The sequence below is a fragment of the Cryptomeria japonica genome, chromosome 3, assembly GCF_030272615.1.
Source record: "Cryptomeria japonica chromosome 3, Sugi_1.0, whole genome shotgun sequence".
NCBI lineage: Eukaryota > Viridiplantae > Streptophyta > Pinopsida > Cupressales > Cupressaceae > Cryptomeria > Cryptomeria japonica.
Genome location: NC_081407.1, coordinates 201,812,278 through 201,956,456, shown reverse-complemented (window position 1 = coordinate 201,956,456; position 144,179 = coordinate 201,812,278). Strand labels below are relative to the sequence as shown.

Here is a 144,179-nt window from a genome sequence, read left to right as displayed (position 1 = left end):
TGAGGCTTTAATGTAAATCCAAATACAATAGAAATGTTCTAGGATGTACAGAATCCCACGGCATGAAAAAGTAACTTTTACTGAAACAATGTAAAGACAATTTGAGGTTAAGAAGCAAATTATTTAGAGAAGTACAAGTACTCATACCATCTTAACCAACTCTAAGTTTAACTTGATCTGGGTTGCCTTGTGAGGCCCCTTTTAAGTTGAGTTTCATGAACCCTTGAGGGGGCTTAATATAGTCTCTCTTCTCATGGTGAGTTATTGCCATTGCCCATATATACGTATTTATGTTTTCATACAACTTTGAGTCTAATACAAATAAATCACTATGTTCCACCACACAATTTGGGGACAAAACTTATATAAATTCAATATAAGTACAATTTTTGAAGACCCCTTGATATGGATCCGAGTTGTCATTATATTAATCAATTCTAATGAATAAGTAGAAATGAATTAAAACAACAATGAAAGCAAAATTAAAATTCAATTATAAAAACCTAAAATGTCCATGGCAACTCCGAGAATGGTGGAAGGACGATGCAATGGATGAAGGACATGGTAATTGGCACGATTTAGAGGTGGTTTTAATGTCGAACCGTGTGGGCAAAATGGAAGGAAAAGCTCAGACAAAGTATTTATGGAAGAAAATTGATGATTCCGGCTTGTGGTGGCGGTATAAGATGTTGGTGTTGGGTGTAGTGTATAGTATTGATTGTTTTATTGATTTTTGGTGGCTCTGCTTTTTCATTTTGACATTCGGTTTCTTTGAGAGAGATCTGTAGAGAGTGGAGAATACATTCTCAGAGGTGATGGCACTGTAGTAGGAAGAACATGGAGGCCAATTTCACCTTCAAAACTGTGAAGAAATTAGTGCCGTTTGTGGGTAAAGTATCAGACAGGTGCATACAGAGAGCCTTTTACTCTACAAGGATGAGCGACTCTAGGAGGCGGTTAAACTAATGCTAGGGGAAGATATTGTGTACATTAGTCACATATACAAGACTAATATGGAGGTCTACTCTTTAATTGCTGCTTGGGGCTTAGAATTCGAAGATGCCGCGGACAAGGTAAAACGATTGCTGTAAGGAGTTAATTGCAGAAGATTTTTGGGGAGACATGGACCCAATTTTTGAATGGGCTGTCCCAGGCGTTGGCATAGATATTTCAGAAGGAATGGAGGAGCCTAAGGACCCCATTCCCTTTGTTCGCTGGCAGGAGGATGACGTAAAAGCAAGGTGCAGAGCTTCGGCATGGTGCGGTTGGGAGGCATTTAAGACATTTGCAGAGCTAATGTGGGTTGAAGAGGCTCTTAGAGAAGCGCATGAAGTGGTGCGAGTGGAGATGGGTCGTGAATTGAGACCAAGAGCGCGCATAGAAGAGGCGATGAGAGTCCTGGCCAGGTTCAATGAGGAGCATGGAAATGCTAGTTAGTAGTTTAGTTTTTTATAACCCGTGTCTATGTTAGTAGTTTATAGATTTTGTTTGTATTGCTTTTAGATCACTATTGGGCTGATAATGTGCCTATTACACCGTTTCGTTTTGTACACTCAGTTTTTGTAGTGGTTACTGGGTTGCTACAAGGGTCTTATTATGTTTAGTTCTGGTAGATGGATTGTTATGCAGACATTTGGGATGGAGGCTTTTTTTATTATGTACTTTTTTGATAAATTATATCAATAAAAACTTTATTACCGACCAAAAAAAAATCTTAAATTTGCTTATCAGACATGGATTACAATAGCAGTGATGAAAATATCCGCTGAATCGTGATTTTTCGTGAGTAAAAAACGTAAATGATTAAATCTGTCAAAAAATCGTCAAAGATTTAATGCAAAAAATCGTTGGGTTTTTTTTATAAAAATTGCAACTAAAGCACTAAATCTCGACATTAAAAAAGTATATTTCGTTTTAAGTGAAAATGGAAACTTAAATTTTTTTCCAGTATAGATGGTGGTTATTGGTCATTGCCGCATTGGAGAAGGGCACGTGGATGGTGACAGAGGAAAAAATGAGGGTTCCGGTAGACGGTGCTGTGGTAGGTTTTCTGTTTTTGTTTATCATTTGTTCCTATTCTTCACAAGCGTGTGACAGTTTGCAATGCTCTCTTAAGCCATCTTTGGCCGGTGGTTGTATTTGTTTTGTGGTTTAGATTCTATGATATGTAATTGACTCAAATTTGTTCAAAGATTGCACTTGTTTTTTGGCATATGATATGTATTTAGCTAAAACTTTGATTTATATATGATCGAAACCAGTAATATGTTATTATGTTCTATAAATTTAGTGTATATGTGTGTTTTTTAAGAATATTTTAAGAAATTATATATCTTCAAATGTTCAATAAATTTGCTGATTTATTGCCGGTTTTTTCCCAATTTTTCAAAAATTTTGGGCCAAAAGAGTTATTGCCAAGTAAGAGTTTTTCAACCTTGTACAATAGGATTAAAACTATGTGATGGCAAATTCAGCAATAAGAGATAAATCAATTAACCAAGAGTATCTCATTCCATTTACCTTATAAATTGCTCCCTTAACTTTCAACCTCATGAGCAAGCTTAAAAACAAACCTACTCTTTCCAGCTTAACGTCACCTAAAGCACAGTTAGCCTTTACACTATTGAACAATGCCTTGAAGTGTTCTTAGGATAGGGCTGATTGTTGATTACTATCTTCTTTATAACTAGGAGTATATACATAAAACACTTCAATCAATTGCCCTTGGAGAAGGAAGGCTGGTGAAAGAGGATAAGGGTTGGTTTCTGTTGTGACTTTTTCACACATCGCTCCATTGCAAATGGGGACTCCAAAGTTTTTGCTTTTTAGGGTTGTGTATTAGCATCTTAGGTTTTTGTTTCCAATTTCTCGCTTCTGCAAATGAGTCAAGTTTGTCAAAATTTGGAGGAGTCTTCGCAATCAATGAGGAGGAAAAGTGGTCAAATCAACGTTTTGATGCTATAGATGGGCTCAGATAGGTCGGAGGAGTAAAATCGCAATTTCTCGAGGTCAATTTTGACAACTTCTTAGTTTTAGGATTTTTTCTTTTTTTTTTCTAAATTTAGACAGTTTTGTTTTTGGCATTTTGGGGCCAATCCGAGAACTTGCCTTTTCGGCTTGCTTTTTTCTAAAAATAGAAAGTTGTTTTTTTTTTCTTCTGAAAGTTGCTTTTTGCTTTTTTGATCATGGATGGTTTTTAAGGTTCAGAAGAAGTGTCAGATTGGAAAAATTCATCCAGAACGAACCAATTGTGAGATGGCTTTCGAATCCAGAAGATAGATTCCTAAAAAGCCAAGTTGAAGATCTGGAAGAAATGGCTAAGTCTGAAACCAAAATCAAGAAATTCCTTGTTCAAATTATGGAGGTCGCCTAGAAGGAAAATTTTCAATCGAAGATCATGGCATATGAAACATTGCATGGCACTGTGCAAAGTCCGCCCATGGTAAGTGGTATCATATGTGTGCACATAGCAAGTCCGCCTTAGCATGATCAAAACTTACATGGCTATGTGTAAAGTTCGCCCAAGAAGGGGTAATAAAGGTAATTAAGTATAGGTGCTTGGAAGAGGAAAGGTCAAAAATTTTTGTTATGAAAAATTCCTAATTCAACCTCAAGACCGCCCTAGCAAGCATGAACTCCGCCCTTGGCATGATAGAATTTTCAATCTAAGTGTGAAGTCCGCCCAAGGAGTAAACATGAAGAGTGATTGAGTGTTGGGAAAGGGATAAGAATTTTTGTTTAAGTGTGGCAAACATGGAAATATTCCCTAGGTGCTTGCAAAGTCAGCCGAACACACAGTGAATCATACTTGCACACTTGCAAAGTCCCGCCCTAGGAGAAAAGGTATTGGCAATGAGAATAGGTGAATAAAGCAAGAAAAACAATTCGCTTAGTATGAAGAGAAAATTTGAAAAAAGAGTTTGAAATTTTGGATTAAAACACAAAAGCTTAAAGCAAAAAGGAAATCCGCCTAAGGGAAAGAGTTTGTGTTTGGCAAAGTATTGGAAAAAGGAAAAAACAATTAAAACAAGGAAAATAATTCGCCTAAGCATGGAAATAAAGTGAATAAAGCAAAGTTCGCTCAAAGAGAAATGGTTTCTAGAAGGAAGCAAGAGAGAAATTGCCATTAAGTTTTAAAACAAAAAACAAAAAGAAACTCAAGAGAGGTTCAACTTGGAGAGCAAAATTGGACTACATTCATCAAAAACAAAAAAAACAAAGCCAAGCAAGTTCGAATTTCCTATAAACATAGGCATTGGCAAATTCATTATGCACACCTTGCTTCTCATTCTTAGACTTCAAACTCTTCCAAGAAAATTTTCCAGGTTGTGAAGTTGATTTTCAGAGTGAAATTGCAGGTGCAAGATAATTTCAAGAAAGAAATCAGACAAAGTTGAAGGATTGCTTCAATATTTTTCAGGTCTAGAAGTATTCTTAAAGCAGATTTTCGAAATTAGTCCTTCAAAATTGTTTTCTCAATCTGAATTTCTGATTCTCAGACCGGCACATAGATTTTCTTAGCAAATTTTTCGAATTTTATCAGGGAAAGCATATTGCTTCTTTGTGCTTTTTCAAAATTTGAAGAAAGAAAGTTTAAAAATCAGACTTAACTCCATCATTTCAAGAGTTTTTCCAAGTCTGATTTCAAATTTCAGAATGTAAGTAAGTCTGATTTCAATTTCCAAAGTTTGCAATCAGACATTAATTCCAAGTTTCCCTAATTCTGATTTTCAGATTTTACTCATTCTGATTTTGAGAATTCAATCAGAAAATCAGAGTTATCTTTCGAAATTTGTTATGTTAACATCATGTCTATTTCCCCAACTTAAGAACTTTTTGTATTTTCAGGTAGTAGATGTCAGTCCATGAAAAGATTTTTAGAACGGTAAGATGAAACAAGGGAATCTGTTGGGAAAGATGATTCGACAGTGCATGGAAGGACAACATTCACGCTTCAAGGTGGAATCCAAGGATGAAAGGAACAAAGAAGGACTACACTTCATATAGACATTCAAGAAGATTAAGTCATCCAAGGATGAAAGGCTCTACATCTACCTTGGATTTCTTTGGAAAATCCAAAACACAAAAGATTCCACATCACAAAGCGATAGATTGAAGACGCAATGAGAATGAAGAAAATATTCTAATCATCTTGAATTTCCTTTGGAAATCCAAGAGTAACGTATTAACACTTCTTCATGACGAGGAATGAAATCCGCAAGGCAAGCTGAGGTGACATCCCAACCATCAATCAACCAATCCTAAAGTTTCAAGTTAGGCATGTCCAGGTGCAATGAACCAGACTCAACAAGTGGAACCTATTTTCTCATTGGTTAGCCAAAGTGTTGTAATTTTCCCATTGGTTGAAAGGAGTTTTTTTGCAAGTAACTCTAATTAGGGTTTTATCTGTTAATCGTGGCCATTGCTCTTGGATCAATTCCGGCCATTGCTTTGTAATGCGGTGCCTATATAAACCCCCCTCCTCTCATTTGTAAAGGGGGAGATTTCTGAGAAATTGTTGTAATAATACTTCTTATTGTTCAATTGTTGGTGAATTTTGTCTACTTTTGCAAGTTAGCATGGTTTCTTGTCTCTCAATAGAATAGATTTCATTTTCAAGTTGTAGGATTTGACAGATTTGCTTAATGTGGAATGTATGTGTTCATACTTTTGATAATTGGATGATTTTCAATTAATGTTCGAAGTTAGCCTGAACCAGTAGTAGAAATTTAACTTCTATTGCTTTATTCATTCTTCAAAATGTTGGTGAATATGAGTGATGTGAAAATCTTTTAAATTCCTTAGAATATAACACTGTTCTTGTGTAGTTGTTGAATTTGGCGAAGCAAGAATTGGTTTTAATTCCACTTTTGCAATTTCCGTCTTCGGAGTTCATAGGATTATAACTATCTTCCTAAACCCTCATCCTTTTGCCTTTTATTTCAAGTTCTAGAAGTAGAACTTATTTCAAAATTATTTCTAAAAAGAGAAAGTTACAAGTGTTGACAATCTTCAGAATCCTTTGATTGATTCACTCCTCGAACAATTGTGTAAGTCCCCCTTTAGATTACCAACATATCACAACGAACCATCTGAGACTATCCACATGAATCTAGAACCTTGGACTCGTCTTTGTGATCACATAGTCCGTCTGTTTAGCACGTAGAAGATTTTGATCAAGAGAGAATAGGATATCTTTGGTTATTTTATTCTGAGTTGCGTGTGCATAAAAAATACACCAACAGTTTCTTTCCTATAACATGCTGTTTTTTTATGTCATAGAAATTGAAGAAGTTTCATTTTTTCTTGAATAGATTAGGTATGAGAAGAGGTGTCTTCCTTGATGTTTGGCTCCTTGTGATAGAATGAAACTGGTTTTAACTTATCATGTGTTATGTGAAACATTGAACTTCTTAGAGGGAATGATAGGCTGTCTCAAGTTGTAGGATATGTTTTTATTTGTCATTAATTGGTGTGAAATCGTGTTGGTTATTGAGTCTAAAAGTTTAAATGAATTGATTGATCCTTTTAGGCAGTGTTATTGGATCTGTTAGTATGCAGCCAAATCGAGTGCCAATTCATACCAAATTCATATTTCGCTTTGGTTCTATTTAAGTTATGCATCTTACCCCTTTGAGTTATTGTAGCATTTCATTGATGAGAAATGTTTCCCTAGTGGAAAAGACCAAATGCTGCATTTCAAATCAGTGAGTGGGAGCCTAATGCTATGTATACTTGCTTTCTTGTGAAGGTACCAACATATTCCATTTGCAACTAACTATATGCAATAGCTTTTGCCCATTGATGGTAAAAGGAATAGATCAGGGTAAAAACCCCTGTTTATTAAGTCAAAGCCGCAACTACTTGCCTTGAGCTTGATTCCATTATGTGTTCTTTGGGCCAATATTAAAAACTAATGTTGACTTTAATATTTTACAAGTTTAATAGAGTTTTTATACTATATTTAAATTTTAATAATTTTAATTTAATTAAATATGTTTAAAATTTAATATTAACCCAAAATATTCCCAACCACAATTTTTTTTTTACCGGATCCACAAGCTAAATCCATGAACCTAAACTAGGATCTGAACCAAAATTGGCAACATAGGTTTTGGATTTTGTTTGGGTTGATGCTTAATTCTTTGACAGGGATTGATATTAAGGGACACTATATGCAAGGGAAAGTACATCTTGCTACCTCAAATTTTCATCTTCTCAAGGTTGGGTTAAGATAGTGGAAATTTAAACAAAATTCGACGTCATGGCCTGTGCGATGAGCTGATCCAACTCCCTTAGTTCCACCACCATCTTAAGTGCATCCCAGCCATGCCTTGCTTCCTCTTTGTGATGAAATTTGCACATACCCCTCGCTCATCGAAGAAATGGGTAGAGGCCTGCATTACCACTGTTTACGTCTGCCTCCAATCCCTCCTATGCATCAAAACCCACACCCAGCTCTGCCCATTCTAGAAGGGAGTCCATCACTACCAGAAAGTCTTCATGCACTATTGTCTGCATTGCTCTTCTCACCGTTGCCGTGGTTTCTCCCAACTCCAAGCCCCACGCCATGATGAGCGGGAAAATATCCATCTTTGTTTTGTACCTGGACTTGAGCAGATTCAAAGCACCTTCCACCACAATTGCAGCACTCTGAGCCAATAATTCATCTGAGAATTTAAACATTTTCTGCAGTTGTCCCATGGTGATCTCCTCGTAAAAAGATGAAAAATTGGCTTCCATCCTCGTTGCTCATGACCTTGCACCACTTCTCAATTTTGTTTCAGGATGCTTCCAAGAAACCCTACAATGTTTTCGGTTTCCTTCTCAATGAAGCCTCAAGCGAAATAAGGACAATGTTAAATGCAAACTTGAGTTATTTAAGAGCCATCATTAATGGCCTTCCTTCCTCGCATAACACTATCGTCGCCCCTTATTAACACTCCTCTGTCAGCCATACAGAAACAACTGTAGTGTCATTAATGCCCACTTCCCATGTTGTCTTCAAAAAACATATTTCAGAAATCCCCCATTCTAAATTCGCCAACTGCTGCAAATGTAAGAGCCCATTTAGAAAGTATATCAGCCTCAACATTCCCTGAACGCTTCACATGACTTAATTGAAAATCCTCAAAAGATTTTAGTTCTTCAATGATATTATAAATCCAACCTTGCAGATGCCATGCCTCAATCGCCTCCATCATTAATGCCTGAATAATAATTAAAGAATCGCCCTCTAAATGCAGTTTTTAGCACCTAACTGTTTACATATCCGAACTGCTAGCAAAGCCACTGAAGCTTCAGCCAAGTTCCAATTTCTGAGCTCCTAACACTAGAACCTCACCTTTCCAATCCCTCACTATGACTCCTGCAATGCTTGCCCCTTAAGTCCAACTTGTCAAGACTCTTGCGTCTTCTTGTTCTTGCTTGTTTTCAGTTGGAGCACCGCTTATTCCAGAGGTATTGTTTGATTGTCAAACATGAAGGTCTTCAATGAGGATAGTACTTGCTCTCTTTCTTCCTCATCTAGCATTGATGGATCATACAAGTGTAAGAATTCGCACATCTGAAATTATTTCTAAGTTGGAAAATGGGCCTTATCTTAGAGGTTTTGTCTTCTTGACTTACCCTTGTAATCTTGATTTGCCTAAGGGCAGCCATACTTTATCTCCTACCTTGATTATATGCTCACTTGGGTGCTGATCATGCCTGCATCCATATTTTGTTTGAGACTTCTCAAGTTGCTCTTCCCCATGATACGGATTTGCCGGATCAGCTTAATGAACTTAGTTGCCTTTGTCACCTCCAAAATCTCGTATTTGGTTCGCCCTTTTTTTGTAGTGTAACATCTGGTGCATGTGGAGGTAGATTACCCAAGCAAGCATTGAAAGTTGAGTGATTTGTTGGTTATTTTATTTCTTTATTATAGGAGTGGCTGGTTATAGGGCAAAGATTCAGTTTAGGCATTGGGATGCTTGCAGATTTAACTTTGAATGGGCTGTACCAAGGTCTTGTTGACTACTCTTGTTTGTCTATTTGTTTTTGGATGGAGGGATGGATTCTTTTGGTGTTTGGAATCCATCTTATTCCATAAAGTTTTTTAAATTTTTTCAAGGAACGTGGTTTCTCTATTTGAAACAATGGACTTGGGAAGCCCAAAGTGTGCCCACATGGTAGCAAAAATATTAGGTTCTTCCTTTGCTTGAATTGTTTTTTTTTGCATGAATCAGTTCATATAATTTCGTAAATCTATCCACAGCCACAAAAAGTTACATATGCCTATGGTTGATTGTAGGTATTTCCTTTTACAAAATTCATAGAAATGCATTCCCATGGTCTTGTTGGTAATGAAGAGGCAAACACAATCCTTCTTTTCTTATCTTAGATTGCAGTAAAGCTTTCAAACTCTAATAAATCTAGCAATTTTTTGCAACATTTTGGGTCAATAGACATAACTTCTTGAATGAGCCATAGTCTTTGCAACTTCAAAATGACTGACACTTTGGAAGTATACGCTGTTGACTTGGTGGTCAGCACCTCCTTGGGGACTCATGACATGGCTTAATTGCCTCTCGTGGGTTGGGTTAAATCTGGCATTTGTATCGGACATTGATAGTTCGAGCTTTTGGCGCAACAACAAATGATTCCAACAATTGGTATCAAAGCCTTGGGTCATGGGTTCGAGTCTCCCTTCAGTGGGTGTTGAAGGCTTAGTTGGTGTTGAGGGGGAGATTGTTGACTTGGTGGTCAACACCTCCTTGGAGACTCATGACATGGCTTAACCGCCCCTTGTGGGTCGGGTTAAATTTGGCGTTTGTATCAGATGTTGATAGTTCGAGCTTTTGGCGCAACAGCAAACGATTCCAACATATGCTTCCTTCATGAATAAAAGTAGGTGTTTCTTGGCACACACAACATTCCCAACTTGTAGATAAGCTTGTCTTTGAGGTGGAAGTTTTTTCATTTCAGCATCATTTCTTGTTTGTATTTGTTTGAACTTCTCCTTAAATTCTGGATCTTGGGCATATTCCTTCATATTATAGCTCAAGTTGGACTTATTCTTTGCAATTGTTGAAAATATCAAGTTGTGTTAACATGGCAAAATTTGTAGCTAAGCTATACTAGGGTTGCTTACAACATGCAAATCTTGAAATCTTACAATGAAATTGACGGGGAATCAAAATGTGTATCCAATTATTTAATTTAAATATTATAGCAATTTCTAATGCTTCATGTGTTAATGCATGATAGCTTCGGTAAGAAAAATGATTGAATGAGAGATAAATGAAGTCTCTCATTCAATCATTTATCCTATCGATAAACTATTAGGAACAACTTCAAGCTATTGTTCTTTCATTTGATGATCACTCTTCATTTGTATATGTTCAATCTACTTAGTTCGATCAATGTTCAAACTATCGATAATCATATCATAGCATAGTATAATGATTAACATCGGTTTGCATTATAACTGTGATCACCGATTATTATCGGGCTAACCAAGTATCCCGATTTATATCGGTTGATTTATTGACAATAAACTAATGATGGTTATCGGGATTAACCGATTGTATCGGGTGGCAAAGCATACACCGCTTGGTATCACTTAAGCGATCACCAATTGGTACCGGTTAACAAGTTACGTAGACACCGATTGGTGTTAATTAACAAGTTACGTAGACCCCGATTTGTATCGGGCTGTTGATTAATGTATACACCGATTGGTAATTATAAAGTCAAAGGGTGCGATCAAGTAGTGTCTTGATCGGTCATGTCTAAAAGACATGACCGGTCAAGGCATTGCTTGATCCTCCCCTCTTGCATATATATATCAATCGATATTTGTGAGAAGGACATCGAAATCAATAAATGCTCCTCTCACCTGCCATACAAAAGAAGATAATCAGATTTATCATATAAATAGATGATACATAGATCAAGAAAATATAAACTAGAATATATCTTGCATATTGAATTGAGAATTGAACATCATTTACAACATGTAAGGCTTAGAAAATTCTACAATTGTCATAGTAGTCTTAATTCAAAATGAAACTTGTAAAATCAAAATCCTAGAGATAATACCATTGGAAATGAAGTATAACTAGGCTACCACAGCTCAAAAGATGAAGATGAAAGCTAAGAACAAGAATATGTGTACAAGGGAAATAACAATACAATGAAATACATCTGTGCGATGGAAAAGCAATTGAAACAGATCAAACATACTTAAGAGATGCTTAAAGGTTTAAAGCACAGGATAGGCAAGCTGAATATGTTTGAGATGTAAAGAGTCACACTAGACCAGCTAAAATGAAAGTAAATCTCTCAAGGATGGCCTCAAAATTAGTGTTAATTAAAAGGACGAGATAGATAGGGATGGAAGGGTAGTTAATAAGGCTAAAGCTGTATAGAAGAGATGATAAGGATTGAAAACATGTGGATAAATAAAGAAACTTGCAAATGTTGCAAAAGCTGTCAAAAATGTCGAGGCATACAAGAATAGCCCCTAATAGATATGAAAATTGCCAAACAACAAATAGAAGAGAGGAGGCTGTGTTGAGACATGGACCAGCTAGGACTCAAACCTAGGACCTTGGACCTTCCATATGCTGTTGGAGTGCTCTACCACTGAGCTACTGGCCCCTCTTGGACCAGTCCATCGTCGGTCCGGGTGTGGCTTATTTCCAACACCAACACCCCCCCTTAAGCCACACCTCTCGTGTGCTTGGGGCTCCTAGCCTGGACCTGGCTTTGATACCATGTTATCAAAATATGAAGAAATGGACATCTGCAGACCTATTTTGGGCACCAAAAAAGCGGAATGAAATGGAAAAAAAACCAAAAAAATGCCCCTTTTAGCCGTTTGGGCATTTCCCGCGGGCTCTGATACCATGTTGAGACATGGAGCAGCTAGGACTTGAACCTAGGACCTTCCATATGCTGCTGGAGTGCTCTACCACTGAGCTACTGGCCCCTCTTGGACCAGTCCATCGTCGGTCCGGGTGTGGCTTATTTCCAACACCAACATCATACAATTTTGTGCAACAATATTGTAGTGAAGATATTGAATGGGTGTTGGTTTAGAGTGAGGAGGTTGCAGAAGGAGGTGAAGATGATGAAGATAAGGAGGACATTAGGTTGTTGATATCTAGTTATATGTGTGTGGGAGCATATGATCTACCACCACATCCAAGAAGATTTGCAAATCTAATGATTTGGTGGCATTCAGGGGCTCTTTGAGAAGAGAAACAAATCTCTTTCCATGCCTCTGGTCCTCTTGCCCAGTCTTGTGAGAGTGGTTGGTTTGAATGTAGAAGTGTCTGGCCTTGTGGTTTCCGTGGATTCTCAGTCCACCATGGTTGAGGACCTTTGACTTTTGGAAGCAGTTCTTGGAGCTGGCCTATCGAAGGAAGTTTTGGGGTTGGATGGTTTTGGTGGGATTCATGTTGGGCACTCAGATGTTGCCTAGTTTCCTCCCTTATTTGACTGCCAAGGGGTTCATGTTGGCATTTTTTGTTGTTCTATGCCGGCCTGGGGCTTATGACAAGTGGTTCCCCCCTCATTCTCTCTCACTCCTTCCCCCCTTGAAGTCTTGGGTTATCAAAGTGAACAATTCTTTTTTTGCCTAGCACTGCTCTTCTTTCTCCTAGTATTGCTCTTCTTTTTATTCCCATGGTTTTCAAATAGTAGGATAGCTTAGAATTCTTGACTATGTTATTGACAGATTGGCATCCAAGTTGGTGGATGATCTCATGGGAAGTTTTTGGAGGCGAGGATAAAGGTGAACGAGTTTAGAATTTGGGCTAGGAGGAAATGGAAAACCAGGAGATTGCTGTCTTGTCAAATGGGTTTTTCTTCATCTCTCACTCTTCACAAATATTGTTTTCAAACTTTGAAGGGGGGACCATGGTTTCTTGGCAAATCCTGCCTCTTCCACAAGAAATGGGAATCAGGTTTGAATCTTAACAAAGTTGGCATTGAAAAAGTGCTTGTGTGGGTCAAACTCATTAGCTTATTATTAGAGTATTGGGACAAGGAAGTGTGCTTCGCCCTAGTGTGCTCTTTGGGGGATCTCATTGTGATAGATGACTTGATTAGATCCAAGAAGTGCTTCTTCTTTGCTAGATTTTGTGTTAACATCATTGTTGACAAGCTACTCCCTTCCTTAATCACTTTATCTTTGAAGCTTGGAGATTGGGTATAGCAGATTGAAGTGGTCCCTTGTGATGTGCCTCAACAGCCACAAGCTGGGACATGTTTCTGCTCTGTGTGTTGCTTCTCAAGGGTTGACCATGCACATGATAAGGATATGCAAGATTCTCACCCTGGCCCCCTCCTCCCCACCCAAAAAAAAGGAATCGTGGAGTAGATTGTCTTTGGTTTATGTGTAATCTCCCCACTTTGAAATAAATTTTTATGATAATATTAAAAATTAAATTAAAAAATTAAAGAATATAATTATATATAATTAAAATTTAATTAAGTTAATGAATGGTCAAAAGACATAAAGTGACGAGTTGCGACCCTCAAACATTAGATATAAAAGGGAGAGAGAACCTAATTTGAGGGGGGATAATTTGGGAATCAGAAGTGCAGATCTGATTGTGAAATGTTGTGCCCTTTCAAAGGGCAGAAATAATAAAGAGTTGCACTCTTTCAAAGGATGCTAATGGTGAAAGGGTGTGTCTCCTGCCAAAGGCCATACATCATGAAGAGGTGTGACCTCTCCCTCACATTGAGAGGTGTAAAGGAAAGGAATCAAAAGCCTCTAGTGACATCACCATTGATCAGATCAGATCAGAACTGTTATTAAGTTACAGGCAGTAACATCCCTGTTCTCGGTGGTATGCATGGGGATGTGCTTAATTCGTATGCTTAATATATGACACCTGATAATGCTCTTATGCAGAATTTAATAATAATATTAATATAGACTGCAATATGTATGACGGTGTAATAATGCCTTCCTATCACTAACTGTTCATATGACGATTCAGTAAATTATATGATGGAGTCTGTAATACCTTTTAATCTCACCATCCAATTATGGAGGGAGATTACAAGGAAGCAAGAGCACTAGCCTCCAGCAGGTAAGCCAGCCCCAAGTGTGGGCCAAGAGGCCAAGTTGACGAGGTCCTTGGTGCTCTTGGGCTTGTTGGAGAGGGATAGACTCAAGGCGCCTTGTGTGATTCTCCTTGAGCTCCATAATGGGGACAGGTGTAGGTGGAGATAGGGTTGTTGAATCCTTAACATAAATTGGGCAATATATAAATAATGTTGAATATATGATCTATCTTAACAAAATGGAAATGTTGACTAACCTGTTGTGTGGGTTCCAGTTAAGCTTTAATTGACAATAGTGTACCTCTCTTGTATTTACTATGCACTAAAATTGTGATTCTAGGTCAGAATATAAGAGGGTCCCATTAGGGGACATTACATCATGATGAACTCAAAGAATGACATCTCTTTGATGGTGATATGGAATTGGCCGCGGTTTATGATTCTCTTCATGGTCCTTTTCCCGAAAACAAGGAAAATCGATAGTCATCTTTTATGAATTCAGGTGACCCTCCAATATCTGATTTTCAGCATGTAAATTCCAATTAGAAGGGGCCTGATCAAAATAAGCATTATAATGCTAGATCAAAACAAAGCTCTCTAATTTATTTTGAGTTCAAACCACCTTAAGAGGCAGTATTGTTCTTTTGTGGCATTTTGCCATATGTTTTGTTTGCCCCTTGTGTGGGGTATCATGGTTTGTTATTTTGTGTCTTGTCCCTTGGTGCTCCTTGCTCATCTTGGTAATCTTTGGTTGTTATTTTCGCTGCTTTGTAAGTGGTTTGGCCCCTCCAGTCAAAAGAATTTACCATGATAAAAACAATTAAAAGAGAGGAATTAGATGTGATATGAATGGAAACAAGAAGATATTTTATGGAAAAGAGTAAGAGTGATGGAAGAACTAAGCTTTTGACTGGAAAGAAAAAGAAGTCATAATATAGCTTTGTGATCAAGAGAAAGGATATAAGAAGTTGACAAGTAGGCAAAACAATTGTGAACAATACTTTTAAGTAATCAACACAATGTTTTTGCTTCACCATGGAACCAATGTGATGTAGGTAAGGCCTTATAAGTTGTAGATGTGGATGATGACAAACACTCTCTAGATGTCAAGAAGCAAGTTTGGGACAGTGAAGAAGTGATGATATTTGGAAGGACAAGTGATTTGTAAGCAAGGTGAATGTTCCACACCATGCATCACCAACATGAATCTTATCAATTACAATCTGGTCTTGACTGTCATACTTGCTGTTTTATGTAGGAAGTGTTTTTGAAACACGGTCCTAAAAAGCCTTAGCTTATGAATTGTATAGTTTTGCCTTTCGGTAAAGGAAAGTAAACAAATAAACTTTGAGAGAAACCATATTATGACATGCCAGAATTTCACAAGAAATGACTTGGCAAAACCCATTGTGGGTGAAAACACTAAATGTTGGAGGTTTCCCCCCTCTTTTTAACCATCTTCTTGTTGATTTATAGGTTTACTACCTATGAGAGGTCTTTGTGCACATCTACAATGTTCTCCCTGTACCTCCCAATTTCACTTTTAGACCATCGAAAATCACTTGATTGTAAAATTTGCACAATCACTAACACAATCAACTGAAAGGAATTCACAAAACATGTTTACAAGAGAGACATATATATGCTTATGAGATACAAGAGTGCTCAACAAGTTGTGCTCATTCCATTTGTCCTGATCTTTTCTGACAATGTTTGGACGTTGAGACGTGCCTAGAACAACTGCATCAAGACATCGGTACTAAAAAATCGTCAACATATGCTGCTTCCAGGGGTTGTAGTTGCGGCCATTGAACTTCTGGCTACTTTCGAGCATAATGTTCGTCAGCGATGCCATCACGTACCCCAAGGTCGAACTGGTGAAGGCACAAATGCACGAATACCAGAGAGGTTTTAGAAACAAATTCTGCAAGTCGGATTCAGAGGCAAAAATTGAAACCCTGGCATGGTTTTCGAGGCATACATTTTTCAGAAGACCTGGAAAAATTTGATAACCCAGTTCAGATCTCAAAAAACCCACAAATATTCTTCAAATAATTTTTTTTTCTAACTTGAAATGAAGGAGAATCTCAAAACCCTAGCACAGTTTTCGAGGTAAAATTTTCGACTGACCTAGAAAAATCTGACGAAGACCCAGAAAGAATTTGCAATCAGAATAATTTTTCTAAAAATGAAGGGTCAAATCCGTAGGCTCAAAAAATGAGGCACGAATAACGATGCAGCCAGAAAAATCTGACGACAAACCAGTTGAGCTCTTGAAAAACTTACAACAATTTTGCAATCAGAAAAAAATTTCACCTTGAAACAGAGGGTTTAAACCCTAGGCGAAAAAATTCTGTAGACCCCAAAATATCTGATGGTGACCTAGTTGAGGTTTCGAAGAACCCACCAAGAATCTACAAATAGAATAAAATTTCGACTTGAACTGAAGGGTCAAAACACTAGTCAAAGGTGCAGATTTTTTGAGAAAAACAGGTTCCGCGCCCTAGCTTTGATACCATGTGAAAATCAGATTCACTGGTAAAATATCTTGTTCATATTAACTGGTAAAATATCTTGTTCATATTAACTGGTAAAGATTACATTTTATAGAAATACAAAACACTGTAGAAATTAATGATATTACCTACCTCTATCTACCTAATACTGTAGATACATTAATGAAATCTAACAACTTATGTTGACCATTAACAATATAAGAAATTATTATTCTAACAAAGCCAAAATATTTCAGATCTTGAAAAGATGAAGAGGGAACCTTTGAACATCTCTTGTGGAACACAGTCCCCAGTATTCTGTCTCATATATGACAGGGTTGACTGCGTTTGAACACATTGCTTGTGTCTGTTTATTCTGTGACAAGTGACTGTGGCCAAACCTACTGCAGTGAGCCATTTAAAAAAATCATGAAGTTCACTAGGTGTCCGAATCATGCAAGATTCTTTTGAACTAGTTTTTCAGATTGTCAGGAAGTGTCTGAGTGGTATATCAGCCTTGCTGATTGATGTTGACATATCTAGTTTTGGGATTAAAGAAACTATGAATGGTGTGCAACAAGAAAAGTGGAATAATAAGCTATCCCAATTCAAACAAGTGAAATATATAAAGAACAAATTGGGGAACTAAAAGAAAATGTTTAGGAGCAATGTAATAATACCAAAGAAATGAAGCAACCAACCAAAAAATAATCGTGAAAAGTAAAGTTAAAAGTGATTTTTTGATGGTAATTGTGATTTGAAGCAATCACTATAGAGGAATGAAGCCCAAGCATGGAGCAATCTAATCAAACTGAAGAAAGGAAGCAACAACCAAACAATTATCGTGAAAAGGAAATTTGGAGCGATTGTTTGATGTTAATTGAGATTTGAAGTGATTTCTGTAGGAAAATGAAGCCTTGATATCTCAACAAATATGTTTTGACTCAATGGAATTTGATGTAGTAGAATTGAAGTGTATTAATTGTAAAAGATCAATAATTCTAATGAATTTCATTTCAAGTAACGTCTCCCTCCTAATTCAAACTTATGAAGCATCTCTAAAAGGAAAGAAACCATGATATAGGGTTGTGTAATATGAGGGAGAGAGCGATGAGACACTCTTGCAATTATTGGACCCCTTGAGACATCCAAATTTTATGTGCGAAGATGCAAAGAATTTTTTTTTTAGCTTGCTAGGGAAAAGTGGACAGCTCTGGTGAGGGAATTGAAGTTCCAAAGGCTCATTGAAATCTTCACCGTCCATTTTGGTCCTATAGTTTTCCTCCAAAAATAAAATCTGTGACATTGCCTACTATGATGGGGTGAACCACCACTGCAACTGTCATGGGAGTTCTCTTTGTGATATGGCAGTTTGCACAACTCCAATGGTGGTTTCACCACTTTTTGAAACAAGGAAATGAAGAAAACTAAAATGAGAGGAAGTATATGAGTACAAATAATTGTGTTGGTTTAGATACAACAATGGTAGTTTCTTTAAAGATTAGAGGTTGATAAGTCATCAGTGGATGCAAATTTGGCACCTTGAAATTCTAAAGTTAACTACAAACACCCTTTGGGTGGTCTGGACCTGACATTTTTCTTAGTAGGAGAAGATATTTAGGGGCTAAATTTGAATTTTAGTCATTGTTGGATGGTGCTTCTTGAATCCATTAGCCAAGGCTCTAGGTGCATATCTAGGTTACTGGTGCTTATGAGTTACGACCATGAAATGAGCCTTGTGACAGTCTTTAGAGTATGTAGGAGGGGCTTTGAGGTTCCAAAAGTCATTCTTTTAGCCAATGTCTTGCCATCTTTTCATTGTTGTGTTTGATTGTAGTTGGGTTCTTTTCTTTGTTATGTTTGGGAGTTTGAGGTCTTACAGTTGTGCCTTTGTGCTTAATCTTTTTTCAGGCAATGTCTAACAAGGCATTTCTTTCCTATGCCAAAAGTTTTCATTGGTTATGTTTGCTATGGTAAAGGTTTTTTTGTTTTAGGCAAGGATTGAGAATGATTTATACCAACTCATGCTCGTTGGTGAATTCTCAGGATTGCAAAAACTTCTTGTCTAGACATATAGTCACACCACTCTATCTGACTTTTGACCTGCTTATCTCAAATATGGTCCAAATGCAACTCATTGTATAATAGATTTGTATTGACATTTGGGGTGGATTTTGAAAACCTGAACCTGCAGTTCATACACTTGGCATAAATGAACTAGGCTTCATGCTCTAATGTCCAATAAATTGAATTAGTTTTATTCATTTTTGCATATGCAACCTTTTTCTATTTGATTAATATTTAGCTGAAGCCTTAAAGTAATCTTGAATTATGTAATTATAGAGCATTACATTGTTCCCTGCACTTATGCAGAACTGCTATTTGGTTATGGTGTTCAAAATATAAAATTTGTAGTACATTAAGCACATACTTATCCCTTGTGTTTTACTTTTGCCCAAAGAAGCATTAATCGTTTGGGGAATTAATCGGCAAAACAAAAGTATATGATTTAAAGAAAAAAAATCGGATTTACAAAAAAAAAGTAAAAAATTGCAGAAAACAATCAAAAACTACTTTTTTAATATTTAAGGGCATTTCCATAGCATAGAGATATTGTAGGCAAATAAAATAGACACTTCAACACATGAATTGTAGAAAATAGATTTTCGTTGTTTATATTTATATTGCTAATTACATTGCACAAAAACATACCACAACATAAATAATATCTAGATGGTGATAGATGTCAAAATGTCGATTACAATATACTTTGTGACTTTGTACAAAGTCAACCTGTAAACTTAAGTACAAAATTCCAAAAAATCATCTGTAGACAATGACATGCTAGAGGGCAACAGGCTCTGATGATGAAGCTCCTGGGTGAGAGCCTCTCTTAGCTCGTTCAATCATTCACGATCCCAGTTGGCTTCCCTCATGAGATCAAAATCTTCAGACTCAAGCGGAGTATCATCATCATCATCATCATCATCATTGTCATCAACAACAATCAACTCACACTCAAGATCTATCTCATTGAGGTCAATTGGCGAGTCTTCCTCAATAGTTCTTGATTTTTCCCATGTATAAATTAGTCTTTGGCTTACAAGTGAAAAACACAATGACTAGTGAATACAATTTCAATTACTGCAACTATATATTAATATTCCCACCTTGAGCTTTCTTTATCTTCAAGCAGAGTTTGTGGTGAGGGAATACCAAGTCATTCATCCATTGTTGTGATAGGCGGTTGTGTTTTTTGGAATGTACGTGTTAAAAAACACTCCAATTACTTCCAATTACGTTCACAAGCTGATGAGCTGCATGGTTGGCTCAAAATGCGCATTGCCATCCACCTTAAATTTGGTATTTCGTCTCCAAAAGAAGCCCACCATGCAGCTGAAACACACATTATATGGAGATGATATTGTAAAACTAAGAATATCTTATAATTTTAACAAACTTAATGAGCATGTTGGCAAAATAAAGAGATTGTCAAAAGTTTATAGAGTCTACCTGGTTGGATGGTCTTTCTGCTTTGCACAGCAGCTCTAGAGAGAGAAAACCCTTAGCCTGCTTGTACACTTCCAACTCTATTGTAGCTGCATCAAATTTTTCCATGTTAGGAAACATTTTTTCCATGCACTTGAAAAAACCTTGTTTGATCTTAGCTTCAATATCCATGAATGAAATCTTATAGAATAACAAAAGATTGAGCAAGTATCCCACATCATGGAGATAACCCATCTCCTATCAATTATGTCCCACAATGGCATATACCTATCCCTGTTATTTCTTAGATTACTCCTTATCACCTGCTTCGCCCTATCCATGGCCTCATACACATATCCCATGGGGGCCTTTTCCCCATCCACTAGTCTCAAGGCTTTTACTAAAGGCTCTGAAAATTCTACAATTTGTTCAATCGATTCCATTACATGTACTTTGCTACTGCTATGCCATTTGCTTGAGTTGTGAAGCCAAACTCCATCCACTCGGTTGAAACAAACAATCGCCTCAAATTACCTTTTTGTTCACATATATTGTGTAATGCAAGGAAATATGTTGCAAATCTTGTCACCCCTTGTTGAACTAGCTCCTTGCCTCCTGTGAAAGAGCGCATTATTGATAAAATCCTCGTGTGATAATAAGCAATTATGGTAACCTTGTGAGCCTTTTGAAATGCATCCTTAACCCATTCAATTTTTCCAATGTCCTCTAGGGTTAGATCAAGGCAATGTGTTGCACATGGCGTAAAAAACATAGAAGGGTATTTATCTGTCAGAAGTCTCCCTGCAACAACACAAAAACAACATTGTCTGTGATAAATTGAACCACATTTTGTGGCCCTACATCCCTAACTACCACGTCATACATATTAAACAATGCATTTGTGGATTTCATTATAATAGATGCATCCACAAATTTCAAAAAAATAGTGCCAATTTCATAAGTGACAAGGAAGTTAATGAGAGTTCGGTTCCTTCTATTTGTCCAACCATTTGACATGATGCTGCAACTAGTAATAGACCACTGTAACCGATGCTCTTTAACAACATCTTGAGCATCCTCTATTGCATCTTTTAGCATACCAACCCTCAATGACTCATAAGGTGGGGCTTGAAACCCAAGACCTATAGCTGCAATAGCATCTACCATGGGTTTGACAATATGGATTTTTGGAAGCATGGAATGCCGTGTGAGAGGAGTACCAATAATTAACAATTGCCTTCTTTGCTTGTTTAGTGACATTTTTCCTTGATCTTGTACATTCCAAAGTGGTTTGTGATCCCGATGTAGTACGAGGTTGGAAGAAAGTATTAATGTTTCTTCCACCCGTGTTTGGTCCATGTGCTATATAATTATGTGTTGACCCAGATTCCCTAAAATCCCCATCTTCACCATCCTCACCCAAATGGTTCATCCTAGGATTTGTAGAACTAGAACCTAGTTCAACCCCCATTCTTTTTAGAATAATAATTCCTTATATTGTTAATGGTCAACTTAGGTTGTTAGACTTCATTAATGTCTACAGTTGTAGGTAGTAGGTGACATTAAATACCTATAGTATTTTTTAAACTTGTATATATATTGTATTTTTTCTTCAGTTAATGAATGAAGTATTTTACCAGTGAATCTGATTTTCACATGGTATCAGAGCGTGGCGACTAAAAATTTGGTCTTCTAAAATTTCGAAAAGAATTTTTAAAGCTTTTGAAGATCATTTTTTTATGCCCTAAAAATTGCGAATTTTTTTCTAAGGAAAAACTGAGGGTTTTTGTTTTCTAATTTTCGTGAGTCTCTCATGAAAAAACGAAACCCTTCTTTGCAAAATCGCGATTTTCTAACGCGTTTTTTTTCAAATGCGATTTTTCGTGCCTTTGTGTGTCTGCGTGCGACAGGTTTTGTGTTCTCAAAAAACTATCACTTGAGTTTTTCGTAAGCTTTTTTGGGTACCTGTCCGTTTTTTTCTGCACTTAGGGTTATTGCATTTTTGGCTAGGGTTTTGACCCTTTGTTTGAAGTCAATTTTTTTTCAGTTGCTGAATCTTTGTGGGTTTTTTGAAATTTGAATTGGGTTGTCGTCGGATTTTCTGGGTGCATCGTTTTTGGTGCCTTGGTTTTTGAGCCCACGTATTTGACCCTTCAGTCGAAAAGTATTCTAATTACAAATTCCTTGTGGGTTTTTTGAGAGCTCTTTTGGGTCGTCCAATTTTCTTGGGTTCTTTTTTTGTAACTAGGGTTTCTGCAACTTCGCCTAAGGTTTTGACCCTTTGTTTCATGGTGAATTTTTTTTCAATCGTAGATTCTTGGGTTTTTCAAAACCTCAACTGGGTCTTCGTCAGATTTTTTTGGGTCTTCTGAATTTTTTTTGCCTCAAAAATTGTTAGGGTTTCAGTTTCTGCCTTCGTATCCGACTTGCAAAATTAAAAAAAACCCTCTATTCTCATCTATTGGTTTTCGTGCATTGTAATTTGTGCCTTCACCAGTTTGACCTCAGGGTATGTGATGGTATCTTTGACGAATATAATGCTCGAAAGCAGCCAAAAGTTCAACGATTGCAACTACAACACTTGGAAGCAACGCATGCTTACGGTTTTTGAGCACCGATGTCTTGATGCAGTTGTTTTGGGCACGTCTCAACGTCCAACCACTATCGGCAAACATTAGGACAAATGGGATGGGCGCAACCGCGAAGCTGTCATGCTCATTAAACTCTCTCTCACTGATGAGCAGCTACCTCAGGTACCATCCGGAAAAACTGCAAAGGAGATATGGGACCATTTGAAGAGTCTCCATGAAACTTGTGATAAGAGCAGAGCATTCTTTCTGAAGAGCATGCTCTTTTTCGATTATGATGGACGAAAGGACACCTACATGATCACTTGACCAAGATCAAGGACATCCGTGACTAACTTGAGGTGCTTGGTCGCACAATGGAGGAAGAGGACATGGTCGTCATCACACTGAAGAGTTTGCCCAAATCTTATGAGCATTTCATTGAAACGTTGAATATCACTTCCATTGATGTCGATTTGAAGTTTCCCGATCTTTGTAACAAGCTTTTACAACAAGATTGGTGGCGTTAGTAGTTTGGAAACATTACCAGTTCCACCTCCACTGAGCAAGCATTCTCTGCCAAACTTTTGCTAAGAAGAAAGGGAAGGTTCAATCTTCTTAGTTGAAAGGCTTTGGTTCTTCTTAGGACAGCAAGAAGAAGAAGAATGTTTAGTGCAATTATTGTCATAAGTTTGGTCACATAAAGGCCGAGTGTTGAATTCGATTGGCTTCTTAACAAAAGAAGCAGGGAGGGTCTTAACAAAAGGCAAATGTCGCAGAGCACTCAGAGCAGAAAGAATCTGCATTTTATGCTTTTATGGCCAAGAGAATAGCAGATCCAGTACACTCTTATGGTTGGTATATTGATTCAAGTGCTTCGGGGCATTTTACTCATCGTCGAGATTGGTTCAGGAAATTTGAACCATTCTCGGACTCAATAATCTTCGGAGGAGGAGAAGAGTACACAGTTGCTGGTAAGGGCATTGTCCAGATTCACTCAAGAGGTAGAAATTCAATTTTTCTTGATGTCTACTATGTTCTAGGCATGGAACATAATTTCCTCTCCATCAGTCAGATCATGAGGCATTCTCCTAAATTAGATGTTTTCTTCAATTCATCCATCTGTAGCATTGTTGATAGGGAGACTCGTACTACAATTGCTATGGGACTTGAGGATCACGGTTTGTATAGACTTGCTAATTCCGGTGATTCTTAGGAGCAAGCTTTGGTTGCTAGGAGTACATCCATCAGAACACTTTGGCATCAACGTTATGGGCACTTAAACATGCACTATCTCTCTTAGTTATATCGAGAGGGTTTGGTTACTGGTCTACCTAAGATCCAACCTCAAAATCATGGAGTTTGTGGAGCCTGTCAAGTTGGGAAGAAGCATCGGACACCATTCTCGGATGGTGATTCTTGGTTAGCCTCCAAGGTCCTTCAATTGGTTCACGCTGATGTATGTGGGCCAATGAACACTCCATCTGTTACTGTTTGTAGGTACTTGTTATTTGTTGATGATTTCAGTTGTAAAATGTGGGTGTATTTTCTAAAAAATAAATCAGATGTGTTTAGTACATTTCAGGAGTTCAAGGTCTTAGTTGAGAAAGAATCTGGTTCTCAGATTGTCACTCTAAGGTCAAATAATTGTGGGGGGGGGGGGGTTTGTTCCAATGAGTTTTCTACATTTTGTGCTACACATGGCATTAAACGCCAATTCACCACACCATACACCCCTCAGTAGAATGATGTCATTGAACGTAGAAATCACACCATTATTGAAATGGTTCGTTCTATGATAGAGCATAGAAATGTTCCTAAGAAATATTGGGCTGAAGCAGTTTACACTGCAGTCTATCTCCTGAATTGGTCACCTACACATGCTGTTAAGAAGATGTCTCCTGAAGAAGCCTGTTTAGGACGCAAGCCTAAGTGGGCCATTTGAAAGTCTTCGGTTCTACAACTCATGTATGGATTCCAGATGCCAAACGTGCTTAAGCTGGATTCACAACGACAACCACAAGGCCTACAGGTTGTTTGATGTGGAGATAGATTGTCTCATTTTCAGTCATGATGTTGTGGTTGATGAGACTATTTGTCCATTCATGCCTTCTACTACTCCTAGTCCTACGCCTTAGTTTGTGAAGCCTTCTGATGTTAGTGTTCGTCTTCCTCTTGGTTCCCATGATGGGAGGGCTTCAGAGCATTCCGACTCTGAAGATGAGGAATCTACCAATCCAGTACCACGTGAGTTGTCACAAGATTTGCATCCAGATGACTTTGTTCTGGAAACTCCAGGGGATGTTGTTCCTCCAATGCTAGATGTTGGTACTTCTACCCTCAGGCCTAAATGGTGGGCCAAGACCATAGGAGATCTTCGTGATGATGAGCTTCTTCAGGATAGATCAGTTCGACACGAGAAAGCAGCAGAATACATTCAACTTTGCACTTATGGCCAACATCCACAACATCCATGAGCCCCAGACGTATTCAGAGGCTAAAGGCATTCCTAAGTGGGAAAACGCTATGGAGATAGAATATCATAGTCTTCTGAAGAATAACACTTGGGTTCTTTCTGATCTACCTCTTGGAAAGAAACTTATCAGCTGTAAATGGGTTTACAAAGTCAAGTATCATACATATGGTACTTTGGATAAGTACAAGGCCAGATTGGTTGCTTAGGGTTTTACACAACGGGAGGGCATTGATTACGAGGAGACTTTTGCTCCTACTGCCAAGATGAGCACAATTCGTCATCTTCTCGCCATTGCAGCTCAGTTTGGATGGAAACTTCACTAGATGGATGTTAAGAGTGCATTCCTCAACGGTGAGTTGCAAGAAGAAGTTTATATGACTCAACCTCTTGGCTTCAAGGTTTCTGGTAAGGAGCATCAGGTTTGTAGATTGATAAAAGCCCTATATGGCCTGAAGCAAGCCCCTTGGGCTTGATACTTTAAGATTGATTAGTATTTGGTTGAACATGGTTTTCAATGCAATCCCTCTGACACTAATCTGTATGTCAAACTCTCCCGTGATGATATCCTTTTTCTTGTTGTCTACGTGGATGACTTGATCATTACTAACAATTCAACACATTTGATTACAGCCATCAAACAAGACTTGTGCCAAGGTTTTGACATGACAGATTTGGGGCTTCGCCATTATTGCTTAGGTGTTGAAATGTGGCAGACAGGTGACAATATTTTTATTTCACAATCCAAGAATGCCCGCAGTTTGCTTGACAAGTTTCAAATGGAGGATTGTAAACCTGCTTCCACACCTATGGCGAAAGGTTTGAAGTTATCAGCCAAGTCTGATTCACTTTCAGCAGATGAAATCGAATTCAGGCAACTAGTAGGCAGCCTCATCTATCTCACTGCCATTAGACTTGACATTTGTTTTGCTGTCAGTTACATCTCTCGCTTCATGACAACGCCAAAAGCTGATTGTTGGATTGTAGCGAATCGAGTGCTGCGATATGCGAAAGGCACTTCAGACTATGGCATTCTGTATGGCAGGTGCAACGATCCAAAGCTGATTGGTTATACTGACTCAGATTAGGCAACATCAATGGATGATATAAAATCCACTTCTGGGTACATATTCAGTTTGGGTACTGGTGCCATCACTTGGAGCAATAGGATGCAATAGGCCGTGGCTCTTTCCTCGAACGACGCTGAATATCGAGGAACAGTCAAGGCCACATGTGAGGAAGTTTGGCTCCGAAGGATGCTTTTTGACATGCAGATGCCACAAGCAGGTCCTTCTCCCTTGTATATTGATAATCAAGGGGTGCTCAAACTGACCAAAAATCCAGTCTTCCATGAACGTAGCAAGCATGTTGAGCTTCATTGTCATTACATCCGCAAGCTGGTAGAAAACGGATCAGTTTAGTTGCAGTATGTTCCGACAGTGGATCAAACTGCGGATATTCTCACCAAGTCTCTGAGCCTTGTAAAATTCAGGGGGCAAAATGGTGTTTTTGATAGATTGACCATTAAGGGAGGGTGTTAGAATAATACTTCCTTATATTGTTAATGGTCAACTTAGGTTGTTAGAGTTCATTAATGTCTACAGTTGTAGGTAGTAGGTGACATTAAATACCTACAGTATTTCTGTAACTTATATATATATATTGTATTTTTTCTTCAGTTAATGAATGAAGTATTTTACCAGTGAATTTGATTTTCACAATTCTTGCCTTTTTGCCCTTACTCTCAGCAATCCCTTCAAGAGATTGCTTTGCTTGATACGAGACATCTGCAGGGCAATTTTTGCATATCTTGGTGTTGTTTCCTCGTTCTTTTGACAAATGCCATTTGAAATGATAAATTCCACCACTAATCTCATTAAGACACCAATTGCACTTGACCTTCGTGCTACCAGGAACTGCTGTGCAGTGTATCCACGCAAAGTCTCTTTGATGTGGCATTGTGATCAAGAATGAGATCTGCAAAAGCATTTTAGTTCAGTTTTTCAACATTTCAATGTTACAGTTGTATGTTCATAGGGATGCTAACCATTTCAATAGATATGCTTGAGGAATATAGATTTGGTAGCTTCTTTAGATGGACTAAAGATTACTATGTTTAGAAAACCTAATTAAATCAAAAATTATATTTCACATGTGAGGTTCTCTAAATCAGAAATTGTTCTAATCAGCATTATGTCAGACATGAGATGTTCTAATCAGAAATTATGTTTAATCAGAAATTATGTTCTAATTGAGTTTAAGTTTTTTTCACATGTGAGGTTCTCTAAATCAGAAATTATGTTTAATCAGAAACTATTTTCTAATCAGCATTATGTCAGCATTATGTTCTATAATTTCTGATTTGAACTGATTAGAACATAATTTCTGATTTAATTAGCTTGAAATTTTGGAATTGAAAATTGAGTTTATAAAATGCTCATGATTGTAAATGATAGTTTAGTATGATATCTAACATGCTTGACTTTTACTAGATATCTAACGTGCTTGACTCTTACTAGATATCTAACATGCTTGACAACCTCAAGCATGATATCTAACAATGTTCATTATAGTCAAGCATCATTTACAATCATGAGCATTTTCACCAATGCAAGATGCTGATTTGGATCACACTCAATGACACATGATCGGAATACAAGAAAACCAAAGGGAACAAAATTTATATTCATAAAATGACAAATGATCATTATCCAAATGCACTACTGCTTTAATAGTACATAATAAACATTGTAGTGGTATTATATTTCAATTTTGAGTAAATATGCTTGTAACCTGGATCAGCCATAAGAGAATGACATTCTTTGACTCACAAGTAATAGAAAACTTCAAGTTCCAGATCATAATAACAGAAAATTCTACTCTTAACAACAGTACATGAAGGAAAGTAATGCCATCTGAAAGCAAACAGAAGTCTTTGATCCAGATACAGATTCATTTTTCTTTCAAATATGTACCAGTCATTAGCTATTCTATTTCATAGGATGGATGGTCAAAGTGCCCCCAAAACTCAATAGACTACCTTGACAAGGTTATGTAAAAGCAACAGCTTAATTGTAATGATGTGCAACATGATTTAATACACATACTTTTTCAATGAAGCAGATACATAACCTCTTTAAAATTATTTAAGATCTACTTTAGCTTTTGTTGGCGTTACTGTGCTTTCTCTAGGAATCTAATACACTTACATTTAGTATTAAGGAACCCTACCATGGAAGTAGAATTGCTTGTGAAAGAATATAAAGCTCATGCATCCTCTAATGGAGCTGAAGAATGTTCACTATAGTCAAGCATAACAGTGAGTTGAGTGTGTAAACATGCAACCATACAAAAGATTAAGAACTCACTGTTATGCAACCGTAATGCAAAGGCAGAAAGGTAGAGATATAATATTAGACTTTTACTGATTTGCGTTATTTTTATTTCTACTGGCTATCATTCCTTATTTGTATTATAGAAATGAAACATTACAATGAGTGCAAGGCTGAATGAATGAAATGAAAGTTTTATTTCTACTGGTTATTTCTATACCAAAGAAGGCTGCGACAAATGCTAAAATAGTAAATACCTCAGAAATAGAAGTCGCCGGTAATGGCTGGTGAATCCTCTGTCGTGCGACCAAAAAACACCACCTATTCGCTTCCCTTCGACTTCAACTTCGACTGCCATGCGATCAATCTTAACCCTTAGCCATGATCTTCAACTTTGACTGCTATGTGACGGCTATTTATTGAATTTTGTGGGCATTTTAGGTTTTCGCGGGCTTTCTTTCGCGCAGATTAATCACATTTTTTTTCTGCGTTTAAAACATGAATAAATCGTTGAAAATCGGAAAAAAATCGACTGATTTTTCCGACTTTTTGGGAAATTGATTGCCTGCAGCATCGATTTCCGATTAATTGGGTATAGTTGCGATTTTTTCCCTTTTCCCGATTGTTGCTTCTTTGCTTTTGCCAATATGGTATAATTTTAAAACTCTTTTACTTAGTTCCTCAAACTGCTCTTTGATGACTTGCAGCATTAGGTCCTACTACCGTCCTAGTGTAAGCCAACCACACAGCATTTGTATTTTGAATTCTTGTTAACTGTGTGTTGACGTGTATTTTGTACACCATCATACACAGAATAAAATACCAATAGGCATCTTATCCTCTCTTGAGAAAATAGTCTCTAACTGCTGAAGATACGCATAAAGGATCAGTTAGGTAGACTCCAAGGTTCTTTTAGTAGGGTCTCTACGTGTGGACAAGCTTCCAGCGGTATGATGTGATTTGCTGTTTCCTCCAAGGGGCCTTACGTATTCCGAAAGTTCAAGATTTGCTAAACTAAGGAAACTATTCAAAAAAATAACAAAAGGAGTAGGGTTTGAAAGAGGTCTAATCTAGTCTAACCCTATGAATGACTTAGTATGGACAAGACTTGGCAAGATTCAACCAACTTCAATTTTGCCATAAGATAACAACTCAATTGAAATTAGTGCGATCTTCTAAGGTAATAAAATGATATTCAATGCATCAAAGATCAAGGACACTACCACGAAGGTACATATCCAAGATGCGATAACGTTTGAAGATTAAGGATTCAATGTCTTTTCCAGTCGACCACGCAAGGCGTTCCTACAATCAGCAAGAAGCTAGTGGTTTGGAGTACGAATCCTACCAAATATCAAGTCTCACACTTAGTCTTTCAAATTAACAAACTACTTTGATTGAGCACGATTCAAGTAGACCAAACAACCATGAAGATAACTCAAGAAATTTGCAACAAAACACCATAACTTCAATATTTTATTGATTTCCAAGTCATCATGTACAACAATTGCTTGAATTTCTCTCTTCAAAGCTCAATCTTACTACAAAATGAAATTGCTTCTAACTCTAATCTCTCTTACATCAACTATTAACTCTCACACTATTTCACTATTTCTCTATTACCCAGTGAAATGAAAAATGGGGGTATAAATAGCATCCCCAATTACAATGAAAGGTCCAGATTGAAAGTAAATCAATGGACAAGATCATGACACCTAAACCCTAATTAGGGTTTGTTACAAATGGCCTCCTTTTTACTGAACAATATTAAATACATAGCCAAATATTAAATTTGGCACAAAAACCTAGGAGGCATAAACCAATGAGAAATAAGATGTCATGTCATCTGTAACAACCTTTCATCTAGAATCTTATTCCCTTTCCAATTCTCTTTTTTAGCATATGCAATGAATTTTGTCACGATTCCTTCGATTTCTGCGATTGGAATCTTGGGAAGATTCTTCATACTTTCTTCTAAGTGGATGACCTGATCGAATGCATCTAGAAGAGTTGCGTCCCAAGTAGATTCAAGTTCCTTTGTTCTTTCAATCAGGAGCATGATGGCGAACATCTGATCATACTGCTCATCTATAACATTTGCGTCCTTGCAAAAGATGACCTTGATTCTATCCTCTAGTTCCTGCATATCCACATCTGTCTCGACCTCGATCCTTCTGCCAAGAATGGTACGAAGTACCTCAAATACTCTGTCTTGGATCGGATTGATCACCTCCTCAACTTGGCTACATCTAGTACTGATGTCCTCAAAGAAAACATTCTTCATATGGAGTAAGGTTGACCAATGAAACAAACTGTGAGGTTCTCCATCCAAGATCCTCTCCTGTGCTAAAATCTTCCTTGATGTGTGTCTAATAACTTTCAAGACAGGAATGATAACGTCCTTGGTATGGGCGAATGCAGCTACTGTTATCATCAAATTGTGGATCATCTCAAGAACCTGGATAGCTTGATGAATAAACTTCATCATCCTCATTACAAACTCTATGGCCACTATATGAGATCTATCCATCCAATTACTTGTACGTTGGACCATGTTCCTGAATCTTTCTGCTTCATTGATTGATTGAAGCGGCAATGCTTGTACTGGTGATCTAACTGGATCCTGACGTCCCAAAGGTTCATTGATGTGACTGAAATATGTCCTCCATGCACCGACCTCTCTCTCAAGCTTTCTGTTCTTCTCCATTTCTTCTCTAAGCTTGTCTTTCAATGCCTTAAATGAATCGGTAGCATCATCTAGAGTCTGTTCTGCTGTAGGTGGTCCTAACTCAAAAGTCTGTATATCATATTCTTCTGCTAGGATCTCACCTCCATATTTGTCTGCTGCCGGTGTAGCTATCTGCAATTTCCTGGATCCAGTCTCATCTCGAATCATCTTGGACATCTTGGTAGCCTTTCTCTTCTCTGTTACTTCGTGTGAACGTCCAACAAGGCTCTCTAAATCAATTGCATTGTCTTCGTCCTCTACTACGATCACCTTGGTTAATCTTTCCTTCAACCAATCTGGGATAATTGATCTTGTTTCTTGAACTTGAATCTCTTTATGCACTATTTCTTCTTGTCTGGGAGGAGATGTTATTTCATTGTCTTCTTTGCCTTCATCTAACTCATAGTCTTGGAGAGATCCATCTGGTGAACCATGCTGTGCCTGTCCTTCCTCCTGTCTATCGTTCTGTACCATCGACTCCATGGATTCTTCCACTTGAATTGTTCTTTTCTCAGGTCTAGAAGAAGTACCGGATGATCGATCTCTGTTAGCCTCTTGTTTCTTCTTGGAAGACTCTCTCTTTCCAGGTCTCTCTTTCCTCTTCGAACCTCTTGGATGGAGATTGCCCTCACTGGCACATCAAAGGTTACCTTCACCTGAATTTCTAGGATTAGGATTGCCTTCACTCACACTAGCTCCACCTTCGGCAGGTTTCTCTTCCAAAGTGAAAGACATAGCTATGCCTTGTTCTCTCAACTTCTGATGCTGAATGTCAACCCATCTGCGAGTACAAGACAAGACTGGTGCCATCAAAGTATCTAAATCCACGACCTCGGGCTCATTCCAATCTAACCTTACTGTTTTGCTTTCTCGATCATAGGAAGACTGGATATGTCTGCCACTGTCTTGAGCTTGGTCGGCCACTCTGTAAATCCTGCATTTTCTGATGAAATCCAAAGGCAATCTAGAATGCATTTTTCGTTTCACTTCAAGATCATCTAAGAGATTCATCATAAAATCTTCAATCTGATACTCATGCCTAAACCTTCTACCGACCGTCTCCTCTAAATGTCCATGTGGATCAAAGCTTTCTCTCAAAGCAAAAGATGAAAAAGAATACAAGGCTAACTCCTTCTCTGCATCATCCATGGCTAAAGCATTAGGACATACCTCAACTAAATTACCCAAAATAATGGGTACTGGAACTCCATTCTGATGTCTGTGTCTGAATGCCTTCACATATGCTACCAACTGTCTTGTTACTTCAAGTAACACAATTCTGTCTGTCGGATATCTCGGCAACATGTATGGTGGTAAAGGACATCCATGCACTCTAATATAAGTGAACTTGGGAAACTGAATGAACCAAGCACCGTACCTCTTTATGAATTCCTGGGCATCCTGAGATAATCTGTTGTGAATTCCACCTTGCAACGTCCTTGTAATGTTCATCGTGAAAGTATCATTAACCAACTTATAGTTGCTCCCTGGCGGATGATGCAAGTAGGCATAGGAATCACAAGCTCTGACCTCGCCGGGTCCTCTTCCAATCACTCCTCGGTGAGGTAGTCCTGCGTATTCAACACTCCTGATCAAGGCATAGATGACATATGAACTCATGTGGAAGGACTTAGTAGCCTTGAGTCTCCTCAACTGTACGTCCAAGCAATGGCTAATCATCCTAGCCCAATGTATCGTACCTTTCCCTTTAACAATCACCTGGATGAAGTAAAACATCCACTTCTCAAAATAGAAGGCATGAGAGGCTCCTGTAACTCGGTTGAGCATGGTAATTAAATCTCTGTACTCCTCCTGGAAATCAATCCTGTGCGGTGTGTTCGGGACCTTGCTCAGACGGGGACGGCTTTTGAGTAGCCAGTTCTTATTGATAATGCTTAGACAAGCATCTGGATCATCTTCGTACATTGATCTGACTCCTTCTATGCTCTTGTATATCATGTCCCTGTGCTCTGGAAGATGGAAAGCTTCACTTATAGCTTCCTCTGAAAGGTATGCCAAAGTGTTTCCCTCATTGGACACGATCATTCTGGACTGTGGATCATAGTGACGGGCACACTCGATCATCAATTCATGGCACTGAACAGCTGGAGGAAAGCCTGCCGCCTTAATGATACCACTCTCGATTATTCTCCGGGCAACAGGTGATGGCTTACCAATGTAAGGGACCTCTCGAAACTTCTTCGTGCTAAAGTTCCCCAAGTTTGTATCTCCAATGTTGCTCCACTTCGACACGATCTTGGTCTCCACCTCTTCGGTCTTCTGATCTTCTTTCATGAGAGCTGAGGGACTGGTGGATGCTCCCACCTTCGGGGTCGTCATACCTACACAACATTTCATAATGAGAAGCTAGATTTTGCAATAAATAACATAGATTAGAGGAGAAATTTTAGGAAACTTCATGATAAGTCTTTGAGTTATCATTTCCTAAAATAAAACGATTGAGCTAGGAATTCAAAATTCAAAATTCAAAATATTAAAATATGACGATCAACAAATAAAACAATAAAAATCAAATCGCCATACCTCAATAGAGAGCTAACTCTAGAATGCAAAAGAAAAGGATCGCCTAGGCAAAATTGAGGTACAAATAATCTTCAATGTTATCTCCTTAAAGAAAATCAATTTCGCCACCTTTGTCTTTGACGTGATCTTTCAAGTTCGCCTTTGGCGTGACCCTCAAGTCTTGGCAAATTTGCTCAAATGAAGATCTTCAAATATCGCACCACCTTGGAAGTATTAGCGCCACCTTTGGATGATATTCGCACTTCTTCAAACACACTTCGCACTACCCTTTGTCTTCCTTAATTCGCATGTGGAAAGGTAAAATGATGATATAAAAAAAATGACAATTTCACCCTCCATATATAGCGCTTGCACCTCTCCATTTATTAAGGCCGACTTGGAAAATATAGCAATTTTAAAATGATTTTTTAATTAAATAATAAAGGCCGACATCCATTTCAAAGCGCTCCATTCGATTTTTAATTAATTAATTCATTAATTAATTAAATGCCTTTTATTTTAATTAATAAATTTCGATTTTTTAAATCAAGGCAAAATAATTAATTAATGCAAAACGCCATATTAAATGCCAATTAAATAGAATTTTAAATTTTATCGAACTTTAGCATTAAAATGAATTCAAAGAGGTTAATTTGGCGCCAAAATTTTGAAAATGAAGTGGACGTACCTCATCGCCCTGGTCCCTTGGAGAGGGACAGGAGCGATTCACCATTTTTGTCATGATTCTTGCGTTTTCAACGTTCAACTCCTTCATTTCCACGTTCCAAATCAATCATCTTGTTGGGTTCTTCGAATTAGATTGCCCTGCATGTACGCATGAGTGTCTTTAGATGTATCATCGCCCTTGTCCCTTGGAGAGGGACAGGAGCGATCCTAAGGTTTTCGCTTGAAATTCTCCATTTTGATACAGATTTTTCCTTGTATCATCTTCCAAATGCCATTTAAAACCTTGTGCGTCTTTATCTTAACGTGATTGTCAAAGGATATCATGTGTTTTGGCTAACATCGCCCTTGTCCCTTGGAGAGGGACAGGAGCGATCTCCATGTTTTCACGTTCATCTTGCATCTTTGATCTTCGAACTTCCATTGCTAGGCGAATAACATCATTGCTAGTCCATTCCACGCATGTCCCACTTGCTTTCATGAGGTGTTTGGATGTTATAAGGATCATCGCCCTTGTCCCTTGGAGAGGGACAGGAGCGATCCATGTTTTTTCTCTGTTTTGAGCTCAAGTTGGTAACATTTAACCTTGGTTCATCGTTTATTGCCTTTCAAATAGCGTCCTTTACCTCGTCCATCCTCGCCTTGCCTTGACTTTGAAGGAGTATGAGTGTTTTTAATGAAATCGCTTTGGTCCTTGTCCAAAGGACAGGAGCGATATGAGCTCTTTAGCTTGTTTGGCAACATTCGGACGTTCAAAACCTTTGCATATCACCTTCTAATCATACCACGGACCTTGTATGACCTTGAAAAACTTTGACCTTACGTGATTCTTGCATGAGCTGGCCAATATACCTAATATCGCTCTGGTCCCTTCCTGAGGGACAGGAGCGAACTGGGTCTTAGAGTGCAAATCCCTTTTACTGTGATGACCTTGGTAACTTGTGCTTGATTGAAATGCCCTGAAACGTCCTTGCCACCCTTCGTTTTGACTTGGATTGGTTTTAAACTTGAGGAAAAGGCAACATAATCACTGTATCGCCCTGGTCCCTTGGAGAGGGACAGGAGCGAATTTGTTCTTGTGGTCTTCATTTCACCTTGTCACCTTCAAAACTTATATTCAACGGGTTCGTAATGCGTCCTTCCATTCATTCATGCCTTGGGATCGATTGAAACTTGGCAAGAAAATCATTTATAACAAAAATCGCTCTGGTCCCTTCCTGAGGGACAGGAGCGAACTAGGCATTTTGGGACCCTTGTTGACATTTTAAAATATTCAATTTATATTCAATGAGTTCATTTCACCGTCTTCCTTGCCACCAAACGTGAACTTGACTTGATCTTGGCCTGGATTTTACTCTATGAAGAATATCGCTCTGGTCCCTGGGAGAGGGACGGGAGCTATAACATACTTCGCCCTGGTCCCTTGGAGAGGAATAGGAGCGATTTTAGCATTCTAAGTCATTCTTCTTCATATTTGCACTTCAAATTATATTCATCTGATAAAACATCTCCCTTTGGACCTCTTCAAATCGTCAAGTCGTCGAAATCCCGCAAGGACAAAGCAAAATTTGATTTGTAGCTCTGGTCCTTCACTGAGGGACAGGAGCGATTTTACTCCTGGAGGCATTTCTGTGTTCGTGAAAATCTTCAATTTATATTCAATGGAAAGATCTCGCTTTTCTCTATCACTTCCAACTCGAAATTCATCTTGACTCTGCAGGGACAGTAAGATATTCGAAAACGAGCTCCCGTCCTTCACTGAGGGACAGGAGCGATTTTGCTCCTACAGGCCAAAATAACATGATTTTACAAGTTTAATCAATTCACGAGGCGAAAACAAATCATTCTCAATACCCGGGATCAAAAATCAAAAGAGTCAAAATTTGGTCAAAAATATTCAATTGGACAAAAATTCACATTTCATCCTCAACACTTAAAAAAAATTAAGCTCTGCATTCAAAATTCCAATTGAAAAATAGACCAATCTGGTGAAATCATTGCATTCAAAATTGCATCCTAGAAAAGAAGCTCAAAGCTCTCAAAACTGACTGGATTCTGGCTTGAAAAGACGTTAACGAAAACCCTAAAGCTTAACCCTAAATCCAGACAACTGACTGACTAACAAAATCCTAAAAAACGAAGCGAAAGGCGAGCAAAAAAAAGGGGGTCCCCATTTTCAATGGGGCGATGTGTGAAATGGTCACAACACTGTGGTACCATGGTTTTCCTTTTGAAAATGTGTACAAATATTTTTTTCTCCTTGCTCATAAATAATAGGTGTTATTCATTGAAGGATGGTGAAGGGGTTTCATAAATTGGCAGTTTCAGTCATATTTTTGTATTTTAGAATCGCTGAACTGTTGTGTCTTAGCTATTTTGCACCTCATGATTTCAGCTCTCTGTATATCTGATCTTTAATAAAAACATGTAGTAAGAAAGTATGCCCTATTTCCCCTTGCATTTATACTAGCTTATTTTACATTTATTGATTAAAAGGGCAATGCATTGAACATAATGCATTTATTTGCATATATACAGAGAGAGATGACACTTAAAATTTTCTTACAATGACAATGTTTGTATGCTAGATTCGTGAGTCAATTCGAGCTCTTTTTCCTGATCGTGAGTGCTTCACTCTTGTACGACCATTAAATAATGAGAAGGATCTCCAACGACTTGATCAGATTCCAGTAAGACATATTTCCTGAATCTAGATATCATTGTTTTTTGATGATCTTGTTGCAATTAAATTCTTTGATATTATGAGAGTGATAACATAGCAATAATTATTGCAAAGTATGATTTGTGATAAATTTTTCATCTTCTAGCCAATCTTGGTAGTTAACTATGCCTTTTTACCACAGCTGGACAAACTGCGCCCAGAATTCAGAGCTGGTCTTGATGCATTGACAAAGTTCGTGTTTGAAAGAACAAGGCCAAAGCAGGTTGGGTCAACAATCATGACCGGTCCAATACTTGCAGGGCTCACACAATCGTTCTTGGATGCAATAAATGCAGGGGCTGTGCCAACAATTGCGACATCATGGCAGGTAAATGCAGTGGGTCATCTTTTATTTGTGAACAAATCATTTGTTGTGAGACTACTGATTCTGCAGGACTTTTGAACTTCAAAATTTGGTTATTATAAGACCTTACTGCAGCGCATGGTACATATCATACTATCATCATGATTATTTTAAGAACAGAGTTAAGCTAGTATTTACTGTTTTGTTATGGATTGCATGGTTGTGGTGGCTTTATTTATTTCCGGCATGGTAATTTTCATTATCATAATTCAAATTATGCAATTACCTGAACAAATTTAACAACTTTGGCCTGAAAAATATATAACTAGTATGTTAATAATTGCTCTAGTATGCTTATACATATTTTCTAATTCGCAAAGTTTAATTAGCTTATGGCTGTTGGCCATATAACAAGTGCCTCAAATCATCATCCTTGATACAAGAATCACAATCTAGACTGGATTTTTGAGCTGTTTGCATTGCTTAAATATCTGCAAGATTGAGAGTCAACACAACAGTGTTGCTATATTGTATTTGCCTAGATATTTAGAACTCACAGTTTGTGAGCTGTTGTGTCATTATTCTCTACAAAATACATGCTTATATTAACAATTTAAACACTTTTTGTTATTGATTTAGAGTGTAGAGGAAGGTGAATGTAGGCGAGCTTATGAGTTAGCTATTGAAGCCTATGCTGGGGCCTTTGATCAATCAAAACCACCAGAAGAGGTAATTTATTCTCTACAAAATTTTGTAAATTTAAACATTTTGTTGTGTTCAGGGGTATTTATGTTTATCAGGATCATGACCTTGGATTGTGTTTATAATATTGAAATTGACTCTTTCCAGGGAGCTCTGCTAGAATCATATGAGGGTGCATTGCAAAAGGCTTTAGCTGTGTTTAACAAAAGTGCAGTGGGAGCAGGTGCTGCAAGACAGAAATATGAGAAGATGGTCCAGACTACCTTGAAGAAGCAATTTGAGGTAAAAACCAAAAGAAATGTAAATGTGTTGTTTTTTAAATATGCCTAGCTTACAATATTGAGGGTCATACTTCAAGGAACTTCTATTTGTGTAATTGTTTTGTACACTAGCTTCAATAAACCATTTATTTTATGGCCTCAAGGTATAAGACATATTATAGTTTGATTCCTACGAGTTTTGAAGGATGTAACATGACCGGCATTAAATAATTCAAGTAAACTTGACATCCAATCTCACATCTTACAACTGGCATAAATTGGTCTCCGATGTTTATGTCTTTTCATGGGACTTAGATTAATGGTTGAGAATAAATTATAATTCTAGCCTTTTAGGTAGGTATATCACGTACTACTAGCCTTTCTCAAGAAATGGTGATAGCAATGGTGAGCAGGCAACAATAATTCACAATCAATAAAAGGTGTATGCTTAAAAGAGGAGAAAGAGGGTACATAAAATGGAGTTACGCAAGTTTCCCAATGTCTGCAGGTGTTTGTTTAGCTCCTTAATGTTGAACTATAATGGGTGTTTGTCAGGTCTTTTTTGGCGTACCCAAATTTATTGTCTAGCCCATGCATCTCTTTTCACATTAATTTGGTTGATTTGAATCTGGCAGATACAGATTGTTAGGATTACATTGAGTTACTATTAAAATAAGGAATATCTTTGCAGGAGTTTAAGCGGAATGCATTCAGGGATTCTGAACTGAAATGCACAAGTATTATTCAAATGATGGACAAAAAATTACGTGCTGCTTGCTATGCCCCTGATGCAAAGCTTGATCAAGTTCTAAAGGTAGTCTTACTTTTTGTTGACTATTGTTTGCATTAATGTTGTTTGTTCAAGCTCATGTAATTTTTACCCAGTGATGATGTTTTCAGACAGCTTTTTAAATTTGTTCAGTAATTGCACCCACCTTGACTCTTAGTTAATGCCTTCATGGCACATTAATTTGACATCAGTCTGTGATAATGGAATACCAACCATTATACATGCTTGCTTAACCACAGAAAATATTACCATGCTCTGTTTTCAGGTTCTAAATGACCTTGTGTCAGAGTACGAATCATCAGGTTTTGGCCCACAGAAGTGGTGGAAACTTGCTAACTTTTTAGAGCAAAGGTGAGAACCTAGTTCCTCAGTAAATTCTGTCTATGTTCTAATTATGTTTCCATATGGTAGACTTGAAAACTTTCATCTTATTTAATTTTTAATATTCTGATGAAAATATAGTGTCTTCATGATTTTCCAGTTTAGAAGGGCCTTTATTTGACCTCACTAAGAGACTCAGTGATCAGAGTTCAACTGAAAGGGCTGGTCTCCAGTTGAAGTGCCGTTCACTTGAAGATAAGTTAGCGTTGATTGGAAAGCAGCTGGAGGTTAGCCAAAAGCATGGAAATGATTACTTAAAAAGATACGAGGATGCTATTTCAGATAAAAAAAGGATTTCAGATGAATATGCAACTAGAATAGCTAATATTCAGAGCAGGTATAGCTCATTGGAAGAGAGATACACAAATATATCTGAAGTTCTGGAATCTGCTAGGAAAGAAGGTTCTGACTGGAAGAAAAAGTATGAACAAATTATGTCAAAGCAAAAAATTGAGGAAGAGCAGATTGTTGCAGAAATTGCCTCTTTAAAAAGTAGGTATGGTTCTGCAGAAGCAAGGCTAAGTGCTGCTCGTGAACAAGTTGAATCTGCCAGGGAGGAGGCATCTGAGTGGAAACGGAAACATGAACTTGCTGTTAAGGAAGCTCAAACATCATTGGAGAAAGCTACAGCACTCCAACAACGTTCTAGCAAGCAAGCACAGCAGAGAGAGGATTCCTTGAGGACAGAATTTGCTGCCACTATAGCACAGAAAGTAAGGCATATTAATACTGTTGGAAAAGTTATTAGTAATGCAAAAATTATTAGCACAATCTAATCCAGAAATTTAGCATGTTTGACTAATGCAATATAGGATAGATGCAAATCCATTATATAATATGATCTTTTTAGTGTTTTTAATGTATATGGAATGTTCATTTGGCAAAATGCAATTTTTTGAACCATACATGGTAACTTCTTTTTTTATGTTTTTTAGGAGAATGAAGTAAAAGACTCTTTGGCAAGGCTTGAGAATGCGGAGCATCGCCTAGCTGGGTATAACCTACAATTGAAGGTATATTTAATTTTCTGGCTGTTCCAATTATTCTGCTTCATTTGTGTTTTTAATAATTTATAAGCTGCTGATTTATGCTGCCATTACTGTAGGCTCAAGAGAGTAAATTGAAGTCCCAAGAATCGGAACTTGGTATTTTGAAGGCAGAAATAAAGGATTTACAAGACAAACTAGAGGATGCAAAACAAACAGCTTTGTCGTTTGAGAAGGAAGCCAAGATACTTGAACAAGAGAAATCACATTTACAGCAAAGGTATGCAACTGAGTTTAAAAGGTTTGAGGAGGCAGATGAAAGGTGTAAGGCTGCAGAGAAGGAGGCCAAGAGAGCTGTGGAGGTGGCAGAAAAAGCTCGTGATGAGGCTGCCCAAGCCCAGCAGGTGAAATCAGAAATTCAGAAACTGGCCATGGAAAGATTGACCATAATTGAGAGATCAGAAAGGCATATAGAAACATTAGAGAGGGAAAAGGCTGATTTGGTGCAAGAAGTTGAAAGGATCAAAATAACTGAACAGGATGCGTTATCCAAAGTTGCAACATTAGAGGCAAGAGTTGATGAACGTGAACGGGAGATGGAGGACCTCCTTCAATCAACAAATGAGCAAAGAGCAAGCACAGTCCAAGTCCTTGAAAGTCTTTTGGGTAGTGAAAGGGCAGCTAGAGCAGAGGCTAATGCTAGAGCCGAGGCACTTTCTCTACAACTTCAAACTACTCAAGGAAAATTGGATGCTCTCCAACAAGAATTGACTTCAGTTCGTTTGAATGAAACAGCTCTAGATAATAAGCTTAAGACTACATCTGCTCGCAGTAAAAGAATGAGATCTGAAGACTATGCTGGAGTGGACTCGGTCCAAGATATGGACATTGAAGTGGGAACTGTCAGAGATAGAAAAAGGAGGAATGCAAGTAATGAAAATGGATACAGTCCCGTTACAATGGCACCTGAGGGAGATTCAGTCATCAGGCCAGGAGATGATAACAATTCAAGTGATCAGAGAGAACCACAAGACTATCTCAGATTTACCGTTCAGAAACTTAAACAAGAGCTTACAAAGAGTGGGTTTGGGGCAGAACTCTTACAACTAAGAACTCCAAACAAAAAGGAGATACTTGCATTGTATGAGAAACATGTTTTGAAAAGCTAGGTCTTTGAGTTTTTTTTAACAATTTCATTACTTTATACTCATGTACTATGTGAATTTTTTTGTTCATGTAACTATTACAAGCCCACTCAAAATCGTTTGCTACAGTTCGTTGGGCTATACTTTCATGTAAAGATTCACATTCTCTCCTGTCTGATATTGTTGGTTTTTATAGGGAGCCTTCTATGTGTATTTGGTGAAATAATAGTCAAGAACAAGTTTGTAATGTTGCATCAATTATTTGGTCGGGCTTGATTTTTTTGGAGTGTGGAAAGAAAAAAGTCATTTAAAGTTTTATATATGATTGCAACTAATGATTATAATTTATCTAGTGTTCTTTTTGAATTGAATATTGGTACCTCTGTAATTTAGTTGAGGAATCTTAAGTTCGGTTGCTGACTAAAGAATATTTTTGGTTGTAACTGCGTCTGAGTTTCTTCATCAATACTTTTACATTATCCATCATTAGAATGAGAGAAAAATGGCAAATTGCAAACAAACTCCCAGGAAGGAGTGGGGAGGAAGTGAGATGAAAATGACGGAACATAAAAGACAAAAACTGAAGGTAAAGACCATAAAAGGAAAAGGGTACAAAAGGAGATAACAAATACAAATTACAAAGGGTTAACAAACTAGCTAAGATTATGACAATAAAGATAGAAGAGAGAATGGAGTTAAATTTTCTATAGATAGAGAAAGTATTGAGCTTAAAAATATTAAATTTGACAATTTATACATAACAAAATTAATTGGAAGATCTATAAAGCTAAGTACACTAAACATCAAGAAAAGTATGGTCTAGTAAACGGAGTTGGAGGTAAGGATGATGGGACACATGCAAAATGAAGGGAAGGAAGAAAAGCATATCATTGTAGAAGGATAGGGAAGAAACTGGAAGAGTAATAAGGAGGGAGGAAGAGTGGGAGGAAGAGGGAGGGATCAGGGACATGAGGTTTATTATGTGATTACCTATACAAAGTTGAAGAGAGTTAAATGTCGCATGTTATCATGATTGATGATGATGGAATGGTTACTAATCTTTATGGTTCTTGTCATGACCCTCTAAGACTATCCTTCTTGCCCTCTAGAACTTCTCGCCAAAGGAGACATGATGTTCTAACATATGTGGGCCCTTAGGATCCCATATGGCACCAAACGACACCATATGACCCCTTTTAACATCCTAGTACTCTACATGACCCTTGATGACACCATATGACCCCTTAGGACAATGGTTATCTTGTTTGATTAGGATTTGAGTATCTTTGAAGTTTCTTCGTTTTCTTACCAAGCATCAACACCCATCCTCTTATCTAAATTGACTGGTAAATGAAGTTTCTTATTTTACCTAATGTGATGTCAATCTATCACATCTATATTAACCCTTATCTATCTAGTCTATCATCGAGAATTGTGTTTTAAGCCCCCTTCTTGCCATACTTTGTTGTATTCCTATTTTCCCCAATCATCTAGTTCTCTACCAACTTTCATGTCTCACCAACTTGGTCAATCCACTTGTGATTTAAAAATTATTACCAAATAGAGAATTAGAAAACTCATTTATTTCCCTCTTTGAAGCCACATTTGATTTTTGTTCACAAAACCAACAAAAACAAGGTTCTAGTTGTGTACCATAAAGATGAATATCTAACTAATTGGTGCACACAAGGCAAAGATGTCTAACCAAGACTTTCAACTTAAAGATTCAAAAAACATTCAAAAAATAATTAGAGTTGGGTTGTGGGGTCCCAACAGGCATGCCAAAATGTATGCTATAAATATGGAGAAAATGAAATAAAAGAAATGAACAATGAAATCAACTCCTATTTTGTACTTAAATGTGCCTCCAATTGAGCTATAAGAGGCAGGATGCCCAACTTGAAGTGTCTTCCAAGAGACCTCTCAAAACTTTGTGTTGGACACAAAAGGGTGATTAAGATGTGTAATTGAAGATGGTTTTTTTAACCAACAATATGACTTACATTCCCTACTTCTTGAGAATGGTTTGATTTATACATTGAAAAGATGATTGATCAATGATTGAGATTAATCTAATTTATCAATGGTTGAAGATGATTGAAAGATTTGGAGGAAGGAGAAGTCTCCAAGTGGCATCTTGTGATTGATGCACTTTGAAAGCGAAAAAATCAAGAGGGTTTAGATGGTTGTGATTGGATAATTTGATCAAATGAGAGAATTAAAAGTCCTCATAGATGTGTGCAAAAATGCATGTGGAAGTGTGATGTGACACATAATTCCTCCCACACGCATGTGACAAATCATATGGAAATGTGGAATTTTACAAGTCATATTTTATGAAAGGATGTGATATGTGGAATGTGACTATGATTTTATGAAAGGATGTGATAAGTGAATAATTATATTAATCATATTTTGATTTGTGCAAGTGCATCAATCAACTAATTAATTGATTTCAATTAACTAATGATTTGAGGGGAAAAATGAGGAATTGAATAAATAGTTGTATATATTTAATTTTTGGAGGATAAGAATGTGAGGGGTGAACTTAATTAAAAATAAATGTAAATTTATTTAATTCAAGGTGAACTATAGAAGAAAGTGGATGGGTGAAGTATAGATTAATTAAATAAATGTGTATAATATATTTAATAAATGTTAGAAAGATGATTGGGTAGGTTGATTAAATAACTGGTCTTATTTAATAATTTCTTACGAGGGATAAAATTGAGTGTGGTCAGGTGTGGACAATTTAGGTGTTTGCATTTTGCCCCTCTTTTAGATGGCATCGTGACTATATAAAGCAATGCTGTTTTAAAAAAGAATAACAGATTGCAACGTGGAAGAGATGTGACTAGTGGTAGCACGTCTCGGTCATTGCAAGGATGAGTGATGATGATGAGAGAGGTAGGTATGCTCCTTTGATAAGATAGGTATGTTTCAAGAATACAAGTGCGCTTTCAAAATGGATGAAAGGATTAGAAGATAAAAAATAAAAGGAGATGGAATGATGGATGGATCAAGATAGGGAGGTGGATTATGGGATGGACGAGATGTTGAAACAATTTGGTAATCTTTATTTTATATAACACTTGACGTATGCACACAAGTATATGGACTAGAGTAACCATCTATGAAGTGCATGAGGGAATGAACCAAAAAAAAGGTCACAAGAAAATGTATGTCCTGTGGAACCATGATATGGGAGATAATGATGTCATTATGGTGGTATGGTGTTGGGATTGTTATAGATGTGAACACATGATAATGCACACACACAAGAAAGCATGAGAAATGATACAAAGACAAACAAAGATGTTGAGCATAGTCAAGTTGAAATGTAATTGATTGTTTGTTGATGATAATAAGAGTAATGCGAGGATTGGGAATGATCTATCTTGATGATAGTTTTATTGATGGCGAGAACAACACAAGGATTGGGAATTGTATATCCCAATGACGATAATTTGGATAAAGTAGATAAAGGTTTTGAAGAGAGCTTGGAACAAAACCATTAGATATTATGGATGATGTGCTATATTACATGTATTAGGATTGCGCGTGTTTGGATGGATTGTTTTGGGATTACTTAGGATTAATGGGATTTAGGATAGGATGGTTGGATTAGAATGCATTTATGGCAACCGATTGTTTGGAATTGATGACAAGAGAGAACCAAGTCTACAAGTGAGGATGAGAGGAGAGGGGGATAGATTAGATAGAAGATGAAAGGATTTACTGCACGGAGGGATGGTTGGATAGATGATTTAAGGAATCACATGTATAAAGAGTATCATAAGAAGCGACTTTTCTGACATGGACGTGCAAAATATGGGTGGGATTGAAGGGGATTGTGGATGGATATGGAAGGATTACATGGATTAGGATTGTGCGTGTTTGGATGGATTATTTTGGGATTGCTTATGATTATTGGGATTTAGGATAGGATGGTTGGATTAAAGTGCATTTATGGCAACCGATTGTTTGGAATTGATGACAAGAGAGAACCAAGTCTACAAGTGAGGATGAGAGGAGAGGGGGGTAGATTAGATAGGGGATGAAAGGATTTATTATATGGAGGGATGGTTGGATAGATGATTTAAGGAATCACATGTATAAAGAGTATCGTAAGAAGCGACTTTTGTGACATGGACACAAAATATGGGTGGGATTGAAGGGGATTGTGGATGGATCTAGAAGGACTATGTCACATAGGACTAATATGCCCCTCTAGATAGATTGTGGTGGATACAGAAGGTTGGAAGGGGGATGATTTCAAGGGAAAGTAAGGCTTATATTTTACAAATCATGTTTGGATATTATGATGCCCCTTTCTTTATCAAGATGAGAAGGAGCTTGGATCGATTGAATATGATGGGATATGTAGGTAGATACAAATCAGAAGTACATAAGGTGGGGTAGATAGGATACAAGAAGTTTGCCACATGGGTGATTGTGGATCATATATTTATGCATCACACTTATTTTTAAGGTTTTCATCATGGTACTAATTCAAGATGTTATAAGAATAGTTTCCACTATTATGATGATTTTATCTCTTTCCATTTAATTTGAATTTTTAATTTTGATTCTTTTTGGATATCAAGATAGGGTAGATGGAGATAGATTATGAGGAAGTAATCAACCATCTATTTTCATGATGATAGTATCTATTTCTATAGAAGTGTTTTAATCATATATGTTGGTAGAAACCATGGGAAGTGGGCATCTCTAATATGTAAACATGGTACTAGTGTAGCTCTAAAATTTGGAAGATATAATCAAGAAGATAAAGATGAATGATTGATAGTGATATACAAAAAGACTTTGATTAAAGGGAGGAGATGTGTTAGAGAATAGTCTGGAGGATGAACGATGGATAAAAGAATGAAATACTAGTGTTAGGATGTAATGCTATCAAGATCAATAGTTGCACACACCATGATGGACATCAGAGTTCTAGATTAGAAAGGGATTTTTGATGTGGGGATCTAGATGAAGGGATTAGGAATGCTAATTTTGGGATGTAAGACTGAAAAAATTGATTTAGGATTTTTAAGATGGGGGTGAATGGATTTAGATTGAATGGTTTGAGATCAAGATGTGGGATAGGGTTTTTTAGATGCGGATTTTTGGATTCAAATTTTTTGATGGAGGAATTAGGATTGCCAAATTTGGAATGTAGGGGACCCAAAACGTATTTAAGATTTTGAAGATGCGGATGCTTATATTTAGTTGGATGAATTTGGGATCAGGATGGGTTCAATATTGATTTTTGGATTTATGAATTGAGGTAGCTTTTGGAGGAGCAAATTTGGATGTGGTCCATGGATGCATTGAGTTTTTACTTTAGGAACCACATTGTATTTGGTCTTCCTTTGTGATGGGTGGGCCTATGTGGCTGTTTGGATTGATTTTGATTTTGAACTGAGTTATTCTTTGATATTACATGCCAATTCATTGCAACATAGCAATCCTTGGATTTTTTGGGGAGTTTTTCTTTTTATGATTTTGAACGATATTACTTTCAAAGGTGACGATATGTCATGTTGGGAAATATTATATTAAAACTTGAATGGGGCGATGGATTCATCATTTTGTAACTATTAGAATAAGGTGTGTGTGTTTGTTGATGTTGATTGGGATTCTAGGGAATGCATGGTTAAGGTTGATGAAAAGATTAGGAGTGGAGGTGATTAGAGTGGTGAGGATGGTGGGATTGATGAAGGATAGCTGACAATGAGTTCGTGAGAGAAGAGATAGGATGAACTTGTTTTGATTTTGAGAGAAGTTTCCTTAGGACTGGCATGAAGGTGTTACCAATGACTTTGTCATGAGATTTGTAGCTAAGCACTAAAATTTTGAATTTTCTTTTATTTGGACAGGTTCTAAGATTCCTTGCTCATGAAGGCATAACCCTTTTCCTTGATAACGCATACTTTTACAAATTTGATTGGCAATGAGATATTTTTTCTTTTGAAAAATGGCATGAATCCATTTTATGGTTCCTTGAGAACAAGAAAATTAGATAAGATAAAGGTGGAGGAAACAAGGTGGTAGAATCATGGTCTTAGGATGGATTGGATGGGGATGCTTTGACCTTGCGATGCTAGGGGATCATGTAATGGACTACTAGGGATGCTTGGTTCTTGATTTGTATGGGACATTTGTGGACATGGGTTGGAATAAGTGCTTGATGTAATTGGATTTTCTTGTATGATATGAGGGTGTTTTTAATTTTTAGTGATTAGTGCATGGAGATTTTTTTTTTGAGTTGCACACATGTATGGAGAGATTTTGATGATATATTTAATAAATTTTAGAAAGTTGGGATTAATGACCACATATTCAATAAGATATTTAGATGAAATATGGTTAGAAAGATGGTGGGATGGCACAAATTTTTGTATACTTTGTCTTTCAATTATTTGTGAATAGCCCTTAGAGAAAATCCCTAAAGTTGACATTATTTTATGGACATTAGGATTGCCGTTACCCTTTTGCAAAGGTATGAGGCAGGGGCCAGTATGTGAAGCCCCACCTTCCACACCCAATCAATTTTTATCTTTTTTCGTCAAATTTTAAAATGCGCCCGCCAAACTATTAAATATATTTTTTGTTTTTAATTTTTATTGAAGGAATTTTTAATAAATTAATGGGCTAATAATTTTTTTTTGTAGATTAATTTGATGACCCCTTAGGCTGTACTAATTGGCCTAAGGCAATTTTGTTTTCAAAATTTGTAACTTTTCATAAATAGGGTAAATATATCAAAATTCATGTCTCATTCATCCTAGATCCAATGTTTATGTATGTTTTTACCGAAGGGGTCATTTGTGAAACCTCCCCCCAAAAACCCTCATTTGAAAGCACATTCGAGAAACCCATTTGACCCAACATCTCTCACACCCCACATCTACCAACAATCCATTACAACGACAAACCCAAAACCTTTAGATCTATAAGAAAACAACCTATAAATGTGTTTCTTACCTTGTAATGTCTCAAAACTTTCCTCCATAACCATGACTTCTACTTTGAATCTCATTTACTCAAGCTAGGGTTAAATCTAACCATAATAGCTCTCATACCACTTGTTAGGAAATAATGCATCAATACCTAGTTCATTTAATACATTTCCTACATAATCCAGCAGAGAAAGCCCAAATAGAAGCTTATATAATAACCATTATACATAGATCAAATAAACAAACCACAAGATAACACATGATATACCCTAGGAAAACCATCATGAGGGAAAAACCTAACCTCCCAAAGTATCCATGTACAACATATTATTATTTAGCAATAAAGCAATCCAAAACATTTGAAGAGTTGGATACTTCTAAAACATCAAACATCTCCCATACATCCTCCATGTGTCCAAGCATTAATTCACATGTCCCACATGTTGCTTCACATTTGAAATCCTTAGAAAGACTCAATACAATGATAACCCACTCACCCAACCAACCTTAACCACTAAACATGTGCTTGCTTATATAGAGTTAAGATCACACAAATACAACGAAGTGGTAAAGTAAAACCACATGCCACAAAACCATTTGGAAACAACAACATTGATCCCTCATCCAATGTTGGGTACTAAGTTTTCACTTTATTAATATTTCCCCAATATTAAATAAATGCATTGTACAACTTACATTCAAATATCCCAATGTTACGTACAACACATAGAGTGACCTCAAGAATGTTAACTCCTAGTGATGCACATCCATCTAGGTCCCATAAGTGCACCATTCAAATAATAATAAAATAAACATTATAAAAATTATGCAAAGTGTACAACACCTTATCTCAACAAAATTTTGTGCCCAATTGCTCCCACAACGAGCAAATCATTTTTTCTCCCAAGAGTGTTTTTCTCCGAATTTTTCTTTCAAAAAATATGATGTGTAAAAATAAATACTAATTTGTTTTTAATCCTCAAAACACTTTTTCATAAATTTGAATTAAAAATAAATTCAATCATTTCTTTATAATAACTAACTACTTCACTTTCCCTGATTTCCCAAACACATAATAAACAAGCATATATACTCCAAATTTTTATTTTAGCATTAAATGATAATTTTAAACTATAGACCATTTTCAACTTAAATTTATGAAAATATGAAATTGCATAAAATAATTAGACACTCATTTATTGGGCATCTAAATAGGGGTTAGTGTTTTCAAAATTCTACCAACCATGATATCTAGGATAATACACATAAAAATGGCTATGAGCGATTAAATAAATATTTAATATTTATTTAATAATTATTCTTCTATTAAATAGTTAATTTGAAAAGATTAATTTATTTAATTCATTTCATGTCTTTCTATTAATTAATTTAATTGAAACATTTTATTAATTAATTCATTTATCCTTTTCTTCTAATCTAATAATTAAATATCTAATATTTAATGATTATTCTTCTATCCTATAGTCTCAAATATTAAATAATTTCTTAAATTATTTAAACCCTTTTTCCAACTCATCCTTCCATCTCCACTTCATATTTCCTTTGCCAACTCATCCATCATGTGGCTAAATTAATTCAACAAAATTAAAATAAATAAATCATTTATTAGCCACTTATATCCAACTTCCAAAATAAATGAAATATTGTGTATGTACACATATTTCCTAACCTTCTTCTATATTCTCTCCAACATCCCTACATCTTAGGAAGGACTTGAGTCCACTTGTCCTCTCATGCCTAAATCTTCTCCAACCATCCCTAGATTCCCTTAGTCAACAACCTAGTCAAGGTGAGATGAGTGACATTTGTCTTCTTCTTCCCCCTTTCTCTCAACCTTCACCTTTGCTCACAGCCATCCAAATCTGCATATCTAATCATGACCGTTGATCTAGGACACATCATCTTATCCTCTCAAAGCCTATAAATGTGGGAGTTTGAGTTGAGAAAGAGTTAGTCTTCAAGTGAGTTTTCAAGTTAACAATTTGAGAAAACTTATGCATTCGTGAGTTTTAATCTTGAAGCAATTTAGCATAACCATTTAGCATAATCATCTAGCTTTAAATCATTTGCATTGCATATCATAGTATCATTTAACCATCAGTTATCAGTCAATTCTTCATATGCCATCTTGGAAGCTATCAATGCTTGTTTGAGAGCACATCATCTGCAACCAGGAACAATCGAATTAGGACACAATGAGACTTAAATCATGAAGGTAATAATAATGTTTTCATTTTAATAATCATTTCATGTAGTTTCATTGGTTGAGTTTGGATTTCCTGTAGCATTTCCTTTGTATTTTGTGAAATTAATATGTTGCAGGTAGTATTCTGATGATGAAATTCAAGTCAACACAATAGTAACTAGTGAATCGTACTTGAATCAAGTACAATATATTAGGGCTAAACATTTACAACCAATGTGAGATCTTTCATTTAACCAGTGTTGGGTATAAGTCAAGCATGTGGGTCTAGGTGAAGAAATACCTTGTACCTATAATCACTCCACAAACATCAAATGTACCTATGCATCTTCATAATAAGCTAAAGCATAGAAAATTCACTCAACGGTATATATATATATATATATATATATATATATATATATATATATATATATATATATATACACGACTTCATTACATTAAATTTATTTGAATTATATTTTTATTTAATTTCAGTATTGATAATAATATCTCAAACATTGTAAGCTCATGATCACATTTAATCCACATTTAACAATATCTCTAACATAATTAGATTGAGTTTTTGGCTCCTCCTGTCTTGACGGACCCTATTGCTTCTAATTTGTAGCTTTTCTCTACATCTACTGGTCCTGCTCCTGATGCTCTATTGCAGCCTACTATTTTGCAACCAACTTCTATTTTGCAGTAGTCAGTTGTTGTCTCGCAGCAGTCGGTTGTTGTCTCGTAGCAGCCTTTTGTTGGCTTCACTGATGTTTTACAAGCGAGATCCTTACCGCTTGGTCATTCCCTTGATGGCCTCGAGAGCAATATCGCCTGGACTATTGTTTGTCATAGGCGGAAGGGGAAGTCCTCCCCGCCCCCCCCAAGGATTGGGTGTCCACACCCCTCCCTGAGTTGGGTCTGAGTTGTTGAAGGTTGGACAAGTTCCCTTTGTTCAACCTTGTTGGTCTTGTGCTTGCTCCAATGTGCTCTTTTTCCTGCTTGCGGGCTTTTCTTTTTTTGATAGTCTCTATCTATGTTAAGGGTCAACACCCTAGTTAAAGTTGCTTTTTTAATCAAAAACATAATTAGATTAAGCATAATAAAAATCAGGCACAATATCATCTTACATACATCACATAAAATATCATCATAAAGGAATACATCATGTCCTCATAAGGAACTTGGCACAATATCATGCACGTATCTCAATGCAGATTACACCAAAGGTCGACATGTTGAGGAATGCTCTCTCAAACATGTAGGTGGTTTGTGCACACCATGAGTCATAAAGGTGCCATAAACACACAAAAACAAAGCATAGAATAATCACTTAGAAGCCAAAACATAACCATCACCTATGCATCCCTAGATACATAGTCAAACCATATGTTAAGATCAACACATCTACAAGCTACAAATGAGAAGGCCATTACAACACCACCTTTCCTCTCAATGTTAAATACTCCTTTTAGGAAAGGCTCCCATGCAATTGGAAGGCATAGTCGCATTTGCCTCAAATTCCTAAATGATAATTTTAAATTCCCTCTTATCCTCCATGGTGCCTCATGGGTAAGGTGGTTACAAAACCCACCTTTATTAGGAACCTTCCAAAGGTACCTCAAAGTACCACTCATCCTTTCATGCATTCTTCTTATGACACTTGTCACACCATCCTTTCTTGATACACCTCAAGGAATGTTGACCTTAATCCTCCTATCCCATCCTAGCCATCCATCTCCCAAATAAAAAATCTACAAATCTGCCATCATCTAAGCCAGTTTCATCTAGCACTTTTGGAATGCAATGCTATGGTACAACAATATTGAGCACACATCAAATTAATCCAGGGAAAAAAACACTTTTAAAGTGCAACAAGGAGTCTAACATGGAATCAGTCACTAATTTATTGTTTCAATTGGATTTCTTATGCCTTAATTGAGTATTTGTTTGTTTTTCATGTTCAATTTAATTATTTAGATTTTTCACCTTTGACACAAATTTCATGTACGCTAAACTCACTCAACTATTAACTCCAATTGAAAATGTTAGTTAATTAGGTTCTACTTTTCCACTTGGTATCATTTTGTATAAATTGACAATATAAGGTGTAGACCCATTTGGGAGAGATTGAAGTGAATTCTCCCATCCTCCAATTATTTGAGCTTCTTTAAAATAATTTATTTAAAATTACCTTGAAAATGTTGTGGCATATAGTGATTAATGCCTTGTGGGAATGTATATGAGTTTTTAATTAAACAATGCCTAAACAAAGTAGTCTTAATAGAATGAATTTGTTGTATCATTATTCTATGTAAATATTCAACATATCTATATCAACTCAAAATTTGAGAGAAATGAAAAATTGAAGCATTTTATTGTATTAATGAGATTGAACTTGTCAAACATAAAATTATCTATAATAATTTATCTAAATTAGCAGTTATTTGTAGCTAGAAATGTCTAAATTTTAAAATATCACTAATAGAAGATCAACTATAAATCTAAACAATTGTTTTGTCGCTATTAATTATAACTTCTTTGAAGATGACATCTATTTCAAAGCTTGAGAGTTGAATACAATTTATAACTCCACTAATTTATTGTTGGAAAGTGGAGAGCATTACAATTATGTACTCGTTATTAATTAAAATAAGAAGTTCATGTCATATCATAACAATATTACACAACAACTTTAAAGAAACTTACAAAATAAATAAAACTATAGAGACTTATACGTTTGCAAATGAACCTTTTCAAAGTAAATTAGTAATATAATTACCCATGGATTGCAACTAAATATAACACAACACCACAATACCAAATACCAAATACTATGATTGATGCTAATGAAAATAAACTAACCTAATATAATGTGTAAGGTACCCAAGGATAGGCTAGTTGAGTGTATATTAGTTAGTATTAAATAATGTGGTAGTTATATAGAAAAATATGTACTATTTATTTAGTGTTTATGCCACATGTGTGAGAAACAGTAGTAAGGTTTTATAGAATAAGTATATCTAAGAGGCATTCAATTTGGACAAGCATCAAGGAATTAATTTTTACAAGAGATTTGTTAAATGGGGTTGCCCTCTTGAAGATACTTATAATTTATTAAAGCAATTTAGTTATTGATTGCAAATAGATCTTCTAGATTTTTGTATGTATTTTGTATTGGAATAGTAATTTCTAGGAACATTCTTTACATAATGTACCATTTTTGTAAAGTATGAAATAATAAAAATTAATGGACCATGTCAAACCCTCTATTATTACGGAGATAGTTAATTCAATGAGAAATGTTCAAAATAATACAAACATAAAGATTATAGTTTTTCATTTGAATTCATTAAATCTCATATATATTTTACAATCTAGCATAACTTAAACAAGGTTAATGCTAGCAAGTGAATAAATGCTACGAAGAAGAAAATGACCAATTAGACATAACCCAATGATCTATTACTATCAATTTCATTTACCAGCATCAAGATCTGTGGTCCACAAGGTTTCAAGTTTTTCTTTGCATGTCATGGTACTTGTTAAGTTTGATAATAATTATTGGTATGTGTTAGAGTTATCATGTATTAGCTAATAATTATTTATTTAATTATTAGTCTATTATCTTCTACACTTAAGCTAAATTTAGGTATTTAATAATTATTCTAATTATTACATACACATTATCCCTTTAGGGTTTCTTTAAGGTTGCATAATCTCCTTTTATAAGGATTGTATTGTATTTCTTTTGATTCCCTCTTTGAATGATAATCTTTTTCTTCATAGCCATTATTGCTTTTTTGCCTCCATTCTTCTCTCGTGATAGGTATTTTGCTTGCAGGTGTTCTTGGGATCTCTAAAGTTGTATTTATCAACTTCTACATGGTATTAGAGTCTTCATCTGCTGCTACTTGTTCCTGATTTTTCAGAAGATTTTTTGGAGCTTTGAGGGTTTTAGATTTAAGAGGTTTTTCTATTAGATTTAGGGTTAGCTTCTTTTTTCTGGGCATTCTAGGCTCAAACGGACCACATTGTTGTGCTTAAAGCACCAAAAAACCCCAATTTCCATATATAATTTGTCCAATTTGGACAAAGTTGACTTCTAGGGCAATTTTTTTTTGCTCAGTGTCATACAACCCCATTCTGCACGCGGATTGAGGCAGATTTTGCAACAAAAATAAAAAAATATAATTTTTTTTAAAAATTAGTTTAACGAATTGCAAGCCGACATGGCTTACAATCCGTTAAAACTCACTCGACTGTTTACTATCACTGCCGTAGTGGTTCCATTGGTTGTTGCGGTCAGCGGCCTGCTTAGCTGTCGCAGACGGTCAACGTAGCCACTAGTGGCTTCCGCTACCGCCCAACGGTTAGCCTAACCGCTGCCTCAGGCCCCCTCCTCCGCCGCCTCTGCTCAGCTGATCCGCCGCCTCCGCTCAGCCGATCCGTCACCTCCGCTCAGCCTGCGCGCCACCTTTGTCGGCCGCTCCACCAAGTCACCACTCAGGCCCCTCTTGCAACCCTTTTGGATATGGGGTGGTTATTTCACCATAACTTGGGAAAATGGAGTCGATTTCTGAAAAAACTTATATTGTCGGAAATCTCTCTTCGAGCTCTTTTCAGATCCGGAGGTGAGATTTGTAGATTTTTTCATTTTGGACCTATTTTTTGTTGTTAAAGTGAGAGCTCTTTTCTGCACTCTGGGAGCCATAACTTGGACAAACAAACTCCTTTTTTGGTAAACAAATAGGCGTCAGAAAGGTCTTGGAGAGCCCTATTCAAATTTGGGGTTCATTGTTCCAAATTTTTTACCAGGTACAGAAGATATTGTGTGAAGCAATTTTTCTTCTCTTGCTTTTCTTTCTGGCTCTTAGATTATACTAGGGTTTGGTTTTTTATCTTGTCAAGGGTGTTATTTTCTACTTTCTGTAATTACTTCAGAAAATCAAAACACCTAAAACTAAAAAAAAAACCCTTTTGCATCCTCTGTCTAGTCTGAAAGATCACTGAATTAAAAAAAACACAAGAGCGGGTACAAGTCTAGGTACACATGGCATATTCTTCAGTCGAGCTTCTTACATCACAAAATTATCACCTCTGGAAAGATCGTATGACAAGGCTTCTCAGATCAAAAGTGTTGTGGTCTTGTTTGGATGAGGCTCAACCTTAGTTGTAGCATCCTTTTGAGATTCTTTAGCACGTGAATAAGATAAATGAGGCTATGGCTGTCATATCCTTACTTGTTTCAGACAACTTGTTTTTTCACCTTGATGGTTTGCTCACTCCTTGGGCTATGTGGTCCAAATTGGATGATCTTTTTGGTACCATCAATGAGTTCAGAGCATTATAGATTGAGGCGGAACTCACTTCCTTGTTACCTGATTCCTTTTCTCACATTGAGGACTTTCTGAACAAGTTTAAAACCACCAGATCTATCCTCCATAGTTGTGGTCAAAATAAGATAGACACAGAGTGTATCTACCTGATTCTCTCTAAGCTTCAAGGTCCCTATCAGATATTTGCTTTTACATTTTATTCTACTATGGATGCCTCTGGTGCAGGTTTCACCATGCCTACATTTGATGTGTTCTTTGATTGCTTGACTCGTGAGTAGACTCACCTATCTTAGTTGGACACTCTCGCAGGATCAAAGAATAAAGCGTTGGTTGCACAGACATCTAAAGAGAACAAGAAGCAGATATCAAAGGCTAAGAAGGATTCAGCTGGCAGTGAGAGTCCCTCCAAGCCACCACCTAAGTCTGAATCTAAACCGAAGTCCTATCCCAAACAGGAGAAATCTTCTAAGTCTAGTGAGTCTTCCTCCAAGACTAAGACGAAATCAGCAGACCTTTGTAGTTTCTATGGCAAGGAAGGACATCCAGTTTCTCAGTGTTGGAAATGATGAGAGGCTTTAGAGGAAGCCATGCAACATCATCATATTTCTTCTCCTCATCCTCCTTCTTCCTCTTCTATAGGGAAAGGACATGCTCTTTCTGATCGAGTTATTACTTCTGCATCCACTTGGATTATTGATTCATGGGCATCCGACCACATGACACACTCTCAGAAGATTGTTACCTCACTTGCTCACAATGATACTTTACATATTGCAGTTGGTGACTTGGCACAACTTTCAGTTTCAGGTTCAGGTACAGTTCCCTTGACAGGTGGTTGTATTCAAGATGTTCTTCTAGTTCCTAACATTTCGACAAACCCCTTCTCTGTTTATCAGTTTTATCATTCTGGCTCTGGTAAAATAGCTGAGTTCTCACCACATGATATGGTTATTAGAGAGCTCCATGATCCTGATTTGGTTGTTGCTACTGGCAGTGTTGATCCTAATTCTCGGTTATATAGGTTTGATGGCTTTGAGAGTCCAGATGGTTTTGGTGTTTCTCTTGTAGCACATGCAGATTTAGTGAGCAGACTTTGGCATGAATGTTTTGGCCATGTCAATTACAGATACTTACAACAGATGAGTACACATGCACTTGTGATTGGGCTCCCTCAGATATCTTGTATTAATGGTGTATGTCGAGGTTGTACACTTGGAAAACATCATCGAGGTCCCTTTCCTATAGGTAGAGCCACACGTGCTAAGGCACCCTTGGATTTGGTACACAGTGATCTTATGTCATTTCTGACTCCATCTTTTTCAGGGGCCAAGTATGTGCTCACATTCATTTATGACTTCTCCAGACGTGCATGGGTGTACTTTCTTAAGTACAAGTCCGATGTCTTTGATTCATTTCGAGTCTTTAAGACATTTGTAGAGAAGCAATATGGTCTTTCTATCCGGAGGATACACACAGATAATGGGAGAGATTATATGAATCAGGCTTTTACAAATTTCTGCATAGAGTATGGTTTGCAACATCAGTTATCAGTTCCTCACACTCCTTAGCAGAATGGTGTTGCTGAGAGAAAGAATGAAACACTACGGGAGATGGCCAATTGTATGCTTCAGTCACGTTCTATGCAGCCTACTTTTTGGGCTGAGGCAATTAATTGTGCCACTTATATTCAAAATCGGATGCCTCATAAGGCATTGCACCAGATGACTCATGAGGAAGCTTGGTCCCATGTCAAGCGGCAAGCTTGATGTTTCATCATTCTGAGTTTTTGGTAGTGAGGCTTGTACATTTATTCCAGATGCTGAAAGGAAAGCGATGGAGAGGAAGAGTTGAACACTCATATTTGTTGGCTACTGTGAGGATGTTAAGGCGTATAGGTTGTTTGATCCTGATTCCTAAGAGGTCTAGTTTAGGCGGGATGTCGAGTTTGATGAGTGTCTTGCTTAGATGGATTCTCCATTACCAGCTTCTCCCTCACTGCCTCCTCCTCCCTCTTCATCTTTTGAGGATTCCTATTTCCTTGAGGATGATGCAGATGATGGTCCACCATCTCCACCACCACCACCACTTGCAACCCGGCCTTTACCTAGTTGGGCGCGGTTTACAGTTGATGTCGATGTTTCTATGGCAGGTGATCCTTTAGATTCTCGTCGTACTTGTGCACAGACATTTGGTTCTAGTCTTCTGAGTCATGTCATTTTTGATGATCCTCAGAAATTTTCAGTGAGGACCGATCACCTAGAGTGGGATAGGGCCATGGATGAGGAGTATTCTTCTTTGATGAAGAATCATACTTGGGATTTTTGTACTCTTCCGAAAGGAAGGAAGTTGGTTCGGTGCAAGTGGGTGTACCGTACCAAGTATGTTGCAGGTGGTTCTATTCATAAGTATAAGGCTCATCTTGTTGCGAAGGGATTTTCTCAAGTGGAGGGTATTAATTACTCTGAGACCTTTGTTGTTGTCACTAAGATGAATTCTATTCGCTTTGTACTTTTGCTTGCAGCTTCACAGGGATTGACAATTTTTTAGATGGATGTGAAGAGTTCCTTCTTGCATGGAGACCTTCATGAGGAGATCTATATGGATCAACCTTAGGGATTTGTGCATGATTCTTCTTTGGTTTGCAGACTTTGACCTTCATTATATGGTCTGAAATAGGCCCCTCGAGCTTGGTATGAGAAGATGGACTCTTTCTTTCTCTCCACACTCTTCACACGTTGTCATTTTGATCCCACAGTTTATATTCAATGTCAAGGGGGTGATATAGTTATTCTTGTGCTATATGTTGATGATCTCATCATTGCAGGTAGCTCATCTTGCTTGATTCAGGATATTCAGATAGCTTTGATGGAGCAGTTTGAGATGACGGATCTTGGAATTCTACATTACTTTTTGGGTCTATAGGTTATTCAGTCTTCTGATGGGATTTCCATACTTCAACAGAAGTATGCTCTTGATATGCTTCAAAAAATTGACATGCTTGCTTGAAAGCCTGCACCCACACCATTTCAGTCAGGTCTTGTTTTGTCTGCCACTTGTTCTACACCTTTCGTGGATCCTACCTTATACAAACAATTGGTTGGCAATTTGTTGTATCTGACACATACACGCCTAGACCTTTCCTTTGCGGTTGGTCTTGTTTGTAGGTTCTCCCATGATCCCCATGAGAGTCATTGGCAAGCTGCCAAACGTATTTTGAGGTACATTCGGGGGCACTACACAGTTTGGCATTCACCATACTTCAAGATCCCCTCACATTGTTGGCTTCACCGACTCAGATTGGGCTGGTGATGCTCATGATCAAAAGTCTACTTTTGGATTTGTTTTTTGCCTTGGTTCTGGCCCCATTACATGGTCTTGCAAGAAGCAGTCTGCTATTGCATTATCATCTACAGAGGTTGAGTACCAAGCAATGGTGTTAGCTAGTCAGGAGGTTTTATGGCTTCGACAATTGATGACTGAGTTTGGGTTTCCTCCTGATAGTCCCACTATTTTTTGGTGTGACAATCAGAGTGCCATTTACATTTCCCGCAATCCAGTGGAGCACCACAGGACTAAACACATTGAGCTTCACATGCACTTCATCAGACAATTGATTGAGGATGGCTTTCTCATCTTGAAGTACATTCCTACATAGGAGCAGGTTGCTGACATCTTCACTAAACCTTTTGCATCTCCGCGCTACCTTTAGTTACACTCTATGCTTGGGGTGAAGGAAGTTGTCCTTGGGGGGTCTCATTGAGGCCTTCCTTCCTTTCTTCATTTTTTTTTTTAGCATGCTTTTTCCATCTCTTTTTGGAGTAGAGTTTTTTCCCATGTGGTTTTCTCTATTTCTCCGGTTTATAGAGATTTGGTTGTGATTGGGTACCTCATTAGGTTTTGTTGTCAGGACCCAAATTTTCCTTCTTCATGTAGTTGCATTTGCTTCATGCATTTAGTTTTTAGCTACTCCCTGAGTTCATCTTAAGGGGGGGTATTAGAGTTATCATATATTAGCTAATAATTATTTATTTAATTATTAGTCTATTATCTTCTACACTTAATCTAAACTTAAGCATTTAATAATATTGTAGGTATTTAATAATTATTCTAATTATTAAATTTACATTATCCTTTTAGGGTTTCTTTAGGGTTGCATAATCTCCTTTTATAAGGATTGTATTGTATTTCTTTTGATTTCCTCTCTGAATGATAATCTTTTTCTTCAGAGCCGTTATTGCTTTTGCTTCCATTCTTCTCTTTTGACATGTATTTTTCTTGCAGGTGTTCTTGGGATCTCTGAAGTTGTATTTCTCAACATGTACAATATGTAAGGAGAAGACAAAGTGGTTGAGCATGACTAGAGTAAAGCTAAGTATATTATTACATCAAATTTTTATTGTCATACCATGCAAGTACCAACTATTATCTTTTTGAATAACTTTTCATACCAAGCAAAAAAGCCAAACTAGAGATTCATGTGTCAATATAATAAAGAAAAAGCATTGTATTTTCCTATGTGTTAACTAATTTAAAAATTGTCGTATTGATCATTGTTTATCTATACCCTTGATTTTCTAAAGTGGTTATGGTTTTGTTCTTGGATAGGGTACTTATAAAGCCTAAATCAATGACATTTGACAACATTCATGTATCTGCTCTTTAAGTAGGTTCTTAGAGTATAATATCAGTGAAATAATTTCTTTTTACTTGTGTGTTGTATTGATAATAATAGTTGCTTAAATAATATATGCCATGGAATCCAACATTTTGTTGACAAATGAAACCAATATTATACCCACTCATGACCCAAAATGATTGTGATCATAGCTTGCTACATAGACTAAGTTATCCTCTACTTGTGTGGTGCATTGATTTAGATTGACCTTTTATGAAGATATGTACAATAAAACCTTTTGGGTTGTTAGCAATATCATACCTCATAATATTTTTATTTTAGATCTTCCTAGGATAATCCAATTATCTCATATGTTTTGTTTCAAATAGTCCTATATAGGGAAAACGTCCCATAGAGCACAAAGATCCTCGTAGCTCAACTAAGGACTAGTTCACACAATCTTTAGTGTAAAACATATAGACATAAGAAGCCAAAAGAAGAATGTGAGGAGAGAGTTTGTATCTTTTTCATATATAGGGAAGTGAAAATGGAAACACTTTATTTTAGAGTGTGATGCTTATAATACTTTAACAATGACTTCCATACATTTTTTCATCCAAAGAGAAAATGATTGAGAAAACCAGGTATTTTATCTTTGAATGTAATAATAGAAAATAATTCAAAATGCTAATAAGACAAGGTCTGTTGTCCCATAGGCTATCTTTGGTTTTATGGATGTAAAAATTATTCTATCATAAGTCATGTTCAACGAGTGATTTGATATTTTTGGTTTTTCAATATAAATGTGGATCTATACTAATACATTCTATCATGTTTCTATAAGGAAACACAAAAAGTAGGAGAATTATGTTCGTTGATTACAAATAAATTATATACACATCATATAAAATGGACTAGAGTTGCACAAATTTCTTATGAAAAATATTATAGGAGATAATATATATATGCCCTTTGAACTTTTCTAATGTATTCCTAACTCTTTGTATTGAATTTGCACCCTTCATTTTTTTAAATTTATGCAACTTTAGTGAATGCCCATAAAAATACATTTGTGCAATAAGTCTCAAACAATATATAATATAATTGTATATTATTTTTCTTCCAAAATGGTGTTAATTTTCACTATTGGAAGGGTTAATTCGCTACACTTTTCACCTCATGAAGATGTGAGTAAAGTGACCAATATAATGTAAGGAAACAATGAACCTATATGTACCTTCTAGTATCATGTGATTTTTTCAATCAACATACTTGATATAAGTGGAGACAACTATGCCCATAAATTGGAATTAAGACACATGTGGTTTCCCCCCTTAAATATTTGAGGAAGGTAATACACATTTTAGATATAAGTAAATTTTGGCAACGTAATGAAATGCAAATTAACACATTTAATAACAAGAATGAAGAGGACTAGAAGAAGACTAGGCAAAAGAGAAGAAACACCAATATATGCGAGGAAAACTATTTTAGGTAGAAAACATCATAATTCAAAGCATTGATTCAATGTATTAATCTATGACAAAAACATGAATTGGAAAACACTTGCAAGCTCAAATCCTTAACATGAAGACCCGCATCTTGCTCTTTTTGAGGAAATATAATGGAATAACCTAGCAATGAAAACTACTCATAACGTCTCAACCCAAGCATTGAAATAAACAAACAAACACCAATGAAGGAAATCACAAATGGTTTTAGAAAACCACGAGCCAACTAAGGGTCCATTATTCCATGATAGGTCTAATAAACTTAAAATAACCACAAGGTGTCATACACTAATCATATCCAAGCCACCAACTTGGGCACCCAATTTTTGGCATTTACTTCCTTTGAAAAGATTCTTATAATATATGCCATGTGGATTGTCACAATGCTAATCAATATTATTTGTAACCTCCCTCTTATATGCTTTGATGTGTCATATAATCTCTCACATATAACTCGCATCATGATGGTAATACACATGACACAAGATGTTGACACATGGCCAAGCCGTGCCACCATAATATGGGATTCCTACCTCCTCATGTGAGGCCAAAAACTAATGAAAGATGAAATCCAATCATTCTCCAAATGGGACACTATTGTCCCTCAAGAAGTCAAAATCACTAGAAGGTGAAATAAGAAGAGCATATAAAAGAATTAGAATGAATATTATAAATGTGTGGTTTTCATACCTCTTTCCAATATATAATTATGTAGCTAAGCATATGAGAGCCAAACCTGCCAAATGTTAGTTCTTTGGCTTCCAAGTTTGTGGGTGCCTTGAGGTGCTAAATTTGATGTTTGTACGATCATATTTATTACTTTTGGCCAAAAATACAAATACAATTCTAGAGATTGTGTTAAATAACTAAGGTTGGTTGTCAATTTGAGTACTTTGAGTTTATGTCCCCTCCTCCACCACTTAATTTAGTCAAGCATTTTTAATCGATTTCCTATTATTTTAGCATTAGTTTTTTTTTTTAAAAGCTTAATATATCAAAAAATGGAGGTAGAATAAGAATGAGGCATTCATTATCAAAAAAAAATAATGAGAATTTAATGAGATTGTAATGAATACTCATGGTTTGAATTTTGATAGGTGTTTTTAAGATAATAAATAGTCATGGTCACAATCATAATCAACAATACTATAAATTATAATAATATTAAAATCACAAGTAATAATCTCATAAATACAAATATATTGAGAATAAGAATTATTAAACATCACATTAGAAGAATATTAAATACCAACTAAAAAAATTAAATAAAAAGTTTAGAAAGTTAGACAATAATCTTTTTTGTTGAATATTATGCTAATTAGAGGAATGATACATTCATTATCAAATAATATAACGAGAATTTAATGAGATTGCAATAAATACTCATGGATTTTAATCTTGATAGGTGCTTTATGATTATAAATAGTCATGGTCACAATCATAATTAAGAATATTATCAATTATAATAATATTAAAATCATAAATAATAACTCATCAATCAAAATATATTGAAAATAAGAATAATTAAACATCACATTAGAAGAATATTAAATACCAACCAAAAAAATTAAATAAAAACTTTAGAAAGTCACAAATTAATCTTTTCCATTGAATATTAAACTTATTACAAGAATGAAGCATTCATTGTCAAATAAATATAATGAGAATTTAATTAGATTGCATTGACTAATCAAGGATTTGAATCTTGCTAGGTGCTTCTAGGATAATAAATAGTCATGCTCACAATCATAATTTACAATACTATCAATTATAATAATATTAAAATCACAAGTAATACTTTTGTCAATCAAAATATATTGAGAATAAGAATTAAAGATCATATTAGAAGAATATGAAATACTAACAAAAAAAATTAAATAAAATGTTTCAAAAGTTACAAAATGTTTTTTTTGTTGAATATTATGCCAATTACACTAGGAGGTGCGATAAAAGAAGAAACATTTGAGGTTGTTGTTAAAGAATAGTTGATTTTTGTATGCTAATCTAATTTATAAACACTTATGATGATTTCTAAATAGACTCAATAGTGACATACTAAATATAAGAAAAAATAATATATTTTTAAAGCATGTATTTTTTCACATTAATGTCAAGAAGGTGATAGTTAAATTACTATCATTTTAAATCTTTTTGTATTTTTGAATGAGAATCTAAACATCAATCTTGATAGGTGCTTGGGAGATAATAAATGGTCACATGCATAATTAATAATCTTATCATTCATAATAATATCGGGTCAATAAGATTGAACTCATACTTATAATATCATCAATCACAATAATATCGGAGATAGAATAAATTGAAGATAATAGTTGATTATCACATTAAAATAATATTAAATACCAATTAACAATTTAAAAATAAAATAAAAATAAAGACATGATTTAGATAACATTTTTTAATTTAATTAATTATGTCATAAGGCGTAATCTATTAAAGAAAGAATAATTTGTTTTAAAAATAAATAAATTTAAAACACATTTATTTAGTTCCCCTACTATTCTAAGGGGGTGGCTTATTCTTGCGTATTCATCACCCTTTCATGCCCCTTAGGCTCACCCAACCCAAGAATAGTTTCCCATCGACTCGTGTGTGAAGGGAAGGGTGAGGTATTATATGAGGAATTGGTGAATTGATTAATGAAGGAATCCTTAGAATAGTAGGGCATTGCTTGCCTAAAATTCTATGGACCCTACTATTCTAAAGGTAGGTGAGGTAGATTCCTACTTGACCTGGGAAAGAGGCTATATGAAGTGAGGAAACCCCAATAAATTACATGACTTGACTCCTTGAGAACAATCCAAATTAAAATTCTAGAATATATATTAATACTTACAAATGAAAAAAAAAAAACATATAAGTATTTAATATTTATTACATTTAAAAAAAGAACATTAAAAATTATCAAAATAATAAATTAAATATAATTATTCTTAAATAATTATTAAAATTGATATATCCATTTATATATAGTAAATAAAACTACTCATTTCTTTATTTTTAAGTAAATGTATTTAAATCATTTATACTAATATAATCTATAATTTATGGATTGTTATACTTCATGTTTATATGACAAATAATTATTATCTTAAAGATATTCTATTCATTTTTAACAAAATTAGAATTATAAAAAAATAATTATATATAACATCTTTAGTTAAACCTAATAAGATTATTAATTGCATATAAATAAAATTAAGAAATGATTTTTAAATCAACCCTCCCAACACACACATTTCTTAATTATAATTTAAAGTAACATAGATATCTTAAATACATTTATCTAGTCAAGAGATATATAGAAACATCTTATATTTAAATTGTTATTGATAATATATGGCTTTAAGATATCAATATTAGTAGCATCTGTAATACAACATATAAAATATTCAGTTATCAATTTTATTTAAAATAAAATATTATTATCTTTTCTAAATCATGATGATAGAAATAAATATTATATAATAATGATGATGATAATAATAAGAATAATAAAAATAAATGAATAAAATACACTTACAACTATCTTTCTTTGACATGATTTTTCAAAAAAGATTTCGCTTGAATGAAGACTAAAACAAATTTACCTCAAACATTATTTTCTTCCATGACAGATAAGATAGGTATATCGAACATTTCAGATCTCTTGATTCGCGGGATTGTCATTTAACATTGGCGGGCCCATTTTCTCATATTGAAGTTTGTGCCAAAAAGGGCAGAATAATAGTCTTTCTTACGCAAGGATTTTAAGAAAAAACAAAACAATTAGGCATTCTATAGTTATCTAAATAAAATAATTAAAAATATTTTTAAATTAAATAACATAATAAGTATATAATATAGTTGTATTTTGAAGTTTATGCCAAAAAGGAAGAATAATATTCCTTTTTTATGTAAGAATTTTAGGGAAAAAATAATCAGGTGTTCTATTATATCTAAATAAAATAATTTAAAAATATTTTTAAATTAAATAATATAATAATTATTTAATATAGATGTACTTAATAAAAAAGGGTTATTCATAAAATAATATAAATTTAATGTCTATAAATTAATCATAAATTTAAGTGGAAAGAACAATATTATTTTATATTTATTATTATGATATGATTTACAAAAGGTATCATATAAATATATAGATGTCATGATGCATTAAAGGCATGATGCATTAATAAAGGAGATGACATTTAAAACATGTGAGTTAATTTTTAGTCACTTTTTATCAAGATAGAAATTAACCTCATTTCATTGAGGTGATATCCAACTACCATAATCAAATGTTGATGAGGTAGTGGGGCTTGTGTACCTCAAGTCAATGTATAAACATTCCACTTTTAGTTATTTATTTGAAATAATTAAATATTTATATTGTCTTAAGTAAACTTTGATGTAAATATATACTATAGTTGTTTAGAGAAGATTTATTGATACCTAGAAAATATGATGCAAAAATCTTACACACAATCGAATCCATATACTCTGTAACTTATAGAATATCTACTCTGTAACTTATTGTCTATCATTGCATGCCACTTCCATGATTGCAAAAATGATCTCCACTACTATAGATTTGAACTTTGATGTGAGGATATGATCTCTCCTAAATTTAGATGTTTTCCCTTTAGTTCACCTTGATGTATGTGACCCATTCCAATCTTAAGAAATGATTTTGGGGAGTTTTCTATGCTCGGTGTATTCTTCTTTGGTCAACACCTACGATGGAATGATTTAATGAGTATGAACAAAATTTGAAGAAAACAAAGAGTCATGCAAATAATGTCTTACCTGTTGATGCAAGCATGTAATGTAATATTAAAAATTCTTTAAATGTGCACATAATAACTAGTTATTGAATACATAGAAATGAATTAAGGTTATTTCTTAATACAATTTGAAAGGTGGTACTCAAATGTTTTTCTTCAAGTCAATACATAATGACTAGTAAGAAGGGTTAGGTTAGCACAACGTTGAAATCAAAATTTAAAAAGTCTAATTTAATTTGGACAAATCCTATAACTAACCTAGGTTATTACACTGAAGGCATATTACACGCACATATAAACAAAAATTAGAAGAATTAAATTTGAGGTCTTTGTTGGATGTCATCCTCCCACTTCAACACCAATATAAGAAAGTGCCACAATCTTAAATAATTTGAGTTGTATATTAGAGGGAAATGAATATGGCATTGTTAGCAATAATCATTTACAATATAAGTGATTTGATCATACAATATAAAGGAAGTTGAGTATGAATATACACAATTATTTTAACAACTTAATTTATACCAATAAATTATGCAAAATGTTTTTGTTATTTGAAATGTTGTTACAACATGTGTTTACAATAAATACAAGAGAGATATTACATCAAATGTATTTGTTGTTATTTGGTGTGTTGTTTTGTATACAATTTTCACCATACATAAGTCTTGCATTTGTACTTACTAGTCTAGCCATTCTTTGAGAGCTTGAATAGTAGTGAAAAACTATAATGGATGTAAGATGCCTAGCAATTTTAGGTAAAGGAATAATATCTTAAAATATTAAAATGATTTATAATTAGATCCATACAATCAATGTTACAAATATGCATAAAAGATGACCTCTACTATCCTTACGTTTTACAGTAATAAATTGATTTATTATTATTTTTTATATTAATTTTGTTATCAAGTAAATTTTCAATATGAATTTTTTATTTAATATTATAAATATATGATAAATTATATATATTTAAAAAAAAATTTCCTAATAGATCATAGTTCAAGTTTAATTGTCATGACATTTTAGTTTTTTATGTATATTAATTAAATAAAATAAATTTTATATGATAATATTTTTATAAAAAACATCAATAAAACTAATTAATCTAAATATTTAACACCAAACTACTGATATGCTTGGGTATTGAGCTACTAGAAAAAAATGAATGATTAATTGTTAATGACTTTCAATTTCTGGGCAACTTAGAATTCAAGAGTGAAATTTTTGTTTTATGGGTACCTATATTCCTGCCTAAATGGTTGTACAAACATTATTTGTTTGAATTTTTTTTTTTTTTATAATATGTAAACTTAAAAATTGCTTTAGAAAATAAAAATATTTTAAAAAACAAAAATAAAACCTTATTTGTAATTGGTTCAAATTAAATTTTTTAATAACTAGTTAACTGTAAAAAAGAAAAACTCAACGGCAAGTACTAATAATATAATAACGATGTAGTCTTAATAGATTTTTTGCTTTTGTTAAGAGTATAATATAAATATAATAATAATAATTTGGTACTAAAACATTTTTTCTTTTCCAAAGATTTTAATAGAAATATAAAAATATAATAACAAGAATATATTATAATCATTTTTTAATAATAATTTAATATTAATTACAATATCATACTATAATAATGATTTAATATTAATTATAATATATATAAATATAATATTTTTAAAGTAGAATAATGAAAAAATAAGACATTTTCAGTGTACTTTATCTATATTTCTCTAAAGATAAGTATGCTAGTTAATATCATTCACATATTTAGATTTAAGAAAAAAAATTGAAGATTATATAAGAATAAATGTAAATTACCAAAAAAAAAAAAATATTCCAATTATGTACCAAATTTTAATATGTCATAACCAATTCAAAATGAGCCCCCATAAATACTAAGCATGCATTATTAGATTTCCTATATTTAATGATTCTTTCTAATAAAAAAAGACAAAACAAATTTATCATTTATTTATTCTATAATAATATAGATATTTATAATTATGTATACCATTTATAGTAATAAAGAAATAACGATTCAGACCAGGGGCAGTGCCAGTTATGTGGTTACCGGATAGTGGCGTGTTGTACTTAGCTTTTGACCATACGCATCTGATTTGTATAATGATTATTATCAACAACCTCGGTACCTGCAAAAAATGAGAGCGTAAAAGCAGAGCTTTTCACAGGGCAGAGACAATTACAAAAGATTGAAGGGTTTTGAGATTTGCGAAGGACGGAGAGATGGAAAATGAAGCTGCCGGACGACGCTTGCAGAAGATCAGCGCACATTTGAACGCTTCGGCAAATGAATCCAATTTAAATGGACGCCTAAGCACTAATTCCACATCGGGAGAATATTACATCGGTAATTTTCTACATCTGCCTCAATCTTAGCCAGCTTTTGCATTTTTTTCGGAGGCAGTTCTTGCTGTTTAGAGGCGTGATTTTGTTTAATCTGTATTCTTTAGATTAAAGATTTACAGCACGAAAGTGATTAGTTTTTCAACAATAATCCAATTGGTCACCCTATTTTGATGAAGAAGGCATTAACCGATGTTTTTTAACAAATAAATTTATAAGAGTTTTGAGGCTTCCACGGTCCATGATTCATTGTGATTTTTTTAAAGACCACGACTTTTCAGATGACATTAGCCGAGGCAGGGACTTCTTAGCATGTTCTGTTCTGGCTATGATCAACTGTTGATGAAGTTAAATGGTTGAAAAGGACGGAATCATGTAGTATTTCGAGACATGTTCAGCAGTATTGAAGAGAGGGAGTTTTACGTGCATTTTGACTGCAGGAAATGGGGAATGGATATTAATTATGTTGAAATGATTACCAAATGGGACTAACAGTTCCTGAGAAGTTCCTAGCAAAGCACATAAGGATCATTTGGGGACTTTTTGATCTCTTAGTTTAATAAAATGGATCTTCTCCAGGGATTAACCCCGACTATTAATCGCCTATAATTATACTTTGATGATGCCTCCAGAATCAATCTATAAGTGTAAAGATAGGAGGCAAAATAAGAACATCATCTGAGAGATTTTTCAAACATATACAGCGGGCTTGCATTCCCTTTCTTTTACCAATAGATTTATCAACCTCTCAGGTCCTATAGAATATCTTTGACCTGTAGTTCTTAACAATTTTTTCCAAATTCAGCTGACCTTATGTTTTTGGCAAATCTCTTTGTGAGGTGAATTTGAACAGAGTTTATCTCCATGGTTAAAGTGGAACATGCTTAGGGTTTCTAGAGGAATCTGGTCATGTTCGTGACATGTAAAAGAAAAGGTTCAATCATTGTATATTGACGATCATTCGAAGTTCCTTTGTTGTATTTTCTCAATCTAGTTGTCCAATAAGTGATGGTACTGAACTCCAGCCTTGGTTTATAGCTTTGGTATTCTTGACCTCCTTGTTTTGTTTAGTGTTATTCCCTTCATATTGTTATTTATACTTGTATCCGTATCATATGCTTTGTGTTTACTCCCTTTTATTATTAACAGTTTTAATATTTTCACAGGTGAACAGAATAGTATGTCTGGATACAACTATGTAATAATAAATATTTAACATTGTTTTAGTCTTTAGCTGCTTTTTCAGATCCCGAGTTCTTTTTACCCTACTACATCCCGTTGTTACTGACGCACTTTTCAGTAACATGCTCATGGTTTTTAGAAGAATCTGGTCATATTGGGGACATTTAGAAGAAAAAGATTCAACCATTATATCCTATGTATTGATGATCATTTGAAGTTTCTTTGCTTTATTTTCTCTATTCCGTTTTCAAGTGATGGTGCTGAATTCCAGCCTTGGTTTCTAGCCATATTTTAAAGGGTAAATGCTTTTGAACTGGAGCTATAAACCGGTGAGGTCACAACTGGAGACCTCAACAGTATCACTCTAGTGGGTTTGAATCTTGGTCGCAAGAACCACAGCACCACAATTTAACCATCACAGTATGCCAATAATGGCAGCCTTGGTTTCTAGCTTTGGTATACTTGTACTGGGATTATATGCTCTTTGTTTACTCCCTAAGTTGCTGGTTTTGGTTTGGGTTCAAATTTGGGTTCGAGAACTTGGTTCAGCAAAATTTGAAAATGAGTTTTGGGTTCAAGAACTTGGTTTGACAAAACCACCACAAACTTGTAATCATAGCATCATATACTTCAATTTCAATATCAAAATAATAATATCAAACCAGAACCAGAACTGGACTCGACCGGACCAGTACCCAGGCTGCCAGGGGGAGAACCCTGCAACTTAGTTTACTCCCTCTAGTTATGAAAGGTTTTGAGATTTTCACAGGTGAACATAATATTATATCTGGTTAGAACTATGTAATAATATATTTTAAAAATTATTTGAGTGTTTAGTTGCTTTTTCAGATCGTGGGTTCTTTTAAGCCTACTACTTTCCATTGTTACTGATGTACTTTTGGAGTCCCATTGGTCTACTTTGCCTGTTTGTGGAAATCAATTTATTTTCAAGAGATGCTAGTTCTATTTTAATTTCAAATACTGCTTTTTTATAATGGCTTAGGTGGTAAGGAGCATTCCTATCATGATTTGGCTATTTTGAATATCTTATCTGCGTGCATGTTGAACTGAATCTCAGATGTGGTTATTCTAGTCCATTTGTTTTAATTGTTCAAAAATTGTGAGTGTTGTGCACAGATGAAGGTTACAGTGTCATTCTTCCAGAGGAGTTGCAGACAGGAAAATGGAATGTTTACAGGTGATTTTTATCTCTAATTTTGTTTCAACCATGGATCTATTGATTTATTGCATTATATTGTACATGTTGGATATAAATATAATGATTGCCTTGGGGATAGCAGATCAATACGTTCTCCATTGAAGCTTGTGGACGGATTTCAACATCATCCCGAGATTGGAACTCTGCATGACAGTTTTGTGTAAGTGAATGTTAAACAACTTATTTAAGTGTTTATAATTATTGATTGTTGCCAATATTTATTTGTACATGGCACATGCCTATAATTTAACTTATTCATTATAAATTTTTAACACTAATTAACCACCGGGAATAAGAGATTGCTTTATTTTGGAAACTGAAATATGTGTGTTCTAATAGTGGCTTATCTGTGAATGTAGTATATGCACTTTGTTTGAATGACCCATGCAACCCATTTAAACTGAAAGAAATATCAAATCAATTGAGATGGCTTGTGGCAATTTTGTGCAGATCAAGTGTAGTCATGAAGAAACAGTCAAGAAAAGATAAAACACAAAATGTATATGTAATTTAGAACATGGCACAATAATTTTGGACCGATGGTGTGATGTTCTCTGGCAAGTATTTAGGTCCAAGTAGTCTCTGGAATCTGGAAATTGGCACCTTAGGCATATAATGGAGCTCAAACCATGCTTAATCACAGATCATGATTATTGATGCATGCCTGTATGAGAATCTTTGTGTTGATTAGACTTAGAGTGGAAGGTCTTATAGAATGCATTATAGATATATATCTTTTAACTAAGTTTTGGAATGCAGGAATGCTGTGAATTCCTACCATGATTTTAAGTATCTGGGAACGCGTATACGTATGGATGGAACTGTTGGAGAGTAAGTTCTTTTTGTGTAGAAGATTGAATCTGTATGTGGAAAAACATGAGCCAAGAAACCAAACCTGGAGTCATTACGGTTCATTTTTTTCTTTTTCCTTATAGATATAAGTGGATGACATATGGAGAGGCAGGGACAGCACGGACTGCAATAGGTTCTGGGCTTGTTTATCATGGAATTCCAAAAGTAAAGGCTTATTCTCCTAAGCTCGTGTGATAATTTTCTTTCAGTTAAAGTTTAACATGGAGGCTATTTATAAATAGTGTTGTGTCCAAATAAGATGGACTATGAATTTTTGTAGCATTATATGAAATTTAAAATCATGATTTCTTTCAACTTTTGAAACTTAATTTTGACATTTTGAGATATAACAAGCCAAATATATTTTGGTTGATGTTTATTTAAAATGGTGCTTTTTTTCTCACTGTGACTTTTTTCCTTTGTTTAGGGAGCTTGCATTGGAATCTACTTAATCAACAGACCAGAGTGGTTGGTCATCGAAAATGCATGCGCGTCATATTCTTACATATCGGTCCCTTTATATGATACATTGGGTAACATTTTATTTTCTTCTTGTTCAGTTCATCTGCTTCCTTGAATTTAAATTTTAAACTGTCATTTTTTTTGGCATAGCAATTGCTGATTCTGCATAGAAACTACATTCTGCAGGTCCAGATGCTGTGAAATATATTGTAAACCATGCTGATATTCAAGTTGTATTTTGTGTACCTGAGAACTTGAGTAATGTAAGTGAATTCTTTGTCCAAAAGATGAAGCAGACAGTTCTTTTGTAATTTTTTGTTGTCAAGACTGCAACTTATGGTAGATTTTCTTGAAACATTTTAATGGTGATATATAAAGCCAACAACATAGTTATATTTTTGCATTTTTTTTGTTAATAGCTGTATTTTAATTGTGAATGTCATTAATAACATAATTTTGATTGGAAATGCACAAATAGGATATATTTTACTGCAGAATTTAGAGAAAAGGTAAGCGCAAAGGGTCTCATGAACATAATTGTGAATATTGCAGACGATCAATATTCTTGACAAAAGAAATGTTGAGAAATGGAGATTTGCAATTTTGCATCATACCTAGACCTTTTAATACTTGAGTTATAATCAGAAGGTTCAGTAGAGCACATTGAATGTAACTTGCAGGATCCATATTGCCATTTCATATTTTTTATATTATATGTGACTCAATAATTAAGTGCCAGAGCTGGTGAAATAACTACTAAAATATTAATGAGAATGCACATATAGCTCTGGCAATCAAAATTGTTTTTGTGAATTGACACAACATGAACGAATCTAAAGAAATCATTAATTAACTAAACTTAAAGTATTAATTAGATCACATATCTAGCCTGCACAATCCAAAAGATTTCTGTATACTGATCTTGCTATGAAAATGCTTTTTGTCTTCCCTTATTCTCATTACATATCAGCCACATAACAGACAAAGCGTATAGTTTGCCACTCAATGCTGGAAACTTTACTTGAATTCATAGACATTTAATCACCATGAAGCAGAAATCCTATTATTCTAAATAATCTTACAACTCCTTGAGCTCTCTTACATCCTGATGATGAATCATGGAGTGTGATTTGAAACGTTGATGATTAAAAAAAATTTACACAATCAAATCCAGAAACTGTATACATTTAATCTAGGCTGCCGGTTCAGGTTCGAAGAACCAGTACGCCGGTATGGCAAAATTTTGAAAAGGGGTTTGGGTTCGTTAGTACAAAAACATGTAAATTATATATATATGCAGCCTATAAACATGAATTAAGATTAACATGTCACATAGCATCATATAAACAACAAAACCAACATAAACTTGTAATCATAGCATCATGATCATACCATAACAGCATCATATACATCAAGTTTAATATCAAAATGATAAAATATTCAAGTATCATTGTTTCAACTTTCAACAATTTAAAGTTTGATCATCAAATGGATTCTCTAATTCGTCATCCTCATTCTCCTCCTCCTCATCCTTGACATTGACATTAGATGAATCAATACCAATGCCAATGACACTTGCACTTGCACTTTAAGTTTGCTCGCTATCTGAGTCATCAAATGCAATAAGCTGAGAAGTGAATTTATCCAAATCAGTATGTTTTGGCTCCATATCCCACATCTTCGTTTCCCCTTGTTTGTAGTCATATTGCTTGTGTGAAATGAGCCAAGTTAATGTTTTAAAACTCACTTTTAGGGTCATTTTAATTTTTTATGTGGTGGAATTCAAAAAAAATATCCATTTTTGGGCTGTCAAACCCCTGGGTTCGACTTGGGTCCTCTTGGGTTCGCCCTGGTTCGAACCAGGCCTGTGAACCACGAACCCTGTCCGAACCACATGCGAACTGGACCCGAACCCCGAACCAAGACTGTACCGGACCAGTACCAGGGGTCTAGGGGGCCGAACCTGGTAACTCAGCATTTAATGGAAGGAGATATACCAAATAGTGGGTTCAAAATTTGTATGAGATGAATGATCAAGATAACTTGCATCACTCACCTATGCAATCCAAAAGATTTCTGTAAATTAATCTAACCATTGAGTCATTTTTGTCTTCCCTTATTCTTTATAAGGTTTTATATATCACCTGCATAACAGACAAAGCATATTGTTTGCCACTAAATGCTAGAATCTTTACAAAAATTCATGGACATTTAATCACCATGAAGCAGGAATACCATTGTTCTGAATAATGGAAGGAGATATAATAAACAGTTTGGTCAAGAGGTGTATGAAATGGGTAGGCAACATGACTTGCATCATTGATTGCATCACCATTGACTGTGTATACTTTTGGTGTTTGAAATATCCTAGGGTGATCTTAATTCAACTGTACACAAAATCCCTCATGTGCAAAAAACATATAACTTGGAAATTAAGTAATTTAATTCAAACAAGACGACTGATGCAACTCAAAACTGCTTCTATTTCAATAACAATCTGTTACAGCCTTCTGTCATTAATTTGGCAGGAAATTGATTACAAAACAGAGATATGAGATCTATCTTATCACCCAAATTTGTAATGCATACAATTCTTTAATTCAATATTGCAACCATCTGCTACATTTCTGTAGGTGAAGAACAGAACTCTGACTTGTTATCCCTTCCTTAAATTCGTACCTGAGATTGGGTTGGCTTTGCTTTGCTGTTGTTGGAGACACGCAGCAATGCAATAGAAATCGTGACTGGAGAGGAACCAGGTGGCAATCACATAACCCGGGGAGTTCGCTGACTTCTCACTTGATCAATTGGTTTGGCCTTATGATGTAATCTTTCCCTTCACAACCCTTGCCTCCAGATGTTGCAATTCCAGCAAATAGGTGACTGTTGCAATGATTAGGTACCTTGTGGATTGGTGCTGACTTGCAGCCTGGTAAATTCCCTTCGCACTTCTCTTGACCCTATTTGTTCCACGACTTAATTTTCCTTATCTTGACCTTGGCAAATCACTGGCTGGTTACCTGAGACTCTGGGAGTATTGTCTCAAATCACCTGCTTGCACCAAAGCGTTCAATAGATTTTCCAGTCTTCTAAATGAATATGCCCACTGATATGGATAACCTTTATGTTTTTTTTCCTTTCCGTCCTTTTATCCAAATCCACAACTTGCAATATAAATCACCGCAATCATTAACATTAGCTATTAAGAATCTTAAATGGCAAGCTCAAATCAAATCGGCAAAAATAAAATAGCTCTTTCAAATATTAAAGAGGCTGTAATATTAAACAAGCCCGACTATAATGAAAATCGCAATTATTAGCCATGGCTGGGCCGATAGAAATATAAGCACTTAAATAATCGGAAATATTATTAACTTTCATAGAAACCTTGTACCAGCCTCGGACATTCCGGCCAAATAAAATATAAGTCAATTCCCATATATTTATGCCAGACTCGGACATTCCGGCCAAATAAAATATAAGTCAATTCCCATATATTTATGCCAGACTCGGAAGTAAACTCAAAAGCAAACACTCCGTTAATACTAAGTCTGACAATTGAACTTATCTGCAAATTTGTCTTTAATAGAGACTTCATAAATTTATGACAATTGTGAACTCCGTCTCGAATCCACCCCTTCGGAAGAGCTAGGTTTTTGTCCAACCCTTTGATCACCTGCTGAAGGTTTCCATCCCCATAAATCATAAATCATCAAACCAAATCCATAAGCATGTCTAATACATCATAGGAACCTCCTTATAAAGATCTACATGGAGCATCTAGAAGATAGGCTGACCTGATATAATTGGAGAAATATATTTAATAAAGTGACATTGTATATTATTTAATTAAATTAATTAATATTAAGTCATTTGAATATTTTATTTATTTTTTGACAACCTAATAAAAATCAATTTAATTAATTGTCACCTTAAAAATTGGGGACATTACAATCCTCCCACCAAAACATTGTTTATCCTCAAGCAATTCTCTGCTGCACCACCAGGATCCTGAACTAGCCATATGAAGAACACAATATAATTCTGCTGCTCAACTTGTAACTCTGTCATGCTGAAGTATTCCCACCATTATGCTGATTATTGGTTCCCAAATGTTGGAACTATCACGACTTCTGATGGAAAAAAGATGATTGTCTCTTATCCACTCTCCTACCAACAATGTCTCATCATAATTCCGCCATTCCATACTCATGGTGTAGACTGAATATTGATTAACAATATGCTGCATGCTCATGAGTGTTTGCATTCTCATCCGTTCTACATATTCCAAACTGTCCACCATAGATGCATAAGAAATAGTAAATTCATCATGAAATGTCATTCTTGAAAAATCTCTTGCATCATCAACATTGTTGTCCTCATTTTTGTTTCCAAAAATGAAGGACCACTACGGTGAAATTTTTATGAAAAAATGAAAAATTTTACTCTATGGCACGCTTCCTGAGGCAGAATTTTGACCAATCCTTTGACTGGCTTAATCCTCAATCCATTCTTGAACTACGTTTCGAATTTCGTCCAATTCTGGGTTCGTTTGCTATGCCTTTCCTTCAATTTCAGGTTTTAAAACCCCGACTGCAGGTGGAGAATTTTCTTCAAACTGCAAGTTTTAATGATATTCATTGTTTTGGTCTTTGTAGGGGAATTTTTGACCAATTACATGTGCACTTTTATTTCAAATATGTTAATTGTAATTTCTTTTAAGTTTCCCCTTTGTTGTTTTTATCTTTTTATTGTTTTTTGGTCATTTTTAGTTAAAATAGGGATTTTTTGGCTCAACTGCAAGTAAACTTGCATTTTGGTCAAAAAACCCCTACTTTAATGGTTTTCACATGTAATAGGGATTTTAAATCCCCATTACATATGTGCAAGTGTTTCTAACTTGTTGTAGGGATTTTATTTCCCTTTTACAAGTATTTTTTTTAAACTTGCAGTTTGCTCCAAAAAACCCGATTTTGCCTTGCAAGTGCATTTTTGACAATTTTTAAACTTGTCATTTGTCCAAAAAATCCTGATTTTGGCTTGGTAAGTGAAAAAGTGAATTTTAAACTTGCTATTTGTCTTAAAAATCCCGATTTTGGCTTGATAAGTGAAAAAGTAAAAAATAAAACTTGTCATTTGTCTTAAAAATCCCGATTTTGGCTTGATAAGTGAAAAAGTGAAAATAAAACTTGTTATTTTCTCCCCAAAACCCGATTTGCTTGATTTTGGGCAATTCGAACATGTCATTTGTCTTCTAAAACCCGATTTGCATGAAAAATGGATTTGTTGAAGATGTCAAAGCGATTTTTTGGGGAGATTTGCTAGAGATGCAAGGCGTTTAGGATTCTATCCTATTCTCATGCATTTACAAACACATTTTTCGCTATTTAGAATTTATTGTTACTGGTTTTTGGTGCTAAATCAGCAAAACGTGGTTCTTTTAATCCACTTTTTGGGCGTTTTTTCTCCACTCTCCTAAATCGTTTTGCCCTTTCCTACCTAGGCGTGGAGGGTGGGAGGATTTTCGAGCCATTTAATGATGCCGTTGGAGTTTGAAATGGTGGCCACGTTTTTCACGTGATTCCCTTTGGCTGCGTTTTTCAACATTTGGCATCATTCCTTCTTCTTCTTCCTTAGGCGTTTTGCTCTAATCCACTTGGATGCACTCTCTCATTGGCATTTTGGTCCTCCAAGTTTGGGATTGCTGCTACATTTATCAGTTTGGGGCATTTTTGCAAAAAACGGGATAAGGGTGCTTCCCGAATTGCTCCTTTTTACTGGTTTTGCTTCTTCATTCCAAGAATTGTTGCATTATTGGAGAAGCATTTGCATTTTTAAGAAAGGTATGTTCTCTTTCTTTTCTTCCCTTCATTTTATTATTTTCTTGTTTTCTTTATTTTTCGTTATTAGTTGCATTTTTGGCATGTGTTGTTCTTCCCCCAAAATTGGTTTTTGTGAAAGGAAATTTTTGTTCTTCCCCTTGGTATGCAATTGTTGAATTGCATTGTTCTTCTCAAAATTTCCTCTTTACTTGTATTCGGGATTTTTAATCTCGATTACAAGTTCGCTGGAAATTCTTGTTCTTCCCCTACGGTTAAGGAATTTAACCATTTTTGGTTAAAATTCCAAGTTGAAAAGTGTGAAATACCCCTCCCTTGCAAATTCGGGTTTTAAAAACCGGATTACATGTTGAAGAGTTCTTCCCATTTTCATGAAAATGACTTTCCTGGATTTTCCCATTTCTATCCATTCATGTTCCCCATATCTGTACTTTCCATTTCTATCATTTCCCGCAAGTTAAAATCTCATTTTTCCTCCATTTCTCCATTTTCGAATTTACAAGTGTACTTGTATTCGGGTTTTAAAACCCCGATTACATGTATGTCCTTTCCAACTTGTATACTTGCGAAAGTTCTCCCAAGATCTGAAATTGGTCAAAGTCAAGATTTTCCCATTTCTACATATTTTCCCTTTTCCTCTTTCAAAACCGTGAAATTCAGAAACCAAAGTTTTACCCATTTGAAGAAGGAAGAATGATATTTGCATCTGACTATGATGTTGCCTTAACTCTTTTAAGTCTTCATCATAGCATTCCAGGTTCACAATCAATGTCAGATTTGCCGGCATCTCCAACTCCAAAGAAAATGAAATACAAATATGACAAATACCAGAATGAGGTTGCACCTTCCCAGGTTTCTTCTCCTTTGGATCGCATCAGGGACACAGAGATAGGGCACGTTGATATGGTAGAATTCATCAACAGGGTAGAAGATCCACAGGATAACAACTTGCAGCGGTTGTTGGACAGCCATATCCATCATGCATCTTCTTTCCCAGTGGCTGCCCTAGAACCTGAGTTTGTTCTTGCATGCGCCCATCATTTTGACAAGGAGTCAAGAGTCATCAAAAATGATGATGGTGAAGCTATAATTCGTCTTGATGTGGATATAATCGAGAAGGTCTTCAAAATACCTCCTGCACCTGTTTATATGGAAATCACCAAAGAAAGTGCAGCAGAGTATTATGTGAAAAGGGAAAAAGATTGCAAGCGACACATCAATAGGTGGATCCAAGAGCCACGACCTTCCTTCTCAAGGTGGGCCAAGTTGTACCGTTGTGATTTCAAGTGGGAGATAGGAGACACCATCACTCTTCTCAGCAGGATGATGGGCCTTGAGCACTCCAATGTCTTTGAGCCATGGATGTATCAATTCATTATGTTCATACGGCAGTCACATCACATTTCATGGGGTGAAGTCATCAGCGATGCCTTGTGCGAACAACTTGCAGCAGTTCCTACCACCATGACCTTCTTCATGAATTCTTATTTGGTATATTTAGCAGCATCACTTAGACACTTTCTAGGTCTTTCTACCAAGGGTGATCGCTCGCTTATACCAGTTTGGGAATATTATGACCAGTTGCCATTGAAACCCAGTAGATTGCATTTTAGAAGGGTCCAAGACGCACTCTTCAGATATTTCATGTGTCAGTTTGACATGGATCTCAGGAACAAAAGAGTATCAGATGAGGCATGGGTCAAAGTGTCTGAATATGGGTGTTTGTTCCTGCAATTTCCCACCTTCACCTATATGAGGATTGGATGCTATGATGGTCAGCCATACATGCTTCCAACATACCCAACCGATAAGATAATTCTTATGGAGTTGGGAAGACAGATCATGGTTGTTCATACTTTTCAGTCTGCTAGACACAAGGTTGGAATGGGGATCTCTACCACAAACCCATTGAAAATTGGTCGATACTCCTTTGTCACATTTGTAAAGGTTAAGGCCATGGAGGCTGAATTGCAGGAAATCAAGCTTAAGAGGTTCAAACCTAGAGCTGATTTTGATTATAGAGGTATGAAGGAGAAGATCAAGAAATCCTTTGTGCATGTCCATCGCATTGAAGACATTTGGGTAGATCTCCGCATAGAAGCCGAAGTTCTGAAGATGGATTACTGCAGGCTCACTATTGAGCAGATTGTTGACTTGAACTTGGCGGATATCCCACAAGGGATGATCGATGACGAGCATATACTTGATCCTGAATACACTTCACGAAGGGTTGAGGAAGCTCCACTTCCTTTGATCCAATGGTCACACAAGGAGTGCGTCTCCATCCTTGACAGATTTCAGCCTATCTTGGCCAACACTAACGCATGGCTGAAAAGTAATGCTGTTAGACTTATCAAAATCAAGGTTGGTAAAGAAGATGATTCTACAGGGCCTCTTGGACGTCAGTCTGAGATTCAGATTGATAACAAGGAGGGTGCTTCATCTTCGGGCACGATCAAGTTACGAGTCAGTCGTGCAATAGTGCTTCCTCCTAAGGAGACGACTATTCGTGGGAAGGAGAAATCACGGTTCCATGTTCGGGTGATCGATCTGGATAATCCAGAAGAGGGGCATCAATCTGATGATGCGCTTAAGTCTGCAGTTTCAGACTCGCCTCATGAGGTCATTCCTCCAGTTTCCATTGAGACGCCTCTTTCTCCTCTTGATTTTCTCGTAGATGAGTCTCCTCAGAATGCAGTTCCCATTTCAGCATACGAGCCTTCTCCTGATCAACAACAAGAAAGTGTGTTGAAAGTTCCTGAAGATAATCCCACTTGCATTCAGTTATTAGAAATTGATACTTCCACTTTTGGTTTTGAAGAATTCATGAGGCAATCTTCATGTCCATTGGTAACCAAGCAAACCGTGGTCGCTGTTCAAACAGATATTCCTCCCAAGGTGACCACGGTAATTCAAACAGAAACTGCTTCTCCTTCGCCTGCGGCTGCTACTGGAAGTGAGTTGATGACTTTGCCTCAATGGCTTAGTTCTTTCACCCCGAAAAGGAAGAAGCAAGAGATCTCACCTGATGCCTTTGACTACCAGCAACTCAAACAGTCCAGATCCAAAGTTGCTAAGAAGGCCAAGACTATCTCTAGGGTAACTGTTGATAATAACAAGATGAAAATAGCTGAAATTGTGGAACCTATTGCAGATAAGCCACTTGATGAAATGTCAGCTGCTGATTATAAGGTTACAAGGATAGAATTGGGCAAGCAAACACATGAGGTCATTAAACATGATGCTCAGTTTTTTGTTGCTTCACTGGTGCAAAGGTGTGACGATCTTCTTGCGAAGAAAGACAAGCTAGAAGAGGAAAACCGACAGCTTATGGCAACCATTCATAAAATTACAAAACCTGCTGCTAAAGGGAATAACTCCATAGGTTCTTCTGGTTCCCAAGAATCGATTCGTGGAGTGGAAAGGGCTACTTAGAAAGTACAAGCACTGGATTCCTAGGTTGATCAGCTTCATGATCAATGTGTACAAGTAGTAAAAGACATTTTTCAAATAATGTCTAAGTTGGAAACCATTAAGGAGAAACTGGATCAGACTTCTAACACTTTCAAAAAGAATCTGGAAAGTTTTGAGAAAAGTCTGGCAATCTGGCGTACCATGCCCCAACAACAGCTGAGTATTTTGCAAGAGCACACCATCATCTCTTCCAGGGTCATGTACTTGGAATTTGAAGAACTCATGGAAAACAAGACCCTTGTTCTTAAATCCCTCATTGAGGAGATCGGTGATGCAAGGAGATTTCGGGATGAAGTTTATCGAGGTATTGTCTCACATTGTGAAAGGGCCTCTTGCAATATAGTAAGTCAGGATAGAGAGCTGATCCCAAAAGAAGAGGTTCTTGCTGATTTACAGATGAGGATTCATAATGAATGGAGGAGCGAACAATTCTCGGCAGCTTCAATTCAAGCATTGATGAAACACCAAGCCTTTTTGCATGAGATCCAGTCTATCCTAGATAAAAACAATTCCACGCTCCTCCGTTGTCACGACACTATTGTGAAGACTATGGTTGTTGCCAAGAACACCCATGAACCGAATCCCGAGGAACTACAAGCGAGCATCCAGAAATTTCAAGGATTCATGTCTTCACAAAATGCAACTTAAGTGTTTTTCAAAACTTAGTTGGATTTTCCCTTTTTTGTAATCTTTAGTTGTAATTTTGTTTTGACAAGTTACATGTAAAAGTAATTTTTGTAAAATGCAAGTTACACATTACTTGCGCTTTTGTAATTACATGTAAAACAACTACAAGTTGTGTCCGATTAGGATTGTAGTTGGAATAAGTCTTAGTTAGTTAGAGTAACTCTTAGTTAGTTAATGAAGTCTCAGTTATTTATTGAATGAGTCTTGGTGGTTGAGAGAATCTCTCAAGTTAGTTAGGATCCTCCCACCTTTTTCTCAAGGCTCCTCTTCTATAAATACTTGAGGAGTCCATTGTAATTATCATCTTTTGGAAAGCAAACAAAAACTTTGCCAGATTTACAGCAAGAAGTCTTTGAGCTTATATATGTGAATTGAAGGTTTTGAAGAATAATAAACAAGGATTACTCAAGTTTTGAGTCTTTGAGCTACATGTTTGAGTTTGAATCTTTTTATTTCTTCTATGCAAAGTGTTTCTAAAGGAGCTTAGTCCAATCTGATTTGAAGTCTTTGAGCTGCAAGTGGAGAAGATTAATTAAAATAGGAAAATCTCTAGAAGGAGCAGCAAGTCTTTGAGCTTGCGTCTATTCTTGAGGAAAATTACTGTTTGATAAGAAATAGCAGCAAGTCTTTGAGCTCGCATTAGTTCTTGTCTTTCTGTTAAAAGAATAAATCATTTCAGTCTTTGAGCTGTTGTCTTTTATTCGTTGTAAAATTTAGTATAGCAAAGGGTAGATAGGACTTCCAATAGTCAAGTCTTTGAGCTTGATATTGCTGTCCCGTCCCGAAGGAAGTGACGGAAGTCTTTGCGCTTTCAGGAAACTTCATTTCCTTTCTCTCATTTCACTTGAAAGTAGTTACTGCTGTTCATATTCAATCGCTATCCTTTTCTGTGAAGAGAAAAGGATATTGTCTTTCTTGAAGAAAGAAGGAAGACTGCTGTACCATCCTATTTTTATTTTAGTTTTAGTTAGATAGGGGAAGAATAAATCATTTCAGTCTTTGAGCTGTTGTCTTTTATTCGTTGTAAAATTTAGTATAGCAAAGGGTAGATAGGACTTCCAATAGTCAAGTCTTTGAGCTTGATATTGCTGTCCCGTCCCGAAGGAAGTGACGGAAGTCTTTGCGCTTTCAGGAAACTTCATTTCCTTTCTCTCATTTCACTTGAAAGTAGTTACTGCTGTTCATATTCAATCGCTATCCTTTTCTGTGAAGAGAAAAGGATATTGTCTTTCTTGAAGAAAGAAGGAAGACTGCTGTACCATCCTATTTTTATTTTAGTTTTAGTTAGATAGGGGGAGCCTTCCCTTAATTAGGAGAGTTTTTACTTGTGTGTTGTGGTGGAAACCACAATTTTGTATATTTCTTCAAGTGTACAAAATTTTCAACCAACAAACATCTCCACACCTTGGAGAATAAATTGGTAAGGTTGTCTCCTCATTCACATCATAAATATTTATTGCTGTGATCATCCTTGCTGCTGCTAACTGTGGTGTTTCATCCAAGAAGGCCTTGGGTATTATCTTCTTTCCTTCCACTATGAATTCCAACTCCATCTGCTAGAAGTCTTGAATGTATCGTCCAAGAGAATGCAACCATTGGATTTCTACTATTATATTGGAATCAACTATCCCAACTATTTAGAAATAATTGATAATGGTGTAGTCATCAAACTCAATATTCATTTATGGTACCCTCTTGCTGCATTTCCTCTTAAACCCATCAACCATCATGCCACGAAATCTTGAAAATTCTTCTAATGGCAATCCTCCTCTTGCTACCAATCACTCACAAAATTGTAAGTTGCACCACTGTCTTCCAAACATGTCACTTGCTGTCCATTAACCACTCCTCTTACTGTAAATGGCTAATACTTGGAAGTTCCTGGAAGTAAAGCTGTGGCACCATGTGCTAGGGCTACAGTATCTTGCTCGTCCTTGTCAGTCTCTGAAGAATCATCAATTGTGTCATGAACATCAGATGTAACTTCAATATAATGCAATTGACCTTTCCCATGACATCAATGACAGGGCACCCATGGTTCCTTACAAGTGAAGCACTACTTCGTATGCAGCTCATTCTTGCTCTCAAAATCCAGCTGCTTATCATCTTCCTTACTTGGCTTAGATGGGACTTAGGGCTCCTCTTGACATACAAAGCTATTCTTAGTCGTTGAATCCTCCAAATTAAGGGCTCTTGTGATGGCATGTTGCAAGGTATTTCTATCGAAGGACCCTACTAAAGAGGTTCAGCTAAGGCTTCAACAAATAGGACAACGAGTCTTCTTTTTGTTACATTTGGAACCATTATTGCTAGCCTTTGGAATTATGTTACATAATCCTCCACTTTACTCACTTGCTTCCGTTGTGCTAAATCCCATAAGTGGATTTCTAGATTCTTCCTATCAAATTTTTCTTTCAACCTTTTGCTGAAGTCCTCTATAGTGGTTATGGAATCATGCCCTTGAGTTATCATGCCATGATACCACCATTCATGGGCTATCCCTCCAAGGTGTAAAGTAGCAAAATTAATGGCCTTCTCTTCAAACATAGGATTCAATGAAAAGTGTCTAATTTTTGTAGCCATGACCTTGCTGATGTACTTTCTGCCCCATCAAAGTTGGGAATTGTAATCTTCCCATAACGGTGCTTGATATCCTTTCTTTCATCATACGCCTTCCTCCTATGCCCTCCTTTTGTTTTCAGTCCACAATATTCAGTGAAAATCATGTCGTTACAAACTGCTTCACTCAAGGCGTTGTATTCAATATAAAGTTGGTCCATTTCATTAGTTTGATCAAGTTGACTTTCACTCACATCCTCTTTTGACAAGAACTTGGCCCTGAATGACTTGGTATTTACTGATGAGTTGCTTCCTTCACTCCTATCATATGCAGGCTTATCAATACTGATCCTGATTGAGACCTCTCAACAATTGGACCATTTCCTTCATTGTTTTGGACACGTTAATATGAAACTCCTCAGACCTCTTGAAGAAGGCTTTAGCAGTGTCTTCGTCTTTGTCACCCATACTGGTACCCTTCTCTCTTTGTTGGTACCTTTGTTCCCTTTCACTCATCAACAATCCCATAGGTTGGCAAGACTAAAGCTTTGATACCACTGAAATATCCTAGGGCAATCTTTTTTCAACTGCACACAAAATTCCTCATGCACAATGAACATATAACTTGGAGATCAAATAATTTAATTCAAACAAGAGGATTGATGCAATTCAAAACTGCTTCTATTTCAATGGTAATCTGTTATAGCCTTTTGTCATAATTTTGCTAGGAAATTGATTACATCACAGAGATATAAGATGTATCTTATCACCCAAATTTGCAATGCATACAATTCATGAATTCAACATTGCAATCATCTGCTACCAATGACAATTTCTATAGGTGAAGAACAGAACTCTGACTTGTTATCCCTACCTTCAATTTGCACCTGAGATAAGGTTGGCTTTGCTTTGCTGTTGTCGGAGACATGCAACAAAGCAGTTGAAAGCATGACTGGAGAGGAACTAGGTGGCTATCACATAACCCTAGGAGTTTGCTGACTTATCACTTGATCAATCGGTCTGGCCTTATGATGTAATCTTTCTCTTCACAAAATGTGCCTTGAGATGATACGATTCCAACAAATAGGCGATCGTTACAATGATTAGGTGCGTTGTGGAGTGGCACTGACTGGTGGCTTGGTGAATTCCCCTCGCACTTCTCTTGACCTGGCTTGTTTCACGACTTAGTTTCACCTCGACAAATTGCTGGTTGATTACTTGATAGTATCGTCTCAAATCACCTATGTGCACCAAGGTGTTTAATAGATTTTCCAGTCCTGTAAATGAATATGCCTACTGATATGGATAACCTTTGTATTTATTCCTTCCGTCCTTTTATTCAATTCCACGACTTGCAATATAAATCACCGCAATCATCAACATTAGATATCAAGAACCTTAGACGACAAGCCCAAATTATATTGGTAAAAATAAAACAGCTCTATCAAATATTAAAGAACCCATAATATTAAACAAGTCTGACTATAATGAAAATCTCAATTATTAGCCTCAGCTAGGCTGATAGAAATATAAGCACTTTAATAATCGGAAAGATTATTAACCTTCATAGAAACCTTGCGCTAGCCACAGGCATTCTGGCCAAATAAAATATAATTCAATTCCCATATTTTATGCTAGACTTTAGAAGTAAACTCAAAAGCAAACACTTCTTTAATACTAAGTCTGACAATTGAACTTATCTGGAAATTTGTCTCTAACATAGACTTCACAAATTTAGCACAGTTGTGAACTCCGTCTAGAATCCACTCGTTTGGAAGAGCTAGGTTTTCATCCAACCCTTTTGTCAACTTTTGAAAGTTTTCTTCTCCAAAAATCATAAATCATCAAATCAAATCCATAAGCATGTCTAATACATCATAAGAACCTCCTTATAAAGATTTCCAGGAAGCATCTATAAGATAGACCGACTTGATATATCTGGAGAAATATATTTAATAAAGTGAAATTGTACTAATATTTTATTATTATTTAATTAAATTAATTAATATTAAGTCATCATTTGAATATTTTATTTATTTATTTGACAACCTAATAAAATCAGGCATATATTTAATTAATTATCACCTTAAAAATTGGGGACATTACAGTGTGGATGATTGTTAGTATTCATTCCAAATATTTACATGGCAGAGACAATTAGCTACCAATTCATCTTCGCACTGCCCAAAACGCAAAACAAATTATTTATTAAAGATTGCAATACCGCAAAATCGAATAGGTGACACCCATTATAAAAACCATTGTAGTAATGTTTTAATCTTTATAATTACAAGCCTAAGTAGATTGTTTCCATTAACTTGTCAACCTCAACACTCTCTAATTTAAGTCTTGTGGTAGCAAATCTTCCTTAGCTCGTATTGATATGTGGTTCTTTTTCTAAGCTAAAATGATGCTCTGCTTGTATGGTTTTATTTTATTTCCTCTATTCATGTTTTTCTATTTGTCCAAGTGAAATTCATTCCTTGAAATGACAAATGCTTTGAAACCACATCTAGAACACAACATCATAAATATTGAGTATGAAAAGTCAAAAGAATGATGATATTGTAACCTAAAATGGAAAAAATATATATGTGAGGACCCTTTGAAATGAACCTGAGATCTGAATGAATTTGCTTCAGATTGCCAATAATCATTGAAGATTGCGGGATCACTGGGATCACCACAACCTTAGAAATAGCTGATTTTCATGCCACCATTCTGAAGTTTGGCGAAACAACAGAATAGAAATTACTCCGACAATTTCCTATGCTCTGATACTATATCAGATTTTGTGGAGCAATCAAATACATTAAATATGCATTATGGGTTTGATTTTTATACATGAAAGAAATGAATAACCGTGCATTCATGGTTTCAACAAAATAACAAATAGAACATATGTTACTAATAAATAGTAACAAAATAAAACAACCTATAACAGACTAGATATACGGGTGGACAGTGATGAATATGCCAACAAATATAACTCTAAAGGAAGTGTCATCCAAATATAAAAATCAGGTGTTGTAGCTTCACATCCCTTCTCCTCAAATTTTCCATCTTTTAATCTGATTGCAATAAAACATTTATTTATATTGCAATAACATCTATGTTTATTGGCATCATTTCCTTGGCTTCGGTTCATTGCTATTGTAATGCATTAAGGCTCTGCAATTATTGTATTGCCTATTGGATTACTGATTATCTCTGGATGCCGGATGGTATGAAGGAAAGGTCCTCTATCAGTTCTCTAAGGAATCCAATAGCATATGCATGTTATCTGATTTGTGCTATTGTTAAACTGAAAAGAAAACACATGCAAGTTCACACATAAAATAATGACAAAAAAGGAAAGGTTATTTTATGTTTATTGACCCACTGGCGCATGTGCAATTTTTTTTCAAAATTAGTTTATAGAAGGATTTGATTAGGGTCCTCACCCATCCAAAAGCAAAATTGTTGAGACATGGACCAGCTAGGACTCGAACCTAGGACCTTCCATACGCTGCTAGAGTGCTCTACCACTGAGCTACTGGCCCCGCTTGGACCAGTCCATCGTCAGACCGGGTGTGGCTTATTTCCAACACCAACACCCCCCCTTAAGCCACACCTCTCGTGTGCTTGGGGCTCCTAGCCTGGACCTGGCTCTGATACCATGTTGAGACATGGACCAGCTAGGACTCGAACCTAGGACCTGCCATACGCTGCTATGGTGCTCTACCACTGAGCTACTGGCCCCTCTTGGATCAGTCCATCTTCGGTCCGGGTGTGGCTTATTTCCAACACCAACAAAAATATATAGAACAATAAGAAAACATAGAGGGACAAAGTAGGCACAACCTTAAACTGTGGTGAAAGGGAAGCTACAAATATATAGATCAAAAACAAAAGAAGGGCTGTAGCCCCCTACCATCAAAACTGGTGCCATCCTTGCAGGCCAACAAACCAACACCAGAGAAGCCTAACAACACTGCAACTACTGAAAAGACGATTAAAAGAGAACTAAAGAGAATGGGGTCACACACCGTTTGACAACACCATCTCCACAGCCCAGAGAGACCCTTATTTGTGAAACAAAGGTCACCCACACGTTCTTACCCTTACTAGCAGAAGCACTTTGGTTTGAATGTTAAAGGGAATTGCATTGTGGATGACTTCCTACCGTTTCACATAACAAAGAACACCCTCCCCAACTTGCAGAAGGGGAACAGCATTTGTCACTTAAAGGATGCCATCACAGTGGGTTACAGGCAGATTCTCCATGACTGACTGCATGAATGTTATGCAAATTTTAGTTTTCTGTTTTTGATGCATAAACAAATTTGGTTCATCATTATTCTACATTTATGTATCTTAAAAAATTGTGATCTTGGTGAATTCCTGAATTCCAATTTTTTTGCAAATTTGCTTCACCTACATTTGCTTGCATCCACAAGACCCTTCACACTGCTTTTCGCATAACCTTTGAATTGTGTTTTACATTGTATAACCTGTTTAGGTTCCCAAACCATGATTTCTAAATAGATTTCCTATCTTTTTTCCCTTGCAGGTTATTGGGATACCAACTCTTTATACCACATAATTCTAGGTGCATGTTTTCCTCTTGCGTTTTTTGTTCAACAGTATTTTTCCATGAGAAGCCATTGTGCAATTTTCCCGTGTCACAATGTGGAGTTTTTTTTGACTAATAGAAGGTTTTGTTGAATATTCAGGCAATTGAGAAGGGGGGGGGTGAATCAGTTGACAGTAAATTGTTCTTTCTAACCTTAATGCACAGATTCAAAATAATTAACAGAATTAACAGAACTTGAAAATGCATGCAAGAATCATATTAGACACAAGAAACACCAGATTTTATATGGAAAAGCCAAGAAGGGAAAAACAACAGAGAATGCTAATTCTCAATATATAAACACCGGTTAAGGTAATTTTTACAAAGGGTGGCTCATTGCTGGTAGGCTCACTGCCCTGAAAGGCTCACTGTTGATATGCTCATTGTAGGTGGGCTCACTACCCTGAAAGACTCACTGCTGAAGAAGAAAGAAAGATAAAGAGAATACACCACAAAAATTGCCAGAATTGCTTCTTGTAACAATCCACAACACTTTACTCACACAACTACTGGATTCTTTCAATCTCTCGTGGCTTCAACACACAAAGCCACACATCAATTTGTCAAATCAAACTCCTATATATACTGTCCGAAAATTATAATTCTCAATGTCGGCTGAGACAAAGATCTAAAATAGGTCTCCACTAGACATTTTGGTGGTGGTAAGGAATGAGAAGTGGACCATATCACACTGTTCCTCATCGAACATATCACAACGCTACATACAATACCAAAGCCAGACCCAAAATGCATTCGCCTGTTATATAGTCTCAATATCCAGTCCAAGGCCTTGAGCTCTAGACCAATCTGGACCCAAAGATAATATCAAGAAACATCTTCCGAGATACCAAACGCATCCGGTGAAACCGGGAAACTTTCCAAACGCACAACATACCTAAACCAAACACTTTTGCTTATCATACCACATCCAAACCTATTCCGGACTAGAGGATTTGACATCATTGACAACATATAATACAATGCTAACAATCTCCCCCTTTGTCATTGATGGCAACATCCATCAACAACATCGAAAGATCATCATTATGCACAGCCATCTCTTTCTCCCCCCTTGACAACAATGACAAAGGTGGACAAAACTCCCCCTGAAAAACTCATTCCTGCTCCCCTTGAGAGGAAGCATGCTAGCATCGGTCTAGAAAAGAATGTACATGCTGCTAACTAGACCAATGCACCTCTGAAATGCATATTAGTTCAAACTGGTAGGGGGTAATACCCCTAACTTCTGTCGGAGATACTCAAAAGTATCTTTGCACAATGCATTAGTAAATATGTTTGCAATCTGCTCTTTTGTAGGCACATACTCAAGTTTGACCTCATTGTCTAGAACTTTTTCCCTCATGAAGTGAAACCTGATAGACATGTGCTTTGTTTTGGAATGCTATACCGAATTCTTTGAAATGTTTATCTCACATGATTGAGATAGGATCATCAAACTTTACACCAATATCCTTCAAAGTCTGCTTCATCCATAAAATCTAAGTGCAACAAGAAGATGTTGCAATGTACTCTGCTTTTGCCGTAGATAAAGACATAATCTTGCTTCTTACTCGACTGTGTAACTAATCGGTATTAGAATATTTAATTATATTTTAGTCACCTATATTTAGTTCCTTGTTTAATGGTCATTTAGCTTTTTAGTTAATTAGCTTTTAAGCTTTTTTAGCATTTAGCTTTTTCTTTTTAGTTAATTAGCTTTTAAGCTTTATTTAGCATTTATCTTTTTAGTAGTTCACTTTAAACGACTTGTTCTTAATTTAGAACGTCGTCCTTGTAATCTCTTTATATACGCTTTTATATTGTTGAATAGATTATCTGACTATTGAATCATTCATTCAATTTATTTTTCATGGTATCAGAGCGGGTCAATGGGATTCTTTAAAGTTTGGCGAATTTTTTAATAAAAATTCATGCCCTTCTTTCTGGAATATTTTCCAGATTTTTCTTTTCTTGTTTTTTTATAAAAAAACGATTTTGCTTTTTAGAAGGCTTTTTGAGGGTTTCTGGTTCATGGGCGAATTTCTTTGTGCTGGGTAGCAGTTCATGTTTTTATTTAGTGTTCTGGAGATTTTAGGGCCTGCAACCAAAGAAACGGGACTCGGACTTGGCAAGGCCGACTCGGACTCGGCTGGACTCGGCATCAGACTCGGCTGGACTCGGGAAAGTGAAAAACTCAAGAAATTTAGAGATTTTTAAAGATTTAAAACTTGTTTCAGGCACCCTTTATTGAATACACCTTAAAGACACAATAACATCATCAAACTCGGCTCATTTGATTACATACACAAGTATACATCAATCACATAAGCATAAACGCAAATTGTAGCTGAAGGAAATAACAAACATAGATATTTAAATATTGTCAAATGTATACAATATTACAAAACTTATGGAATAAAAAATCTAGGTCATCATATAATCATCATCAAATGTTTCATACAAATACCAAAGATAAATACAACTACAAGCCTATGGCTCAAAGGAGCCTACACCCTTTGGCCTTGGCCCCCTGCGAAGGCGTCTAAGGTAGGTCCTGGATGATTCGATAGCCATAGCCGCTCCCCATGACACCATGCCATGCTCACCAACATCAGGAACATCCGTGTCACTATCTACCTCTGAATCTCTTGTCTGTGCTCGTGCTCTCCGCTCCTCATCTGCCATGGCTACAGTCTCAGCCTCTATATCTACCTGGTCGATCCTCAATGTTAGACTTAGAGGTTAAATTTTCCCTACTTCTATCGACGTAGTTTCCCCCCATATTTTTCGACGGGGGTTTGGGGGCAGCGCCCCCAAGGTGGGGTCAAGGGCATTGCCCCTTGCGCGCTCCCTGTCGTGATACAAGGTGGGGTCGAGGGGCAGCGCCCCGCGAGGCCAAAAAAAGTTATTATTTAATAAAGCCGTCGGGTGTTATTTTTCTATTGGCTGGCATGTTGTAACCCTAATTTTTCTCATTCTCAGGCGGAGGTTGTAGTGAACAAAGACGATACCTTTCATTTAAAAAAAACTTTTTAAAATGTTTTTTTTTGTCATTTTACTAACCTAGTCAGTAGCCGAGTTTGGGGCTCAGGACTCGCCGAGTTTGGCGAGTTTGAGCCAAACTCGCCAACTTGGCGAGTCTGGCGATTTTACTCGCCAGACTCGGACGAGTCCGAGTCCGAGTCCCTAGGACTTGCTGAGCATGACTCGTACTCGGACTCGCCGAGTCTGGGCGAGTCTCGTTTCTATGCCTGCAACTTGGAGTTTTTTTGTAGATTGAAAATTATCCTAGGGTTTCTGCAATTTTCGACTAGGGTTTTGACCCTTCATTTCAAGTCGAAATTTTGTTTTGCTTGTAGATTCTTGGTGGGTTTTTCGAGACCTCAACTGGGTCGTCGTCAAATTTTTATGGGTGCATCGTTTTCCGTGCCTCAATTTTTGATTTGTCGGATCTATATTTTGTTTTCAGATTCTTGGTGGGTTTTCGAGAGATTTTTTGGGTTGGTCTCAGATTTTTCTGGGTGCCTTGTTTTCCGCACCTCAAATTTTGTGCCAGCAAATTTGCCTTGGAATTTAAAAACAGTTCACAATTTCTGCTATTTTTGTGGACGTTGGGATGTTTGCTGTTTTTTGGGCACCATTTATGCTGTTTTAAGTGTGCAGAAAATTTTAATTTCTGGGTTTCTTCCAAACCTTGAAATTTGCACCTTGGAATTTGTGCTAGAATTTTCCTCGAGGGTTTCAGATTTTTTGTGCAGCTGCTTCTATTCTGATTTTTGAATCAGATTCTTCTGTCTCATGCTTTCACTAGGTTGACCTCGTTCAACCTCCATTTTTGTGATGGCATTTTTGACTAACATCATGTTGGAACATAGACAAAAGTTCAACAACTGTCACAGCACCTGGAAATAGTTCATGTTCACGATATCTGAATATCGTTGCCTTGATCAGATTGATTTAGGCTAGACCTTGTCTTACAGGTCCCAGGGTTTTCACAATTTTTTCTTGAAAAATTGTTTGTCGGTTTTTTGATTTTTTCCACAAAAAATCATGGGAGGGTTTATAATTTTCCCTTTAAATTTATCTCATCTGTAATCCGCGATATTCGCGTAAGATTTTAGTTATCTGGGTTTTACCCTTTTTTTCCACAAAAACGATGATTTGTAACCCCTCAAATTTCTTGGTTTTTCGATTTTCTCCTCAAAATCGTAAATTCTCTTTTTGAGGATTCCCATTTCAGGGTTTGACGGTTTTTTCCTCAAAAATCGTGCTTTGTTGCAGTTAGTCTAGGTTGCACCTTCCAGGGTGAACATCTGCAACCGTGGTATCTTGCAGTCAGTTTTGGAGTTGATACTCTTCTGCAAAAGGGTTTGTCGATTTTTCCTCAAAATCATGGTTTCAGGTTTCAGTTTGGTTACCCAACGTCAAGTTGGATGGATTTTGGTATTCTTGGTCATTAACACTTTTTTCAGATCCAGGGAGGGTCTCCACCACAGCAGAGTGTTCTTTTCATTTGTGATCAAAACACCTGCAGTGTCTTCTGTAGGGTAGTTAGTAGATAAAATGACCATTAAGGGAGGGTATTAGAATATTTAATTATATTTTAGTCACCTATATTTAGTTCCTTGTTTAATGGTCATTTAGCTTTTTAGTTAATTAGCTTTTAAGCTTTTTTAGCATTTAACTTTTTCTTTTTAGTTAATTAGCTTTTAAGCTTTATTTAGCATTTAACTTTTTAGTAGTTCACTTTAAATGACTTGTTCTTAATTTAGAACGTCGTCCTTGTAATCTCTTTATATACGCTTGTATATTGTTGAATAGATTATCCGATTATTGAATCATTCATTCAATTTTATTTTTCAATCGGGAGCCAAGAAAGAATGCTCCTCCACTTGTACTTTTTCTGTCATCCACACTTCCGGCCCAGTTTGCATCTGTATAAGCTGTGAGGGTAAAATCTAAGTTCCTGGGATACCACAAACCAAATTCTTGTGTACCTTTAAGATATCTGAAAATCCTTTTCACTGCCACAACATGTGATTCTTTCGGTTTTTGCTGCCAAACATACTGCATACATGGTATCCAGTCTGGTAGTAGTCAGATATAACAGTCTTCCAATCATTGACTTGTACCGACTAGCGTCTGCCTTAGGTGATTTGTCATTCTTAGTTAACTTGCATTTGGTAGTCATAGGTGTACATACCGGTTTGGAATTCTCAAACCCAAACTTCTTCAACGGTTCTTTGACATACTTGGATTGAGAAATGAAAATTCCTTTATCAATCTCATTAACTTGCAATCCAAGAAAGAAGTTTAACTCACCAATCATGGACATTTCAAATTCTTTCTGCATCTCAACAACAAATTTTCTACACATGTCTTCACTTCCTCCAAAGATTATATCATCAACATATACTACCACAATAGGAATTTTAACTGAACCTGTCTTGAAGTACAAGTTGCTGTCTGATGAACCCTTTTGAAAACCTTGATTAGTTAGGTACTTGTCTAATCTCCCATACCAAGCTCTAGGAGCTTGTTTTAGTCCATACAAATCCTTTCTCAATCTGCAAACAATGTTTGGATCATCCTTCAATTTGAATCCTTCCGGTTTTTAATGTATACCTCTTTTTCAATTCTCCATTCAGAAATGCTGATTTCCCATCCATCCAATAAACTATGAAGTCCTTGAATGCTGCAAACGCTAGGAACATCCGGATTGCTTCCATTCTTGTAACCAGGGCATAAGTTTCATCAAAGTCAATTCCTTCAATTTGAGTGTATCCTTTGCAAACCAACCTTGCCTTATTCCTTACAACCTTTCCATCTTCATCCATCTTGTTCCGGAATACCCATTTAGTTCCAATCACATTCTTCTAACCGTCTGCTGACCAATTCCCATGCCCATTTTTTCTCAATCTGATCTAGTTCCTCTTTCATTGCCTTCATTCAGTTCTGATCATTACAAGCTTCTTCTACTGTCTTTGGCTCAATTTCAGATAGCAAACACAGTAAGACCTGTTCTTGAGCTGCTTTGCTTCTTGTGATAACTCCTTTGCTCTTATCTCTGATGATCTGTTCTTCTGAGTGATTCTTTCTGACAGACCTTGGAGTCTTGGATGCAGATGCCAGAGCATCTTGATCATTCTTTTCTTCACTCCTTTCTTCTTCCTTTTCCTTTTCTCTGGATTCATCTGATTCATATCCTATTGCTATCTTTGAATCCTTTGAAGTATTCTCATCAACTTTTACACTTGCACTTTCAACAATCTTATTCAATCGTTTGTTGAAACATCGATATGCTTTGCTCTTTGTTGAATAACCCAAGAATATACCTTCATTTGCTCTATCGTCAAACTTTTCAAGATTGTCCTCATCTCTTCGGATATAGCTCTTGCTTCCAAAAACTTTGAAATATTTCATTGTCAGAGTTCTGCCATACCATAGTTCATAAGATTTCTTACCATAATTTCTTCGATACAAAATTCTGTTAAGTGTGTATGTTGCTGTATGAACTGCTTCTTTCCAATAAACTTCTGGTAACTTTGCTCCTTTTATCATGGTTCTGGTTGTTTGTTGTATAGTCCGGTTCATTCTTTCATCTACATCGTACTACTGAATTCTCCTCTTTTGTCAGACCTTGAACACTTTATTTTCTTGTCAACTTCATTTTCAACTTTTGCCTTGAATATCTTAAACTTTTCTAATGCTTCGGATTTCTCTCTTAGAAATGCAACCCAAGTCATTCTAGAATAATCATCAATTAGTAACATGAAATACCTTTCACCTTGTAGGTGTTAGATGCTAGGACAGTCCTAAAGACACTAAGAGGGGGGGGTGAATCAATGTCTAACCGGTAGATGAAAGATTTAAACTTATTTGCAAATTTACAACCCAAATTAATATAGCGGTAAACAAATAATAATGTAGTAAAGAGAAACAAAAGTATAACCATCAATGCACACTATAACACAGATATTTTTGACGAGGAAACCCAGTAAGGGAAAAATTTCGATGGGATTTGTGACCCACAATATTTACTCACTGGCCAATATGAATAAATATTACTTGTACAATAGGGGCCTGCACATGCAAGAAGGCCAACAGCCTAGAGCTCACTGCTCAACACAAAATGGAGTCCCACTGGCTACAATTGGATGGTTAAATCCAATAATAATGTACTGCTCAAAATAGTATTTGCAATGCTGGATTTAGTACCGGTTTAAGCTCTGTCTCATACCTTTGCCAAAACCTTGCTTCGCTTTGCTCTGCTCTTATTCGCTCATAAGATAAATACATCAAAATGCATATATAGTTTTTTCGCTATCATAACCTATAACATCTCATATATCACTTCCTTACATTACCTAATTACACTTCAAAATGACCTACAAGATCTCATACATATATGAGTCTTTACAATACATCATGTCGGCTATACAAATATATTACAATACAAAACAATGTTATTTCCAATTCGGCTTGGAGTGCCGATAGGATCTGCTGCCGGTGTAACTGGATACCGGTGTGAATAACCCTTGTAGTGCCTGCCGATGCCGGTAGATGATGTCTGTCGCCGGTATAGCCTGTGAACCATGTTACCAGTTGGTTGCCATCAATGACAACATCAACTATTCTCATCTGAGTGTATAATGCCAACAATCTCCCCCTTTGGCATTGATAGCAACACTCATGAGAAAAATCCAAAAACTGATATCCAAAATGAAGTTTAAAAACTGATAGTGCTCCCCCTGAGCAAATGATCTCCTTCTGTACATTTTTCTCATTACACTACTCTCCCTTTGATATCAATGACAAAGGATTTCAAAAGAATAAAAAATTCAAAAATTTACCTAGAAACTTGTAGCCGGTTATGTACAATCTAGAAAATGTCTGTCAAAACTAAGTTAAGAACTTGCAAAAACTTAGTACTGTCAGAAATTACAGTCTCTGTCTGCCGGATCATACCAGTGAGATAATGCATATGTTGCTCCGGTGATCTTTCTCCTTGAATAGTCGCTTTAGACAGCTCATTCCAGTGTGTTAATAAGTTGTCCAATCTAGGACCAAGCTTGTTCTTCAACTCTCGGGTTTTCATTCTTAGCCTTGCTTCTCCCTTTCCAATTTCTCAATCTTCTCTTCATAGATTGCCATTTCCTGATCCAAAACTGAAGTAAGTTCCAAAGAACCAATCATATCATCAGCTATATCATCAATTTCCTTTTGTGTTTTCCGTATTTCCTCATCAATATCCTCGGTTAGATGGTGAGGCTTACATGCTTCCCTATTCAACTCTTTGTATTCCAGAATGGTGGAATTCAATGCCGGTAACAAAGAATCAATCTGTTATATATAGTCATTTATTGTTTTGTCAAAGAAATTATCCTCCTCCTTATTCACTCTTTCCTTAATGGTCTCTTCATTTATTTTATCCATAGTTTGAATGTTAGAAGCAATGAATCTGGACAATGTGTCCAATTTACCTATAGACCCAACAATGTGATCAACCTTGCACGTTAGTGCAATCATCTGCAAAATTGGTAAAGAATCATCAATAGCCTTAAATGCTAAGGCATTGCATTCTGTTATCTTCTTTATTGAATCTAAAAGTACATCTGTAACATTCGTTGGTCTATAATCCATAGTAGAAGTGCTAGGCGGAGTGCTTGGTTCTGCAATTGGTTTCTTTTCTTCTCTGGAAGTCTACACAGTTACCTTGACCACTTCTTCTGTCTTGTCCTCAACCTTACTTTCTGTCTTTATATCTGCTGGTTCAGATATATTCTGTTCGTGCCCTGTTTCTGTTCCAGTTTTTGCTTCTGCTTCTGCTTCGCCTTTGGGATGCCTTTGCTCAATTTCGCTCTCTTCGAATGCTTGAATGCTTGGTGAGATGAAATGAGAAGTTACAGTGCCTTTATAACCAAAAAGTTAACTTACAGCCGCAATAAATGCTTTGCCGGTGAAGTGAAAACTCCACACATCTGTCGGTAAAGAAGAATTATAACTTCTTACCACCGAGGGTAAATGCATGATTTTCAATTAGTTGCCTTACCCCTAAGGATTATTCCTTAGTTGGATGAAGAATCTCTTGCCGGTGTAGGATTGACCTGTTCTATCGGTGCAGAGACAGATTCATCATTTCTTTGATCTCTCTTCCTGATCCATTGTTTAGAAAATTCTTGCTTGATTTCGTTCACCTTTTCTTTACCTTTGTCATCAGATCCTTTGTTGTTGGTCGGTACAGTCTTACTTCTACAAAATTGTGCAATATGCCCAATCTTGTTGCATGCATAACAAGTTACATTGTTCCTCTGAATAGCTTTTCCATAACTTTGACCGGTTTGAGTTCTGCATTGATTAGATAGATGTCCAAATCTACCACAAACATAGCATTTCACCTTCATTCTGCAATTGTCCGAGTTATGACCATTTTTGTTGCATTTGGAACATTGACCGGTGGATGAGTTTGTATTCTAATTATTCCTAAATCTGCACTGATTTTCTCTATGACCAAATTTGAATTAAAACATTTGCCATTGAATTTATAAGCATTAGGCTGTCTTACCGATTTGTTGTGATCATGATTGTTTGCAGTCCCGAAACTTTCTCCATGTTCAAATCCAAGTCCAACTATTTCTCCATCAGTTTCTGACTTTTCAGCATATCATCAAGCTTATCTGAACTCTTCTTGAATTTGTCTTTGTATTCATTTGCAGTGACCAACTCACCTTCCAAAGTGCTAACTTGTCTCATAAGTTCCTCTTTGTCATGATGCATGTGAATCAAAGCTGTTTTGAGCATATCATTTTCATAACTGAGCCTTATAGATTCTGTTGGCAGTGGGCCAACGTCCCTCGCGGAGATTCGTGACATGGTTTAACAGCCTCCCTTGGATTCTATAAGTCTAGTGGGTGTATTGGGCATTGACAGGTCGATCTTTTGGTGCAACGACAACCCTAGCTTGTAACAAGTGGTTAGAGCTTGGTCACAGGTTCGAATCACACAGGTTGCGATGCGTGACCCTGGGAGGGGGATTGTTGGTAGTGGGCCAGCATCCCTCGCGAGGATTCGCGACATGGTTTAACAACCTCCTGTGGCTTCTATAAGTCTAGTGGTTGTATTGGGCATTGACAGGTCGATCTTTCATTAAGTCTTCTGGCCAAATCTTCTTCATTCCTCTTTCTATCTTCAATATCCTTGCATAGTCTCATGGTTAAATCTTGCATCTCATTCTTCATGTTAGTGTTCTCTTGTCTCAGTTTTTCTGCAATATCTCTACGAGTTTCCTTTTCTTCATCATCTTGGTTTTGCAATTGCACATGTAATTCTTTTCTCTTATTCTTTGCTATCACCAGGTTTTCTTGAAGTGCTTTGATGAATTCCCGAGCAGTTCTGAGTTCATCTTCCAATTTGATATTCTTCAATTTTTCTGCATCAAAATCTTCAAGAGCTCCTTCCAACTGTTGTCTCAAACTTTCCATCGGTACTAGTTTCAGAATCTTCCTCAAGCTATTAGGCTTCTGCAAATAGAGGACCAGACTCTGATACCAATTGTTAGATGCTAGGACAGTCCCAAAGACACTGAGAGGGGGGGGGGTGAATCAGTGTCTAATTGATAGATGAAACAAAAGTATAACCATCAATGCACACCTTAACACAAACATTTTTGGCGGGGAAACCCGATAAGGGAAAAACCTCGGTGGGATTTGTGACCCACAATATTTACTCATTGGCCACTATGAATAAATATTACTTTTACAATAGGGGCCTACACATGCAGGAAGGCCAACAACTTAGAGCTCACTGCTCAACACAAAATGGAGTCCCACTGGCTACAATTGGATGGTTAAATCCAATAATAATGTACTGCTCAAAATAGCATTTGCAATGTTGGATTCAGTACTGTTTTAAGCTCTGTCTCATACCTCTGCCAAAACCTTGCTTCGCTGTGCTCTGCTCTTATTCGTTGATAAGATAAATACATCAAAATCATATATAGTTTTTTTGCTATTATAACCTATAACATCTCATATATCGCTTCCTTACATTACCTAATTACACTTCAAAATGACCTACAAGATCTCATACATATATGAGTCTTTACAATACATCATGTCGGCTATACAAATATATTACAATACAAAACAATATTATTTCCAAGTCGGCTTGGAGTGCCGATAGGATTTGCTACCAGTGTAACTGGATGCCGGTGTGAATAACCCTTGTAGTGCCTGCTGGTGCCGGTAGATGATGTCCGTCGTCGGTATAGCCTGTGAACCATGTTACCAGTTGGTTGCCATCAATGACAACATCAACTATTCTCATCTGAGTGTATAATGCCAACAGTAGGCTCCTTGTCTGGGTCGAGCCACAGAGATCTGTGCGAACCAAATCCAGTAACCTGGTGGACGCATACTCCTTTCCTTTGAATGTGCTTCTAGTTTGTTTTCCAGTGTGACATTCCCTGCAGATGTGTTCTCTGGTTTAATCAATCTGGGCAAGTCTCTTACTGCACTCCTTGAACTAATCTGTACCAAGTTATCAAAATTGATATGACACATCCTCCGGTGCCATAGCCAATTGCCATCAAGTTGTGATATCAAGCAGTGTTTTGTAGCTCCTTCCAACTGGTACATATTTCCATTTGTTCTTCTTCCAACTGCAATAACCGTTCTGGACTCCTTTCGGATCTCACATCCATTGTCCTGAAAAACAACATTGTATCCATTTTCGCACATTTGTCCAACACTCAAGAGATTATGATGCAAACCCCTCACAAAATAAACTTTGACAGTGTTATGTTTTCCATCAAAAGTAATTGAACCAATACCAACAATTTGTGTTGTCTGATCATCTCCAAATCTAACTGAACCTCAATCATATTTTTCAAGCTATATGAATTTACTTTTATCACTGGTCATATGATTTGAGCATCCACTGTCAATCAATCATTCATTCTTATCTCTCCTACCATGAAATGCATTAGCAATAGTCTTAGAAATATCAAACTTAGGAACATCCTTTTCTACCAAAAACAAGCAATCACCATCCTCATAGTCTGATTCATCTTCTGAAATATCAGCGTCATCTTTAACATAATATGCCTTCTTATTGAACTTTCCCTTGTTTTCCTTAAACTTCTGTCTATTTCCCTTTTCCAAACATCTAGTTGCAATATGACCAATCTTACTACATCTAAAACATAGAAAGGGTAACATACCTTTGTATTTGCTAGTGCCTTTCTTCAGCTTTCTCACAAAGTTTGCTTCAACCTCATCCAGGCTCTCTTCATCATTGGGACCGTCTTCAGATGCCTTGAATATGGTCTTTGATTTGTCTTTGTCCTTTCCAAACTTCCTTACTTCAAATGCAGTCAGGGTACCAAACAGTTGCTCTTTGGTGAATTTCTTTGGATCGTAAGTTTCTTCAATCACTGAGATCTTATCATTGCAGCTTACCGGTAATGTCATCAGAATCTTGTCAATCACATCTTCATCACTCAAGGTGCCTCAGAGTTTTCTGATCTCATTCACTACAGTATAAACCTTCTCAAAATAGCTCACAATATCTTCTCCTTTTTCCATCCTCAGGTTTTCATATCTTCTCTTGGCTGTTAACCTCTTTTTCAGCTTAACTCTCTCATTCCCTTCATAGATGTCTTTCAGTTTCTGCCAAACTTCATGAGCAGTATTCAAAGAGATAACCTTAGTCAATTAAGTTTTGATAGTGCACTGAAGATAACATACCTCGCCTTTTCATTTTCTTCATAAGCTTGAATCTCATTCGGAGTATTAAGACCATTTGCCGGTAGAACATACTTAGTCTCCACAGCCTTCCAAATATTGTAACCTAGAGAAACCAAATATCCTCTCATCTTCATTTTTTAGAAGCTATAATCAGATCCATCAAAGATAGGAATGGATAATTTGTGTGCCATCGGATTAGGATCTACCTCAAGTGGTTAAGCTTTATATCAAGGAACCACAACTCTGATACCAATTGTTGAATATCCAAGCAACTAAGAGGGAGGGGGGGGGGGTGAATTAGTTGATAGTAAATTTTTTTTTTTTAACCTTAACGCACAAATCTAGAATAATAAATATAATTAATGGAACTTGAAAACGCATGCAAGAATTAGAATAGACACAAGAAACACCAGATTTTATGTGGAAAACCCAAGAAGGGAAAAACTACGGAGAATGCTAATTTTCAATATATAAACACCGGTTAAGGTGATTTTTACAAAGGGTGGCTCACTGCCAAGGTGCTCACTGCAGGTGGACTCATTGCCGATATGCTCACTGCAGGTGGGCTCACTACCTTGAAAGGCTAACTGTCGAAGAAGAAAGAAAGATAAAGAGAATCCATCACAAAAACTGCTAGAACTGCTTTCGGTGACAGTCCGCAACACTATACTCACACAACCAGTGATTAACTCGCAAGTAATCGCGAGACATTTCAGGCCGCGAGTCACTCGTGGCGATTAAATACCAAAAAATCGCTGAAAATTGCTAAAAACTGGCGGAAAATTCGGCGGTAAAAATAAATAAAGTGCAACAAAATGAGAAACCTAATTTTTATTTTACATTGTCTTGTTAAAATTCGGCGTTTTTGTCATTTTCCAAGGCACGAATAAACCAAAGGATTGCAGGACATGAAGAGGGTGTTTCTGTGATTTTCCAGCACAAAAGTTAAGCCGACGTGAAGCATAGTAAACGCGAAGTTCAAAGTTCGAACTACAAGTTTTAATATTTATAAATTTACGCTCTTGATTTTCAGCCGACAAACTTCGTAGCATTTAGAATCTAGAACACAGTTAATTTAGAAAATGTCTTAGAAGTCATCGAATTTATATTTGAAAGGTTTTTCAGTCCAAAAATCCATTCCAATCAACACGTTTGAAAGAAAAGTGATATGAATTCCTTTAGAATGTTGACCTCGAATGCAATAACACTGGAGAATCGCAGATTATAATATTATATTTATTATTAAATAACAGTTAGTATGTGGAGAATCGGAGATGATCAAAATAAAGAGATCAAATGTTGCATTATTGCTAATTTTCTGATCATTATTGTTTGACTGTCAAACAATAATGATCAGAAAATTAGTAATAATGCAACATTTAGAAATGTAAGAAAATTAGTAATATAGCTAGCCTCTAGGAATTTTGGAGCTTGGATACAAATTTTTGTTTTTATTAGTTAACCTGTAGTTGTACTATTTTTCATCTGCATATGTCTAAATGTATTCTCTTTGTTTTGCTAGGTTCTCCTCTCATTTTTCTGAAAGAAAATGGCTTCTAAAGGTGGAGGTGGTGGGCCAACTGGCAGAAAGAGAGACCCTTATTGGAAACATGGTACACCAGGTCCAAAACGAGGAGACGTCCTTTGTAACCATTGCACCAAGATTATAAAAGGTGGCATCAATAGGTTCAAATATCACCTTGCAAAGATTGAATGCCTAGATACCAGAATATGTTTGAAATGTCCTGAAGAGGCTACGAGGGATGCAATAGCAACACTTGAAGCATATGATCAAAGGAAGGCAACAAAAAAGAGAACAATAGAGGCAATGGCAGCTCCAAGGGCAGATTTGAGCTCTATGGGGTCACATACAGATGTGGGAGCATCTAGTTCTTCCCTTGGGCCACGGATACGAGGAACAGGATGTGTGGGCAGCCATATGGAAAACTACTTTGTTCCACGTAACACTCCTGGTGCACAACTTGGATTGCTAGGCATTGCATGGAATAAAGAGGCTCACCAACGGGTAAAGGTGGTGTGTGCTAGATTTTGGATCTACAATGATATTCCATTCAATGTTGTTTCTAGTCCATATTAGGACCAATTGGTCACCGCATTGACTGTGGCAGGTAAGGGGTTCAAGTCCCCAAGTCGTTATGAGATGAGTGGGCTGTTATTGTAGGATGAGGTCCAAAACCCTCATGCATTAGTGGAAGAGCAAAGGAGTGTTTGGGAAAAGAATGGCTGCACCATTCTTTCTGATGGGTGGACAGATGGTAGGAATAGGACACTCATCAACTTTCTAGCTGCTTCAGGGGGACAATCAGTATTTTTAAAATCAATTGATGCCTCCAATGAAGTGAAGAATGCAAAGACCTTGTGCAACATGTTGGATGAGGTGGTGATGGACTTGAGAGTGCAGAATGTCGTGCAGAATGACATTTTTTATTCTTGCAGATTTGTGGTAGGAAGATTGTGGTGCCACAACACCTAATCTTCAAAAGCTTGCCATCCGCATATTATCGCAGCCTTGTAGTGCTTCTGTTTGTGAGCGCAACTGGAGTGTTTTTGAGGCCATCCACACAAAAAAGCACAATAGGTTGACTCATCAACGCTTGAATGATCTTGTCTATGTGCGGTACAACCTTCGATTGCATGAGAAGAAGGTGAAAGGGCAAGATTCACATGAGGCACTTGACTTGGATGACATTGATCCATATTCAGCAGAATGGATTGCTGCTCCTGATGATGTTGATAATGATTTGGATCCATTCCTTACTGATGAGCAGCTAGATGAGTTGGAGAGGGCAGGAGAGGAATGGGATGCGGAAGTGGCAGCATGTGACGAGGAGGAGTGTGAGGTTGATCATGCAGAAGAGGCACCTATTGAGGATGTTGCCACTGCTTCAGCACCACCCCCCCAGCGGCAACAATCTGTTTTGAGCTTTAGTCGTAGGCACAATTTATGATTTCTCATTTTCATTGATACCAAAACTTGAACTTGATATGTAATCAGAATTTTAGAGGTTGTTGTTTTGTGGTCTATGACTCTATGTCACTATGATACATTGATATGTATTGAATTATTCACATGTTGCACTTGTTTTTTGGTTTATGCTATGTATTTAACTCAGACTTTGATTTATATATCATGGAAATCAATATATGCTATACAAATTTGGTGTAAATGTGCGTTTTTGAATGATATTTTAAAAAAAATGTCTTTTTCAAATGTTCGATAAAGTTGCCGAGTATAGCTGAGTTTTTCCCCAAGTTTTGGCGAGTCCCGAGTTTTAAAAAGAAATTGGGCTTGCCGAGTCATTGCCGAGTCCGAGTTTTTCAACTATGCACACAACTACTGGATTCTTTCAATCTCACATGTCTTCAACACACAAAGCGACACATCAACTCATCAAATGAAACTTCTATATATACTGTCTCTGAAAATCATAATTCTGAATGTTGGCTAAGACAAAGATCTAAAATAGGTCTCCACTAGACATTCTGGTGGTGGTAAGGAATGAGAAGTGGACCATATCACATTGTTCCTCATCGAACATATCACCACGCTACATACAATACCAAAGCCGGACCCAAAATGCATCCGCATGTTATATAGTCTCAATATCCGGTCCAAGGCCTCGAGCTCCAGACCAATCCAAAGTCCAAACCCAAAGATAATATCGAGAAACATCTTCCGAGATACCAAATGCATCCGGTGAAACCGGGAAACCTCCAAATGCACAACATACCTAAACCAATCAGTCCTGCTTATCATACCACATCTGGACTTATTCTAGACTAGAGGATTTGACATCAATGACAACATATAATACAATGCTAACAGGTTCTTCACCTCGAAATTCTGTTTCCAATTATTCTATACTAAACTAACAACGTCCTTTCATAAGAGCCATCCTATCTCTTCAATTAATTCCTGCAATGAGTTTTTTTTTATCTAACTAGGTATACAGGTTTCTTGTTTCATTGAGTGAGCATCTGCATCACATTTACTTTTTTGATCAAGTTTTTATTTGATTCATAATCTTGAGGTTATCATTTTAATGAAAGCAAGGAGCTTCTATTAGCATTGCATATATGTCTTCTTTGATACATTTCATAAACAAATTATTATTAGCTTTTATGTTGCCAGTTGAAATTTTTACTGTCACCTTTACAGCATTGTTTTCCTTCTTCTGATGCAGATACTAAGCTTTTTATCGGATCTTCCCTCACTTCGTCTTATTGTGGTAATCTTTGAATATCTTGTCCTTTCCGCTTCCATATTGGCGAGTAAATTGATCTCTTGGATATGTCTGAACAACTTTATGCCTCTAGATAGACTTTATTGTGGTTTATTTTATAGGTGATTGGTGGGACAGAACAACATATGGCTTCTGTTCAATCCAAAGGTGGAGTAGGGGTCATCTCTTATTCCAATTTACAAGATCAGGTACAATGCATTTTGACTTATGTTGGTGTAAATGTTATAAATTTGTTTGTTTTATTGAAAGTCGTCAAGTTATCATTTGTCTGTTTTTTAAACTCGTAAGATTTAGTAGCACAAACATAGAAGAAAATAAATCGGTTTCTGTAACAAAAATATGTAGGACAAGAATATCTAGATGATTGATTTAAACTTTGAGTAGTTGATAATTGGTAAATGCTAGAGTTAGTGGATGATTATTAAATTTACATTCGTTAAGTGAACTTTTTGGAATTTGCTGGTTGTTTACTAGGGTCATTCCAATCCTCAACCATTTCGGCCCCCATTGCCAGCAGATGTTGCTACAATTTGTTACACAAGTGGCACAACTGGAACTCCTAAGGTAGTACTATTTTGATTTGACATAGCAAATTTTTTTTCTCTGATTTAACCTTCAGGAAAAGTGTCCCCAATTCTTGTCTGCAGCTACTTTATGACTTTGCAATGCTATTAAAATATTATGTATTCTTCTATTTTGTTTGATGCAGGGAGCAATATTAACACATGGAAACCTTATTGCTAGCCTGGCTGCTTCATTGCTTTCAATTAAACTCTCTTCTGTGGATGTGTATGTTCTTTATTTGTTTCAGACTTACAGTATTGTTCAAGAACAGAGGAAGTACCATTTTCTTTGATTTTCTGAGTCTTGTAACCAATATTCTTGTTGGATTTCCAGCTACATCTCTTATCTTCCATTAGCACACATTTATGAAAGGCTAAACACCCTTGGTATGACTTTCAGTGGAGCTGCAATCGGATTTTACCAAGGGGTATGAAAATTTCTATGTTGGTTTATTTTTAAATTCTCTATTGCTCTGTAGCATCTGCAATTTTTTGATTGGTATGTGTGCCGTTTTTACAGAAAAAAGGAAAATGGTAGGCATCAGATTAAATGCTGAGCACATTGTATATTAATTTTTCGTCTCCTTTGAATTGCTTCTAGAGGATGAGTCCTGCATACAATGTACTTAGAACTGATTGTTGTTACCTGATATATTAACCATTCAGTGTCATGGATTAGTGGGTACTTACAACTAACAAACTAATTTTTGATTAAACATTTACATTACATTAAACAAACATCATAGGTAATGAATCTGTTTACTCTATTAGCTAATATACCTCTTTGTGTTAGAAAGGTTGCTTATGCACAAAGAAATGAGAATGCTGGAAAGAAAATATTTAAATATTATATACAGTATAATTGTAAATATTTTTTAAATGTGGCTTGCTGCCACGTATTCGTCATTCTCACTAACTGTCATCCACGCATATTTCCAAATGTAGCTTGCCGCCACTTACATCATTCTCCTGTTTCATATTTACAACACCGCATATGTGGTTATGAAGGTTCATGCACCTAACCACCAACTGTTAACCACAATGTCAAATGGAATGCTGGTTACATGTTTAACGTAAAAAGTGAGCTCGTAATCTATTTTCACATTATATTCCTATTGCCTCAAGTGCATTTATGATTTCTGCGTGAAAAATTTCCGTTGCTTTGCTGACTGCTATATTATTGTGGTTGACATGCTTTCATCCTTTGCTTTTATTAACTCCACCTTCAGCTCATTCTGGTCTTTACTGGGATTCTTGCCAATTCTTGGGCATGATCACCTTCTTGTCATCACCTTTTTTACTCTCAGTCCTGCTTACTTTTATTTGTTCAATAATTGGATTGACAACTACTAGCAACTATCTTATTCATTGATTTAAATTTAAAAGTTTTAAACTATTATAATGTTTTCATCAGGATTTTGCTGACCCAAAAAGGGTCAGGAGAGTCTCAGGATTCCAGAAAAGTCAGTTGTTGACAAATTGGAGTCCGGGACAAACTATTTTGACATTGCCAAAACAGCTGGTCATAACAAGAGGTGACATTATAATCAATGGAGGTTGGAATTTTTTTTGTTGGTGTGATTACAGAACTATTGGGGTGGTCCTATGAACATAAGGAATTTCACAGAGGTCAAAATGTAATTAACTAAATGGTTTTGTGACACAAAGTCAGAAAAATAAAAGGGGTAAAGAAAATATTTGTTTCTTGAGATTAAGGATGTTTGGGCTACTTCAATGCATAGTATTGAAGCCTAAAAGGATAGAAAAGAAGTGTGACACATGATGGTGGCTGGATGGATTAGAGACACATGGAGTGATGTAGAACATTTGAGCTATGTTGCCGAGTACTTGAGTTCTGAGTCCTAGACGATTTTGAGACGTCTTGGGAGCACAAGCACCTTGAGAGCGGCTAGTGAGCATCTTGGCTGCCCCAGGAACGGCCAGGGAGCAACCTGACCACCTTGTTGTACACATAGGGAGCCAGAGGTGGCTTGGTTGTTGTTGTAGGTGCCAAAATGTGAAACAGCACAATTAAACAAAATTAAAACCATTTTTTAATAAAAAATACAAAATGAAACCTGAAAAAGTTGCTTAAACCTAAATTTGCTCCTCACATTCTATACACAACACCATTTCTCAAAAACACATCCTTGCTAAGCCATTTTTGCATTTTGAAAGTTATTTGGTTTTTTCGAAGGAGATTGCCTTGCCTAAGCTAGTTTTGCATTTTGAAAGGTAGTTGGTATTTTCAAAGGAGATTGATCACAAAATGCCAAAGGGGTGAATATAAATTACACAATGGAGATTTAGTTGTAATGTCCCCTACTAGGTTTAGGCTTGTTTTAACCATAATTAGCCTATTTCTATGTACTTACAACTTAAACTAATTGATTAGGAGACAATTCTATCTTAACATGCACCAAATTAGTGATATTCCATAGTTCAATCAATTATTTTATTAATAAGTAACTTGCTCATCTATGATACTTCCATAATTCTTAATGCAAGTGTCAAACTTTATTACTACTTAAGCTTTAAGGAAGAAGAGGATGTGAATATTACCAAAGCACTTAGATACCAAATACAATAGGCTCTCTCAAAGTTTACAAATCCAAGCCCTTACCCTATCTCGGGACTCTGTCCCTCAAGGTTCTTGAGACGCTGATCCCCACCCTCTCCTGGGAATCAACCTATTGTCTGGATTTAGACTGCCTCTCTTTGGAAACATTTCAATTCCCAACTTCTTAAATACTGACAGTAGTAACAAGAATTATGTATAAACAAATTATTCTTACTGTTTATAAGCTAATATTGTTATTTATCTGATTAAGACATTATAAATATATATTATATATTTTTATTTATTTTCAGATGTTATTATAATATATATTACTGCAGATTAGTTTCCGAAAAATATTATAATAATTATAATTATTATATATATCATCAATATTTATAATACTATTAAATCCTCTATAAGAACATCAGCAGGCTTCATATATCAAGCATACATATTAAGTGCATACCATGCATACTACCCAGAACAAAAATGTTACTGCCTGTAACTTAATATCAGTTTCGATCTAATTTTATTGGTATTATTTGTTTTATATATTTCTGTATCACTCCCCCTTTCCTGTCCAAAATGATTGGGAGCCTTCTTATACTTTTATTTGCTAAAGACGTGTCCTTTTCTATCCAACCAATGTCTCCTTTCATTGGTACGTTGCATGACTTAAACAGATTTGTTAATTCTAATAGGATCATTGGGTTACTACAAATCGTCTTTTGCTAAGATCAGATTATTAATACGTAACTGATGTTAGTTACTAATCAGATAATAATATTGTTGAATTAATATTACAATTAAATAATCATAATGGATAAATAGTCATAACCGTAATAATCATAGTAATCATAATGGTAATCAATGATTATAATCATAAGGAATAAATAATATTGCTTAATACAAATATGTATACTGTCATATAATGATTGTGTTACATCAGCAAGACAGATGGACAGTATCATATGGATATCATTAATAAACAAGAATATTAATAAACAAGGATATTAATAATAATAAAAAATGGATAATGTTATTAATTGTAAGTAATATTTAGATAATTGTAAATTGTGGATGATTCTTTTAATTGTGGATAGTCTTGTAAAATAATATATATTTAGTTAATAATAAATTGTGGATAATTCTTTAATAGTAATTTGGGAATAATAATAATCCTTTTAATAATAAGAATACACTGAAATGATTAAAGTAATAACATATATATTTATATATAAATAAATGAAATAATATAAGGGTCATTACACTTAGTTAAATCCGATTTCAAAATGGGGACATTACATTAGTCCTCTAAGTAAGTATTTTAATTGATTATTATAGTTTTTAAATGATTCAAGTATTTGATTAATTTTTTCAAGTTGCAGGAAAAATAATTATTTTTGGAAAAAAGAAATACATTTCAAGATTTTTTATAATGTTTTTTGGTCTTTGTTTTGAACTTTTATTAATTTATACATATTGTTGGGTTGCATTTATTCATAGATTTTTTAATTTAATTTTTTTTCATCACCTATAACATTGAATTGCAATCTATTTGGAATGGCCATTAGTTCAAGTTCAGTGGGTATTGAAACAAACAAACAATTTAAATATGTTAAAGCATTTCCTTTATGGAGATATGTTATGTTGCTTAATCAACTTTCAAGAGGTGGGGCTTTTATTTGGAATTGTAATTAGCGTGGAGTCCAATTTAAGAGCTCATATAGTCAAGTGAAAACTCATTTATGTAAATATTATTTATTAAATTGTTTATTACAAAAGGAGATTGAAGGCTCATTATAAAGAGTTTACAAGATGATCTTTCCATAAGGGAAATGATCAAGAATAGAAACACAGGAAAGCATTCTAAAAAGAAAATAAACAAGACTCAGATGACCATTATGGAAACATTACAATATTATTTTAATACTCTCCCTTTGTGGTCACCCTATTAACTACCCTATAGAAGATGTGACATAATTTGTAGGTCATTTGGTCACGAATGCATGGAAGGCTGCCCCCTTCTCCTTAGAATGCTTTGTGACACAAACCTGTTGCTGAGGCCCTCCTTGATTCTATAGAACTTCTGGATATGACCAAGTCTACCACAATCCTTCCAATATGAGGTTGGGTAACAAAGCTATCCCTCTTGCTATTCAGAGATACGAAAATTGATATCAACTTCTCAAAAAACTTTGATTTTTGTTGACAAAAAAATATTACGAAGTAATTGGTAAAATATTTGCTTAATATTAACAGAGATCAATAGATCTTTATATACAAGAAGAAAGACGATGTTTCCTTAGGAAATGATCGTGAAGAATAGAAACATTCTATTCTAGCTAACAGCTAACTAAGTATTTACAGAATATTATAGTAGATAACCATTAACAATAAATAGAAACTATCCGTTGTAGGAACATACTGCAAGTCTATGATCCTGTCTTCAACCAGTTGCCGTATGTAATGACAATGAACATCTACATGCTTGGTTCGTTCATGGAAGACTGGATGCTGTGCTAACTTGATAATGCCATCGTTATCAACAAACAAGGTGATCGGTCTTGCTGGTGACATCTGCATATCCCCAAGCATCCGACGTAGCCAGATAGCTTCACAACCCGCCTTAACTGCCCCTCTGTATTCGGCCTCTGTAGAGGAGAGAGTAGAGAATTCCATAATCAATAGTGCCCTTCACATAACGAAGCACACACTTTGCGGCTATCCAATGATTAGCCTTGGGAGTTGTCATAAAGCGTGAAATGTAGCTAACTGCGAAGTTGATATCAGGTCTAGTAGCAGAGAGCTAGATGAGACTACCTACTAGTTGCTTGTATGTAGTATCATCAACGGGAGGAAAATCAAACTGGGCTGATAACTTCAGACCTTTCTCCATAGGTGTAGATGCAGTCTTGCAATCCTGCATACGAAATTTGTCTAACAGAGCCCTAGCATAGTTAGACCGAGAAATGAATATACCAGAAGGCTGTTGCCAAACCTCAACACCTAGGCAATAATGCATGAGCTTAAGGTCAGTCATGTCAAAAGACTGGCATAAACTCTGTTTGATTCCCTGAATCAAAGATGTCGAACTGCGGTGATGATCAAATCATCCACATAAATGACCAGAAGGATGATATCACTGTTAGTAGTTTTGATGTACAAGTTTGAGTCTGAAGAACTCCTCTTGAAGCTTTGATCATTGAGGTACTTATCAATTTTCATGTACCATGCCCTAGGGGCCTGCTTTAAACCATAGAGAGATTTCACCAGTCTGAGAACCTGGTGTTCTTTACCTGCAACCTTGAAACCTGGAGGCTGCATCATGTAGACCTCTTCTTGTAGGTCACCATTCAGGAAAGCACTCTTGACGTCCATCTGATGGACCTTCCAGCCAAACTGTGTTGCCATAGCTAGGACTAATCTGATAGTGCTCATCTTTGCTGTAGGAGCAAAGGTCTCCTCATAATCAATGCCCTGACGTTGAGAAAAGCCCTTTGCGACTAAGCGAGCTTTGTACTTATCCAAAGTACCATCAGACTTGTATTTGATTTTGTAGATCCATTTGCAGCCAATGGGTTTCTTCCCTGGTGGAAGATCTGAAAGTTCCCAAGTGTGATTCTTCAACAGGCTTTTGCGTTCAGATTGCATAGCCTGTTCCCACTCTAGAATACCTTTGGCCTCGGAGTATGTGTGAGGTTCAAACACACTGTGAATGTTGGCCATGAGAGCAAAATTAACTGTCCCTGTAGGTTTGCTCTTTTTTCTGAACAATTCTCCCATCGATGAGTTCATCATCCCGAAGATCAGCAAGTGTCTTGGCCCACCATTTAGGCCAGAGAGGAGAAGGACCAACATTAGCATCAGGAGATGCTCTATGATTAGGTTCCTCATCAGAAGAATCCAGATCAAAATCAGGTGAACCATCTGCAAATCTGGGTGATCTTGCAGGAGAAGCCGGAGGTGTATGTACAGGAATCACTGGGATAACTGGAGCTACTGGAGCTGCAGGAGCCCTCCCATCAGGTGGACCTAATGGAAGTCTAACTCCCAAATCATGAGCCTTCATAGGCTGCTGGTTTGCTGAATCAGGAACAGGAGAGACAGGCATGAAGGGTCCTCGCTTCTCATCAAAGACTACATCACGACTATACAAGAGACGAGATGTCTCAATGTCGATCAAGAGGTAGGCTTTGTGAAGACTACTGTATCCAGTAAGCATAAGTTTCTGGCTCTTGGCATCCAACTTGGTGCGTGAAGCATCAGGGATCCAAACATAAGCAAGGGAGCCAAAAACCTTTAGATGACTGATTTTGGGCTTGCAACCTGACTAGGCCTCTTCCGGAGTCTTGCCTTTGACCACCATAATGGGTGACTGGTTCAAAAGGTAGACTGCAGTGTTAACTGCTCTGCCCAAAACTGCTTCGGAACATGTCGGTGTTTGAGCATGGATCTAGCCATCTCAGTGATTGTTCTGTTCCGACGTTCAACTACACTGTTTTGTTGGGGTGTGGTTAACTGGTGCTTAATGCCATGAATATCACAGAAGCTAGAGAATTCATTAGAACAAAATTCCCCCCCATTATTTGATCTAAGAGCAATAATAGATTTCCCAGACTCTTTTTCAACTAGAGGTTTAAACTTCTGAAATACAGTTAACGCTTCTAATTTCTTTGAAAGAAAATAGACCCACATTTTTCTACTGAAATCATCAACAAACAACATAAAATACCTGGACCCAAGAATAGAAGGAGTAGCCATAGGGCCGCAGATATTAACATGAACAAGTTGAAGTACTCGAGAAGCCCGCCATGAATCGCCACTTTTGAAGGGTGTGCGATGTTGCTTCCCAGTCTGGCATGCATCACAAACTCCAAGTTGCTGAGTTTGAATCTCTGGCAATCCGAGTACAAGCGCGTCCCGAGCAAGTTGAGCAAGATAGCGCACATTTAAGTGCCCATATCACTGATGCCAAAGTGTCTTGAGAAACATCATAATCTGCAAGTCTGAAAAGACCATGATCCTCAAGACCAACTGCAACAACTGACTGAGTCTCTCGATCAATGATGGTGCACTGATGTGAACTGAAGGTGACATCCAACTGTGGAGAGTGTCGCAGCATCTGACTAACTGAGAGTAGATTGAGTTCCATCCCTAGAACGTGGAAGACATCGAGGAAAATGAGATTCCTCCCAGCAGATTGAATTTGAATGTTGCCTTTGCCGACAACCGTGTATTCTTCCCCGCACCAAATATAACAGAATCTGAATAAGGTTGGTATTCAGTGAACTAGTCTCGACGGTGGGTGAAATGACGAGAGGCACCTGAATCAATATACCAGGCAGACGATTTGACATGATCTGCGGGTCTTTTAGCCATGAAGGCGTAAAAGGCAGATTCTGTTTGCTCAGTGTGCTCTGCATTGTTCGTTTTTGGCTGCAAACTAGATTGCCTAGCTTGGGCAGCTAAGCGCTTCTGACATTCAACCTTCGTGTGACCATACTTGTGGCAGTAGTTTTGCATTGAATGTTCTTTTTCTTGGAGTCTTCTGATACAGGAGCAGAGGGTTTCTGTTGAGAATGAGACTTGCCCTTATTCTTGTGAAAAGAATTAGTAGCAAAGGCTTGTTCTGTGGAGGTGGAGGTGGAGCTGCTATCGAACTATTTGGTCAACCGATCCTGCTGAAGCGAAAGTGTGCAAAGATCTGTGAACTTCAGATCAACACCAGTAGAAGTGATGTTGAGAATTTCGATAAAATGTGTGTAGGACTTGGGTAAACCTTTAAGGGTGATTACCACAATATCCTCTTCCTCCATCTTGCGTCCAATGGCAAGCAAATGAGCACGGATTGCTTGAATCCTATTCAGGTGATCCTGGAGCGATTTCTGCTCATCCATGACAATAGAAAATAGAGTGTTCTTGAGAAAGAAGGCCCTGCTTTTATAAGAAGTCTCATGTAGGGTTTTGAGATGCGCCCATATCTCGGCAGCTGTTTTGCCGGATGGAATCTGAGGGAGCTGATCATCAGCTACAGATAATTTGAGAAGCATCACTGCCTCTCGATTATGCTGGTCATATGCAACCTGATCAGGACCAGCTGTAGTCGGACGCAGAGTAGTATCCAGAACCACCTGATCGCTGTCATGATATTCGAAGATGGTTAGCATCCGCTGCTTCCACGTGCTATAGTTTCGACCTTTGAACTTCTGATTTCCCTCGAGCAGAATATTTGTCAGAGATGCCATGGCACAAATTTTTGTGAAAAACTGAGAAGGCACGTACTTCGAGGCAAAATGTCAGAGGACCCAAAAAAATGAAGAGGCACCCAAAAGAGAGCTTGAAAAACCCAAAAAGAATATGCTCTCAGAATCTGGATCCGTTGGCTCGAAAATCGAGGCACCCATAAAAAACAGACGATAGCCCAGTTGAGCTCTTGAAAACCCACCATGAATCTATGCTCAATTTTTTTTTTTTCGACTGAATCTGGAGGGTCAAAACCCTAGCCGAATGTCAGAAAACGCAGGTTTGACCAAGTTGCAGGTTGCAGAAAAAATGGCGGGTCTGTACTGTGCCGAAAAATGCCGAAAACCCTCGCCAGATAGATGCAATCAGGAAGAATTCCATTACACAGGATGAACACAGTCCTTAACAACCTCGAAAAATAGAAGATAAAAAAAAAACGGAAAAAATTCTTCATGAATTTTGTTTGAAAAACTTTTGAAAAGAAAAAATTTCCGAAAATCTGCAGCAAAACCAAGAGGCCCGAAAAATCTTAGAAAAGAATTCATAAATTCTTTATTCAGGCTTTGAAACCATATTACGAAGTAATTGGTAAAATATTTGCTTAATATTAACAGCGACCAATAGATCTTTATATACAAGAAGAAAGATGATGTTTCCTTAGGAAACGATCGTGAAGAATAGAAACATTCTATTCTAGCTAACATCTAACTAAGTATTCACAGAATATTACAGTAGATGACCATTAACAATAAATAGAAACTATCTATTATCGTAATAAAAAATTGGCAAAAAACTTAAAGTTGCTGTAAGACAAGACAATTTTGTGGAAAAATTGTCAAATCCTCAATGCGACACGATTTTGTGAAAAAATCATCAAAAACCTTCGTTTTTTCATAAAAAATGGTAAAAACTCACTACCGCGATTTTTAGGAAAAAATCATGCAAAACCCTCCTTGATTTTTATGGAAAAAGTCATACAAAACCCTCCCATGATTTTTTGTGGAAAAAAAATAGAAAACCCTCCAATAAAGAAAGAACCCACGATTTTTGTGTGAAAAAATTGTGCAAAAAATGAAAACCCATGACCACGATTTTTGTTAAAAAAAAATTGACAAAAAACTTCAGAGAATTTTCACGTGAAAAACTTGAAACCCTATTATGCCAAAACCCTAGCTGTGTGCAGACATAGAGCCACAATCAAAATAAAAATACCTTCGCACGATGGAAAAGTTGAAAACCCATGCACAAAAATATGAGTACCCTTGCGCATCAACCAACAACTATAAAAAAAAGAATGGCTTGTCATAATGGGATCCCATCGGAAATTGTCTAGATATAGACTAAATAATGGTAGAAATTCCTCTCGTTGTGACCCAAGGCACAAACCAACTAGTCACAGAAAAACGATGTGAAAATAAAAGAAGTCTGTTGCAGATATAACTAGTCGTAGGTGGAAAAAATAACACAGCCAGGTCCAAAAAAGGCCACAAAAAACTGTTATGTGGGAATAAAAGGAAATGACCTGCAATTTTTAGAAATGGATGCACAATTTCCTTCTTAAAGAAGTCCTTGATTATGAAAAAACACGGAGTCGTGATTCCTTCAGCAAGAAAACCCTTGGTTTTAGAGAAACCCTTCTGCAATGTGTAGGTAGAAAACCCGTTGGTCTCTCAACAAAAAACCTTAAAAATATGCACCCTCGATTAAATTTTTTTATGGAAAAATCCTAGGTAGGAGCTAGAAACTTTTTAAATTTTTTTGCCAAAAATTAAACTTGCTCCGATACCATGTAAAATTATTGATAAAGATGATTATTACAAAAGGAGATGGAAGGCTCCTTATAAAGAGTTTACAAGATGATCTTTCCATGATGGAAATGATTGAGAATAGAAACACAAAGGAAAACATTCTAAAAAGAAACTAAACCATTGAGACTTAGATGACCATTATAGAAACATTACAACATTATTTTAATAATTTATGTGCTAGAGTTGGGCATGGGATTAAAGTATGTGAAGGGCGAAATAATAAGGGGTTGCAAAAGAAAAAATTATGGCATTCATTAAAGAACAAGAAGAAGTTGATGCTGTGAGTGAGACAACAAAACTTAAATCTCATCCTTTAACAAGGAAAACATCAATGAAGACACCTACAAATTTAGTAATGGCCTCCCGACATCCTTTCTTGGAGACACCCTCCATCCAAGAAGAAGATCCCTCTCCTTGCAAAAGAGGCTCATTGGTTAAGGCATTTCAAAATGAAACAAGAGACATTGTAGAGGAATAAATTGCATGTTGCATATATGCCAGTGTTTTTCCTTTCAACTTTGTGAGATCACCATATTGGTGGGAAATGGTTACGACAATCAATAATGCACCTTCTGGTTTCACAGGTCCTAGGTAGGAAAAGGTGCACACCACCTTATTGACGATTTCTTTTTGTAGAGACATCACTCAAACAAATTAGGGATTCTTGGATTGAAACAAGTATTATTTTTGATCGATGGAAAGACTGCAAAAACTGACCTTTAATAAATATTATTGTGGTGTCCCCCAAAGGGGCAATGCTTTTGAAAACGGTTGATTGTGAGGGGCAAATCAATGATGCAAAATTCATTTCTAAAATCCTCGTTGAGTTCATAGAGATGGCGGGTTCTGAAAATGTAGTTCAAACTTCAAGTCATTATGGACAATGAGAAAATTGCAGGGCTCCAAGTGGTGCTTTAGTTGAGGAAAGGTATGCACACATTATTTGGACACCATGTACCCTACAGTCCCTGAAGTTCGTGATTCAAGCAATCGATGCTCAAATAGAATGAGTGAAAGCTATATACACTAAGGGTGAGGAGATCCAAATATTTTTGACAAACCATTATATCACAAGGCATTTTAGGGACTTTCTCGAATTTGGAATTGTTGCGACTATATTTTAATTTAATTATTTAATTAGGCTGTTTAGACCCGATTCACATCACACATGATCGTTTTGAGATGACTTATGAAGGTGCAAGAGGCATGTTTGGACATAGATGGGAATTCAGGTTGTATAGTCACAAGGATTGTCACAAGTAAGCAAGAACAAGAAGTGATGAACCAGCATTTTAGTTTAAAATTCGAAGTAAAGAAAACAAGGGTAAGAGCACTTGTGTGTCCCAATTTTCTGTGTAATTTAATTTCAGTTGATATGGTTAAGAAGCTTGGTTTGGAGCAAAGAAACAGGACTCGGACTTGGCTCGGACTTGGCAAGGCCGAATCAGACTCGGACTCGGGACTCGGAGTCAGACTCGGCTGGACTCGGGAAAGTGAAAAACTCAAGAAATTTAGAGATTTTTAAAGATTTAAAACTTGTTTTAGGCACCCTTTATTGAATACACCTTAAAGACACAATAACATCATCAAACTTGGCTCATTTGATTACATACACAAGTATACATCAATCACATAAGCATAAACGCAAATTGTAGCTGAAGGAAATAACAAACATAGATATATAAATATTGTCAAATGTATACAATAGTACAAAACTCATGGAATAAAAAATCCATGTCATCATATGATCATCATCAAATGTTTCATACAAATACCAAAGGTAAATACAACTACAAGCCTATGGCTCAGAGGAGCCTGCACGGCAGAGCCTCCTGTCCAGGCCCCCTATGAAGGCGTCTAAGGTAGGTCCTGGATGATTCGACAGCCATAGCTGCTCCCCGTGACACCATACCATGCTCACCAATATCAGGAACATCTGTGTCACTATTTGCCTTTGAATCTCTTGTCTGTGCTCGTGCTCTCTGCTCCTCCTCTGCCATGGCTACAGTCTCAGCCTCTATATCTACCTGGTCGATCCAATCAGTGTCAGACTCGGAGGTTAAATTTTCCCTACTTCTATCGACGCAGTTTGCCCCCATATTTTTCGATGGGGGTTTGGGGGTAGCGCCCCCAAGGTGGGGTCGAGGGGCAGTGCCCCGCGAGGCCAAAAAAACTTATTATTTAATAAAGGCGTCGGGTGTTATTTTTCTATTGGCTGACATGTTGTAACCCTAATTTTTCTCGTTCTCAGGCGGAGGTTGTAGTGAACAAAGACGGGCGCATTCATTTTTTCTTTGTCATTTTACTTAACCCAAGCAGTAGCCGAGTTTGGGGCTCGGGACTTGCCGAGTTTGGCGAGTTTGAGACAAACTCGCCAACTTGGCGAGCTTGGTGAGTTTGCTTGCCAGACTCGGATGAGTCTGAGTTTGAGTCCCAGAGACTCGGCGAGCATGACTCAGACTCGGACTTGCCGAGTTTAGGCGATTCATGGCGATTCCCGTTTCTTTGGTTTGAAGACATTATGATCAGCATTCTTATCCATTAGGTTGTGTTATAAAGGGTGTAGAAATTCAAGTGAATAAGAAGTTCAAATTTTAGTCTGTTGTTAATGCACAATATGTAGATGAAGTTGAAGAAAATGTGATTTCTCTTGATGCATTTGACATGTACTGGGGAGCCCATATTTATTTGTGCTAGATGTAATATTGATGAGAAGGGCGAACAAGTACCATTAGGTCAAAGGATAAAATCAAATCATCAAGGGACATCAAAGTAGAGCACAAGTTGACATGGTAAGTTCCAATTGAGCACTCAAGCTCTTACAAGAGACCAAGCAATTTTGTCATTTACTTTGGAAGAATAAGCAAGAAGAAGGAATTTCTTTATGAGCACATAGTGGAAAGAAGGATGAGGGGATAGAAGAATGGCTGGCATTCTTTGAAGAGGGATTTAAAGAACCAAGGGGGTTGGCACCTAAGAGAGAGGTAGAGCATGAGACTCACTAACTTGAATGTCCTCTACCCAACGTTGGGTTGTATGGACAATTCTTAATGCAAAGCAATGAAGTGAAATGACAACTTAAAAGGTTGTTGGAGTAGTGTGTGATGTGTCCTAACACTTTACCGTGCGGATAACCATTAGTTATGGTGAGGAAGGATGACCCTTAGAAAATGTGCATTGATCGCTGTGCTCTCATAATGATCACCATTAAGAATCAGTATCCTTTACCAAAGATAGATGACCAATTGGACCTATTCCAACATGCGAAGTACTTTACAAACTTGGATCTAAAGTCAAGATGTCATCAAGTGATTTTTCTTTAGGGTATGTAGCTTAGTTTTTCAATTCTATTTTCTTTTTTGATGTTTACGAAGTGATTTTGCTTGTTGAGTCTTCCCATTGGGATTGGTTGAGTCTGCCTATTGGTACTCTCCGAGTCTGGTAAGACTCATCAGGACTTGACAACAAGTCTCAAGCCTTGGCAGTCTGCCAAGTACCTGGCAATTCTTGTAAATCTGGTTTGTACATTGGATATCTTGATGACCCTACATAGGACCATGTATTGTGAATTGTAATATTGATGCTTTTGATTACTGTTTCTCTGACACTTTATTTGTCTCTGCTCTTGTATATGAGTGTAGATATAATTTAATGGTGTCTTTATTGGCATGAAATTTTTAGATTTTTTTTTTAATTTGTTTTTGCTGATGCATTCATTGGTAGGTCCTTGTTGTCATGTAACTCTAGTTTTGCTGGCTACCATACTGCTGAAATTCTTTTGTAAAATCTTTGTACCTTGAAATTAAAATTTTACTCATCAAAATAAAATATTATTTATACCCACTAAGTTATTAAGATCAAACAGAAACTTATTCAACTTGGAATTATGCTGCAGAAGTATTCAAGGTGGATATCAAAAATATAAAATACTGTGGTCTATTGCTCACTTTGTTTTGTTAAGGACTTATACCAAATAAGTGGATTCTATGAAACACTTATTTCCTTCCTCATGCTGAGAGTCGGCATCGTTTTATTGCAGGACCATCAGTTGCTAATGGATGATTTAGCAGTCTTGAGACCTACAGTATTTGCTAGTGTACCTCGACTTTACAACAAAATATATTCTGGGTAAATGTTAATTTTTAATTGCTCTTATTGCAGCTGATTTGAATGGCTCCATTCTAGCTCTGCTGGGACTTGGAATGCAATGGACATCAGTGTGACTAATTATATCATTTCTATTGTAATAGAATTTTGAATTCTGTAAGGATGTCTGGATCTATAAAAGAACGGCTTTTCAATGTTGCATTCAATGCTAAGAAGCAGGCAATAATGAAAGGTATGATGTTTGTTGTGAATATATTTTGTTTCCTATTGGTTTAATAGTTATGTTGAAATCTTTTTATTTACAGGTCATTGGTGTGATGTTTAGGGTGAATACGTATGTTTTTTATACATTTAATGGTTAAACAAGATAAAAGCTGATGAAGCTATCCCTATTGTGATATTAAGCCATGAGTTACTAGTTGTAGGTCTAAGGCCCATTAATCAGCCATCTTGATTATTGTTTTACATTTTTAGCATCATAATTGTTGTACTTCCTATGTTCAAATATCTTAAAATAGAGATGTTTTTTGTGCTCATTTTCTTGTGTAACTATTTGTATTAACCCTTCAAGTTTTTACATTATGCACTGATGGCATATGCTTATGTCTTTTTACTGATCTATGATGTGGAAGAACAATAGTTCTAAAAAAATAGCTTCTGTCCATGTGACCTATGGTGATAGACAATGGTTGGGTTAGGGAATCTCTTTACATAAGATTGATATCTGCGTTTGACATTTCATAACAAATCATGTTTTGTGAGTGGTATATTTATTAGCATATGCTGTCTTCACTGTTTATTTCATCACTATTTTGATTTGAAATCCTAAATTGGTTTATTTTTTTCTCTCTATAGCTGCTTGTAAAACTTATTTTTAATCTGTTTGTAATGTACTCAATGGCACCCCCAGCTGTACAACAACCTCCACGTATGGTCAACAGTAGAGAGTACTGAAATTGACCCCTGACACCCCCAATTGTACGGCAATCTTCCCGTACGATCAACACCCTCCTCACCGTATAGACACCTCTCCACCGTACGGACCACCCCATACAGACAACACGACAGCTGTCCACGGTATGGCCAATACACCATACGGTCCTTCCGTACACCCAACACAAGTGATAGTTCGGTGTTGCACAGAGAAAGGGGAAAGAATTATAAATATTCCAGACACGAGATTTTACTTGCCGAAGAAATAACTTGTGGATTCGCACTTGTAAAAATCAATTATATTGATAATGAACGCACAACAGATTACATCGACTCCGATAGAAGCAGAATAGGGTGAGAAGCTACTCCCACCGAAACTGCGAATGCCAAGTAGGGAGGATCTTCCACCTCCGAAATGGCTAACAAATGAACTCCAACTGGAATTTGCATAGACAAAGAAAATACCAAATTCACATTCCAACACAAATGACAGACTCGGCCATAAATATAGGCTCCGGAAACTTTCCCGAAGGGTTACAAACAACTGACACGACCAAACTAAGACTTGACTAATCTAATTAAATAAAGGGCCCGAAAGATGTGTTATTAAATTTGGGCCTTACAATAAAGTATTATTTAATTATATCGGGGACATCACAGTCCTCTCGGGCCAAAAATTGCTTGCCCTCAAGCAATTGCAGACGTGGATGCTCCAAAATTTGCTCGCCTTCCCGAGTGGCATCCTCGATGGGTAGATTCTTCTAGCGCACAAAGAACTCCTTGATCGTGCGTGATCTTAGCCTCTTTTCTCTGACATCAATGATCTCCGCCGGTTCCAGAATTAGTTTTCCTTGTTCGTCGATGGGTGGCAGATCCTTCGACACTATGACGCGTTGCCCGACGACCTTCTTGAGACATGACACTTGAAAAACATTGTAAATCCGACTCCCCTTAGGAAGCTCCAACTCGTAGGCAACTTCGCCCACCCTCTGAACCACCCTATAGGGTCCATAGAAACGAGACTTCAGCTTCTCCTTACCACTTGTCTTCAAGGAGGATTGTCTATACGATTGAAGTTGGAGGTATACCAGATCGCCCACCTCAAAATTTCGCTTGACCCGGTGTCGGTTGACATACATCTTTTGCTGGTTCTGAGCCCTCTGCAGGTTATCTTTGAGAGATGTCAGGATGTGTAAACTCTCCTGAAGCCAATCTTTGGCCCTCGATGCACGACTGTCTCCCAATGCCAGATCAACAAATGAAGAAGGTTCATAACCGTACAGTGCTTTGAAAGGTGGCATGCCTATTGACATGTAATAAGTGGTGTTGTAATAGTGTTCACCCAAATGTAACCAGCGAACCCAAGCCTTCTGTTGAGCTGAGATGTAGTTCCTGAGATAACCCTCCAACCATTTGTTCACAATCTCGGTCTGTCCGTTTGTCTGCGGATGGTAGCTGGTGTCAACTGAAATAACTCCATTTAGATGGTACTTAGAAAACAGCTATCCCTGTCACTGACTATGTTTCGTGGTAGACCATGTAAGCGGAATACCTCACGGAAGAACAACTCGGCCACTTGAACCGCTTGGTATCCTGTGGGGATGGCAAAAAAATGAGCATACTTGGTCAAGCGGTCAACTACGACAAAAATGCAATCCTTTCCTTGCACTCTGGGGAGCCCAGTAATGAAATCCATTGAAATGCTATCCCATTTCTGGTCGGGGATCGGCAGTGGTTGCAATAGTCCGACCGGTAAGGTGTGCTTAGATTTGTTCTGTTGACAGGTGGAGCATTCCTGCACATACCGCAGGACATTGTTCTTAAGTCCCTTCCAAGTATCCCGGTTTTCCGACCAAGGGAGAGTCGTGCATTTCCTTCATCTTGGACTCGGGTACCAGATAAATTGTCCTTGTAGTAAATGATGTCGTCAACCACCTTGTATCAGTCATCCTGCACTTGACCATCCATAGTTCGCAGGCAAAAGTATTCTTGGAGTATTCAACCAACAGGTGTTCCTTCCAATCTGCCGAAATTTGGGATAAAGAACATATGGCAAGCCTTCTTGACAGGGCATTGACTACCAAGTTATTCTTGCCCTTCACATACTCAATGTCGAAATCAAATGCTTGGACTTTGCTCACCCACTTCTGTTGTCGTCCATTTAGATCCCTCTGCTCCGTACAACAAACTTTGCCCTGATGAGGTACTGTCGAAACTTCGTTAGTGCGTGCATGATGGCGAGCATCTCCTTGTCATAGATGGAGTACACCCGCTCAACTCTCGAGAGCTTCCGACTCTCGAACGCAATGGTCTTGCATCAACACTGCTCCATTGCCTTCTCCTGAGGCATTGTACTCTAGGATGGAAGGGCGAGTGAAGTCTGGTAGTGCCAAAACTGGACACGTACTCGTAACTTCTTTTAATTTGTTGAAGGTCTGTTGTGCCTTCGCATTCCAATGGAAGGATCCTTTCTTTGTCAGATCCGTCAGTGCTGCCCCAAGTTGTGAAAATCCTTTCACAAACCTTCTATAAAAACTGCACAATCCAAAAAATCCACGCAGCTCCAAGAGAGTCTTGGGTGGAGGCCAATCCAAAATTGCCTGAATCTTCTCTTGGTGAACTTGTTTGTACCCACTGGGTGCTGATGAGGTGACCCAAGTATAGGACCTCGATCATTCCAAATTCATATTTGGACCTTTTGGCATACAGTGATTGCGATTCTATAATCCCCAATACTTCATCCAAATGTCCCACATGTTCCTCCCAGGTCTTGCTGTAGATGAGTATGTCATCGAAGAATACTAGTAGGAACTTACGCAGTTGCTTGTTGAAGATGTGGTTCATGCAGGACTGGAAAGTGGTCGGAGCATTGGTTAATCCAAACGGCATGACCAAGAACTCATAGTGTCCGTAATGGCAATGAAAGGCTGTCTTTTCCACATCTTGCTCCCTCATACGGATCTGATGGTAGCCGGAGCGGAGATCAATCTTGGAGAAATAGACTGTGCCATGTAGTTCGTCCAACAACTCATTGATCCTGGGGATGGGGATTTTATTCTTGATAGTCTTCTTGTTCAGTGCACGGTAATCAACACACATTTTGAGAGTTCTGTCCTCCTTCACTAGTACCACAAAGGACGCAAATGGGCTAGAGCTGGGCCGGATCCATCCTTTATCGAGGAGTTCCTGGATCGTTTTCTCTATCTCTTCTTTGAACTTCTTCGGGTGGCGATAGGGTATGGTGATAATGGGTTTTGCTCCTTCCTCCAACTCGATGGTGTGCTCAAACCGTCGGTGTGGGGTTATACTAGGTGGAATATCAACAAAGACCAAACTATGCTTATCCAAAACCGACTGAAGTTCCTCATCCTGGTAGTAAGTCGGTTGCTCTTTCACAGGTTTTGTCAAGATCAAGCAATGTGCTGTCCAGACTACTTCATCATGTCTGAAGATGGCTTCCATCCGTTTGGCAGAAATCTCCCTCGGGCCGCCATTCAACATTCCTCTGAGAACCACCTTCCTGCCATCCACCTCGAATAAGAACTCTATCCTTTTGAAGCTTTGCGTGTACTGGTCGAGGGTCTCCATCCATTGAATGCCCAATATGACATCCGTGTCATCCAGATCTACTACAAAGAAGTCGTCGGTCACGGTGTAATTTCCCATGGTGATGCTCAGTTGCGGAACTAGGTGAGTGCATGATAGGAGATTGCCTCCTGCCGCCTTGACATCGAACCCTTCATGCTCCTTTGTACACAAACCCCTTCGGGTGACGAGTGATGAGTTTATGAAGTTGAGCGAGGCCCCACTGTTGAGCATTACAAGGACTCGTTGCCCTTGGAGTGTACCACGTACCCTAAATACATTGCCCCTCGGGGTACCCGCAAGTGTGGCAATGATGCCTCCCCTCCGTACCAATGTAGAGATTCTCTCCGCTAGGCTGGTTTCTTCAGCAGATTCTTCCCTTGGTGGTTCACTTTCCTCATGCTCCTCTTCTCCATCGGACATCACTTCGATATAGTGAATCTTTCCTTTGCCCAAACATCGGTGTCCTGGTTCCCATGGCTCCTTGCATGTGAAACAAAGCTCCTTCCTTCTAAGTTCTTGTCTTGTGGCTTCATCGAGCGATGACCTCGTCGGAAAGGGTTTATTATCCTTCTCCTTCGGAACGAAAGGTGGTTTGGTATGTGCAAAATTTCTGGAAGATGAAGATGCTGCCATGTTACGAGCCTTTTTGATTGCTTTCGTGAGCGTGCTGGGGTTGAACCCTTTCACCCAACCTTTCAGTGGTTCCATCAATCCGTCTATGAACAAGACCACCAATCTCTGTTCTGAGATGTCTGTTACCAACACGGATAGTCTCTGGAATTCTGTGATGTAACTGTCCACAGGTCCCGACTGTTTTAGTTGCGCTAACTCCTTGAAGTTGAGTTCTGAATCCTTCCTGTCAAATCGATCTATGAGCTTCTCTGTGAAGTCGGCTTAGGAAGTTATCTGGTCATGGTCGAGAGTGACCATCCCATGATGCCACCATTCGTGCGTGACTCCTTCCAGGTGAAGTGCTGCAAACTTGATAGCTTCATCTTCAGGCATTGGGTTGAGTTGGAAGTAGGTATCTGCTTTTTGAACCCAAGCTCGTGCCGAGGTTGCTTCGGTCCCATCAAAGGATGACAAGTTGACCTTGCCAACCTTCCACTTGATGTCATTGTTATAGTGACCATAATGGCCCCGACTTCTACCGCCTGAGTATTTCATCCAGAGCTCAGCATAATCCTTGAAGGATATGTCCCCCTCGAGATTTGCATCCCTCCAATCTTGGTTCAACTGTGCTTGCAACTCCTGAAAGGTGGGTTCTTGCTCCTCGCGTGGCGCTTCTGATTTCTGAGGAAAAGTCGGCATCAATGGCCGTGAATGTGAGCGTTGGATGTTTGACCTTCCAATGACCGAATCATCGCCTTGCCCATTCTGTTCTCCATTCATTTTTCCCAAGGCCAATTGTCGTAAGGTTTCCTCCATGATTTTTTGTCGTTGCTCCCCTCTAGCTATGGTGTCGTTGAGCTGAGCTTGGCTTCTGGTTAGCTCCCTTAATAGTGCCATGACTTCTCTTGTAGGATCTTGTGGTTCCCCCATTCGGTCGGTCGAACGGTAGGTCCTAGTGTACACTTGCATCCACTACCCAACAGGCTGGCAAGATCACCAGCTCTGATACCACTGTAATGTACTCGATGGCACCCTCAGTCGTACAACAACCTCCCCGTACGGTCAACAACAGAGAATACTGAAATTGACCCCTGACACCCCCAATTGTACGACAACCTTCGCGTACGGTCAACACCCCCCTCACCGTACAGACACCCCTCCACCATACAGACACTACGACCAACACCTTCCCGTACGGTCAACACCCTCCTCACCGTACGAACACCCCTCCACCGTACGGACCACCTCGTATAGACAACACGACAACTGTTCACTGTATAGCCAATACACCGTACACACCGTATGCCCAATGCAAGTGACAGTTCGGTGTTGCATAGAGAAAGGGGAAAGATTATAAATATTCCAGACATGAGAGATTTTACTTGCCGAAGAAATAACCTGTGGATTCGCACTTGTAAAAAGCAATTATATTGATAATGAATGCACAATAGATTACACCGACTCCAACAGAAGCAGAATAGGGTGAGGAGCTACTCCCACCGAAACTGCGAATGCCAAGTAGGGAGGATCTTCCACCTCCAAAATGGCTAACAAATGAACTCCAACTGGAATTCGCACAGACAAAGAAAATACCAAATTCTCATTCCAACACAAATGACAGACTCGGCCATAAATATGGGCTCCGGAAACTTTCCCAAAGGGTTACAAACGGCCGACACGACCAAACTAAGACTTGACTAATCTAATTAAATAAAGGGCCCGAAAGATGTGTTATTAAATTTGGGCCTTACAATAAAGTATTATTTACTTATATCGGGGACATCACACTGTTCTACATGGTTATGTCATGACATTTTTTACAGGGACCATGTTGGTATCCCTATGAAACTTGATTTCCATGCTGCTTTCTTGTCAAGTTTGTTGTGAAATGATCCTCAAATTGTGTCAATCCATTCCTTGTTAATTTGCAAGAGTCGGTCTTTTCCCAGTCTTTTAAACTTAACAACTTCTGCAGGGGAAGATGAAAACAATAGAGCAGACGTGAGAGCAAAGCAGCAAAGAAATGTCCTAGGGAAAATTTGAGAGGCACACCTTTTATAAGGTTTTGTCACGAGTTAGACATGCCAAACACCATTCAATATAGGGCATAGTATCAAGTAAAATACACCTACAGAAAGATAAACAGTCAAAAATAAAAGTGCACTTTTAGAGTGGCATTGCCACCTAAAATTTCCACCAAGGATTGTTAGAATGTGGCAAAAGTGTAAGTGAAGTGCACTTTTGACACATTTGATACAAATCGACATTCCATTTACCACATGAGCATAAGTAAAGAACTGAAAAACACAATAGCAATCACACATGAACATAGGGATTTTCCGTGGAAAACCCAACGAGTGAAAAACCATCCCACTATATTAAAAGTAGGTTACAATGTTTTAGGCTCAAGGCCAAGGAAGCTCACTGCTCTTGATATGGACTTGAAAGATTGAGGTGCACAAACTTAGGGCAAAATACAGGGGACTTATATACTGAGACACACAGTCTCAGGGCAAGATAGATCATTTCTTCAAGGAAAGATACAAAGCATTTGAGAAAAAAGTATCAATATGATTGAACTGTTGAGAACCACATCCTCTAATAAGCTGATTACAGTCCACTGCTAATACACGTTTGAAACTGTCTTCATCACTAGTCAATTGCACTTGTGCACCTCGGCACTTACACGATATCACTCAATCACACCACATTCAACTTGTTCTTAATCCTCCAAAATGATTTCATCCTTTATATACTGTTCGCAAATTAAAATAACATCAATTAGGTCGGCCTAATTATATGTAATGTGCAAATATAAATAATCAGCCCAAAAATAATCTTTAGGGCGACGTGGAAGGTAGAGTGAGGTGTGTGAAGCATCACACCATGTCGGCACACCATCATGTCTATCCCAAATCAATGCCTATAGTTCACACGCTACTGCATGGACCGAAACATCATGGTTTTGCTCCAAGAGATAAAACTTTTAATACCCACTGACCAAACTAACTCAAAACATGATGCGAACAACCAACAACACTTGCCGATGCACCACATAGCATCATCATACACCAACATAGATAAACTATCGAACCGCACCACCAAGATTATTGAAGGGAGAGGAATGCATCACATTCTTGCAAACTATCACTCTGTCACTACACAAGCCGAGACACCGACCAACATAGCTTCACTGCGAATCAAATGAGAACCTAGAAATAGATATATATGTAGCATTTGCATCCACCAACATCATACTACAACTGCAAGAACTGATGAAGCAATGCACCACATTGCATACCAAAATTTTGAGCATACTCTCACAAATTGTTCACCGAAACAGTCACACTTAGCCAATACCAACTGCGGACCACTGAGATCTTCTCCAAAGCTCCGAAAAAGCCAAAATAGAACTGGATATACCATCTGAATCATTCACAATCAATTCCAACACATCTGCATGAACACTAAACTAATCCTCTGTTATTGCACTAGCTGAACATGTATCTGGACCAAAGATATCAACAAGTTTGACAATTGAACACACATCCGGACTAAAGTTATCAACAAGTTTGACATCAATGACAACACAAACTCATATTTGCAACATAAACACCACTCAAAACGATGGCAAATGAGCTAGCAATCAGTTTTATGCAAAAAGGTTACAGTTCAAGCAAGGTACTCTTTTTAAGTGGCTTTGCCACCTAACACTTCTGGCCAAGCGTAATGAAAAGTGGCAGTTTTCTTAGTGATCCATGCCAGCATATAAAAGGACTTAAAGGTGGCAAGCTTTCTGAAGGATTTTGCCGCTCGCTTTTAGTGCTCAAGGCTTTAGAAAAATTCAAAAATGAGAAATACATTAGTCAGAGCTAGGCACACACCTAGGCACACAAATGTGGTGACTTAGTCACCTACAAATTCTTCCAAGTATGCTTTGTGAGGGCCTTGCCATATGAAAAGGGAACCCATGTTGAAACAATTTCAAACAACTTAAGATTGGTCCTGTTTTGCCTTGGCGTTGTCACTATTTTTCTCCTCTACTCTCTTTCCTTAGTCAGCTGAAAGTAAAAAAAACATGATAAAAGCTTGCTTTGAAACAATTAAATGCCTACATATGCATGCCATTCATCATTTCGATGCAAAGCAATTCAATTCTGTTATTTCCCTGCAGAAGCATGCTTCTTTATACAGGTTTGCAGTGTTTCCAGTACCATTTTTGAATATTTCCAGGGAATATCAGCAGATTTCAGTCTCTTATGAAAGATTTCAACACCATAAAATAGTGAAAACCAATGCTTGCAGCATTTTGTGACAAGTCACATAATTATTTGACATGATAACATCCACCATATTCCTTTACAGTTATTCAAAATAGTCAAGAACAATGAAGTTTTCCAGAAAATTTTCAGTATTGTCCATATTAGAGTTACTGCATCATTCATATTCCAGTAGCTAGTTTTTTTAGTCTTTAGGATAAATACAATAATTATTTGTTAGTTTGTAAGGAGTTTTGTTTAATCCTGTTGAGTGTTTGTTATGGTTTGGTGAGTGTACTTTATTCCGTGAGTATCTATTTAAAGGAGTGCTTACAGGAACTCTCCTATAATATAGGAGTTGTAACTCCTATAAATCAGTATTATGTATTACAGTATTATTGAAAAATGATGAATAGAATCATTTCAGCTCTGAAACTAGTGTGGTATCAGAGCATTGTACAATCCATGAGCCAATATGCATATAATTGCTGTGGCTCCTCTCCTTAGAGTTACTTGAACCCTAGCCCTCTTTAGCGCTAGTTTTGTCTGTGTAATTTGTACTACCCCTTTTAATATTTTTCCTCATTTGTCTTTTCATTCTGTTGCTGTACTTCGAGAGTTTTGAACTCCGGTTGTGAAGAGAATTGAGAGCACTCCTTTTTTGGTTGATTAGTCTGTGGTGAGTTTATTTTATCATTGGAATAAGAATAGCTTGGCTTGAGTGGCGTTGCTGCTGTTGTTCTTAGCTTTGTCAAGTGCAAGATTTTTATCATGGTAACTGAAAGTGCTTAAGAAGACATCTTGAGCAGCCTTCCAAAACCTGGTGGGAGTGAGTTTGGAAAGTACTACAGCCTTACAACTCTCAATGATCCAATGATAGATACGCTTTCTTATTCTATTAGAATTGTTCTTGAGTCAGCCATTTACAACTGTGATAATTTTGAGGATTTCACTAGTGTGCCAACAATTGTTGATCTTGCTAGCTTGCAAGATGGAAAGAAACAACTTGGTGGTGATGCTACGAAGATCAATTCCCCGGTACTTGGGTGAATTTATCGTTGACCACTCAGTGCAGGTTGATGTACCAAGGTCTGAAAATACATTGCAACTCAACTGAATTCAGTTGCAATAGGGAAAGTTTTTTTTTTTTCAAATGGGGCTCGTCTACATTTAGCAACATGCTTGTTCCTCCAGGTTCTAGTGTTGTCCACTAGGTCAACTTGGAGTATTTGGGAAGGGTTGTATTTAGTACCAATGGCTGACATTTTAGAGTCTTAGACATTCCTGTTAAATAAAATTTGCTTGTAACTATATTGGTAATTTAAGTCATTAGTATTCAGTTAAGTCATTTAAATCAGTAATTTTATTTTATTTAGTTTAGTTTCTGAAGCCTACGTTTGTAGATTGAGTGTCTATTGATAGCTTCTAAACTGAAGTTAAATTGTTATTAAATTTATTGTTGCCTTAGTGTCTCAAATTGAAATTATTACTTCTTTTAAAGATATGTTGTGTCATAGCATAAAAGTCCAATAAAATATTGTATGTTGTCAAAGCAAGTCAAAGTCAGGTGGTATCATTTTGTTTAGAATAGGGTCCATTTTTCTTCTTCAATGTATGAGCCGTTCATTGCATTGTTGTCAAAAGTATGTTTGTGAAAATCGAAAAGTGTCAAAAAATAATGAAAAATAAAATATCCCTAATTGTAAGTGGATTCACTATTGCTTGTATGTGACATCCATCTTGAGGGGAGTCACTCTAAAACTGAGCCTAAAAGCCAATTTTGCTAAGTAGCAGCAAACCAATTGAAGGACAGAGGCATAGGATGTTGGAGGACAAGCAATGTCCTCTTGTTGATAACTAGTGACAAGGTTGTGAAATTGTATTAGTTGCAAAATTATTTGTGCCAAAATGAGTAAAGCAAAGTTCGGTTCCTAGGTGTCAATGGTAATTGTCTCTTGTCGTTTGTAATTAGAGTGGCAATGATCTATAATGATGGCTGCATACCTATTTGTTTTAACAACATGGTATTAGATCAGGGGATCACATGAAAAGGAGTTCTATTAGAGTGGTGTAGAGGATTCACATGTAAACATTTTAGGTTCTTTTTTGCAAAAATTGCATTACTGTTTCCAAAGGGAAATTGCAAGTTAGTTTTGGGAAAAAAATATCTTTGTTTTCAAAAGAAAAATCGCACCATTTTTTGGTAGTGAAAAGAAGGTTTTTTGAAGGTGCCAAAGACCAAAATTGTGCAAGGATTGTGAAGTTTTTTTTTTTACTAAATTGTGGTCACATCTTGCACAAGAATTTATTAGAAAAATTGCAACTCTTTTTTTGGTCGAAATCACACCTGTCTAAAATTCATGAAATCAAGGGCTTTTTTGGTGCCATTTTTCTATGGTTCATGATTTGGGTAAATCTCAAGAATCATAACTAGCAGCAAAAAAAAAGAAATTGTGACTTTTTTTGAAGTCTAGCTAGTTTGTAGAAGATCTTTGAGCTAGAATTTCTACAATCTAACAGCTAGGTTGTTTTTGGAACTATAATACCCCCTTCTCATCCCTAGTCAGCTTGGCAACCGTTAGCCTATTTTTCAACTACTTGTAGGCTAATTGGTATCGGTAAGGGGACTCCGTAGATCTTGGAGAGCACAAGTTCAATATTTCTTGGTTTCTGTTGTTGGTATTATGGATTGTTGTAACACTTTCAAAAGTGTTTTTGAACCCTTGGGGTGTTCTCAAAATTTCTTGGAGAGCATGTCTATTTTTAGTAAGTCTCCGAGTTGGCACCTGTCATCATCCCAGTACTTCAGTTACATCGTGGCATGATCAAATTTGGATTTTGAAGCCTCGACCATGCTTTTCCAACTCTGTTGAAGTATTTAAAATATACACTTAAGATCTAATGTTTAATGTTAAATTATTAACTTAAGCGATGCATTTGATTAAAGTTGCATTATGTCCCCTCAAAAATGGATGACTAGGAAAAGTGAAGGGACTTGCACATGAAAATCATTTTATTATTTAAAAAGGATATTTTAAGGAAAAATGAATTATTTTATAATTTTCAAATTGCTCTTTTTCCTCCAAAAGCTATAAAAGGGGTTTGGTGTTTTATTTGTTCATATGCTAAAGATTACACGTACCACAATGTTGTTAGATGGATCCACACTGTTGATTTTGACAGTATGGCCGAGTGAATCAGCAGCAGAGGAGGTTGTTTTTGATGTTATCTATAATTGATGTCATGTCTTTCTTTTTCATTTTACACTTTAAAATTGACAACGCAATAAAATTATTCAAGCTCTCTTGAGGAATAAGGATGGAGTTTATCTCTCAAATTTTGTTCTTAACGACCACCTTTTTAATGACTTCCAATTTGTCTATTGAAATTAAGTAATTCTCATCCAAGGCAGGCGACTGTAACTGCATGAATGACTTATGGCCTATTTTAACTCCATGGGGACTGCTTGAGCTTTTAGAGAATCATACTTGGCAAATAAACTTGAATGCTTCTTGTCAAACTTTTTAGTAATGAAATACTAACCCTATTATTAATGTTTTGGTGATCACCATCTATACTAACCCTATTATTAATGTTTTGGTGATCACCATCTATAAAATTCAAAGCTTTCTAACTTTTTGCTTCGCTGAAATAGAACATGATCATTTTCCAAATTTCCGGCTATGTTAATACGTTTGAGTTGATTGGATGTTTTGTATCATTCATAGACTTAAATGGAAAGGAAGCTTTATTTTGTAGTGCCAAGCTTCGCTCCTTTCTTTTTGGACAATTTTATCCGTAAAAATTTGCGGGAATAATTAGAAATGACTGAAGCATCATTTGACGGTTGGAAAGCTGACCTATTCATTTCCAGGAAAAGCACCATCAGGTATTTGGGACAAGTTAGTTTTTAATAAAATCAAGGCAAAACTTGGGGGCCGCATCCGCATGATGGTTTCAGGGGCATCACCAATTTCTCCTGAAGTGATAGACTTTCTGAGAGTGTATGTTCATGTCCAGTATTGGTTTTCTTTCTTATTGGTTGTACTCATCTACTTGGAGCTGCCTTTATAAATATACTAGAGATATGTCTCTATTCTAAGTATAATGTTGCATATGTGTTCCTTGGCAGTTGTTTTGGCGGCAGAGTTTCTGAGGGTTATGGGATGACAGAGACAACATGTTTGATCTCCCTTTCCGAGGAAGGTGACAATTTATCTGGTCATGTGGGACCTCCTAATCCTTCTTGTGGTGGGTACAAGTAGCTGTTATACTTGTTTTTTGATGGATCAGGATATTGTTTTAATTTGTTAAGACAAATTTTATTATTCTAACCACTTTTACTATTATTTATCCTGCAGAGGTAAAACTTGAAGATGTTCCTGAAATGAATTACACCTCTGATGACAAACCATATCCTCGTGGGGAAATTTGTGTGAGGGGACCTTCTGTTTTTAAGGGATATTATAAAGATGATATTCAAACGTAATAATCTCTTATTTTTCTGGGCATTTGTTTAATCAATTTCTTTGTGTTCTGTTTTTTTATATGATCTCAAAAATCAGAGCACAAATTCAGCTTTGGCATCATTTCAGTGAATTCCTATTGTTTGGCATACAATACAGATGATTTCAGCTACTAATAGTTGATTTTTGCATCATTCCTATTTTCAATTTAAATTTAATAAGCAAAACAATATCTTCTGTAGTTTCTGTGAATTGAACTGATCGAACATTTACATGTGTCATGAATACATCATGCTAGTCAGGAGATACTTGATAGAAATGGTTGGTTGCACACTGGAGATATAGGGCTATGGCTTCCTGGAGGGCGATTGAAGATTATTGATAGGTAGAATCCTTCTCAGAAGAATTAATTTTTTTGCTTTTAATTTTTTTTTCACCAAGTTGCTTTCTCAAGTGTTTATGTTGCTGTTTTCGTGGTGAAAAATATGTTGTTTTTTGTTTGGCCTATATTTTTTCAAAAAGAGGACTTTTACCTGGGCCCAAATACAAAGTGTAGAATTGCTATATTCTGAGATCTCATGGAGTTATGTGTGTGCTTAACTTGCACAACGTGAACATAGCTGCTTCAGAATATAGCTAAACTGCCATTGGCTCTCCCTTGCATACTTGAATAAGTTGAATGCTTAGCACGATGTTATTTTTTAGTGATATTCAGTTATCATGCCCCTGATTTTATTGCCTAATTGATCATGTTAAGGATTCTCTTACACTACATTGTTTCTCAGGTCATATCTTCTAAAGCAGGTGAATGAGTATGTGTATGCATGATTTTTTAAAAAACTCTGTTCATCATTATATATTATTTTCTGTTCTAATCATAATTACTGTCAGCTGATGTTTTCCAGTGTACCCTGGGGACTGTCCCTGGGATGTTTTGGGGGATATTTCCCGGGGCACCCCACTTTGATGACTGTCAATTGGGGACAGCCTGCCATCCCTGATGTCCCTCTGACATCCCCTGCCTGACATAAATCATGAAACAGAAAAGAAAGAAGAATCTTACAACAAAACATTTGCTATTTAGCAACCTCACCTAAACGTTTGCTATTTAATAACCAAAAATACCGTAGCCCATATTTATTTTATTTTTTCATCATTTGCATTTTTAACCAAGCCTCCTGTTTAGGTCCACAGGTGCAGAATCACGTTCTCATGTGGCATTCACTGTTTTTGATGCTGATTTTGCATTTGAAGAAACATATGATGTAGAATTCTTCTAGGCAAATATGGATGAAATTTCGACTTTTGAAGATTCAGCTGACAAGTCACTTGTAGAAGGGCAGTAGCTTTGGCATTCGCAAATCCAGAAGATTGATTGTGCCTCACATATTTCTGTGTCTGCATCTTTGTCTTCTGAATTGATGTCAGAATCAACCTCCTGTTTTATTCTGCTTTCAGAATCTGTCTCCATTTTCAGATTCCATGGTAGCAAGGCCATCCATAAAATTTTTAGCCTGACTAGTTACATCATTATTCTCATATTCAACCTCTTGAAATTCTTCTTTTCTTTCTTCATGAATCAAAACATCCTTCTGTTCTGCATGAATAAAATTTTGAGCAATTTTTTCTGCCTCCACCTTTGCAATAATCGTTGATGACTGACTTTCTGTAGAGGAGATTGGTAAGGCGTCACTCAACTTTGGCTTGTGAACAACTTAACTGCAGGTTTTTCCTCATGAGAAAATGATTTGCGGGCCCTCTCAGTAGATAAATATTTGTTAGGATCTTCCACGTAATGTTTGCCAAGTACTTGGTCCTTAAACAGGAGATGCATTAAAATCATTTTCTCATTTTGATGTTTGTCACATGTAGACTGTGGTTGGGATTAACTTTTATGACCTTATGATTATTAAAAATAGGAGCTGCTGTCATTCAAGGAAAGGTTCTAATTAATCCTATAGCTTAATTTGTTTTTGGTTCATGTGACTCTTGGAGTTGATAGTAGACCCCACAGCTCCCAGGAATCAATGCCTATCAGATCTAGAGAGAAAAAGCCATTGATTATGCTATGCAATTCTGAGAAGGGAGTTGATACAGAAATTAATATTAGACCATTTTGAAGAATAATTAAGCTGCTAATTGTTTATACTATTTAAGATTTTTGCATCTGATGAAAATATTATGTTTTGCCTATAACTGAAATTCCCATTTTTTTATAAATAAGAATTTATGAAATTACTGGTTATTGAGATTCATCTTGATGTTTTTGAGTGCAGGAAAAAGAACATTTTTAAGTTGGCACAAGGGGAGTATATAGCTCCTGAAAAAATTGAAAATGTTTATGCTAAGAGCAAATTTATTGCACAGTGTTTTGTATATGGTATATAACGGCTCTCACATTCGCTGGTCTGTCTACACAGTTTGTTTGAAATATTACAAGCTCTTCGATTCTGGTATTGACTAACCAGCTATGAATGGTTCAGGTGATAGTTTAAACTCAAGTTTAGTGGCGATTGCTTCTGTGGAGCCTGATATTTTAAACGAATGGGCTACATCCGAAGGCATTAAGGTAGTCCACATAAGAAAATTGATTAGATTCTCAGCTTAATAACTGTTAATATTGTTGTGCAGTCGAGAATACTTCGACTACCGTACATGTATACTTGATTTTTTTCTTTCTTCAATGTTGTTTGCCGCATTCCTTTGTGCAGTTTGAGAATTTGAGTCAGCTCTGCTCTGATCCAAGGGCAAAGGCGGCTGTGTTGGCAGACATGGATGCTCTTGGCCGTGATGCCCAGGTGCACTTTTGATATTTTTCAAGTAGCATTTTCTATTATATAGATTAAACTGTTTGAGATGCATTGTAACTTTTTCTCGGTGAGTGTGCAGCTAAGAGGATTTGAGTTTGTAAAAGCGGTTACATTAGTTGCAGAGCCTTTCAGTCTAGAAAACGGGCTCGTTACTCCAACTTTAAAGGTAATGTAGAAATATCCTTTAACATGTTTATTGGAAACATGGTTGTTTGGTTTGCAATATCATTGAATTTCAAGATGAAGCATATAACCCAGTGGCCTTTTGCAATTACATTCTAAACAATGCCATTCCATATTGCAGATTAAAAGGCCACAAGCAAAAGCTAAGTATGCAAAAGCCATATCAGACATGTATCTTGCTCTTGAGCAGAGTTCTCTTCCACGAAGTAGTTTGTGAAGTGTTCATACGCTCAGAAGTTGTAAAATTCCACTTCTAGTTAAATTATTTTCCCCCTTTCAAAAATTAGTTTGAAAGCAGTTGATAAATTCATTTTGGAACTACAACATCATGTTCATGTAACAGAAGGTTCCCTATACCTTAGAATTTGATTCGAAATGATAAATAAAGTTGCATTTTGTTCTCCACTTGTAGACGCATGATATAACACTGCTTGCTCTTCAAGGACTTCAACTCGGGAAAATTACCAGTTGGAGACTTGGAGTTCGGTCCTATACAGATTTTTCTTTCACGGTCTATTCAAATAATGCATTCGATTTGCTAAAATAGTGCCCATACTTTCCTTCTGTTGTTTTAGCCTTGCCCTTGTTTGACTAAAGTTGAACATTAAATAAAAAACAATCTATATTATATTTTATTCTTGAGGACAATAAATTCTGTGGGAACTGGGATGATAACCCACATTTTTCAAGGATTACTTCTATCCCTCATGGTTATTCTTATTGGACATTCTATTCTTTGATTTTTTTATATACTCTTGTAAATAACGAAGCAGCCTACCCGAGCAACCAAATGTGCATACCTTTTCATTTTTTTCTCAACAGGTGTTATATCTTGATGATGGATCATGGAGTGTGATCGGAAATGTTGATGCAAACAAATTACATGCAGTTGAATCCAAAAGCACAACACAATAATCATCATGAACTGTGGAAATTTATGTCTCTTCTGTATAACTATTCAAGGTAAGGTTACCTTTTTGAAAAAGGATGGCTAGCTCGTACTACTTAACGAATCATGACAACTCTTATAAGTACACTGGAGGTACATAATGGTTTATAAAGAATAATTAGATAGGTTAGGAATGACTTATTGTACATAATATTAATATGAACTATCATTAGAGTTATTATAATGTTCGTAGATCCAAGTTATCTACCTTAATTGTATTAAAGATCTCTAGCTCTGTTGTATTCTCATTTTTTATAAATGAGATTCTTTAATCAAATTTCGGATTATATTACTGTTAAAAATGGTATAAAAGATATGGAAAGTTTTAATTTAACCTGTACCTAACTCTTAATGAAAATGATTCAAGTTCAACAATTTCAAAGATTTCAAATCAAAATAATTAATAACAATTCTTATAGTTATCTCAATGAAAGATAACAACATATAAAAGGATGAATGTCAAATCTTTAGATTTTTATCGAAAAATCTTTAAATCTCATTTATATTTTTAAGGGTTAATACGTTATGTTTAAAAGAGTTATTTTGAATAGAGTAATTGCATAAAAATAATTTCAAGCTGACTTGGCCTTCAGTTATTAATTAAGGTCAACAAGTCTGACAACTATGGTCTTTGCTAATCTTAAGATGTGTGAAGAGCAATAATGACAAATAATATGTTATGTGATTGCAACTTTAAACAATAATAGATGTCACTACTTGTTACTAATTTTAAAACATATTTTTAAAGTTTTAATTTAACTTATATCTTAAATCTTACAAAATTGATTCAAAACACAAGTTCAATATTTTTCAAAGATTTCAAATAAAAAAGTTAATAACAATCCTTATAGTTATCCTAGTGAAAGGTAACAACATATAAAAAGATGAATGTCAAATTGTCCCTTCCTGAACCCAACTTGGCAATAAAGTAAGCCCAAGGTAAGGTAGGTTGGGTTGCGGGGATACATCTAGCATACAAAAAAAAAAAAGACGAATGTCAAATCTTTAGCTTTTTATTGAAATACTTAAAATCTATTTTTTAAGGTCAATATTTCTTTTTCGAAACACATATTTTAAGGGTTAATATGTTGTGTTTGGGAAAGATATATTTTGAATAGAGTAAATGAGACTCGTTAGGGCTTTGTCCACGGTTGATTGCCTAAAAATATTTTCAAGCTGACCTGGGGTCAATTATCAATAAAGGTCAATAAGTCCAACAACTATGGTCTTTGCTTATACCAAGGTGTGTGGATAGCAATAATGACAAATAATGTTATGCAATTGCAACTTTAAACAATAGTGGATGTCAATACTCGTTACTAATTTCAATAATTTTGAAAATATGTAACATTTCCAAAGCTAATCAATATATTTTATATATTTCCAAGTTTGGAATCATGTCATAAACAAGATTAAGAATTATTTATCTAATCAATAATTGTAATGAGATCTTCATGACATCCATATTTCTATTGAAGTTTTGGTTTTTTTGTGCATTAAAATCAAAATTGAAAGCAATTAGTTCCAACACAAGCTCAAATGTACTATTACCTCCTCCCAAGTCATAGAAGACTCATTTTATTGCTCCCATTGAAATAGGACATAATTTTGTTGCATGCTCCTCTAAGTAATAAGACACTTGTGACCAAAATTTGTTCCTCATCTTACTTCACCTATAAGCTGGTCCAAACATAGAAAAACATATAAGCTAGGAGGCAATATAATATGATAAGAAAAAGGTCCAATGATCCCTCAAATTGCAAAAGGATCCACAAATTGTGGTGGGTTTAGAGCTTTAGTCATGCTTAATGGTGCTCTTATGTATTTTCATCATCAAAAACACTTTACCTATATATTAAATCAAGTCCCTTCTCTTGGTATTGACATAACTCTTTAATGAATCTTGCATCTACTTGAGGTGATGTTTGATCTTAACAATATATCTGCCCACCTCTCCAATTAATTCAATCCAATTATCTCCCTATCTTACCTTGATCTGAATGTAATAATGTTTCTTAGCTCCAATTAAAAGTGTGTGATAAGGCACCATCTCATTTGAGCTATGACAATCATTGTTGTAAGAAAAAATGATCTAGAGGAAGTCCTCTCAACATGATTATTATTCCACCTTATTCCCAGATCGTGTCCATAGGTACTTAGTTTATTAAATCAATCTAATTTGTTTTAAGGTGATGGGGTGCAATCAAATTGGCTCTAATTTGAAATGCTTACAAAAAGGTCATACAAAAGCATGAATTAAATACGTGCTATGTGTTAGATGTAATGGTCCATGGAATATACCAATGAGATTTACAATATAATCCTAAACCACACTAACCATTGGGTGAGAATGATAAGATATCTTGGTAGGATAGAAGTGGGCAACCATAGTTAATTTATCGCCCACAACTATAACATGATTGTGTTGACAAGAGGATTCGAATAATCCAACAATAAAATCCATTTTATTGTTTCCCACATCCACTTCAATTATAACAATTGTACACAAGACCTCTAGAATGTTGGTTCTTGAAATTTATTTGCTAGTAGTCTAAGAACTGAGAAACAAAGTTTGCAACATCCTTCCTCATCATGGGCTGGAAGAACACACACCAACACTCTATATGATGCCTCTTAGTTGTTTGACAAGTAGAATTAGGAGCTCTACTTGTGTATGTTGTTATGACTTCTCAAGGTCTCCAAATATTGCACATGAATGTGATCTTTGTGCAAGAGAAAAAAGTTTCATATACTGTAAATCTAGTATGCTCTTTGTACAAGAAAAAACCATTACATTTTATATGTAAGCCCATACCATTCAACTTAAGAAACACTTCCTAAACATCTCTAAACTAACTATATGTTATGCTTTTCATACCCATGAAATACATCTTTTATGATAATATCCATCACATGCCTACATTGAAGCCAAATTAGACCATTTGCTATCTTACTTTTACTTATGTTGATTTAGGTTAATATGAAAGCCATACAAGAACTCCAACCAACACTATTATGACACCTTCAGATTTGACTATGATTGGATTGGCGATCCGATAATAATAAAACAAACCTTCTCTAATAATCAATTGACTTGCTAAAGGTTTGTTATTTGGTCATGTTCATGGGTGTTGGCATCTCAAAAATCATTATAATTGGGTGGTCTTTACATAATTATCGTTTCAAAATAATGTGTAATGAAAGAACACATAATTCCTAGCATAAATCTTCTATACTTCTGAACATTATAACACTAACCTTGAATGTTCTTTGTCCTCTTCTCGACTTACGATTAGATTGAAATATTGTTTGAGAGCACAAGTGTGAGATGATATAAAGATAAGTAAGCATCCCATTTTTGAGGTTATGAACATTCCATTCATGAGACTTACGACTACTTTTGAGGCATTGAGTAAGATAAAAAACATCTCTTTCCTCACAATGCTCAAATTAAGTCCTAAATTTTGAGGAAATAAATAGTATCTTGACCTCATATTAATCATAGAGAACATCTTAGTTGCCTCCATCTATTCAATCTTTTTTAATCATTAGGGGTAGAATTGGCTCCCAAAGTTGGAACCCCAATCTTCTAGAGTAGACACCATAGTTCATGAGAAGGGGACAAGATGACATAGAAGGGGATGGGATCATAAACAAATATTGCACAACTAGAGACCAAGTGATATTATAAGGAAAATCCTTTTTTTTTTAGGCTCTGCAAAATATAGGAGGGTGATTCTTGAGTCT

The 144,179-nt window shown here is 36.5% G+C and overlaps 2 protein-coding genes across 2 annotated transcripts in view; both read left to right on the top strand.

Moving 5' to 3' along the window:
• Positions 1-41,906, top strand: part of LOC131034220 (uncharacterized) — an 81,343-nt gene extending 39,437 nt beyond the window's left edge. The window contains exons 6-14 of the mRNA XM_057965612.2: positions 36,947-37,048; positions 37,223-37,408; positions 38,024-38,113; positions 38,234-38,368; positions 39,038-39,160; positions 39,402-39,487; positions 39,618-40,230; positions 40,453-40,530; positions 40,623-41,906. Coding sequence (XP_057821595.2) covers positions 36,947-37,048; positions 37,223-37,408; positions 38,024-38,113; positions 38,234-38,368; positions 39,038-39,160; positions 39,402-39,487; positions 39,618-40,230; positions 40,453-40,530; positions 40,623-41,672 — 2,463 coding nt within the window. The 3' untranslated portion in view covers positions 41,673-41,906. The remainder of the gene's footprint in view (positions 1-36,946; positions 37,049-37,222; positions 37,409-38,023; positions 38,114-38,233; positions 38,369-39,037; positions 39,161-39,401; positions 39,488-39,617; positions 40,231-40,452; positions 40,531-40,622) is intronic.
• A 27,212-nt stretch (positions 41,907-69,118) lies between these two features.
• LOC131034219 (long chain acyl-CoA synthetase 6, peroxisomal) lies at positions 69,119-139,888 on the top strand. The gene is made up of 23 exons (XM_057965611.2): positions 69,119-69,451; positions 71,767-71,827; positions 71,931-72,008; positions 72,608-72,679; positions 72,784-72,865; positions 73,128-73,233; positions 73,349-73,425; positions 107,289-107,333; positions 107,450-107,536; positions 107,823-107,912; positions 108,058-108,137; positions 108,246-108,339; positions 122,565-122,653; positions 122,776-122,864; positions 135,899-136,028; positions 136,157-136,275; positions 136,386-136,509; positions 136,789-136,875; positions 138,767-138,870; positions 138,974-139,059; positions 139,202-139,288; positions 139,380-139,466; positions 139,605-139,888. The coding sequence occupies exons 1-23, from the start codon at positions 69,328-69,330 to the stop codon at positions 139,698-139,700; spliced, it is 2,094 nt and encodes a 697-aa protein (XP_057821594.1). The 5' UTR covers positions 69,119-69,327; the 3' UTR covers positions 139,701-139,888.
• The last annotated feature ends 4,291 nt before the right edge of the window (positions 139,889-144,179 follow it).

Excerpts from the sequence above, each read along its gene's own strand:
- LOC131034219 (XM_057965611.2), top strand. The coding sequence starts at position 69,328 with ATGGAAAATGAAGCTGCCGGACGACGCTTGCAGAAGATCAGCGCACAT. Across the intron at positions 139,289-139,379 it reads CTCTTGGCCGTGATGCCCAG|CTAAGAGGATTTGAGTTTGT; the intron begins GTGCACTTTTGA and ends GTGAGTGTGCAG. Across the intron at positions 139,467-139,604 it reads TCGTTACTCCAACTTTAAAG|ATTAAAAGGCCACAAGCAAA; the intron begins GTAATGTAGAAA and ends TCCATATTGCAG.